At 42.1% G+C, this 144,179-nt stretch overlaps 5 protein-coding genes across 5 annotated transcripts; 3 read left to right on the top strand and 2 right to left on the bottom strand.

The window, feature by feature from the left end:
- Window positions 1-1,690: 1,690 nt before the first annotated feature.
- LOC130481646 (Y+L amino acid transporter 2-like) lies at window positions 1,691-18,161 on the top strand. Its single transcript, XM_056854391.1, has 9 exons — window positions 1,691-2,192; window positions 5,104-5,229; window positions 6,535-6,679; window positions 7,795-7,918; window positions 12,203-12,306; window positions 13,377-13,473; window positions 15,620-15,769; window positions 17,490-17,673; window positions 18,057-18,161. The coding sequence occupies exons 1-9, from the start codon at window positions 1,697-1,699 to the stop codon at window positions 18,146-18,148; spliced, it is 1,518 nt and encodes a 505-aa protein (XP_056710369.1). The 5' UTR covers window positions 1,691-1,696; the 3' UTR covers window positions 18,149-18,161.
- A 14,183-nt stretch (window positions 18,162-32,344) lies between these two features.
- Window positions 32,345-43,893, top strand: OSGIN2 (oxidative stress induced growth inhibitor family member 2). Its single transcript, XM_056854389.1, has 6 exons — window positions 32,345-32,388; window positions 36,348-36,502; window positions 38,118-38,254; window positions 39,411-39,602; window positions 41,264-41,355; window positions 42,852-43,893. Exons 1-6 carry the CDS (start codon window positions 32,345-32,347, stop codon window positions 43,891-43,893), a joined length of 1,662 nt encoding a protein of 553 aa, XP_056710367.1.
- Window positions 43,894-50,227: 6,334 nt separating this feature from the next.
- Window positions 50,228-73,958, bottom strand: NBN (nibrin). The gene is made up of 16 exons (XM_056854388.1): window positions 73,922-73,958; window positions 72,401-72,534; window positions 71,252-71,400; window positions 68,347-68,506; window positions 66,962-67,065; window positions 65,866-65,983; window positions 65,208-65,398; window positions 63,932-64,029; window positions 61,956-62,094; window positions 58,443-58,715; window positions 56,542-57,010; window positions 55,142-55,228; window positions 53,430-53,585; window positions 52,364-52,477; window positions 51,466-51,515; window positions 50,228-50,331 (listed from the first exon to the last, which is right to left on the bottom strand). Exons 1-16 carry the CDS (start codon window positions 73,956-73,958, stop codon window positions 50,304-50,306), a joined length of 2,307 nt encoding a protein of 768 aa, XP_056710366.1. The 3' UTR covers window positions 50,228-50,303.
- A 1,561-nt stretch (window positions 73,959-75,519) lies between these two features.
- DECR1 (2,4-dienoyl-CoA reductase 1) lies at window positions 75,520-87,803 on the top strand. Its single transcript, XM_056854893.1, has 11 exons — window positions 75,520-75,755; window positions 76,653-76,740; window positions 78,074-78,273; window positions 80,427-80,484; window positions 80,648-80,734; window positions 81,469-81,616; window positions 83,025-83,124; window positions 84,297-84,369; window positions 86,474-86,620; window positions 87,407-87,469; window positions 87,744-87,803. Exons 1-11 carry the CDS (start codon window positions 75,520-75,522, stop codon window positions 87,801-87,803), a joined length of 1,260 nt encoding a protein of 419 aa, XP_056710871.1.
- Window positions 87,804-95,646: 7,843 nt separating this feature from the next.
- Window positions 95,647-123,047, bottom strand: CALB1 (calbindin 1). The gene is made up of 11 exons (XM_056854395.1): window positions 122,943-123,047; window positions 122,394-122,470; window positions 116,064-116,138; window positions 106,025-106,108; window positions 105,874-105,930; window positions 100,750-100,827; window positions 99,631-99,686; window positions 97,668-97,707; window positions 97,515-97,568; window positions 97,298-97,369; window positions 95,647-95,795 (listed from the first exon to the last, which is right to left on the bottom strand). Exons 1-11 carry the CDS (start codon window positions 123,022-123,024, stop codon window positions 95,682-95,684), a joined length of 789 nt encoding a protein of 262 aa, XP_056710373.1. The 5' UTR covers window positions 123,025-123,047; the 3' UTR covers window positions 95,647-95,681.
- Between the last annotated feature and the right edge of the window lie 21,132 nt (window positions 123,048-144,179).

Raw genomic sequence — 144,179 nt, 5'->3', positions numbered from 1 at the left:
AATGGGAGCTCTCCTGCTAGTGGGCATCTAACCACTGAAGTTCATGGTGCGCCCCTGGTTTTGAGGGGTCCTCCGGTTAGGACACTGGTTCCCAACCAGGGGTCCATGGACCCCCAGGGGTCCGCGAGAACTAAATTAAGGTCCGCGAAACAAAGTTATAAACCCATAATAAATTAATATTTTCAATTAAAAGTTCTCTATTATAAAAATATATATTCAAATATTATTCTAAGTTTAATGTTTAACTAACAGTTATGATTAAAGTTTATTTTCAAATTCTCTGAATTTTTATTTTGAACCTTGGGGTCCCTGCACCGAACAAAAAAGTCCTAGTGGTCCCTGGTCAAAAAAAGGTTGGGAACCACTGGGTTAGGATATCAAAAGTTGTGCATTTTGTGTTTCTTTCTGCCAGTATGGCAAATTGTCATTCTATGTATCACCATAAATGAAGTTGTTTTCCTTCCTGCAGGTAACTGGAGGCTTTTATTACCTGGTTCCCATGCAATCTGAGGGTGCTAGGGTTGTAAAACCAGCCTGTGTGTGTTATTTCACAACAAGTAGTCATATCCGTTATCTACCATGTGTCTTCCTCCAAGAGGTTCCTACTCTCACCCTTTCGCAAGCACACAACTTTTCTGCTAAAAAATAGCACAGGGGTCACAGTTCTTATAGACAGTGGATATGCAGACAGTGTGGGGGTCATATTATTAAAGGGGAGGGAAACTGGGAGAGGCTGCTTTGGGGGTCCTGTGTGCTCTGCCTTCCCACAAGGTGAACGTTTAATTCCCCTTCTTTGTTCGTCCCCATTATAGCTACCAGTGCTACTGTATCCAGTTGCCAGTTGCCAGGAAAGTGCTCTGCCGAAAGGGGAACCCAAGGGAAGCTTGGTTCCTTTCACACTGCCCTGCTAACCAGCCAAGAGGGAGGGGTGTTGCATTGAATGAAAACCCAGGAAGGCTGACCATAGCTGCTACTAGGCAATTGCAGATTGGGCTTTCCATCCAGCAGCAGGAAAGGACCTTGTTCTCAGGTTTCCTAGTTATCCATATCTCATTTGTCGAATAAAAGGAATGGTCCTTAATTCAGCTGAAATCAAATTTTACACAAAATTTGAAATTTGGCAAAGTGTCAGGATTTGAAATCAATGTAAGACATTGATGCTAAGAACCTACCCACCTGTTCAATTCAAAGTAGGAAAATTAGCTTGAGAATTTCTCTGTGCAAAATTTGTTCAGGCTGTGACCATATAACCACCCACATGGATATCGGTATGGAGAGAAGGGTCCTTTATTTAATGGTTATAAATACTTCCACAGTCAGAATGCAGCAGTGGTAATGATTTATAATTAATGTATCTGTCAGCTGCTTGTATTGGTACATTTGGGATAGGAGGTGCCCCATTCTCAAAAGTTCATAGTCGCTTATTATAAAACATTATCGACTAGATGGAAAAAAGTTCCCTGAGATATTTGGCTGGTAGGTAAATGGTACCCCCAAATGGTACTGTTGCCACTTATTCTCTGACCAGAGGCTACCTGGATCTTCACATGTGGCTACAGCCACCATGCAGTAAAGAGACACCATATAGTTTCCAATTTTTTGTGTCCCTCTGGGTATTTTGTGATGGCATCATTTTTTAAAAAAAGACAAAACTTTCTCTCCTTATGCTTCTTTTCCAGATAATAATTAATTGAAGATGACGGCCCCTTGGATAATGTGTTGCAACAAGAAGAATGTGCCCGAGACGGAACTGGACTTGGTGATAGAGAACAAAAAAGAAAAAATGCAGATGAAACAAGAAATCACATTGCTCAATGGCATTTCATTAATAGTTGGGAACATGATTGGTTCTGGAATATTTGTGTCCCCCAAAGGGGTTTTGATGTACAGCGCTTCTTACGGACTTTCACTCCTCCTCTGGGCCATTGGGGGGATCTTTTCATTGTTTGGAGCACTTTGTTACGCTGAACTGGGAACATCTATAGTTAAATCTGGAGCCAGCTATGCCTACATTCTGGAAGCGTTTGGAGGCTTTATAGCCTTTATCAGACTGTGGTCTTCCTTGCTCATTATTGAACCAACAACCCAGGCTGTTATAGCCATCACTTTTGCTAACTATATTGTTCAGCCAATATTTCCATTTTGTGAACCACCCTATGGAGCAGTGAGGTTGATTGCAGCTGCTTGCATCTGTAAGTAAAGCAAGAGTCAGTTGGTGCAATTATTTCACTGGACTGCAAAGCTTCAAAATGCAAACTTCACTTTCATTTGCTTCTTGGGGCGAGGGGGGAACACTGGTAGTAAAGTTTGGCTTCTTCCCATTTCCTCTGAGGAAAAAACCACAAGATGTCAGTTAACTCAACAGATGTTGCATGAGGATGGACAATTTTTAAAAAAATTAAGGTATTTGGGAATTGCCTGAGAATTTCAGGGCTGGGAAAGAAAGAAAAATCTCTGCCTGTGTCACTTTCAGTCATCATCCACTATACAGCAAGATGATCCAATGTGTTCTGTCTGAATAAGGCCTTATATGGGTGACCTAAATAGATAGGAAACTAAAACCACGAAGGGAAGCTTCAAAATAACTATTAAATAAGAAATGTTCCTGAATGTCATAAATAATTCTGCTCAGATTCAGAGTGTAGTGTATTTGGCTCTCCCTAGTCTAGTACAGCAAGACAATATTTATGTTCTTATTTTGGAGGGGGAAAGTGCTATTCAGAGAACACTTCAATTATTTGTATTTTATTTGCATATTTAGATAGGGTTAGGGTTTATACCCTACTTTTCTCCCCAACTGAGACCCAAAGCAGCTTGCAACATTGTTTTCTCTTCCTCTGTTTTATCCTTACAACAACCCTGTGAGGTAGATTAGGTTGAGAGAGAGCAATTTACCCAAGGTCACCTAGTGAGCTTCCATGGCAGAGTAAGGATTTGAACCTGGCTGTCCCAGCTTCTAGTCTGACACTACAACTACTACACACCACCACTAACTCTCCTGCATTTATGTGTGCATCATTGTATATATTTCAGTTACACGTTTGATTATAAATTCTCAAACTGTGTCATCGTGGTGAGCTACTCTAAAGCAAGAAAAAGTCTGTTCAGACTGCACACAGTATAACCAGTCCTTTGTGACCATGATCCTATGACCTAATTACTGTTTTCTCCATTTTGTAGATGGAGAAAAGAGGCTGAGAGTTAGTCTTCCCAAAAGCAACATAATGCATCTATGGCAGAGCTGAGCCTTGAACCCTAGGTCCCTCGAAACCAAGCCCAACTCTCTGTCTACTGGCTGCGACAGGACTTTAATTTCCTCTGTTGTGAGCAATTGTTTTTATCTTCAAACCTCAAATGTAGATAGACATCTAGTGCTCATTTTAAAACAATTCTCCTATAACTACTACTTCATCTCATATGAGAATATAGATTGTATGCTAGTTACCTGGTTTTATATGCTTTAAAAAGAGGGGGGGGGGCACATTGTTACCAAAAGACTCAGTTTTGCATAGCTCTTGGAGATAAGCAGTGTGCTCAACTAAAGTACAAAGATATTTAATAGAAAGCTGCAACTTTCTCTTTAAATGCTAGAGGGCACTAAAAGAATAAGAATCTCTCAACTTTCTGCTCATCTTGCAGATGAAACAGCCAGAGTTATAAAAACAAGTTTGTTCCAGTTTTTGCACTCATATTTATTCTTTATTTTTATTTTATTGTATTTTACGCCACCTTTCCTGATCTAAGCCCGGCTCAGGGTAGCATGCATAAATACAATTAAAATATAAATAACCCTATAAAATTCAATTAAAAATATAATCTCAAAAATTAAGATGGACCATAGTGTTTGCCACTTTTCTATAAATGATGGCAAAAATCACAAGGGATGTGCAATTCAGATTCAGAAATATTCAGACCCACTGAATAATGCCATATTTGGAATGAGTATTATGAATTGTGTAATGATTCCCAAGTTGGAATTTTATTGTTCCATATGTTCATAATAATTCTTAATACTTGGAGACCCATTGACTTCTATAGAAAGCTGGCTCGGCTGCTTGCAGGAAGAGGAAAGTGAAGTCTATTCCTCAGACCACCTGGCCTGGTTACTTGAGAAAAGAAAAGAAAACATCCCACAAACAGCCTAGCACCAAGGCTGGTGAGGGCAGACAGCTCAGCGCCCACTGATCGGCGTTGCTACGGTTTTGCCAGAGGGAGGACATAGCAAAAGCTGATGTGGAAGCGTAAATGCAGGAGGCCTCCAAGCTGAAATACATGGATCCCTTTGACTTAATGGGCTGAGAAGGAGTCTGTTTGGGGAGATCTGACCAAGGTAGCAATGGGAGGGATGTCTTGCCCACCAGAAAGCACACCCAGCAAATGGGTGTTTTCTTGGGCAGGGGACATTGTAAGCCATGCCTGGAACCTGGATCTTTGGAAAAACTGTTTTTCCTTAAGGTCAACCTACCATTGCTGAGCTCCCCTGAGATGAAACCCTTCTGCCTGGCAATAGTACCTGTGGCAGTGTGCACGTGCCCCATTAACTCTTTGGGGTTGGCATAGGCACTAGGAAAGGGTCAGAGGGGTTAAAGAAACCTTTCAAAAGTGGTTTGCCTTATTGGGGCTTTTTTAATGGAAAATAAGCTGTTCCTATTTATTTTAATGGAGTTCTAGATATTTGGAGATTCCAAATGATCTAAATTTAGAAATCTGAATCTAAAGGGTTTTAATTCCGAATTTGGATTCCAAACCCAGATTTTGGTGCTAGTGCACATCCTTAGAAATCGCTTATGAGAAAATCAGTAAACGCTAAAATACATTAAACCAATAAAAATATTGGTTTGGATCTTAATTGAGTGTTTCCCGGTGAGGAGTGAAACCCCGTCTAGACTCCTTAATCTCTGGTTGCTCTATCATTTGATGTTTTTCATAATTCATTTCTGGAAAATCTGATTCTCCACCACCACCACCCAGTACATTTTTATTACCTTCTTTTGCTTAGAAAAAAACTCCTATTAAGTTAATGAAAATTCTTCAGTTGACCCATATCTTGTTGAAGTGCAGATAACTGTGTCTATCTTGTTTGTGTCCCATCTTTTTTATTAGGCTCCCTGACATTTATTAATTGTGTCAGTGTGAAGTGGGGAACCAGAGTACAAGACCTTTTTACATATGCAAAGGTTATGGCCCTTATTATGATAATAGCAGTGGGTCTTTATAAAATTGGCCAAGGTAAGAACATGCTATGAGTAAATACTAACAAAACTTAATGCTTTGAAATGTATATAGGCCAGTTTACACCATATATTTTGACTGTGTCAAACCCCAGCTGTATGATCATGTGGAACAATGTATTGTATGAACACATGGTACATTCAACAACAGTTTCCATGCTAACAGAAATCTTGGCACAGTCTATTTATGTGCTGCCTGTTTATGTGATAGGACAATGTTCTTGTGCATGTCTGTAAATGGTTGGCAATAAAACAGATGGTAACCATCAGTGCAATCCTATTCAATCATATCACTCTAAGCCTGGCTACTCAAGTCCATGAAGTGACTCTGCAGTGGAGTGACTTTGCATAGGATTACACTGCTAATTGATAGCATGAATCAACCTGGGACAGCTGTCCACAAAACACTTGTCCAGAATAATTCTATCAACTTCAGTGAATGAGTTATGAGATCAGGGGTGTCGAACTCAATTGCTACGAGGGCCGGATATGACATAAAAGTCACTTGGTTGGGCCAGGCCATGCCTCACCATCCCATATTGAGAGTGGGGTCGGGGTGGCTACCTTGGCTGGCTTGCCGGGTGCATAAGAGCTCTGAAGGGTCCAGATCCGGCCGGCAGGCCTTATGTTTGACACCCCTGCTATGGATGGTTTATATCAGCATCTAGTGTCTCCTGAAATTACAGTTCAGTGCAATGTACTAAACATTTGGTTTTCTATACCTTAAAATATCCAGCAAAGATGGGCATAGGGCATGACCATCATGTTGGAGTGATTTTCTGTACTCAACAAGTAATTATACTGGACAATGTAAAGCCTTCATGATTTCAGATCCACACATTAGTGGTTTTTGTTTTGTTTTGTTTTTTTGTTTTTACATACAGTCAGTTCATATGTTACTTTTGGTGGCTCTCTTGCATATTTAACTGCTAGTGGTTATGGTCTATCTGTGGGAGCAGGGTACTGTCACTAGATGAAACTCATGGAAGACTCCAAATGAACTTCAGTATGTGGAAGGTGCTCCAGTCTGAATATCTGTGCTCACAGGAAACTGACCTTCCATGAGTTTCCTTCTCTGATGTGAGGCAGTTTATGAGAACATACCTCTTTCAAGACCCTATTACATGTGCAGGAGACTACAGAAGGTAACGTATGAACTGACTTACAGAAAAGACAACATGAGATGACTTCTGCACACCTTGTACCCATAATAAGCATGCTGAACTTACTCTATTTCATGTCAATTGCATGTAGATTATATGCAGATATGTAAATAACTGCAGACTTCTGACATTTTGCACAGGAGAAACTGAAAATCTTAAGGATCCATTTAAAGGTTCAACAACAGATGCAGGATTCATTGCTCTTGCTCTTTACTCAGCCCTCTTTTCCTACTCTGGATGGGATACACTGAATTTTGTCACTGAAGAAATGAAAAATCCAGAAAGGTACATGCCTGTATCAGAGAACATCATCACATTTACCACACTGCCATTTAAATGAGGATGTCAGAGGATCATGACATGTTCCCAGTATTCTTTTGGATAACAGCATATTTGAATTCAGTTTTACAGATAATGGGCTAGATCCAGCACAGAACTTCCATGGGTGCAAGGACTTTCAGTCATGGGACTCTCCCCCTCCCCACACACACACCCAGCCACTTGAAACACCTTCTGAACCCTTACTAGTGGGGGAGAGGGGATATAAGGCTTTCCTGGCTGTCTCAAGAGAACCAGGAACCTTGTAGTCATCTCCTCAAAGTTTATGGCATGTCATCAGTAATCTCCTTCCATTTTCCAGCCTAAGGCTACCCATAATGGGAAGTGGTGTTGGCAGAGTAATTAAGACAGCAAAGGTGCATGACCTGAATAAAGAGCAGGTAAAGGTTCATTCAGAAACGAAAGTACTTGATAGTAAAGAGGAGAGAGAGAGAGAGAGGGTCCTAACAACATGACTAGCTGAGAGAGAGCAAAACTGACAGTGGAACTTCCAAGAAGAAGGAGGATCTTGACCTAAGATTAGCAATCTGGAGATGGACAAGGAAAGACAGCTCGCAGGAGAAAAGGTGCTGACCTCACTATCCTATCTAACTTCCTCTTGCTGCCTCCTGCAGGGTCTTCTTTTCTTCTTCTTTTTTTGGTATTCCGGTCACTGCCTATTCCAACAGGGTGTGGTAAAGCAGAAGTGCATGATCAGAGGCGACAACTTGACTGCCTATCCAGAATGTTCAGAATGCGCACTATGCTGTCAGGCAGCTACTCTGTGATCCCTGTAGTGTCAGCCCACTCTGGGTGTGAACTATAAACAATTATGTATATTGATTACTTCAGTAACCAAATGTATATCATTCAAATTTGCAGTTCTGGGTTGTTTGGGCACCCGATATTACTCCAAGAGAGATTGGTTTTATGAATTTCATTTGCATAGTTCTTCCAAGTGGAAAGATGTATTAGCAAACAGCCTCATGATTAAATTTGAATATCCCCCCTCCCCCTTTTCTTTGATTTACCACTTACTGTATTGTGAGTAATGCGCCATACTATGTTATTTCCCTCTGCAGGAACCTGCCACTTTCCATCGCAATTTCAATGCCTTTCGTGACCATCATTTACTTACTGACGAACGTGGCCTACTATGTTGTGCTGGACATGCCAGCTCTATTAGAAAGTGATGCCGTGGCTGTGGTAAGTTGCAAATCACATGTGCTCTAGAGTTAATTGTTGCACGTGGCAGAACAGTATGTAAGATGTTGTGAACAACCCTCCTTGATAGGCCTTTGAATTAAACTAAATCAGCTGTTGATCAGACAGACAGACAAAGTTTTTATTGCAGCATTGCCATTCTAAAAAATCTTAGTAAAACTATTTACATTTCACAATTATAAATTAATTTAAAAAACAAGTACAAAATACAGTACAAATCCACTATCAAGTTGAGTTTTACTTTTCTCCCTAATTTAAAATTGAACTAATCTTTGTGGAAACCTTTGAAGGGCGGATTTTAAGAGCTATTGCACAAAACCCAGCTGTGGCTAATGTAATCTGTTCTTTTTCCCCCCTCCAAAAGTGTCTGCAATATTGCTGATTCTGTGGGCTCCCTGGGGCCCTTTAACAAGAGGAGGAGGTGCTTGGAACGCTCTTCTTCGTACCAAGGACATCTTAATAACACATGAGCCACTGATTCCATTTCTCCAGTTTCACACGGGCAAAGTCTTTCACTAGTCGGAATCCTTTTAAAACGCCCCTCTACCATTGCTGAGGGGAGAGCTTGAGCTGTTGATCAGGATTTGGACTCTACGTTGCAGTAAACTGGACGAGTCAAGCAAATGAGAAGAAAACCTCCCTTGGTCATTTAAAGGCAGGCAACTTGACCAGCTGTGTTCAGTTCAAATATTCCTTCTCCCAGAGCAAACTGTGTGTGGGGGAATTACTGCTGTTCTTTCCCTGGGAAAATTGGATTAAATGAAAGGAAATGAAGAGCAGTGGATGTGGAGAACCAGAACACGTAAAGCACAATTAAGATTGCTTGGGAAAGTGTAAAAGATCTGGCTGAGCTGTGTGCAAAGGAATAGAGAAAGGCTAGATTATTGGAGAAAGCAACCTTGATAGCAGGCTAATTGTAGCAGCCATCAGTGTGCTGTCTTGTCTTGCTCCAGTGCTGGATTGGTTGATGGGTTTAGCATAGGGTTACCAACCTCTAGGTGGTGGCTGGAGATCTCCCGCCATTAAAACTGATCTCCAGGCAACAGAGATCAGTTCACCTGGATAAAATGGACACATCAGAAGGTGGACTCTATGGCATTATACTCTGTTGAGGCCCCTCCCTCCCCAAACCCCACCCTCCCCAGTCTCCACCCCCAAAATCCCCAGGTATTTCCCAACCCAGAGCTGGCAACCCTAGTTTTAGTATGATCTGTTAGGCAAGTTTGCTTCAGTCTTGCAGAAAGGTGAATCTAGCCAGAATGTCTTTTATGTGCTTAGTCTTCCTTGAGCCCCTAGTGGCTGCAGCCAGAACTGCATCAAAAGAATAATCATTGGAAAAGCATTTGGCTGGATACAGCATGATGCTGACTTCAGGGCCCCCCCAACTGACTTCCCCTCCCAAATGTTGTCCCCCTCCCCAAGTCCTCTCCTCTCAGGGGCCCTGGGAATGGCTGTCAAGACATACTTCCATGCTAAGTATTTTGTGACAAGTATAAAGGAAGCCACAGCCTTCAATTTGCAAGATCTGAGCAAGGCTGTCAAAGATAGGACATTTTGGAGGACTTTCATTCATAGGGTCGCCATGAGTCAGAAGCGACTTGACGGCACTTAACACACACATAAATCTGAACTAAATCTACCAGATGACTAACAGGGTTGGTTATGCAAATAAAGCATAGTTGCATTTTTTCCCCTTGGGCTTTTGAAGTTGGGTACTTCCTGCAGAATTTGGTATTTCTGTCTGATTCACGTGGACAATGGGAGTCATTGTTGCGTAGTGCATTCGAAAGTGATGTTTATGCAGGAGAAGCTACCAGGAACTGCTTAAAGCAGAACAGAAGAGGGAGCTGTTAGAGGCTCAGTTTCTGAAACTGTCATCAACACACCCATAGAATGCATGACTGTTAGAAAACTGTTCTTTTTTTTAAAAAAACAACCTAAGTTAGAAAAAATGTTATAAATCATAGAGCAAAGAAACCTGTTTATCCACATGGAAGAAAACCATCAATGATGCCCTCACAAAGAAGGCAGAAAACAGCAAGGAATCATAAAATCATAGAGTTCAAAGGGACCACCAGGGTCATCTAGTCCTACCCCCTGCACAATGCAAAAAATTCACAACTACCTCCCCCACACACACGCCCAGTGACCCCTACTCCATGCCCAGAAGATGGCCCAGATGCCCTCCCTCTCAGTTAAGGAAAAGGTAGATGAGGTAATGGAGATCCCTCCATTATTATTTGCTTCAGTGCCAACTAAGAATTTCCTTGCCCGGGAATATTTCTACTGAATGTTAACATCATTTTAATTGGTATTTTCTTAGTGTGAGCCAGTCTGAGAGCACTTTCATCTGAAAAGTGAGATTAAAATCTAGCGTTTCCTGTTAACAGTAGTAGTTTCCTGTTAACAGAAGAAATTTCCCCAGCTCAAGAAGCCTTCCACTGGTGCAAAAGGCTGGGTGGGGGATCACAACTGGCAGAAAAGTTCCATAGAATCCAGACAATGTGCATGTGTAAAGTGCCATCATGTTGCAGCAAGGGGTTTTCAAGGCAAGAGAGAAGCAGAGGTGGTTTACCATTGCCTTCCTCTGCAGAGTGTCCCTTGGTGGTCTCCCATCTGAGTACCAACCCTGACAAGGCTATACCATGCCACCTTCCCGCCCATTCAGACAATATTAAATACTAAATAAATAAATAAATAAATAAATAAATGTGCATGGACCTGGTTTTATTGTCGGTCTTCCGCTAATGAATGAGGAAAGCAACTAGAATAATTGAGAGCAACCTTGAACAGATCTACTCAGAAGTCAGTCTCATGTTATTCACTGGGACTTACTCCTAGGAATGTGTCCTTAGGACTATAGCATTAGAAGGGACTTTATCAATATATCTAATTCTGAACATGGCCAAATCTGTGTACACTTAAATTCAGAGGCTGGTGCCATGGACAGACAAGAGAGGCCCAGGAAGCTAATCTTGTTATTTATTTAGAACGTTCCACTTCTCCAGAGACCTCCTCACGGAAGAATTGCAAAGAAAATGAAAACCTTATTATGAATATGCAAACATGTAACTTTTAGAAAGTATGATAACGATTTAAGTAGAGTTATATTCAGTATGTTAAAAAAATAGATAGGTAAAAACATAAAGTTTAAATCAACCAAGCAACATTATAAGAGAAAATAAACAGATGCATAATTTGTAAAAATAATATGAACAGTTTAATATAGATATTAAACTATTTAATATAGATATTAAACTAGGGATGTGGGGGGAGGTAGTTGTGAAATTCCTGCATTGTGCAGGGGGTTGGTCTAGATGACCCTAGAGGTCCCTTCCAACTCTATGATTCTTTGAAAAGACAGATTTTTCTACAAACCTGAAAATATCTGAAAAATAAATAAATAGGGATGTTATCCCAATAAAAAAAAAAGTACCTGCAGCTTTAAGAAATGAATGTCCTCATTGACTATTGCTAGGCAACCACAACAGTATTGCTAGCCTTCATAGCTTGGTTTCTGTCAGTAGAACACTGGGAATGGGCAGGAGCCTTTCCAGGGCTGTTTTGGCCTTTGAGAGAGAATGCCTCAGGGCCAGGCCTGGCAGCAGTGACTAAGCGACTTGATGCAAGACTCACCCAGACTCAACAGCTTGCTACTGTTCAGTAGCAACCACCTGACTAAAGTCAGTGTTGTTTAGTGGTTAGCGGTTCAAACTAGGCTCTGGGAGACCCAGGGATCAAATCCCTACTCTGCCATGGAAGCTCACTGGGTAACCTTAGGCCAGGCATTATGCCCCACTGAAGTCCTTCCCCTTCCCAAACCCTGCCTCCTCAGGCTCCACCCTCAAATCTCCAGGAATTTCCCAACCTGGAGTTGGCGACCCTATGAAGGGTCCAAGCCGAGCAGTCTCTGCAGTGCTAGCAAAAGGTCCCGGGGCTTGGCTCTGCTTGTTCCTGGCCGCCAGCAGCCCTCCAGGGTAGAAGCCCACCATGAACTTCCCCTGTAAATAAACGGCCGGTCTGCCCCACTCTTTACATGTGAGTATTGCTTTTCTCTTGTTGTGCTGCTTGTCATTGCTTAATCACCCACTCACCGGCAATTTAGCTGTGCGTCATGGATCACGAAAATACCCCGGCTGTTTAAATTTTTTTCAAGGTGATCACTGTTGCAAACTGGCTGGCGGTTGCTTGAGCTGTAAATTTCCATGACAGTCGGCTCACATTGTGAAACCAGCTGAATGAGCTCTTTCTTTTTTCCTATTACAGACTTTTGGTAATGAAGCTCTTAGCCATGCTAAATGGATTATCCCCATCGCAGTGGCCATGTCTTGTTATGGAGGATTAAACTCGTCTATTATTGCAGCTTCCAGGTACAGGTTAAGAAGCTAATGTTTGTGCAGGTGAAGCCAGAAGCGTTTTTGTAAAAGTGACTGCGCCGGATACTGTACTGCACTAGTGTTTTTGAAGCCCGGTCTCATTCTTTTCCATTCACAAGCTGCATCAAGAGAACATTTTGCTCAAAAATAAGCAAACTGTAAAATGACAGTAAAAGCACAACCTACTGTTTACCAAGGCAACTGCTCGGTCTCTGATTCTGCCTACACAGTGAGTCTAGTAAACTGTAGGTGCTTTATGCAGAAGATATTAAGTTTAATTTATCTGGCACATTTGTAGAAAAAGGAATTGTTAGGTACAACGGATATTTTAACTTCTAGGATTCCACAGAAGAACTAAGATTTTTTTCAGATATTACCTTTGGGGTTATCCAGCCATGTGTATCAGAAGCATGTGCCATTTGTAATGCTACGCATAAGGTTGCCATTTTGTCTGAATCGGGCACCAAATTTATTGTCCATCTTTGGTACACGTTCTACATACCAAAGTTGGAAAAGACATGTAACTCTCACTCAGTCATAGGATCCGAGTCCATGAAATTAGAAAGTTAAGTGCTGCCTGGTGGTTGGTTTTAGAAATGCAAAAAGTCTTTATTGCCATGTATAACTTCGCTTGTCCCAAGCAAACTCATCCAAGCTCATTTTGTTCGCCATAAGAGGGTACATAGTATAAGCAGTTACCTATGGCAAATGCTACAAGGACTCCTTTGTACTAGAAGGAAAAGACAAAAGAAAAGATAGTCCTACTGTTTAAACAGACTGTGGGGATGGGGAAAATGTATTCTCTGCTATGTTACAATATTGTAAAAATTGAGGCACGTGAACATATTCTCCTTTTCATCATGGAAACCATGTGACAGTGGCACAGGCCGGTAATGCAACCGCTAATTTTTTTAAGCACTCTTAAAAAGAAGTAGTCATTTCTTACAGTGACCTGGGGCTTGTCCATTTGCAGTCTGCTCTTTAATTCCATGTCACCATCACGTTGTTATACTCTAATAGGATTGTGCCCTAATATATTTTCTCTCCCCACCCCCTTGTGTTAGACTTTTCTACGTTGGAGCCAGAGAAGGACACCTCCCCAACAGCCTGAGTTTGATTCATATGAAACGTTTCACACCTGTTCCTGCTCTTGTTTTTAATGTAAATATTTGCAAAATACAAGGAAGCAAAGAACATTTGCATTTGTTACATTTACATCTGGACTGTTTTCAAACCTATATTACTTCTATGTGTAATTGTAGCTAGTGCTGCATGTTGTGATCCAAGCAAATCAGCTCCGCCCTTACCAAGCCTAAGATTGCGCATACTACTAAGACATGAAATCATAGCTCTTAAAACAACGATCCCCAAAGTGGCACCCCAAAGTGGCACCCATGGGTGCCACAGTGCCCTGCAAGGTATTTCCTGAAAGCAAAGAGCCAGTCCTGACCTTCCTTCACCCTGCTGAACCAGCAGGTGCTTCAGAAGAAGAGCCCTGAATGCACCATGTTGGTGGCTGCAGGTAGCACCCATTCAGAAATAGCCGCCTCCACTATAGGACGATGCTTGGCTTGGAATCTCCCAACATTTCATAATTGCTCCCCTATTTTGTAATGACACCCACTACCCTTTGTCAAAATTTTAAAAGTGCCAACAGACTCAACAAAGTTAGGGACCACCCTGTTCTATATTGCACTGATGAAGATCACATTGGCTAAATTACATTTGGAAGCATGTCCACATTTAATCTCCAGCTATTGTATGTGCAGTTCCTGATCATGGACACTGGAAAACACATACCACCTTGATTAATGGATGCAGACATCCCACCAACTGGTTTGCTTGTGCAACACAGCTGGAATAGCAGAGGCCTGGGCAAAACTGTGATACTGGACATACAGCACAGGGAGTGGAATGCACAGAAAATATTTTGCCTAGCCTTATCCAGACTAGAGCTCAACACATGGGAAAAAGTCAAGCAGATAACTCAAGAAAGGGAAGTGAAGTGAGCCAAACGTCAAATCACACACACACACACACACACACAGAGTCACTGGCTGTCTCTCTCTCCCTTCACACTTAGGTATACTCAAAGCCCTCCTGTCATATGTGACAGATAACACATAGCATAGGGACCCATAAACCTCCAGAGATCACACAATACACAGATATACACCTCCACTTTTCTTCTTTGCAAAAATAAGTAAGAGTTTAACTTTGCCTAGGGCTAGAGCTGATGGGGAAGAGCAGCAGTGATGTGATGATGATTCATTTGCAGCCTAAAATCTTCCACTACACTTGTGCACTCTGCCACTGGGTTCTAAAGGAATTACTGTCCCTCTACCTATGCTGCAGAAGTTGGCCTAAACATAGTGCTACCTAGTGGCTCTTTTAGCAAATGCTAGATTGCCACACAGGAGCCCAGTGGCGTAGAGTGTTGAGCTGCAGTACTACAGTCAAAGCTCTGCTGACGACCTGAATTCGATCTCGACGGAAGTTGCTCAAAGCTGACTCAGCCTTCCATCCTTCCGAGGTCGGTAAAATGAGTACCCAGCTTGCTGGGGGTAAAGGGAAGACAAATGGGGAAGGCACTGGTGAACCACGCAGCAAACCAAGTCTGCCTAGGAAACGTTGTGATGTGACATCACCCCATGGGTCAGGAATGACCTGGTGCTTGCACAGGGGACTACCTTTACCTTTAGATTGCCAAATGTATGTATAAGCATCAGTGCAGTACTCTGGAACATACAGATGCTGATCTAGTAAAATGATCTGCATGCAGATTTTTCTTGCTAGACTGAGGCAACTATAGGCTATTTTATGTAATGTTATACAAATCCAGAGAAAATAACCAAGTTTTAAAAAATCAAGGACAAATCCTGCAGAGGTATGTTTTGTGCAGGATATGAAAAATAACAGTAATGATTTTAAAAATGTTATCAGAATATTCGTACTGGATTTTAAGCATAGAGCATCATGTATTGCCAGCTGTATACAGGCATACAATAGAATTTCTAGCACGGGGTCTATTTTATGAATATATATAGGCTGTCATTTTGTGCTGTTTTATACACTGTCTTGTTCTTGATTACTTGTGTTTTTTTTAATGGCTGGTATGATAGTCTGTTTTTTAATGGCTGTTTGAAAATTTTTATTCTGTTTTGTGATTTTTTTGTATTTTGTTTTGTGAGCTGCCTCAAGCAGAGACAACAGATATATTTTAAAGAAATAAATATATCATATATTTAGACCATGTATATAGGATTCTTCTTCCTCTGACTTCTTTTTCTTTTTTATCAATTGGTAGGGGTTAATGACTTTGATATATCTCCTTGTGGAAGATGTTTTTCTCCTGATTAACTTCTACAGCTTCAGCTATTGGTTTTTCGTTGGACTGTCTATTGCAGGATTAATATATTTAAGATATACCCAGCCAGATAGATCACGACCCATTAAAGTAAGTAAATAACAGAAATAAAGCATAAAAATGGGGAGAGAGAGAGAGAGAATGCAGCGCTGCTATTAAGAATGTGTAAACAATTGTGCTGAAAAGCCACATTTTTTTCTGCTTAATATCCCTTTAAGCCTAGAAACAAACTGAATTAGCATTTTCTGCAGATGGAATCCAGTTCAGTATTGGGGTAATAGACAAATATTTTGGAGGGTGCTGGGAAACTACATCAAATAAAGCCAGCCTTGTGCATTTATTTGTCTTTTGGGAGCTAATATAAAATTAAAGAAGAAGAAAAGTTGGTTTTTATATGCCGACTTTCTCTCCCACTTAAGGGAGACTCAAATCGACTTACCATCACCTTCCTTTCCCCTTCCCACAGCAGACACCCTGTGAGGTAGGTGGGGCTGAGAGAGCTCTAACAGAGCAGTAACTTGTCCAAGGTCACCCAGCTGGCTTCATGCTTAGGAGTGGGGAAACAAATCCAGTTCACCAGATTAGCCTCCGCCGCTCATGTGGAGGAGTGGGGAATCAAACCCGGTTCTCCAGCTCAGACTCCACCGCTCCAAACCACTGCTCTTAACCACTACACCACCTCACCCTGTGAGGTAGGTGAGGCTGAGAGAGTGTGACTTGCTCAAGGTCACCCAGCTGGCTTCATGTGTAGAAGTGGGGAAACAAATCCAGTTCACCAGATTAGCCTCCGCCGCTCATGTGGAGGAGTGGGGAATCAAACCCGGTTCTCCAGATCAGACTCCACCACTCCAAATCACTGCTCTTAACCACTACACGCTAGCTACTGCTATTATCATATTACTCAGATTCAGCTTGAAAACCCAACCAACCATTAGAGAAATGCAGAATACTTTTTGTTTCTCTTCCCTAGAATTTGGTTAACATGAGGAAGGAGGAGCTAGCCTTGGCTTGCCATAGGTGGCAACAACAAAGCATCACTTATGAATGGGATAGGGAAAGATTCTTGATTTCAAACATCCTCCTTCCCACCATTTTTTTAAATTCAGATGTTAAAGATTCTCAGATTAAATGTTAAAGATTAAAATTATTAATTTAGAATATGTCATTAGAAGCGGCCTTACATTTTTCTGAGATCTCGTACAGTTTTGTGACCTATGGACTGGGCATGAACTATGCCTATTAAAGGTTATTGAATTGAATTGACTAGGCATGATGGCCTGTTGAATGATCTGCAGTGCAGTCCTAGGCAGAAGTTGCATCCTTTAAAGTCTGTCGAAGACAGTGGACTTAGTAGGGTCATAACTGCTTAACAACCACTGGTGGACTTACGCAAGCCACAGTCCCCCAGCCTACATCCACCTCCCCCCCACCCCTGCAAAATGCAGATAATAATTGGCCTTCCTTATAGGGATGCTGCAAGAATGGCACCAAGATACTCTGTGCAAAGTGCTTTAAACTGCAGCAGTGCTATATAAATGCTAACTATTATTCTCACCTAAGGTTTTTGGGGATGCCTCATTCATCTTTGCCTTGACTTATCCAGAAAGGAGAGTCTTGACTAACAAACCATGTAACTGCTTTTACATGGAATCAACACTGTCCTGCATCTAGCGGAAGCTAGAGCATCCAAAGCAAATTAGCAGCTATAAGAGAACTTGCATTAAATGATGGAGGTTCTTTTGCATGTGAGATTGTGCTACATGTCCTTTGTACTCCTTCCTGACTTGCTTTGACTTTTTTGCATATGCAGCTCAGCCTCTTCTTCCCTGTCGTGTATTGCTTCTGCACCCTTTTCCTCGTCATCGTCCCTCTGTACAGCGATACAATCAATTCTCTTATTGGAATTGGTATAGCACTCTCTGGAATCCCTGCCTATTTTTTGGGCATCTATTTACCAGTTGAAAAGAGACCTTGGTACCTTCAGAGGCTTTTTGGTAAGGAACACACACCTTCATTTGTGTTGTGGGGGGAATCACATGTGCATATGCTGTGTGTTGGAAGACTAGACCCCCCAAAAAAGGGTTTTAGTAAGTTTTTAAAAATTTAAAATATTTATTTCAACGGTTTTTCTTGAACTGAAATACATACTTATAAAGCAGGCGCTGCATCTATGGTTTTGCTTCTTCGTTTTTGCTATGCCACTGAACTACAGCAATACAGGCAAGCCTCATTATCCAAGTGCTCCTTGAAATAACCTAGCCACTCTAATAAACAGAAGCTGTAGTGTCATGTTAATGAATCTTTTAGTACTAAGCAGAAGTGCCCTGAATGAGGGGTGTTATTTTTTATAATGTAATCCATTTCTATTATTTTGTAGCTACCACTACAAAGTATATTCAGATGGTGTTCCGTTGCTGCCAAGCAGACCTGGATCTTGAAACCGAGCCCTCAGAAACCAAGGCTAAGTAAACAGAAGTTGGCTAGGCAGTTTCTGTGCATAATGCATCTGTACAGCTGGAAACTGTGACTTGTGCACATGGTCCACGCACCAAAGTATGCACAACTGCACAGTGCATCATCGGGCTGTTTCTTAATACATCCTATGTTATCAGCCATTTCTCTGTCTCATTGCCAGTTTCTGAAAACTTTGTTGTGCCTATTCAAAGCTGGTAATTTTTTTAAATGCAAAGGGCAGTATACAGAAACAAGCCTTTAATAAGTGCTCCGTTGTAAAGCTCATTGTCGCCCAAAGCTGCCAGTGAAAAGCAAAAGGCTGGGAAGAACCAAGGAAAAAGAAAACGATGCCAAGAAGAGAAATTGTAAATATATATGTATATATTTGTACCCACCATCCCTCGAGGAAAGTTACATTAAAAAGTTTGATGACTTTAAGCCTTTTATAGACACGTTCCTTTTATTCAGTATCAGTAGTAATGTTACAGTCATGATTGGTTCTCTAAAACACACGAGCAACTGCCTGGACCAGCACAATGAAGATGGGGCCCATTCTCTGGCTTTTGATGGTTCATTGATGGACCCATGGCTACTGCAAGCTGGGTCTGAGCCAAGTCCCTGTGGCGCTTGCCTGGTTACAGTCTGAAACTGTGAAGAGGAGCATCGTGACACGGATCGTAGAACTGGGTGGAAGGCTACCAGCGCTACAACAAGGAAACAACCCATAGTGGCAAGTAGCCCTAATCTAAGATTTATAAACCGTTGGCACTGTTACACCAACACTTTGCCTTGTTTCTTTGCAATGCTGTTACTATCCCCCGCAGCAAAATACTAAGCGCTGTGGAAGTAGCACAAGATTGCCATTGTTGTGAGTGCAATACTGTACTCAAGTTTATAATACCTTTGGGTTGCCAGTTCTGGGTTGAGAAATACTTGGAGATTTTGGGGTGAAGCCTGAGGAGGGCAGGGTTTGGAGAGGGGAGGGACTTCAATGCCATAGAATCCAATTGCCAAAGTGGCCATTTTCTCCAGAGTAACTGATAGGGTTGCCATCCTCCAGGTAATACTGGAGATCTCCTACTATTACAACTGATCTCCAGCCAATAGAGATCAGTTCACCTGGAGAAAATGGCTGCTTTGGTAATTCTAAACTTCTATAGCAGGGGTGGGGAACGTCAGGCCCGGGGGCCGTATAAGGCCCGCGAAATCATTTGGTCTGGCCCTTCATGGGTCCTGGCAGATCTCTAGCTCAGAAGGATGCTGCCCTGCCTGAATCTCTTGGGCCCAGCTGGGGACAGCAGAGCTCAAAAGCGAGTCGCTCTATGTGGCAGACACTCGGAGCCGTCTCCGGTCGTACCTCTCGGCTAAATCTCTGAACAAATACAGAAGGCTACTTTTTAAGTTGATAATTTTGCATGGCCCGCGAATGATGTTCTAAATATCCAAATGGTCCTTGGCAGAAAAAAGGTTCCCCACCCCTGTTCTATAGCAATATTAAGAGCTATGATTATTTTGTTAATTTCTGCCTTTTTTTGCAAACATTAAAATCACATTAACTGACCATAAAGTGTATGTGTGTGTGTGCGCCATCAAGTCCCAGCTGACTTAGGGCGACCCCATAGGGTTTTCAAGGCAAGAGACTAATAGAGGTGGTTTGCCATTGTCTGGCTCTGCATGGGCTGAGAGAGTTCCGAGAGAACCGTGACTAGCGCAAGGTCACCCAGCAGGCTCCATGGGAAGGAGTGGGGAATCAAACCCAGGTCTCCAGATTAGAGTCTGCCGCTCTTAACCACTACACCACGCTGGCTCTCTGACCATAAAAATAAAGGTAAAGGTCCCCTGTGCAAGCACTGGGTCATTCCTGACTAGGGTTGCCAACCTCCAGGTACTAGCTGGAGATCTCCTGCTATTACAACTGCTCTCCAGCCGATAGAGATCAGTTCGCCTGGAGAAAATGGCCACTCGGGCAATTGGACTCTATGGCATTGAAGTCCCTCCCCTCCCCAAACCCTGCCCTCCTCAGGCTCCGCCCAAAAAACCTCCTGCTAGTGTCGAAGAGGGACCTGGCAACCCTATTCCTGACCCATGCGGTGACGTCACATCCCGACGTTTACTAGGCAGACTTTGTTTACGGGGTAGTTTGCCAGTGCCTTCCCTAGTCATCTTCCCTTTACTCCCAGCAAGCTGGGTACTCATTTTACCAACCTCGGAAGGATGGAAGGCTGAGTCAACCTTGAGCCGCCTACCTGAAACCAACTTCCGTTGGGATCGAACTCAGGTCGTGAGCAGAGCTTGAACTGCAGTACTGCAGCTTTCCACTTTGCGCCACGGGGCTCCAACCGTAAAAGTAGCGACCCCATAAATGGTGTGCAAAAACAATTTGAGTCCTCCTATCTTTATTTTTAGTCTTTGCTATGGTAAACAAAGATATTTACCACTGTGTTTGTTAGGAGCAAACAGGCCTTTTCAAATAATAGGCACAAAGCAGGGCGCTTTTTAAGTCAACATGCTCTTTTCTTTTAAATGAACCTTTTCAGATAATGATAACAGATGTGATTATTTCTTATTATCCCTTTCCAATTTCCTTCTTGTAATAAAAAATCCATTTGCCAAAGTAAAGTGTACTCTCGGAGCAAGCAGCCTCTCTATAGTTGTTCCAACTGGGTGGCTACAGAGAGATAATAATAACTAACACAACCACCAGGTTCATTTGATTGCAGATTGTTAAATGCTGCTCAATACCAGAAAAGTGTGTGTGGGGTGGGTGGGGTGGGGTGGAGATCTCCACTTTGCTTCTGCTAAAGGCATCAGTGAATGGAAACCTAGCAACAGAAAAGGCAATTTCAAATCTGCTTGATATTTATTTATTTACATAATATATATTTTGCCTTCCTGCCAACTAGGGTTGCCAGGTCCCTCTTCGCCACCGGTGGGACATTTTTGGGGTGGAGCCTGAGGAGGGTGGGGTTTTGGGGAGGGGAGGGACTTCAATGCCATAGAGTTCAATTGCCAAAGCTGCCGTTTTTCTCCAGGTGATCTGATCTCTATCGGCTGGAGATCAGTTGAATTAGCAGGAGATCTCCTGCTAATGAAAAGCCTGTTTGTCTTATAGTCCAATGATAGACAACCAGGAGAAGGTTAAGCAGCAGTTCTTTATTTAGCTAAACACAGACCTGGGGGTGAAATAACCCACAAATAAGATGCAGAGTTACTCACCCGAGAAACAAAGGAAGCTTAGGTTCATTTATGCATTCGCATGGGGCAGGCTCATGGTTGCGGACAAGCAGATTGATATACAAAAGCACCAATGCACATTAAGTGTCTACTTCACTCTAATTAGCATAACCATAGATATTGCCCGAAGCCATCTCTAAGCAAGTTTTAGGTCTTGTGATCTTGGAAGTAGAAAACGCATTCCTAAGGATGAACGTAATTCAGAGCTCTACTGGTGAAAGGCCGTACCAAGCACAGACAGCATGATTTGTTGGTTCATGGCTCCCGGATGCCAACTTCCCCAAAGCTTCCATGTGTGTGCATATGAGTACATAGTATTTTATACCAGCTCTTATATCTGGGCATTACACTACTACCTGGCAGTTGGCAACCCTAGGGCCAACAAAATAGCTAACAATATAAAGGAGAACATTACAAAACAATAATGAAAGCAATTTTAAACCAAAAGTAAAATGTGTGTGTGTTAAATGTCATTAAGTTATAGGTGACCCTATAAATTAATGACCTCCAAAACAGCTCACAGCCTTGCTCAGGTCTTGCAAACTGAGGCCCATGGCTTCCTTGATTCAGTCAACCTATCTCATGTTGTGTCTTCCACTTTCCTGCTGTCTTCATCTTTTCCTAGCATTATTGTATTTTCCAGTGAGTCTTGTCTTCTAATAATGTGACCATTAGGCTTGACTTGATCTAGAACCTACTTATTTGTCTTTTTGGTAGTCCATGGTATCCATACAACTCTCCTCCAACACCACACTTCAAAGGAATAAACTTTCTTCCTGTCAGCTTTCTTCATTGATCAACTTTCACACCCATACACTGTAATGGGGAACACAATAGTATGTTTTCTCACAGGTTGCAGAGTTATCATGTGTTTTCAGCACTGAAACTGCAATAGTTTTTTACTAAGAAAATGCAATCTTCCCTCCTGGCCTTGCTCTAACAGTGCATTCCTAAGGAGAGCTACTCCAGTCTAAGCCAATTGACATGAATGGGCTTAGACTGGAGTAACTCTCCTTAGGAATGTACTGTAAAAGTACGCCTTTTGTAGGTTTACTGCCATCTAAAGTGCTGTATGGACTAGGGTTTGTGCGAGTGGTACATATTTTTAGTGGCTATTCTTTCTACTGCTCCAATAACCAAGAGGGCATGGCCAGGCCATTATTCTCTGCACCTAGTATCAGAAGTTTATAGGAAACCACTGTCCAGACCACACAGGCTTCTTCTCTTGGACAGCAGCCCACTGTACCTGTGGAGCTTTTCATTAGCCTAATCTAAAAACTCAGTAGAAGACTCAGCATCATCAGCAGCCTTCATTGGCACTGTTTCCTTCCTACCCTCCCATCAAAATTCAAGCCTGTCCTATGTGTTTGAATGTGGGCCTATGGACTAGAACAGCAGGGAATAAGTCTTATTCTCATAAATTATGCAACTATAGCTCCAATCCTGTAATACATCCTATAATACATTCACTTGAAATTGTGCTCTTCTGAAACAAATCAGAACTGTGCATTATGTTGAGTTCTGTGACTCTTTTAGGGGATTTTTTCTCTCTTTGACAATAACAGTTACTGTGACTGCAATTTGAAGGCAGAAATTATCAGGGGAGAGAGAGGATTTCTAACCCATTCCCCTCATCTCTTTAACTACTTAAAATTGTCTCCATAGTAGAGATGAAATAACTAGGGAATGGAATTTAAAGTGGGGAAATGGTTTGATGATAAAGAACTAGGAGACTTTTCTCCGATGGACTCTGATCTGGAGAACCAGGTTTGATTCCCCACTCCTCCACATGAGCAGCAGATGCTGATCTGGTGAATTGGATTTGTTTCCCCACTCCTACACATGAAGCCAGCTGGGTGACCTTGGGCTAGTCACAGCTCTTAGAGCTCTCTCAGCCCAACCTACCTCACATGGTGTTTGTTGTGGGGAGAGGAAGGGAAAGTGATTGTAAGCCGTTTTGATTCTTCCTTAAGTGGGAAAGTCGGCATATAAAAACCAACTTTCTTTCTTTCTTTCTTTCTTTCTTTCTTTCTTTCTTTCTTTCTTTCTTCTTTCTTTCTTTCTTTCTTTCTTTCTTTCTTTCTTTCTTTTCAGTTGCAGTCTCAGATGCTGTATAATTTTTTAAAGAAAAAAATCCCTTAACAATTATGAAACTATGTATTGTATCATTCTATCCTGGACCAAAGCTGAACAACTTATTCTACTTACTTTACAATTGGAGCTTGCATGGTGTTTAAAGGGTGGGCTGCAAATTTAATTAATAGCTAGTAGGGTTCAGTTTCAAAGTCCTTTAGGTACTCTGGAAATTTTTACCCAGATCTTAATACTTTAAGTCCTGATGCTTTGTCTTTTAGATTTGGTGTGATATAAAGATGAACAAATGCAGAGGAATTTACTGAACACAGCATATCCCACAGGAACTTGCATGACAGACTAAACCGCTACTGTTCTGTTTACAGCATTAGGAAAGGAACAATTAGACATTGAATCTAATAATCCTCCAGCACACGTGCCAGGAAATCAAATACACATAGAGATTTTTAGAAAAAGGACAAGCTGTACCACGGGGGATAGTAGAATAATGGAATAATTTTCCATTAGGGATGCACTCATATTCCCGTGACTTATTTGCATTTTATTGTCCTAAATATAGCTTTGTAAAAATTCTCTTCTAATTCCATCATTCTTTATTTTTAAATAAAAGATTAAATAAATAAAAGGGACTAGGGTATGTCCCCATTGTGCTCCAGCGGTCTGTCCAGCTGGTTTTGTATTTTGGCCACTGCAGTATGCAAGCTCCTCTTTTGCAACTGCAAGGGACAAGGAAGGAAATCAGCTGGTTGGACTGCAGCAGTTCTAGAACTTGAGAGGGGTGAGACAATGAACTAACTGCAACCTGAACTTGTCAGAGAAAACAATGTCAGGACAATATGGTTAGGGTTGCCAGGTCCCTGTTTGTCACCGGGCGGTTTATGGGGTGGAGCCTGAGGAGGGTGGGGTTTGCGGAGGGACTTAAATGCCATAGAGTCCAATTGTCAACGTGGCCATTTTCTCCAGGGAAACTGATATCAGCTGGAGATCAGTTGTAATAACAGATCTCCAGCTACTACCTGGAGGCTGGCAACTGAAGGTATGGTACAGTAGGCTTTAGCACCGTCAGGCTGAATGCTACCTCCCCCGCAGAGTTTCATGACCTTCTGCAATAACCTTCCTTGTCTTTTTCAGTAAAGTCCAGGAGGCAGTCACCCTGAAGAGTTTCAGGTTGGCCTAACAAGGCCAGCTTGACTTTAACTCTTCCATTTATAGCATCAGAGGCCAATCAGATACTGATGCTCTGCTTTATCCATACCTTGGAAGGAGTGACCACATCTCCCTCTTTAAAAAGGTTTAAATCCAGGTTCCTCCTACTCCTTATGGAAGCAATAATAGAAACTTGTCTATGTAAAATGACAACTGAATTATGTATCTAACTGCTCTGCTAGAGAATTGCTCAGAGTTCTAGTAAAATCAGCACTGCAAAGAATCACAATGGTCCAAGAATGCTCCTCTAGAAAAATCTGCCTACATATACCTGGATCTTGGTGCATGCCTTATGTTCGATAGAATTATATAATTGCAAACTGAGGATTCGTTTAATTCTGGATTTCAACTACTTGTGGTGTCATTTAAAAGAGTATAGATCTTTTTTTTCCCCTCCCAAAGTCAAGGAAGGCATAAAGGGTGATATACATGAGGTTAGGAGACAGAAATACTGGTCCATGATTGGCGCCTCCTGACAGAAGCCTTTTGTAAAGCTTGGCAACAAAGTTTGTTGGGAAACTTGATCTGGGTGTACATGTAAATGAACAAGCTGGTCACTTGGCATTTGTATCTCTGTGAGAAGGTTAGGAGTTGCAGGCCAAAAAAGAAGGAAAAGTAAACACTGTTGGAGGAAGGCTTTAACTTGGAAGGCTTTAAGAGGGGAGTGGACCTATTCATGGAGGAAAGGGGTATTCATGGCTATTAGTTAAAATGGATACTAGTCATGCTGCATACCTATTCTCTCTTGTATCAGAGCAGCATGCCTATTATATTAGGTGCTGTGGAACACAGGCAGGATGGTGCTGCTGCCGTCGTCTTGTTTGTGGCTTCCTAGAGGCACCTGGTTGGCCACTGTGTGAACAGACTGCTGGACTTGACGGGCCTTGGTCTGATCCAGCAGGGCCTTTCTTATGTTCTTATGAGGAAACCCTGATCCCCGTGGGCAGAATTTCAGGCAGTCTTTGGGCTGCAGAGAAAGGGGGAAAGTTGGAAAGTTCCATTGCACAAGCAAAGCCAGAGTGGTGTAGTGGTTAAGAACAGTGGAATCTAATCTGGAGAACCGGGTTTGATCCCCCACTCCTCCGCATGAATGGCAGATTCTAATCTGGTGAACTGGGTTGGTTTCCCCACTCCTCCACATGAAGCCTGCTGGATGACCTTGGGCTAGTCACAGTTCTCTCCGAACTCTCTCAGCCTCACCTACCTCACAAGGTGTATGCTGTGTGGAGAGGAAGAAAAAGCGATTGTAAGCTGGTTTGAGACTCCTTAAAGGTAAAAAAAAGGCATATAAAAATCAACTCTTCTTCTTCCTCTTATTCAAAGCTCCACTCATGATTTGTTGAACATAAACCATATGTTTATCCAACAGATATAACTGAGGCTCACATTTGTGTATTCCGTTTCTGAGAAAGGTCTTGAATGGTAGCATTTTGCTGAGATTGGAGCTTTTACTTTTAAACAACCTTTTCAAGTACAAAGATAGCCACATCAATTTAATAAAAAAATACCCATGCTATGTATATACATTATAAAAGGTAGTATTCTGGATCCTACCGGTTTTCCCTCTGGTGGAGGAGAGGGGAAGGACCATTTTAGACCCCTGAAAAGGCTATGAGATGAAGGGACCTGCATGGACTAATCTTTGTCTCTCTCATGTGGGATGGGGCTACACTGAGGTGGGAATCAGGCACAGATATCTCCTTAATAAATAAATAAATATATTTTTACTTGCGCTGTTAAATAGTTGCTTGTAACAATGGCATCAACCATGGATATGTGTTGCTGCAGAACTAGTCATGCTTGTAAGTGAAAGTTTTAGAATTTGCAGGGTACAGCTTGAAGTGCACAAATAATCCATAAAATCGTTCTGATCAGAAATTACAGTGGAGTACAATGAGCAACGGTTCCACGAACAATGATGGTTTTGCAGTCATTCACCTCTGAAAGCTATTTTTTGTATACAGCTGCAGTCCTTTACCTCATTTGAACCTTACCAAGGGTCTGGCAAACATACACGTTCTTTCATGTTCTCACTCCCCCCCCCCCCCCACCAACAGTTTACATAAACCGAACATATGCTTCCCATTCGGCACTTAATATGCCAGGCTTGTGCTTCATATGTATTGCAAATTCCAGAGCTGTGCTAACCTGTTTCAGCAAAAATAAAAAGGAGTCTTGTGGCACCTTGAAGTCTGCTTTGTTGCATTTTGTTTCATTTCGTAATCAAGAATGACCCTGCAGTCTTCTGAAAGGGGTATCTTATGTGATGACAATACAGTTAATTAAAAACAGTCATGAATCTTAGGGGAATTGCAGAGTACTTAAAAGTTCTAACTTCAAAAAGATATTGCTCTTATGGTAATGACAGTATTAATTTGAACATAATAAAACTTTCAAAACATATTAAGTTTTGAAAGCTATATATTCAACATGCAATTGCACCAAATATATATTAATACAGCATTGCAGTAATTTATGCCCATAAATTATCTAAAATCTACAGAGATGTGTACAATATATATTGGTACTGTAAATCATCTAATACAGATTACTTGCGTATGTTGTGGACATGTGATAGGGCAAAAATTTATTTGTTCTTGATTGTAGAGTATTTGAAAAAAAGGTTTGGGTATAGACTTTCCATTTTTCAGCTGAAGTTGTATTGTCAAGGTACACTGCTATGATTCCAAAAGATAAGCGTAATCTAACCTCTTATATGTTAATTGTTGCTAGATCAGTATTTGCATGTTACTGGAAATCTGATTTAAGCCCCACAGTTGATGAGTGGATCTTGAAATGCAAGGAAACCTTTCTCCTAATCATTCTGACTAATTTAAAAAGAGGATATAATGTGTCACAGCAACAGAAAATTTGGCAAACGTTTCTTGTAAAAACTTCATAATGTAAAACTTTATAATATTAATGTTCGGGTTCAGAAAGGCACCTGAAGCAACAAGCAGCAAGTCTACTCCAAGGCACAGTCCAGGGTTAGCAAACAGGTAGTTTGAAGTTCAAGGGCCAATCCAGAAAGCACAAGCCGGAGAGACATCTCCCCCAGAGAGATTTCAAAAGGATGTTTGCCATGACGTTCCCACAATATATGTAGTTAGCCTCTAAAAACTATACTTTCACCAAAGAAAAAAGTATATCATGGATATATAGTTTTAAACACTGACCTTGCTGACTTCTAACAAATCAAGTTTACGGTAATTGTAACAAATCTGAAAGGCTGCCATACACCTTATCCATTAAAATTTGGGGGGGGGGGCACTCCAATTCTGTAAATTCACTTGGAACAATAAAACATCCTCAGCAGCTATTTATGCCTCTCTTTTCATCTTAATAATGAAATATTCCATTACAAAAAATAGGCTACTTTCCTTCGGTGGAAGCCTTTTAACACTTCAGCATATCAGAACTGTCAGCTATTCCGCTGTCATTGGTAACATTAGATACTGGAGTTGTTATAGCTCTCATACTTTGAGCTCCGTGCTCATATCCTTCCAACCTATCATCAGATATAAAAATGATTTAGTTACAGGAATAGGCCACTTTCAGTCTTCAAGAATTTTTCATATTTGCACTTGTGGAATTCAAAAAAAAATGGGAGATAGCGTGTGTAGATGCCCTTTGCTTTACAATTAGTTTTTTAATAGGAGAGTTTAGCAGAGTAATAAATTGTATTTTGAGCTGATTAGTAGATTGTGCTGACATTGCTTACAGAAAGAATACAAACAGATCTTATTAAACACACAGTCGATTTAGAAAAACTGGAATTATTACTGTACAATCCGATACATACCTACCTGGAAAAAAATGAATGATATGAAAGTTCTCAACACACATGGATAAGATTCGTATGTTAGTCACTCTAAATATGATAGAACAGCTTAGTATCCTCACAGGGTTAATTTAAAGGTCTAACAGTGGAGTTGTGGGCAATTTATCCAAATATTTCTCACTACTTCTTTTGCTGCCACAGCTTTCAGTCCACTATGGCTAGCAGTAGAGGTATGCACATCGTACAGAGTTCTCTTTTCCCATGCCGGTTTCAGTTTTTCAATAACCCCCCACCCTCGCCAGGAGCCCCGTGGCGCAGAGTGTTAAGCTGCAGTACTGCAGTCCAAAGCTCTGCTCACGACCTGAGTTCGATCCCGATGGAAGTTGGATTCAGGTAGCCGGCTCAAGGTTGACTCAGCCTTCCATCCTTCCGAGGTCGGTAAAATGAGTACCCAGCTTGCTGGGGGTAAAGGGAAGATGACTGGGGAAGGCACTGGCAAACCACCCCGTAAACAAAGTCTGCCTTGGAAACGTCAGGATGTGACGTCACCCCATGGGTCAGGAATGACCCGGTGCTTGCACAGGGGACCTTTACCTTTACCTTTTACCACCCTCGCCACATGGTCTGGAAAGGGAAGAGGAAACTTGCCTAGGAGGCCCAGTCTGGAATGTAAGACATAATCCAAGAACACAATAGTATATTGAAGGAGTCCTGTTTGTTTCTGTAAACAAGAGGTAAAAAAACCCACTTAAAATCTAACAAATAATAGCTGCTTTATAGCTTTTACTAAAGAAAATGCCTCAAAGAAAAGTGAATTCTCTAAACTTCAGCAAGAGTTGTCCTCCCACACGGCACAGAAGCAGGCCTTATTTGGAAAAAAAATAGCAGTGAGAGTGTGTTCTTGTACCGCCTCCAAACTCATCTTTACTTTAGATAATCTTGATTAATACTATATCCTACAAGAATTAGAACATCATATCAATTAGTTTCACAGATGATGACTAATTGCAGAGAAATAACCGAGTTAAGGGACTTAGCTGTCATTGCCAAAATCTTTTATCTGAAGAGAAATGTAGGCAGATTTGCTAGTTCTCACAACAAGGCATATCCAATTTTTAAAAGAAGACAAATGATTAGCCACTAATGGGTTATATCCACCAGTTGTTTTCTATTGTTGGAAGGATTGTTTATGACAGAAGAGACCATTTCTGCCCCCCAAAATTATCCTACTACAAACCCCCACGTTGTTCCTTGGGAGGCCTTTGAATCCCAGGAGCAACTTTTGGGGAGGTCACAGATGTAGGAAGCACTATGAAGTGGGATGGATCGGTCACAGAGCCCTTTTCTTGGGGGGTAGGCTGCCCTAACCCACATCCTCTTTCTTCTTACTTCCCACCTACCCTGCTTAACCATCGGGAAGGAAGGGGGTTGGTAAACCACTGCTACCAACTTGGCATTCAGAGCTGCCTGTTTTCATATGGGGCCGTGAGAGCAAGATATAACTTCTAAATACCCTTATCTCACTTCTGCTACCTGAAGGGGGGGCCTTTATCCATCCTCATTGCTGAGCTAGGTTTGCCTAAACTGTTTCCTTGCACCAAATAAATAACAGGGTTATATTTATTCATACCCTGCATTTCTCCCCAATGGGAAGGCAAAGCAACCTTCCTCAGTTTTATCCTCACAACAGCCCTATGAGGTTGTAGAAAATAGCAAGAGTCCAGTAGCATCTTAAAGACTAACAAAATTTCTGGCAGAGTATGAGCTTTCGTGAGTCACAGCTCACCTCTTCAGATACAGAGCTGTGGCTCACAAAAGCTCATACCCTGCCAGAAATTTTATTAGTCTTTAAGGTGCTACTGGACTTTTGCTCTTACCTGTGAGGTAGGTTAGGCTAATAGTAGCCCAAGGTCACCCCTTGAACTATAATAGCAGAGTGGGGATTCAGATCTGGGTCTTCTAGATCCTAGTCTTATATTGTAATCACTATACTATGCTCTTAGAAGAGCTGTCTGTGAGCATTATGCATGTCAACAACACTGATTTATTGAAACAAATTCTTTTCGTATACTGAAAAATACATGAAAACAAAGCTGAACTTGTTATATCCAAGAAAGCTTTTACACATCTCAGAACATCTATATATAATGTAAAAGTGGCGAGGATTTGACAGATTACTAACTATTGTTTAAAAGGAATTACCGTACTGTTTATTATTTTATAATCTTGCCCATGAAATGTTTGGGTTATGAATTTTGCGGTATTTACTAGAGCCGTGAGTGCACAAGAAAGACAGAGTATTTAAAAGCTACTCCAGAAACCCGCTCTTATGCATTTACAGATGTTTAATTAAATATGCAGAGCTTTTACATATTAGTAAAGCAGCAGGTCTATGCAAAGATATCCAATGTGCCTAAATGGGGAATGGGCACCATACCCCTACTCAGGTCCCATTACAAACTTCTAACATGAGTCCCCATTTTCCTATTTCCTGTGTCCTAACTAAAAAAATCTTTATCATTTCTGGGGCGACACAAACAGCAACGCGGTTGCAGCTCAGTATCCAAGCATTAGGCTTGCAAACCACACTGGCGGGGATTGCGCATGCGTAGCATCCTCATGACACCGGAGAAAATGAGGGTAGTAAAGAAGCCAGTGTGGGTGTGAGCCTGCCGTTGGCTGGAAGTGTGCTTTCCTTCAGCCTGGGGACTCTCAAGGACAAACAAAATGTGGTGCCCCATTTCCCCCTCAAAATCCTTTAAGCAGTGAGGAGGACTGCCCATTCACAGCGTAATGGATCACGGGGTGGTGTAGCGGGTAGAATGTCAGAGTAGGATCTGGGAGACTCAGGTTCAAACACCCGTGGAAGCTTGCTGGGTGACTTTGAGTCTCAGCCTAACATACCTCCCAGACGTCTCGTGGAGGAGCAGAGAACACCGTTTCGTGTCTCCATGGAGGAGAATGACAGGGTATAAATGAAACCAAGATCTTCCAGCACCGCATTTTCACTGTCCCTAGCGTTTCATCACACCATTCATAATAGAGGCTCAAAGTCCTGAGGCATTTTATTTACCAAACAAATCATTTCAGGTGTCACATGGCCCTAGTAGCACCTTTGAGCCTCGCTGATACTGTACATAAATACAGTCACTTATAGTATCTGAAGAAGTGAGCTGTGGCTCATGGAAGCTTTATACCCTGGGAGAAATGTTGCTAGACTTTAAGGGACTACTGGACTCTTTGAACACATGCAGCTGCCTTATACTGAATCAGGCCCTTGGGTCCATCAAACACTCAGACCGGCAGCGGCTCGCCAGGATCTCAGGCAGAGGTCTTTCCCATCACCTACTTGCCTAGTCACTTTAACTGGAGATGGCGGGGATTGAACCTGGGACCTTCTGCATGCCAAGCGGATGCTCTACCACCGAGCCACGGCCCCTCCTTATGGCTCTCAGGCAGGGGTCTTTCCCATCACCTACTCGCCTAGACCCTTTAACTGTAGATGCCGGGGATTGAACCTGGGACCTTCTGCATGGCAAGCGAATGCTCTACCACCGAGCCACGGCCCCGCCCTATGGTTCTCCAGGGTCTCAGGCAGAGGTCTTTCCCATCACCTACTCGCCTGGTCCCTTTAACCTAGTCCCCCGCTCCCCTTTCCCGCGCTCCTCCTCCCGGGGCCCAGCGGAGGCTCCTCCCTCCGGCGTGACTGGCCCAGCGCCGCGTGTGAGGCGAGGCGGCGAGGGAGGGAGGCGAGCCAGCCAGCCAGCCAGCCGACAGCGGCCCCCAGCGCGGCGGCGGCGGCAGAAGAAAGGAGAAGAGGCGGCGGCGGCGGCGGCTCCATCATCTCTCCCCTCCCGCTGCCCCCGCGCCGACCGCCTCCCCTCCCCCAGTCCCTCATGACGGTTTGGTGCTGCCGGTGCTCCCTGGCCAGTCACTTCAGGTAGCCTCGCTTCCCTTCCCAGGCAGGCCGGCTGTGGTGGTGGTGGGGGGGGTGGGAGAAATGGGTTTATGGGTCAAAAGAGCTGCTGGCGGCGGCCTCCATCCTTTCCCTTCCGGCCCCTCCCCTCCGCCTCCTCCTCCCGCCGGCTGAGGCGACGGGAGAACCCGGCGCTCCAGGCCGGCCTCCAGGCCGGGGCGGAGGGGGGAGTCGCGGCGCAGGAAACGGGCCGGGGCAGGGTGACTCCGGGCAGAGTGAGGGAGGCGGTTTTTTTTTTTGGGGGGGGGCGGTGGAAAGGGGATGGGGGCGCGAGGGGAGGGGAGGGGGGACCCCAGGCGTCGTGGGGTGGCGTCGCCCAGGCGGAGGTACGGCAGGTGTAGAGACGGGGACAGAGGGACAAGCTGCCTTCGCCCTTCCCCTCCTTCGGAAACAGGACTTTCCATTCATTCGTAGAAAAAGGGCAAGAGCCCAGTAGCACCTTAAAGACTCACAAAAATATTTCCTGGCAGGGTTATGAGCTTTCGTGAGCCACAGCTCACTTCTTCAGATACAGCTAGAATGTGAATCCATCTGTCTTTAAGTAGAGGAGAGTGAATTCAGACAAGCATTAGTAGGTCAATGTGAACAGTATGTCAATGTGAATAGCAGGCGTGATGGGATGAGGTGTGGTATGCAGAAGAGTCTGTGATGTCCAGGGGAGAGATGGGTGCTACTGGACTCTTGCTCTTTTCTACTACTGCAGACAGACTAACACGGCTACCCACCGTGAATTATTTCCATTCATTGGGAGTCAATCTTGTGGGTCACAGAACGGGCAAAATGGGGATTAAAAAAAAAGGTTTATTTATTTGACAAAATATTTATATGACAACAAGCCACCTTTCCATACCTGCCTCGCAGATGGCCCGTTGCCACATCGATTGATGTCTTGCATTGATGCATATTGTATAATATAGATGACAGCAAGAGATAGTTGCAAAGTTATTGGCGGAGACTGACCCACATGTAACCCTCGCTGTGGCAAAAATTTTATCTATGGTTTTTAAGGACACCTCTTTTTAACTGTACTGTTTAGATAATCTATTTTTGTATGTATGGTTATTTATGTATTATGGATGTACTGGATTTGTTTTGCTTATGACCAGTTGGTCTACAAGCATGAAGAACGGAATATAGGAATAAATATAGATGACTGGGTACTAAAGTTTTATTTTTTAGTGATGGATTGGAAAGAAAAACCAGTAACTTTCCCCCACCTTCAGGTTAGGTTTTGACTATTACAGTTAACAGGCTGAACGTATAGGTGTAGTGGGAGAGGAGGGGTAGAGAACAGATTCTTAAGCTTTGTTCTGTATATTGTGTTTTTTAAACAAAAGTTCAGCCTTTTCTTTGGAGAAGTTGGATATAAATGCGTGAAATAAAATCTCTGATGGGCCCAACTGACACTCTGTAGACGAAAACAGAATGAGCATAGTTGTAGTTCAGTGGATCCCAGCAATAGTGTGGATTTTTTTTTTATTAAACTCCCAAATTGTAGGGCGCCTTCTGAGATTACGTGACAGCGTACTTGCATTGGTCACTATAGGAATGTGGCAGGGAACCACAACTAGTTCCAGTGCCTACTGCTGCCATATCTTCGATGTTGGCGAACTCTATCAACATCTTGGAATGGCCAGTTAACAAACTGTTCAACAGCCTTTATGCTGTAGAATATAAGATATTTTAATTGTGTGTGTGTATGCGTTAAGTGCTGTCAAGTCGCTTTCGACTCATGGCAACCCTATGAATCAGTGTCCTCCAAAACGTCCTATCTTTGACAGCCTTGCTCAGATCTTGCAAATTGAGGGCTGTGGCTTCCTTTATTGAGTCAATCCATTTCTTGTTGGGTCTTCCTCTTTTCCTGCTGCCATCAACTTTTCCTGTCATGATTGTCTTCTCCAATGGGTTTGTGTGCATACTGTGAAATCGTGGAATGCATGTGTTGTGGCTATAATGGCTGTAATCCAGAAAAAAATGTAATTGGTGTTCGTGTTACTTTTTTCTTTAGATTGTAATGTAAAGTTACATAGAATAAAAAGTGAAAGGACTATACACTCAATCAGTATATAGGCACTGCAGTTTTTTGCAAAGTAATAAAGCTTGATTTAGTTTATAGACTGTTTGACTTTGTCAAATCTAATATGTAGTAGAAAAGGGCAAGAGTCCAGAAGCACCTTATTTGTATAGCAAAGGAGGTATTCAAAGAAACACTAGATAGTGATCAACTTTTGCAAAGCTTACCTTTTGCAAGATAAAAATGGAAATAAAAAATGTAATGAAGTGCCAGTCATGTAAGATTTTTACTGTACTGTTTCATAAGATTGTACTGGAGTTCTCTTTGGTTACACCTGATAGCATGTTAACACTATTAGTATTGCTTATGGGCATTGTCACACTAAATAGGGGTGACTGTTACACTGGCAAGCAAGGTATCACTTGGGTGTATCATCACCTGATAGAAAATGCTATACTAGATGCTCTTGTAATAGAAGCTTACATTCTGCGCAAACAGGATAAAAAAGGCTTAAGTGATAGTAGTCAATTAGTGGTTGTACTTTAGGAGTTATAGAACAGAAATTAGCAGTTGAAGAGTGACCCAATGATACGTTATTGTTTGCTGGAAATTATTCATGTTGCCTTCCTTTTGAACAAAATGTAGTAAGGTAGTTACAACCATGTATGTAAACAGGGATTTTGTTTTTTGTTTTTCTATCCTGCTTACTGATTGCAGTGCTTGCTAAGTAACACAAGCAACTTTGACTGGGTTCCATATCCTGATGTATTTGGTAACTGTACAGGTGCAAAGGAAGTGAGAGGGGAAACAAGAAATCACTTCATAATTCGTCATTTTAGTAGAGGATACCAGCCTTGCCACTTTCCTGACAAGCTAGTTAAATCTCTCTGTTCTAACAAACTTAACAAAGTCTGTATACTAGGGTTATACTAGGGTTTGTTTGTTTCTTCTTCTTTAGGTGAGAAAGCAGCATATGGGTCCATGTTGAAAAGGGTATATAATCCAGCAGATGATTATATTTGCTCATGTTCTTTAAAGATCCACCAGTTGACAGGCATCGAACTGGTCCCAGTATAAAACTGTGATCTGTTATTGTACTAAGCAAGCTAGTACATTCACACATCAGTGCAAGATAAGTGTAGTTGCATGAATGAATAGCTGCATGATTTGAAGTGGCAGAGAGGCAAACAACTGGGCTAAATTGTACCAGAGGACAATGGCAATGATTGGGGCTGATGTGTGCTGGTTCTGGGATTATGCAATGGCAGCTTACAGTGCAATTCTGAGCAGAGGTATACTCTTCTAAATCTATTGGAGTCAGTGGGCTTAGAACAGTGTAATTCTGTTTTAAGTTTGCACCATTAGAACCAGAAATAGCTTCCTATAAATCAATTAGGATGTGGATTTAGTAAGCATGAAGTCTGGCAGAGTCCTGGACTATAAGGAATCAATTGTAGAACAGTATGCAAACTTCTGAGAAAGTGTTTCCATTGTCCTCAACTGATGCAAGCAGTTTCTACTTTTCAGAACTTAATTCTTTGGGTTTTAGTTCTACAGACATCATTTCCTTAGTTCACCAAACAAGTCCTTCCGCTAATTGTCAGATCCAGAGATGTATGATAAAATACTTGATTAATTACAGAAATTGTTATGAGACAGTTCATTACAGGGGGAAAATCTGAGAGTCATAGACTTTTCTATCCTTTTGTAAACTTCACATTCAAAAACTTTTCCCCTATCAAGTGGTAATAAAACTAGCAGTATCCATGTATTAAAAATTATGTTCTGCACAAACTAGTATGTACTTTGCTTAATGCGGATAGAATTTTTGTTGGTTATATCCTGAAATCAATTATACTATTTATTAAGGATATATTATAATACTGATTTATTTCCCCCCTTTGAATAGAAACTACAGTAATCCGGAAACCGAAGGACAATTTTTGAATTCCTTAGTGCAGTATTTGGGTGACAGCCTTGGGACAAATGTTAAAACAATGCCCCTACTAGAAGAAACTACTCTACCTGTGGATGCACCACTGACTTTGCCAATGGTAGTAATAGGTAAGTTGTTCTCAGCTAATTTCAGCACTCACATGGTCAAGATTCTGAAATATTGTACCAATTTAAGTAGTGCCAACATTTCCCTATGGCCATTAAAATTTTATATAATGGTTAACTGATTGTCCTAGTGACCCTGTTGTGTTTTAATACTGTACAGAATATTTGTATGATAGCAGATTATTCCCTTTAACTGTGGGAATGTTCGTTAGTAGTTTAGGAATTTTCAGCTGGTGCCCCCTTTTGCCAAATCTGGCTACTTAGGATCTAAGTACATATTATACACAAATGCATATCATCAAATTCAGATGCTCCTCTTCCTCAGGTCTCTAGATAATTGCCTGTCTTTGATATTTATCCAAATTCAGTACATACTCTTTATGCTGCTGTGAGCTGTTACCCAGACAGTAAAAGTATTTTGCCTGTTTTTCAACTTCCAAAATGCCTCCGTAACGGAGCACTCTATTAATTAACAGAAATATTGCTATAGTTCTTAGTGACGGTTGCAAATAGCCCATAAAACTCTGTGTAACACAGAGAGTATTCAGTAAATAAAAATTGCTCTGATTCTGTGTATGGAAACTGGAGGGATTTCATAATTGGGATTCTTAGCTTCTTAAGGTCATTTGATACTGAAATAAATACTTTAACTTTTAACTGGATGACAACATGTAGACTGCAAAGGGATTGGACATCTGGTGTAATATCTTTATATTAACGTGGAGTGTATAGCTGTTCTTATACCAGATGATGTTTCCAAATTTGACTTGATGATCACCAAACACGGCAAGTGGAAGTGGCATTAATTGTTCTGATAAGGTGCATATTAGCAGGGAGGAAATAGTGTTTCCTGCCATTAGGCCCATATGCTTCAAATTCAATTTGGCATCAGCTTTCAGTAGCATGATGTTATGCAAATACTGTTCTGAAGCGCTGCAGCAACCAGTATTTTTCTTAAAGCAGACAAAGCTGTGTTGTTTTGCTTGCTAGGAAAACAATGCCCTCTCCTTCTAGTTTCCATTTTAAACCCCCCAAATGGTGTTGAAAAACACCAATATAAAGGTGAGTAGTAAGACTGGAAATTAAAAATGCAGTAATTACACACAGTAAGCTAAATGCTGTATTCCATAGGTAAATAATTATTTAAACAGACATAATTTTCTTTATATAGACTATGAAAATAGCTTTTTGATACAGAAAAGTAAAAACAGCTCAAATTAAAAATAAGTCTCACAGTAAATAGGAAATGTTCTTTAGACTGGGAAAGCTTTCTTAAATAAAAACTTTGTTTTTCATACCAGCCAATAAACAGATTAGAATTAGCTAGTTTGACAATCTGTACTATTATTTTATTGTAAAACCTAATTCAGAATCAAACTAATATATCTGCTAAATAGTATCCTAGGATATCTGCAAAAATGTGCCCATTCCCACCAAAGCTGACCATTTTTAAGCCACACTGATTTTATTAAGAAAGACAGAAGCACAAATTCAATTATCCCATTTACATTCAATAGAACATAGAAGTGCATAATAGTAGCTTGAGCATGCCCATTAAGTTGGTTTACTGTAACTTTAAGTTTTAATTAGTATTGTGTTATGATTTTTTTTTAAACAGGTAATGGGCCTTCAGGAATTTGCCTTTCTTACATGTTGTCTGGATACAGGCCATATTTGTCTCCTGATGCTGTACATCCAAATCCTATTTTGCATAGTAAACTAAAAGAAGCTAGGCATCTCTCTCTTGTTGATCAGGTGAGCCCTGCTAATCTTATATTCCGTTCCTTAACATGCATATCACTTCAAACAGGCAACGTATTTTATCTCAATGTTTATGAAATAATTTCTGACATCACGAAAACATACTCTTAACGTGAAATAACTTGTTTATTTATGTGTCTGAGAGCCACGGTGTTTCATTTCCCCCATTTTTCAGTAACATGCAAAGTAGAATTTGTGGGGGGTTAAGCGGCAGTTACTTTAGGTGACAAACCCTGCACACATTAAGAGCATGGGAACCCCTTTTCCGATATCAAACCTAAATTCCATCTGATTCAACACTTTCTCTCTGGCAATAGCAAACTAAATACTTCTGGACTAGATGACCCTGATGGTCCCTTCCAACTCTATGATTCTACGTTCCCAAACTCTTGATACTTATTCCTAAAGCCTGCTGCTCTCTTAATGTGGATGTCAATTTTTTAGGTATCATGGTTAATAGCTTATCCACCATGAATTTGTTTAACCTTTTAAAACATTGTAAACTGGTGGGGTTTGGTACAGTAGGTGAATCTGTAATATTATGTGATACAAAGATGGACTTATTAACAAACAGTTTTAGCTCTCTTGAACCACAATGAAGGTAAGATTAGACAACACCCCCCCTTGATAAGGGGCTGACCTGGTATGTGACGTATGTATCCATCTCAGGTATACAGGCTTTCTGAAATCTTGACTAGGTTGAAATTATTCCCAAGAATACTGATTGGGCTTGAAGACATTTATTAAGGCCACTGGTTACTGGAATATATTTATACCCAGTGCAACCAGGAAGCTGTGGGGGGGGGGAGTATATCCAGGTCTAGAACCTTCTGATAATGAAAGCTGGTACGACAAAACCTGAGAGGCACAAAGCGGATTAGTAAGCACTATCTGCTCATGCAGTCCTGTTTGGTCAGCCCTGGGTGAAGGAAGCGGCTCTAAGCAGTCATCCTGGGTTTGATTAAAAGAACTTGAAAAGAGGTGATAAGAAAAAAGTCAGTGCTGGGGCTTCAGGAGGCTTATGAGGAGTGCACTGGGTGTCATAGTGAACAGAGGTGTGAGGATGGGCAAGTGAAACTACAGCTCTTTTTGTAAGTCACATTCTTTTTGATGATGATAATTTCCATTTAACTCTTCCTATTCAAACTAGGAGTTAGAATATTTGTCTGAAGGCCTAGAAGGACGCTCTTCAAACCCTGTTGCCATACTTTTTGACACGCTGCTTCATCCAGATGCCGACTTTGGATTTGACTACCCATCTGTTCTTCACTGGAATCTAGAACAGCACCATTATGTTCCTCATATGGTACTTGGTAAAGGACCACCTGGTGGGGCTTGGCATGTGAGGAAAACTTTTGTTTCTACTATTGGAATCTATTGGTATATTTCCAGTTTACACATGTTGAAGATGTGTACAGAGCTTTTGATTGATTGTAACTCCTACAGTCTCCCATTTCAGGAAAGTTATGACTCTGGGCTATATTATGTAGTGTGTTCACTATTTTCAGCGAAAAAGCCAGTGTGTTAAAAATCAGTGGAAGTGTAGTACTGGGTAGTATTGAACAGCTGCTTTATATTTTTTTGCATTTTTGTACTTTTGGGGGAAGTAGATGTATGTTATTATTTATATACACTGGTAGAAAATATGTGATGTGATTCCGACAGTGCAAACCTATGAAGTTACTCCATTCTAAGTAGATACATAAAATTTCTCCAAGTTTTGAAGCAATGAGAGAACCTAATATTTTTTTCCTTTATATTTGTGGGAAAAAATGGAAATTAGGAGAAAACTGAAATGTATGCAGTACTTAACTTATCAAGTGTAACGTATTTTACTGCATTAACAAGTCTAACGTATTTTACTGCATTAACATCATAACGTGCATCATTTCTAACTCAGTTAACCTATAAAATTTGCATATTTATGAAATGCAATGTATAAGTGCCTTAGTTTTCTACAAGTATAACAACAAATACCAATGAAAGAGAAAGTTACTGATTTCTGGAGCCTCCGGTAGGTTACCACATGTGTGTTAGTTTTTGCCATATGAGAGTAACTCTGTATAGGATGTCAGTGTAAATGGAATAACTTACAGCCCATTCCTGAAGGGGGGGGCAGTTAGGTAGCAGCCAGGGATGGCATAGCCGTGCTGCCTCCACAGAGGCTTCCTGGCTGGAATAAAGAAAAATAAATGTTCTTAAGAAGAAAACTCTGGAAAAAAGCCCTATTCACTTTAGTGAGACTACGCCAGCATATTAAATAGCTGCCGTAGTAACGCTGTGGTGTGAGGGGGTATTTCTGGGCCGAAAGGGGTTAGGTACCTCCGTCCCCAGAAACGCCTCCCAGGACACCAGCACTGTCCAGGGGGGGCATCATAAGACGCCTTATGCTGGCGTCCATGCCAGTTTGCACAGTGCAAGTGGCACAGACACTGGCGTAGGGGCCCCTTCTTCAGGACTGCACGGCAAAGCATACCCTGAAAGTGTTGATAGTTATATAGGGGGAATATAGTTTTAAAATAACACAATAAAACCTTAATGAAACCTAGATAAAATAACCTAGGAGTAAACTAAGATAAAAATAAAATGTAGCTCTTCAGCAGAGCTGAAAGTGTAGTTACAATGTTATGCTTTTTATGCCCGTTGACTTCAGTGGACTTAGAAGGGTGTAACTCTACTTGTGACTAAAGAATTGCAGAGCTTCCGCACCAGGAGCAAATGATGTTAAGATGTTTGCTTTGGAAATGCTCTCCATGTGATCCTCAAGATCTTTATAGAAATCTATGTGTGTACAATTGTAGTTGTGGTGAGGGAGTCTCCATGTGGAAGCATCTTGCCATGCATGTAAAGTGTGCAGACTGGCCCTTAGCAATGCACGGCAGTATTTTTTTTTTCAAGTTGAAAATTAATGTTAGTGATTTAATTGTTTTACAGACTATGTGAATTTGTGGCAATAAGCAAACATTTTGAATATATTATCTTGAAATAATTTTGTTTTTCCAGTCCATGGAAGGTTCTATGCTGACCATCAGTTTTGGAGAGTGGATGGAATTACCTGGATACAAGTTTAAGGACTGGGCTGCTACTAAGCGAAGGTGAGGACAATAAAACAGTGATTGCTTTAAGTGAATGAAGATCTCAAGTTTTTTTCATGCCTCTTTCAGTGAAGAGCAGCAAACTATGTTCTGTTAATATGATGCCTACAGTGGGCTATGATAGTAATGCTTAGCTTTGGTTTGCAAAATAAACCAATCTGATATTAGTTCATAAATCAGTTAGTTAAGCAAGCTTCTTTTAGAGCTGAGTGCAACATGCTGATCCAGAGGACAGAATAGCCATTAAATGCTCCTACTTCCAGCCCTGACTGACTTCAGTCAACTTAGTTACAGATTGACCTCAGTGTCTTGGAGAATTAAACTTAAATTTCAGCTAAATACGGTACGCTTGGCTAACTACTTTTGAGAAATCATGTATCAAATACAGAAATACAAACTTGCTAGTTTTGTCTATACCTTCTTTAGAGAGCCACAGTCTAATACGCATAACATTGGCTTAGATTAGATTTGCTTGTATTGCTGTAGAAATAAGAAACATGCCACCTGTCCAGGACTCTGGCTTTTAGCCAGTCATTTTCTCCGTATAGTATTTTTCAAGGTTGCTTTGAGATTATCATATATATAATTCTGAACTGGGCGTTAGAGTAGGTTAATAGATCCACAGAAAGGAGTTAGGGATGAAGGAATTTCTGTACAAATCTGAAGTCCCCAGTTTGCAGAAAAATTTGAAATCTAAAAAATAATACATTGGGGATTAAAAACCCAAGACAATAGAAACAATGCCTTTTGTGTTAAGAAAAGACTGCCCGTGAGCTCTGTTGCCATTTTGGAGGTTGCCAGGCAACCACAACACTATTGCTGAGCCTTCCAAGCCTTGGTTTCTGTAAAAAGTACCATGGGGAGGGGGGAGTACGAGTGGTCTTGGAGGTCACCACACAACTTGGCCAGATTTGCCAGAGACAGGCTGCCAGGAGAGGGAAGAAGGGAAAGCTGAAGACATGAGCTGATAAAGATGTTGTCTGGTGAATGGGAAAGAATGAAACAGGAAAAGGGGAGAGCCTATGATACTGCCAGGGAAGGTACAGAAGAAACAGTGGCGGAGGGGGATACAGGGGAAAATAAGATGCCCACGGCAAGCCCTTTTGGGTTCCCCACTTGTAATCCCATATTAATAGAAGTTATTGTTCATTGTTCAATCACTCTTATTCAGAGCTTTGCTGATGAAGCAACTGAATGAGAGTTATGGTTGAAATTGCACATCATCTTTCATGAAAAGAACTCTTCCTTAATTGGCCATTAATTTTTATAAGCCTTAACAGTTGTGGGCTGAAATATGTTCACACCGTTTCTGACACCACTAATCCAGTGCAAATGTCTCAACGAACAAAGGACAAATTTTTATTTTAACACTAACAGCAAAACTAAAAACTCATGGAATATGACCAGAAATTGGCCAACCAGTTATTCTTAGAGGTGAGGGAAGTGCTTTAGCTATATGTGTTTGTATGAGAATAACCAGAGATGTTTTGTTTCAGAAATGTAAAATGTGACAGAGTTCTGCCAGAAGAAATTGCCAGCTACTATAAGCACTACGTTAAAGTCATGGGCCTGCAGAAGAACTTCAGGGACAACATTTACATTACGTCTGTGTCAAGGCTTTACCGAGAACAGGACCATGAAGATGAAAGCCAAGTGAACGAACACGCTTCAACACAGCATTTCCAAACGCAAGAGCAGGATGGGCAGACCCCATCAGTCAAGAGAAACTGGGAAATACGAGGATATCAGGGAGCAACAGATGGCTCTCAAATACCATTCTGTTTGTTTGCTGAGAATGTGGCTCTTGCCACTGGAACCTTTGATGCTCCTGGACGCCTCCAAATCGAAGGAGAAGACTTTCCCTTTGTCCTCCACTCCATGTCTGATTTTGGAGCTGCTGTAGGCAAAGGACTATTGCGTGGAAAAACAGACCCGGTCCTAATCGTTGGTGGTGGACTCACCGCTGCTGATGCAGTTCTGTGTGCTTATAACAACAATATCCCTGTAATTCACGTATTCCGCAGAAAGGTCACCGACCCAAGTTTGATTTTCAAACAGTTGCCTAAGAAGCTTTACCCAGAATACCAGAAGGTCTACCATATGATGTGCACTCAGTCAGTCACAAATGTGGACTCTAATTTGCATTCTTCTTATATCAGTTTTCCTGAGCATCGGGTACTTTCATTTCAATCAGATATGAAATGTATCCTTCAGAGTGCCACTGGACTGAAGAAGATCTTAAAGTTCTCTGTAGCCTTGGTATTAATAGGTTCGCACCCTAACCTGTGCTTCTTAAAGGACCAAGGCCAGGGTATAGGTCATAATCCAAATGAACCAATTACATGCAAGGGTAACCCTATCGAAATCGATCCCTACACATATGAGTGCACAAAGGAGCCCAACCTTTTTGCAATAGGTCCTCTGGTTGGAGACAATTTTGTACGTTTTTTAAAAGGAGGGGCACTGGGCATTGCACGGCACTTGGCTAAATGGCAGAAGCATCAACTCATTGTTGAAAGAGGAGACGGAGTGCCCTAAAGCAAGTAGTTACAAGTATCTTGTAGGGAACTACTGGCATATGCTAATAAGTGATCCATTAACATCTAAAGTCATCGGCAGCTGTGTTTTTGTTACACAGACAAGTCCTTCATGCTTGTATTGCCTTGTAGAGGATGATGATGCTACAGTATTTCAGCCTTTACAAAATACAAAAAATATTGTCTGGGGTTTCTTTTGTTTTTGTTTTTTTTCTGGAGTTCTTTCCAGATAAAGGAAGAGTAAATGAAAATCAGCTGATTTGCTTTGGTTTCATGCCCTAATGAGGGAACATAATTACAGCTCTAGAGTGAATTTCTGCCCATGAGCTTTTTGTTCTTAAGCGTTTCACTATACAGAACTAGACTTGAGTTCTAAGAATAGGAACTTCTTAACATAAATGATAAATTAAAGCAAATGTTCAGCAGTTTAATAGCAGCAAAGGTTTTATTTTATTTTGGTATGGCCGTAATGGCATCTATAGCAACCTCTTAGCACTTTTAAGTTGTCTGTGAAATAAAGATATTTTTTTTTGGCAAGGAGGAACACACTAAGTTATACTTTAGATTTAGCTTTACACGGTAATGGGAAACAACAGTAAAACAATACTCCTGTGCCCATTACACTTAGAAAGAACATTATCAAGACTAGTGCAGATGTGACTTTTACTACAAGTGGTTGCAATAAGTGCTCTTACTACATGATCAGTATGAAGACTAGAGAATTCACTAATGTAGCTCATGTATAGCTAAAACAGTCTTGGAAGACAGTTTATCCTGCAGACTGCTTGCTATTTGCAAAAGGTTGTTCCTTAACAAAGCCAAGCACTGAGTCCTACTTGTTAGGAGCATAGCAAAGCTCTCAGCCTAGTCTCACAGGTCTGAAAACAGAACAGAGTGTAGGGTGTTGGTCTGAAGCCCCAATCCTTCATTGGGCACACTGAGTAAGCCTTTAGCAGTGCATGTAGAATAGAATTTCCTTTTGCAGGCTGCTGTGCTTCCCAAAATCCTGTTCCTAGTCCCCGAGGGAAGAGCAGTTGGGGAGGGCATGCAGGTAGACTGCACTCGGAGGAGCGTGAGCAGAACAAGCCATACAATCTCACCTACTATGTACAACCCAGAGAATACTAAAGTAACTTTAGGTGTCATTGAAATCTAACACTTCAAGCCCTGACGTAAAGAAGCATTTTATGTGCGGTCATTTTTTGGGTAGTTTTTCACTACCATGGATCCATCGTTGATGAGGAAAAGTGACCCGCTTTATTGATGGGACCTGCTTTGTTGATGTGGAAACTGCAAAAAAGAAAAGAGGCTGCATCTACCATTGCCTTGCATGGTCCTGAGAATTGTGGCTAGTTAGCTTTAAAAACCCATTGATTTAAATGGGACTTAAGCCTTTGCTTTGTCCATTGAGTGCAGAGCATGACAGGTCTACATATGCACTCCTCAACCCCGCCCCCATTACCCTTCTCCTCACTCACTCACCTGTAAACTTGGGTTTTTGAGGCTTCGGGTACATACCAGGGTTCATTGGACCATTTATTCTTTAGCAGAGCCCCCCATTCAGAATGGCAGACTGCTTGTAAATTTGGGTATGTTGAAAAGTTGGTCTGGGGGATTGGCAGATGAGTGTGTATGTTACTGTGAGGGAAATGGTCCAATAAATCCACTGTGTGGGTCATCTGCATTGTGTTGTCACACACTGCCTTTTCAATTGCTAGTAAAGAAATTTTAATACCTGCAAAACCACAAGACAGCTCCCCAAAGCTACCCTCTTGCTGCTGCCACCATTCTTAACTGTTTGTAGCACTGATATACCCATGTACAATGGCTGATATTTGGATACTCTTAACAAAGATAATTGGGATAGAGAATGTTTCTAAAACCTGGGAGGAATTTATATACTTTGCCTTGATCAGAATCACCCATGGAGTTTTAATGTAGTTGTCTTGCTGTTTCATTAGCCTTTACAATAATATATGATCCATTTTTCCCCTATTGGGACTGTGAAGCCCCCCCCCACCTGTCTTTTATTCTACAGAAATACAAAGTATTTCAACAGTTAAACCAGATGCAGGCAAAACACTGCTGTTTCAGCTAAGTAAAACAGAATAATACCCTGCATGTAACTTATGGGTAGGCAGCAGATGTTCAAAGGTTTGTATGTTCACGACTAGGCTACCTGGAACAGTAGTTCTAATTAAATACTTTTAAACAACCCCCATCAAGTTTCCAAAGCACTATTGCATGCAGTGTCGTGGGCTTCACTTTGAGAAACTCATTCAGTACCCAACTAAGTGCATGGTGCTACTTGCATGGTTCTCTGGATTCTGGCCATTGGTCATAGAGGCTGCATAGTCTTTGTGCAGTCAAACAATCCTGATTATTTTGCACCCTTGCAGTCATGGCCTGCATCAAGTTGCTGCACAAGGCAAGAGTCAGAAAAGGAATGAGTTAATCAGGCCAGATTAACAGCTACGTAAGGATTCTCGAGGCCCCTGGAAATCTTGCTCAGTCTCTTCCTAGCTTCTGAGTTTTAATTCTTGATGTCCTTAGGATTCTGAATTATGCACCTGCTAATCAAATCTATGCTTTCAGCACACAGCTGCAACGTTCAGATAGCTCTGTTAAAGCTACAGTGAGCAGGATGTTATTTTAACAATGGGGATAATTTTTCCATATTGTTTAGCATATTAATATAGAAAGGAGCTAGCCTCTGAAACATACTTTATGGCCGGATGTTGAAAGCACAGAAAGTTTCTGCCACTTTGAAAGGTCAACACTCCTATCATAGTCGTGCAAGCAGATATGTCTTGCTATACCTCCATAACATAACCTGTACTGTTGGCATGATATATTGTCCACAGTACTGCAGTGACACAGTAATTGGCATATTTGTAAATGCAAACTAGGATGAAAAGGGGCTGATAATTTCTGAATACAACCACAACTTCTTAGCAAACGAGTTAAGAGATCAAGAAGGCCCGCCTATTTTGGTTACTACCTGGACCTGGTAGAAAATTAATCTGACTGAAGGCTACTAAAATGGATACTTTTCAGTGCTGCATGTCTAAGTTTTGAATCAATGAGATGAACATTTGAAGTAGTACCAAGAAAATAAAAGACTGTTATGCAAATTCAAGAAAAGCTGCCCTATGGTATTTTTAGAAGTTTTGACATTGCAAATTAATGTACCTATCTTTAACTTGTGCTAACTTCTTGGAGGCAGGAGCATAGCATTCATGATAATTAAAGTTACATGTGTGTCTTGAGACCCAGTTATACCTGAAGGGCAAAGTGACGTCTAAATTCCCTAGGTTAAGAGACCATCTTTTGTAGAAAACTGTGCCTACTTAATTCAAGCAACAAAGGTTATGCAACTTTATGTAGTTTCTTTTAAAAACGTTTGAAGGCTTGTCGAATTATGTACAGAACATCTGGAAAATCATGCAACTTGCTTGAATTTTAACAGGACTGTTTTCTACCTGTGCCATGTAGAGGCCTTTGTTCAAGAATGTTTTTTCCAAAGAACATTGGATTTCCAAACAATTTATGAGCTTATTTTTAAAGCAACAGCTCATACAATTTGGTTTACAGATCCAAGTGCTGTTAAAAAGACCAGCATTAATCTGATCTGTTGTCGCTATACCACAGAGATACCTATTTTGACCCAAGAACTTATGGTGCCTGTTCAGGCATCATACTAAATCTTCATTATCCACAAGCCAGGTACTGAAATCAAATCCGACCATCCCCCGCCCCCCATTCCAAGATTTTAAAGCCAAGCGGAGAAGAACAGGATACCTGTCATTAGGCTGTGGCTTTAACACCATTTGTACCAAGGGTGCTGTACTACACTGGATTGGGCTGTTAGAATTATTGTTCATAATATAATAGTTAACTGTCAAGTTACTGACTTACATGAAATATAATAATGGACATGGCAGAACCACAGCATATCTGACTTAAAGGCAAGTAACTGAAGCCCAGTTGAACAGAATTCTATAGGAAGAAAATTACCTTTTTTACAAATAAGAGATGAGTGTCTTTTGAAGGAAGCTTCCTGAGCAAGTGTCTCATCCCTAGAAGTTCTAAGGTGTCAAGGCATACTAAATTGTATTTCATTTCCACAAACTGATTGCATAACTCAAGCAATTCAAAAGGATTGGTAGGCTTATCAGGAGTGTTTATTCAAAGCTGTAATACAAATAAATTAATAATGGGTAAATGTGTTAGTATCAGGATCTAAAAGTTAATTCAGATGTGCAGGACGTTTGCAGTGTGGGTGTTTTCTGCAGAGGGCTGTAGCATGTCCTACAGAGCATCTGAATCTGATGAATCCAGTAGGAAGCCTGGGTTTTCTGCTGCTGGCCAGGACGTTAACAGATTTTACATACGGTTAAAACCTTGTGGAATGGACTAGAAACTTAAATGGACAGAAATGTAGGCTTTCCAGACTTTGATCAGTGATACTACTACTGAACTCAGTGTTTCAAGGCCATAGCTGGAACACTGTACAATTCAACGATACTGACAAAAATTGGGAAGCAGATTTTGAAATTATGCAAATCAATAAAACTTATGCAGCTTATTTTGTGACATGGTGCTCAATATGATATATTTTGTGAAATGGTACTCAATGTGACATTTTATAGCGAAAAATATATTGTTTGACAGATGGGAAGTGGTTGCTGCCAAGGGATGGAGTAGGCACGAGAGGGCTAACCAGCCAAACAACACCACCTATGATAGAAACACACTGGAGCTTTGTTAATATAGTTTGTGTATTTCAAGATACCATCACAGCAACAAGGGCTGGAAATTTGGGGTTTACTACTTATTTAAATGAAAGCAGTAATTTCTTTTTATCAATAGCTTATGAAATTTTCCCCTTATGGGATGTTGGAAAATACATGTGTTACTTTCGGGCATCTTATTCAAGGGAGGAAGATAAGTGTAGATCAGTGGTCACAAAGTTCCATCTGCTGGGTAACAAAGCCTATAAAGCCACAATTTATTTATTCTTTTGCTGCCATTTCAAAGGATCTGCTGCATATAAGCATGAGTAAGGAACAAAATGCTACATATCCCCCCCCCTCTTTGCACGTGCTCCAAAGCAGCAGCAGGACAGCACGATTAGGGCCTTCAGTGGTTCAAAGGATTCCTCCATCAATCTGACCCTCGACTTGTTCCTCACTATTGTGCTGATGCTCAGATTGTCCCCAACCCTCATTTGAAACCAGTGATGTCACTCTACCTCTCCTTCTGTCACATGCTTGCAGAGCCCAAGTCTGGAAAGTATGAAGACCACCATCCTGGATGAACTCTGCGGGCTTCTCAAAAAAAATTCTACATTTGCAGACTTTAACTACAAACATCAGAGGCCATAAAGATTGTCCTTGCTGTCTTTTAACCATAAAACAGGAAACAACAGTGAAAGGAGGAAATTTGATTTTGGTTGTGGTTGGAAACACAGGAAACCAGGCTCTTTCGCCAGAGTAGGGGGTGATTTCCCCATCAAACTGAGACACACCTAACTCTCCTTCATACTTCATTATGCAATTGTGTTTGTACAAATTTAGCAGACGTCTCTCAGGCTGTTTTCTACCTACAACAAGCAGTATAAAAATTCAGCTGCTGGAGGCTCTCATTCTATACAGACGTCGTGATATATTTCTGGAGTTTTGGCCTAGGATTCTCAAACTATGTTACTCTGAACTTAAAACCAAAGAGGCGGTAAGGTTCAGGAGAGGGAAAGTACCTGCTTGTATAACAGAATGTTAGATCTGAATCTAATGCATACATGGCGCTTTCCCAAGTCAGACATCCTGCAGAACACTACAAAGTTGAACACTTTCAGAAGTAGTGCACCTCATAGCTGCTACTGTTCCAGTCAACATTTTGGGTTCCCATAATTTTGATGCTAGTGAAGAAGATTTCAGGCTAACAAAGTACAAAGATCACAAGAAAAGATTCCCCATTGACTTACATCCTAATAAAATTTAATTTAATAAAGGAGCAAAAAATGATCTGAAATGTACACAGAAACCTGGAGATCCACATCAAGTCCCTTTATAAAACATCTGTAGTCCTTATTTTAGTACTGGGCAAGTAATACAAAAAAAATATCTAAAACAACTGCCCTTTTAAAAAGAAATCCTGCTAGTTTCCTTTTGTAAAGCAACAATTGCATCCAAAATAATGCTCCTAAATTGTAACACGAATTTTAAACACTTAAAGCTGTAACTTGTTGTTAAGTACTGTTAAGAGTTTGCAACCAAGAAATGTCTGTTCTTCTTTAGAGGTTCTCAGAAGTATGAGCAATATGAAGTGAACCTTTTGATGCTACAATGTATAGTCAGCAAGCAGGCGAACAAAGTTTATTCTCAGCAGTAGATCCAAATCAAGACATAGCTATCTTCTCTTTACATGGGGATTATACCTGAAAAGTCAGGAAAGAAAACTAAATGCCCGGTTTGGAAATCTAAAGGAAAACACATTCAAATGTATTTAAATTAGCTCCAGAAACAGTGGAAAAATGTTGGACGGTTGGAAGCAATCCTGGGCAGCAGTGAAACTGTCAGAATTACAAAGTTCCATTAAGCAAAAGTGCTCTTTTGGCAAACTCGCTGGCAAATACATTTAAAACACAGAAATTCCCATGTTGTAGGGAAGACAGGGATCATTTCAGTACATTCCACAGTGCACTTTACTGCACCTATTAAGCCAGCAAAATTGCTGGGAGAAGAGAAGCCACTTGACCTTCCCCCCCTTCCATTGGGAACAAGTCACTCAGAAAGCCCAGACTTGAATTTGTACTTGCAAACTCTTCCAAATCGAAACTCAAAAAGGCCAGAGTTGGCTTTTGGCTTGCCAGGTGACCCTCAAAATGCAACCCTAAGCAGAAATGCATGTTTCAGTGGCAAGCAAAGGATTTTCTTGCCAGAAGCAGCAAAGGAGGAAAAAATATCTCCTTATCCTTCGACAGGGGTCGACTATCTCTGGCATGGCATGCCAAACAGCAGCATATCAGATCATTTTGCTTGGCACATGAGGCTGGCTCTCTGCTCAGCGGTGCTGGCAGCACCGCTGGAGCTCAGCTTGATCTCAACACACCTGGTCAAGTAAAATCCTTGTGCCCCTCCCATTCCCCTTTTCTTTGCCAGCCTGCCAACATCTTCTCAGGTAGATGTGTACAGGGGTAGCATTTGGGTTAAAACATTGCCTATCCCTATCCTAATACCTTATGTCTGATTTTGGGATAATCTGAAGAGCCAGCTATTGGCGTATTTACATAAGAACATAAGAAAGGCCCTGCTGGATCAGACCAAGGCCCATCAAGTCCAGCAGTCTGTTCACACAGTGGCCTACCAGGTGCCTCTAGGAAGCCACAAACAAGACGATTGCAGCAGCACCATCCTGCCTGTGTTCCACTGCACCCAATTTAAAGCAGTTTGAGTGGTGAGAAGGACAGGCTTGTTGCATGGAACCAGAACAAAACCCTCAGAAGAACAGTGAGGACACTGCTTCTGAGCCATATGAGATGTGAGACAGTTCCTGAAGATAAACCACTCACCTGAAGAGATCATCAGCAAGTGACTCCTCTCTTGCATGCCGACTCTGTTCCTAGAAAAAAATGAATGTTCCATTTAAAATCTGTGCCAAGGATGAAAATCTCCTTGTTGACTTTAAACAGATTTCTTCATACATTTACTTGTAAATGCACTGCTCACAACACTGACCTAAACTCATGGCCAAATGCACTGCATCCAGAGGCCTGCTCTGTACTGAAAGAAAAAAGGCACACCACTGCAAGGGACAGCACATGTGGACACCTGAAGGACCCTGAGAGCTCATTCCTGAGTCTGGAGGCCGATTGGGCTCAGGAGGCAGTGTGACCTTGCCATCAGTGGTAAGTGCCTCTTATTCCATGATAAGAGGCACTTACACTGGCGGTGAGGGCAGTTCTGTCAGCGCCTGGGTGCCATGGAACTGCATACCACTCCCCCGGTGGTGCAATCTCTCCGGGACATAAATCCCAGAAGAGACATGCGGTGCTGGCATGGGGGGGGCATTCCCGGGATGGAGCTGATGTCAGCTTCCATAGCCCCTCCAGGCCAGGTTTTTCCTGGCGCAGCCTTGTTGTTCTCAGTGCGGCAAAATTCCCCGTTTTTTATTTAAAACCTTTAGAAGGCCTTTTGGCGGTCGGGGGAACCTCTTTGGAGGCACCAAAAGGCTCAGGAATGAACTGCCCATGACAACAGGTCCCCACTGGAGAACTTCCCATTGGTAGAAGCATGCAGATTTTCATTTTGTTTGTTTTTCCAAACTTTCCCAGTTTTCAGCAGAGTTACACAGTCAGGTGGCATATGAAAATGAGCTAAGGCCAGCTGTAGTACTACTAAATGTTTTGAAGATTAAAATGAAATATCTGATTCTAATAGCACTTAAGAAAGAATGCTTGTGTCCCTTACCTCCATTTCTTGCCTCAACCATTCTTCCATTTCAGAATTCTTTTTGGCATTATGAGCTACCAGATCTGATCCCCCAATAATGTGTGGAAACTGTCCTGCTCCAGGATAAGGAACCTGTCAAAAGCAAAACATATACTATTTGAGTTCAAAAATTCAGCCAGAGAGTACTAATCTCCAACGTCCTAGACAAAAAAAAAATCTTAAAAGATTATTTCAAGTTTGGCATCAGAAACATACTTAGATATGGAATATTATTTCTCAATTCATCTGCAAAGAAGCAGACAAGACGAAACAATCTTTGCTATTTACCATTTGTATGGAACTTAATAAGAAAACCTGATTTTTACAAACTCGTTCTATATATTGAGTCCTTTCAAACAAGCACAGGCACAGTAGGGGGCGCTGCATGCAGCCTATGGATTTGGAGCCAACCTGTAATACTTTGGCTGGGGTTTTGACCTACAGGTATGCACAACTCTGATGAGGAATTTTGCTAATCTTGAGATTCTATTAAATGCAACTCAATCCATAGGGATCCTTCATCTGAGCAGAACATTCCAAATTTCGGTTTCCTTTAGATAATTTAATACTATATTTAGTTCTGATGTGAAGCGGGACTGAAAGGATAGTTGGTTAAAAGAAATTTCATTGCTTAATTTTGGACTGCATTATTCAGAAGTGTGGAGAAGGCAGAATATTAAAATACAATTTAAGATATGTTTCACATTAATGTATTCTGCATTCTGATACAGTGATTCGCTTAAATGTACCGTTGACTATTACATCTATTTTCAATTATTTGAGGAGTTGGGAAAAAATACTGGAAATTATTTAGAAGGCTTCTTAAGCAGCTGGCATCCAGTTTATGAAGGGCATGGTCTCAGTAGCCTGGCACAAGACTGGAATAATCTGTTCTAAGCATATAAGAATGCCATTACATCTACAGATTTAAATGAAAAAGATAAAATCCACCAAATGTGGAAGAAGCAAACAAAATTTGTATATCTTTCTATACACTCTGAAAAGTGCCCTCTCATGACAGATTAAAAAAGAAAAGCATACCAACCTTTCTGAATTTTTTGAAGTTGTTTAAATGTCCATAATTTGTTTTTGCAGTGGAATCAACCCCTCTCCTCGGCTGACTAACCACCAGAGATCTTAATTCAGTCAGCAAAAGCCTGCTAGGAAGATTGCTAGAATCACCTGCAAACGTATCAGGATTCTTGCAGAGTGAAGAAGGGAAAAAAAAAAACTATAATAGTTAGCCGAGGTTACTCTATAATACCTTTATTTATGTAACCCTACCTTTATTCTTCACAGTAAATTGAACCACTTGCTCATTGTTTTTTGTATCTGAATGAACCCAGCAGCACCTTTCACATGGGTCTCAGCAAACATCCCAGCTCCCACCATGGAACAGACAGCAGGGTATGGGGTACTTTTTAGAGGGAAACATGGAGCAGCGACAGAGACACCAGTGTTGTAGCTGCACCCTGCACAGCTACTGAGTGGTTAGCAGAACCTGAGCACATATGAGGACAGCGCTTGACTGTGCCAAATTCTGCCAGGCACTTGGTAACTGTGCCTGCATAGCCATGGCCCCGGTGACTCCATCGCCTCCTCTAAATACCCACTGTTAAGGGCACTATGCCAACTTCCCCATCAGTGTCTCTCAGTGGGCCATGGGTTCCAATCAACCACATGAGCCACTGCTGGGTGAAACCCGTGTTACTAAGTGAAACTAAAATAACGTACAGCACTGGGTAGCTATTTCATGAACTGAATTATCGATAAATTTATTCATCTACCACTCTAATCTTAATTAGAAGAAGACTTGGTTTTTATATGCCGACTTTACCACTCAAGGCAGAATCAAACCAGCTTACAATCGCCTTCCCTTCCCCTCCCTACAACAGACACCCTGTGAGGTAAGTGGGGCTGAGAGAGCTCTAAGGTCACCCAGCTGGCTTCATGTGTGGGAGTGGAGAAACCAACCCAGTTCACCAGATTAGCATCCACCACTCTTGTGGAGGAGTGGGGAATCAAACCCGGTTCTCCAGACCAGAATCCACCCCTCCAAACCACTGCTCTTAACCACTACACCATGCTGGCTCTCTTTATTGTAATCATCTACCACTCAAATAATTTGTTTGCATCTGTATTAAATTTATGCCCTGAACTGCATAGTCTAGGCTAGCCTGATCTTGCCAGATCTTGGAAGCTAAGCAGGGTCAGCCCCGGTTAGTATTTGGATGGGAGACCACCAAGGAATACAAGCGTCGTTATGCAGAGGCAGGCAATGGCAAACCACCTCAGAACGTTTCTTGAAAATCCTATGGGGTCTCCATAACTCAGCTGTGACTTGATGGCTAGTAATAATAATAAATTACATTTATTCACCTACCACTCTAATCATTTGTTTGCATGATGATACAACATACTAGTCTACTTAACTCTTCCTGCATCAGTATTCCAAACAAGAAAAGGAAAATGGATTTGCTTTTGGTTCTCAAATGAATTAAAATTTGATGTTTTACGTAGCTGAATGAAAGGCTGAGGAAACAGGTAAAGACTAGTAGCAAAGTCAGTTTAAAGGGAATAGTACTTAGATACTATGCTTCTAAATTCATTTTGCCATCCTTATTACCTACAGAGAATTCTTTTAACTGGAAAAAAGGAAACTGCCTTCTACATTACCTTTCGTAATACACACACACACACACACACACACACACACACATATATATATATAAATGTCAGTGTGAAGACACTCCTTACATGAGATTCATTTATTGTTCTGGGTGTTGATTCTTTTTTTATCTCTTGTTTCTGGAGTAAAGCCGGAAGGGCCTGTTCATTTTCTTGCTGTTTGACACACAAAAAAGCGATAGTACATTCATTAGATCTAAGACCACTAGTGGAAAGCTACATGTTTGAAAACTGATGGCATTCTCCCCTCTCTTACAAAATCAGTTTCTTGTTTCTTCTTTATTTAAGGAACAAACCACTCTTCATGGGAGTGCCCAGACTGTAGAGGAAGGGGGGAAAACATTTGCTAATAAACTCAGAATTAGTTGAATTCCTAGATTAGTAGTGAGATACTTGGGAGTTTACACATAAAACAAAGAACGGAACTTTCATTCATGAACAATTTTAATGAAAAAGCATTGTTCTGGATAACAGTGTTAACTGATTCATTGTGGCAACACAACAAGGTCGGCATACTTTGTAAAAGGCATACTAGGCTTTATTTAGGAATGTGACCAGACTAAAGAACAGTATTTCAAAGAACAAGGCAAAAGGTGGTTCAAATGAAATATGTTAGCTACAGAACCATAATCCAAGAGGGAGAGAGAGGCACAGGATTTCAGGGTGAAATAAACGTTTAGAACTGTGCTTGTGAGCACTGAGGTGAAAATGGAAGGAGTGCAGGACCAAAAAGAAAGGTACATAATCAAATTTTTGTTTAGATATACATGCCCTGCTTTTCTCCCCAATGGGGACCCAAAGCAGCTTACAAGATCCCCTTCTCCTCTAGACACTTGAGGGAAAATTTATGAATACCAACAGATTAATTTAACCAACTAATTCTTTAAACAGATCTTTAAATAAGATCAAAAGACTGTCATGCCTTCTAAATAACAGAAATCTGCTGAAGATGCCAATAAGTTCGCCTGTAATGGCTTCATCGCCCCAACCACGATAGCCCAGATTAGTCTGATCTCGCCAGATTTCAGAAGTGAAGCAGGGTTGACCATGGTTAGTATTTGGATGGGAGACCACCAAGGAAGTCCAGGGTTGTTATGCAGAGGAAGGCAGAGGCAAACCACCTCTGTTAGTCTCTTGCCTTGAAAACCCTACTGGGTTGCCATAAGTCGGCTGCGACTTCACAGCACTTTACACACACAATGGCTTTATTAAAAAGATGCTCAAGGCTTGCCTCCCACTCTTGATATCAGTCCTGAATAGTTATTTCACCTTAATATTACAGGGGATACACAGAGAGAGAGGGAGAGCGGATAAGATCCTTTAGATTTGATAGTAGTGGCACTTTCCTCCAATGCAAGGGCTTCTTATGCCTGAAGAAAGTGCCACTACATACAGAAAGCTCTGCAGGAGCCAACCCATACATGATGTGAAAGAGAAAGCTCTGCAAGATAGGAAAAAAATGCCCTTACCAATACCTTCCCAGTCTCTCGGCTTGTGGAACTTCTTTCTCGAAGACCATTCCCTTCAGTTTCCAGTTTCTTTTTCTTCTTCTCATGACCACAACTACCTCCATCATCATCCCCTAGTTTTTCTTCCCAGTCTAATTCTTTGGCCTCAAAAACAAGTTCTAATGAAGCAGTGTCTTCTACTATGTCATCCAATCCTTTTCTCTTTTTTGATGCAGGTTTTCCAGCAGGAATGTTTTCATTAGGGTTTTTTTCTTCTGATTTGCTGCTCCCCATCACAGACTTTCTAGTCATGTCTACAGAAAACTGTTTCATTTTCTGATCCAAAGTACCTTGCCCCTTTTGAGATACTTCTGTTTTGCTTTCCAGCAGCAAAGACCTAACAGGCTGAGTGTGAGTGGATGCCTGGGATGATTTCTCATCTACCTTTGCATACTTAGACACTGATGTTTCTCCTTCCTCATTTCTTTCCCTTAAATGGAAAACAGCAATTAAAACACACTTACACGTACTACAGCACATCCATAAATAACAGTGTATGATGACTGAATAGGAACAGACGCACACTGGCCGCAATTATGTATGAGTTTAGTGATGCTAAGAAAGTCCACCTGAAATTAAATGTAATAAACATTTAACTGTGCACTTCAATTAAACTCATCTCAATAAGACCATCTTTGTTGTCTGTAAAATAGTCATCACTGTGCAAACAAAATGGAAAAAAAACCTGGAGTAACCTTGCAGGGAGTCACATGTGATCCTAATTTGAATGTATTTGAAGATCCCATAAATGTATAAAATATATACTTGGACAAAGCTTTTGGGAGTGAACATGAGCCAACAGTATGAATTTTAGTGAGGGTTTCCCTTATTTGCTGCTATGGTACAATTGAACACTTGAGGAAACTTAAAAGCTTTTAAAGCTGCCCTCTGCAGAAATAGATCTCTAAAATTTGAACACACTGGAAGCTGCCTTATACTGAATCAGACCATCAGTCCATCAAGGTCAGTATTGTCTACTCAGACTGGCAGATGCTCTCCAGGGTCTCAGGCAGAGGTCTTTCACATCCCCTACTACCTGATCATGTTAGCTGGAGATTGAACCTGGGACCTTACCAAACAGATGCTGTACCACTGAGCCTCAGCCCCACCCCCGGGTTCAAAATTGGGGGTTGAATCATTGCAAGGGCTATGCAAGCTACACACAAGGATCCCCAATCTTCTGTGCTCACCCACCTCACCAGTCCTTTCTGACCCTGGAAAAGTTTGTTTCTGGGGTCACGGGACCCACATGGGGTAACAGCCACACAGGGTGGTAGGCTGCAATGGGAAGTGGATAGGAGACGAAAATAGAGCTCTGCTCATGTGATTTCACCTCCTTCCCCCCACCCCGCTCCCCACCCACATGGTTCTTATTCCATGTGGTTCTTGAAAATCTGGGAATAAACTTTCTCGGGGTCAGAAATGGGCAGAGGAATGATGGAAAAGGTGGAAGCGTGGAGTCCAATTCACTGTATTCGGTCTCCACTATTAAAAATTTTTTTTAAAAGTACAAGGAGAGTTGGTTTTGATATGCCAACTTTCTCTACCACTTAAGAATCAAACCGGCCTACAATCACCTTCCCTTCCCCTCCCCACAACAGACACCCTGTGAGGTAGGTGGGGCTGAGAGAGCTCTAAGAGAGGTGTGACTAGCCCAAGGTTACCCAGCTGGCTTCATGTGGAGGACTGGGGAAACAAATCCAGTTCACCAGATTAACCTCCGCAGCTCATGTGTAGGAGTGGGGAATCAAACCCGGTTCTCCAGATCACAGACAACTGCTCCTAACCACCATTCTTAAACACTACACCACATTGTACTAGTCTGACAAAGAAACGTATACAAGAAATGTATGTAAATGTACCTTTTCTTAGAAACTGCTTGGAAGTAATTTTTAATGGAATTGGACGGCTGCTGTGAATTGTTTTTGCTGTTTCTGCCACACCCTGGAATTTTAGAGGGTGACAATGATAAACTGCTTCGATCAACCCCAGGCTGCCAGTTCGGCTTGGCTGCTGACATATTTACAGTCCCAGTCCCTACTGGGGTCTCCTTTACAGTAGTTTTGTCCAGTGGATGCATTTTGCCTTTCTGTTCTCGAACGGGAATTTCTTTGTGACTCCCAAATATTTCCATGCTGTATAAACAAAAATACTAGATAAAGAAATTATAAATTAATTAAGAAAATCACAGAATCGTAGAGTTGGAAGGGGCCATACAGGCCATCTAGTCCAACCCCCTGCTCAGTGCAGGATGAGCTTAGAGCATCCTGACAAGTGCTTGTCCAGCCTCTGCTTAAAGACTGCCAGTGAGGGGGAGCTCACCATCTCCCACTGTTGAACAACTCTTACTGTAAAAAATGTTTACCTAATATCCAGCTGGTACCTTTCCTCCAACAATTTAAACCCATTATTGCAACTCCTATCCTCTGCTGCCAAGAGGAACAGCTCCCTGCCCTCCTCTAAGTGACAGCCCTTCAAATACTTACAGAGAGCAATTATGTCCCCCCTCAACCTTCTCTTCCCGACTAAACATTCCCAGCATCAAAACTATGCATATCCACTGTATTGTCATGTGCATGCAGTTGTGCAAATAAAATAAACATTCTCACCCACCCCTCAACCTCAAGCTTGAGTAATTCCAACATCTAAAAATTGGTGCCATGAATTATTCACCTGGCTCATGCTGGACAGGCTCCTGAAAGTTTGATATTTGATAGTGCCTAAGAATTTTCTTGTGAGTGATAACAATAGCCAGATCAGTGATACTCACTCAGTGGCTCAGCAGCCACATGTAGATCTTTGACCTGCCATATGTGGCTCTTCCATATGCTGTTCCCCAATGAGGCACCTGTGTTGCTGGAAAACGGGCAAAGCCATTGCCCAGTAGGGCTTGTGGCTAGTAGGGGGCTCCCTTCTCAAAGCATTGGAGGGACTGGGGGAGATGCCAAACTTTATTGCACTGTGGGCCTTGTGCTAGAGGTGGAAGGGTCTATCCTCTCCAACCATCCCCTGCCCTTCTCTGCAGCCTCTGTGCTCTCATCACAGCACATAGGCAGCTGTTGGGAGAAGAGCAAGCAGGCCACAGAGAAGAGAAAATGAAACTACCACCACAGCAGAAACCCAGTCAATAGGGTTGCCAACCTTTAGGTACTAGCTGGAGATCTCCTGCTATTGCGACTGATTTCCAGCCAACAGAGATTAGTTCACCTGGAGAAAATGGCCGCTTTGGCCATTGGACTCTATGGCATTGAAGTCCCCCCTCCCCAAACCCCTCCCTCCTCAGGCTCTGCCCAAAAAAACGCCGGCCGGTGGCAAAGAGGAACCTGCCAACCCTGCCAGTCAATCAGCAAGCTAGCCACGTAGCGGGAGGTGGTGATCCTACTCCATCCACAGCCAGCTTGCTCTCCTCCAAGTGCCTTGTCAAGCTCACTCTCTCACCCGAGCGACTGCAATTAACATGAAGGAGAGAGCGAGAAGGCCGTGAGGAAAGTCCTTCCCCTCATTCCAGAAGCACAATGGCTTGTTACGGTTCAACAGTGGTGGGGAGAGACAACCCTACCTGGTCGTATAGCTGTGTGTGTGTGGTAGTCTCAGACTCGTGATTGTTAATTGTATATAATTAACAACGAAGGCCTGAGGGTTAATTTTTACCATTTCGGCAAAGTTCTCACCGTTACACCCTTGGAAAGATCATTGTGAATCATCAGGAACTTTCCCAATTTTGCAAGATTTATTTCTGGGCATGAGCAGATCTCTAGGTTGCACACTGATATGGGAAAATTAATTTTAAGCTCAGTAATTCTTACCACATAGAATCAAAGGAGATGAATTCATCGGTTTTGATAGAGTCATGTGAGTTTCACATAACTGGGCCTATATAAGACAGCCACACCCAAAACGTCCCTCTTCAGAGTATATTTATTCTGAAGCAAATCTCATTTAGTCCAGATTCCATTTATTCCAATGAGTCTTACTACCAAATATGCACAGGATTGGGGCCTAAGGACACATACACATGCAACAGATCGTACATCTCTGTATCTGTCTGTAAAAAATTAAATTTCATGTGCGGTCGAGGAACTTCCATGGTCCCCACTACATCTGTTCAAGAGCCAGGGGAACAAACAGACCAATACCCCTTGGACCACGGAGGCCCCTTGACCTCTGAGAAGTCTTCTTCCTCCAACAAGGCTTCCTTCCAGGTAGAGCTGGGGCCAACATCCATCTCAAGAGAACTGCTCTGTTGAATAAGCTAAGTTCAGCATGAAAAATGGCTTTTTGTCCCCAAGAACAGTATTGCTTCCCTAACAAGCCACACAGGGAGGCAGAAGGGGATTTAACCCTTTACCCTCCACTAGATTTTGGGAATAAAAACTGGGCTTCGAGCACTGTTGTTATTAGCATGTGAACCTCCTTTTCAGAGTAAAAGCTGAGTATAAAGATTACAATAAAACTTTTGATACATTCGAGGGGGAAAAGACAAATTGGGCATATCTTTTTCCCCTTTAAAATGCTCACACTAGCATGAGAAGACCAATTTGATTTAATGAAACTGAAAAGGGGTTGATCCACGACACCAATCCAACTCAGGCCTGCCCATGAACAATTTGCGTTTTACACACAGAGACCTGTGGCCGTCATCTCACCGTGTATTTAAAAATAACAGCATGCGACCTAAAGATGATCATAGCAATGCTGGCTGTTATAGGTAAGTAAGGTAAAGGTCCCCTGTGCAAGCACCGGGTCATTCCTGACCCATGGGGTGACGTCACATCCCAACGTTTCCTAGGCAGACTTTGTATACGGGGTGGTTTGCCAGTGCCTTCCGCAGTCATCTACACTTTACCTCCAGCAAGCTGGGTACTCATTTTACCAACCTCGGAAGGATGGAAGGCTGAGTCAACCTTGAGCCGGCTACCTGAAACCAACTTCCATTGGGATCAAACTCAGGTCGTGAGCAGAGCTTTTGACTGTAGTACTGCAGCTTACTACTCTGCGCCACGGGGCTCCTGTTATAGCATGCTATAAATAAATGCTTCTATGCGGTTATCAATTGTGTTGTTATAGTGGTTTTATTTTACATTTCAACTTTTCTGCAAGCTGCGTTGGACACTCACTTTTTGGTGGCTGCAAGTCAGAATCTGTGGTTTTAAAAATGAACTTTTAAATAAAATAGTCAATACACTAACTCATCAAAACCAGTTCTAATAGTGAGATTTAGTAACTACAGAAGGACGTGAATAATCTAACCAGCCCCAAGCTCTTGAAAATTTCCTCTTGAAATATAAAGATATGGTAGTCAGGCTGTGTGTGACCTTGTCGTGCAATCTTATTTCTAGATAAACATCTCAGAGGAAACCTCAGTCATACTGTACCATGTGTCCACCAGCTCTGTGTCCGTTACATATGCTGTGGCATCACCTGTGATGGCAGGCATTGCTGTCTCCTCTACCACTGCATCCTGAGACAGACTTGGCTGTGTAAGAACTGATGATGAAGAAGCAGGTTTTATTCCTGCAAATTAAAATGCAAGGAAGAACAGGTGTTACAGCTTCAATGGCACAAATACAATTTTTATCAATCTGCAAGGCAAAAGATAAAATGCTCACGTTAATCTTGTAACAGGAAGCAATTGATAACGCTCTTTATACAATACATTGTATTAGCTGACTTCGGAATGCAATTCCGATGGACCTTATCGAACTTACTCTATTAATGCATCAAAACTTCTTAAAACATCCTGTTTCACACATATTTTTGAAAAACACTTCTGTATGACAACTATTTCTACATAGAGGCTGCATGCCATATACCCTCCATTCGTTTCTCTCCCATCTTGTACCATAAACAAGGTTCCAAAGTAACAACTTCATTTGCTACTCAATCTTTATTAGGCCAGCACACCTCTTCACAATTCATTGGCTACTCTGTGTAGTTTCTTTGATGATTGTTATTAAATATGTAAGGTACCAGATCAGATACGGAGAACTGTGAAATGAAAGATGTACGATATTAAATAGGATCCAAAGAATTGTGTAGGGAACTCGTTGAGTGGGAAGGATCTTTTCTGCCTTCATCTTCTTGCTGCAGACTTTGAAAATCTGCTTCTGAGGGTTAAATGACTTTGGAAACAGCATGAGGCATACAGCAGGGAGCTGCAGCAGGGGAGCAGGAACAGCAACAACAACAAAAAAGCATCCCCACTCCTAGCCCCATCAGCAGCAGAGTCAGTAAAATCCACTTCAGCACCAGCCACAGTTCGCCATCACTTTCAAAGCAAACTACCGTTTGTGCTCTCCCTCCAAATCAAGACTGCAAGTTAGATTCAGGCCATAGCATTAATTCTATTTATCATGCATAAAGTGGATTTGAATATTTAGGCTTTGATCCCGGGCAGCAATTCAGCAGGTGTAAGGACCTCCACCTGCAGAGTGCAATTTCCTGGCCTCTCTCCCTTCCGCTGCAGCCCAAAATGCTGCTCCTAGGGGAGGAATGACATTTTGACAGGAATTTGGGCCTATAGCAAGTGGTGTAAAGTAGAAAACCAAGCTCAGGGGCAAAAGTCCTTGTGCCATGGGAACACTGCTCTGGAGCTGAGCCTCTGAAGCAGGGGTCCCCACCTTTTTGGGCCTGCGGACAGATTTAGAATTCCGACACAGCATGGTGGGTGCAGCAACAAAATGGCTGCCACAGGACGCGGAGCCAGCCACGAAATGAAGTCTTACTTCATTACTATAGCAACCCTTATAACAACATATAAAACTTGGTCAGTGTTACACACGTGCTGCTTGCATATAGTGAACCTCATAAATTCATGACAGAAGAGAGCTGTGACTCACAAAAGCTCATACCCTGCCAAAAATTTTGTTTGTCTTTAAGTTGCTACTGGACTCTTTAACTTTTCTACCACTAGCGACAGACTGACACGGCTACCCATCATGATCTATCTTCATGACAAAATTAAATTAGAGCAAAGGCTTTTCTGATCCAACTTCAATCTGAGCCACTATACACCCCCTTCATCATCAGGCGAAAACAAATAGCACAACAAAACAGGGCAAGGGAAAACAGGAAATGAATCAAATACTAAGAGTGCCATCCAACGCAGACTTGTACCCTTCTAAGACATTACACGGGTACCTGGAAGGGTTAGCTGCTTTGGATGGCACTGTAAGTACTCGAAATCTGAACACAATAGATAAAACCCTTACCACTAATATAAATTTGTACTATTCCATAAGATAGCAGCTCCGTATCACATGCCACCTAGAGGCCTAGCAGATGAATTCACTTTGTTATAATAAAAGAGAGGAGGGTTTTAAAAAAAATGATAGATAAGTTTTACATTTACCTGCATTAGGAGAAGCTTGAGGATTACAGTACCTTTCTGTGGATGCAAAGATAACTGCTAAACCAATTTCTGCTTCTGAAATTGTCCTATACTTTTTCCTGTTCAACAAAATAGAAAGATTCCAGATAAGCAACAGAAAACCACCAAACAAAATGCAAAAATATTTCACTGGAATCCGAAACGCTGTGTTCCACATTCTGGATCTTCTCAGATTTCCCATACCTACCACAGCTGACCCCCACAAGCCCTGTTACTGAAAGTTAGGGAGCCCTCCAGAGCATTCCAGGTCACATGATGGGCTTGAAGAAATATTAACTTGTATGAGCATGAGCCTGTGTGGGATCTAGTCTTTGTGTTACCAGCCTGAGACAACTGAAATTGCCAGTGTTACATTTAATTCTATTAACTTGAGCAGTTTCCAGACTACAGTCAATTAAAAAAATCAAGCAACACACGAAAAAAACACACATTGCTATTAATGTGTCAGGAGGAAAATATTCGAAAAGCCACACACAAAGTTGTTGCATGAATGTTCAGGTTCTGAAGTTCTCTTGTTCTACCACTTTGTAAGAGCTTTTAAGACAAACAGTCCCATCTACTTATATCCAGAATTTAAACCAAAGGCTCCATCTGTGAAGTTCCTAAATCCCTGAACTGCTGAACTCAGCACAATCCCCCTGAAATCTTACTAAGCTAAAGAGACACTATTGTAGAAATTTGCCAGTGCATTTCTTGTAATTAAAAGATTTTATTTTAATTCAAATACAGTAAAGTTCTTGCATGTCGTACAGTTTAAGTATATACACAATTCATTTTTACCCCAATACATTTTCACCTGAAAGTGATTTTCAGAGAAGCCACTGAGATTTATTCCCAAGCAAGCATGCTTAAGATTGCAGTCTAAATCATGCAAGCATTTATATTTTCATGCAACACACACTGTAGGGCAGACAGTGTCCAAAGAATAGGAAGACATAATTCTTAACTACAGTGCTATATGTGTTATGAGAAGAACTCTCAGGAATGACAAATAGATCACGAAGGGGTAGCCATGTCAGTCTGTCACAGCTCTGTATCTGAAAAAGGGAGCTATGGCTCACGAAAGCTCATTCCCTGCCAGAAATTTTGTTAATCTTTAAGGTGCTACTGGACTCTTGCTCTTTCCTACTGCGAATGACAATTAGATTCCTTACCCACCCCAAAAAATTACTTCACCATAAAATGGGCCACAATTGCTAAAACATTAGCAGCCTTACAGAAGTGAAATATGCCACACCTTTCCAACACAGTTGTGATGGTATCAATCCATTTCTTCCCCAAGTCAGAAACTGATGCTTGAGAGCCTGTGAATCCTACATCAATAACACAAACGTGAGGCGCTACTAAAAGAGCAGCATCTTCTGCTCCCTCTGTCATCAGTTTTGCTTCTCCTCCTCCAAGTGTGACGGCTGGACTCAGTTTTGCATACTAAAAATCAAATACAAAATCCATTCATGTGACAGAACAGACTCCATCTCTTTGAAACACACAACTTTTCAGAATTTTAAGAGTGAATGGAACGATTATGAAAGTTCTTCAACAAGCATAACATTACAAAGGGAGAACCCTGCAAGAGCCATTGACTATTTCCAACTGTTTTCTTCTAACACTACTTTATCACAGTGAACTGTCTACACAGAGGAAACCTGTGATTTGTCCTCCTTTATCAATCGAGGAAAAAGAATGTGGTATAATACCGGGCCAGGGGAGCTTCCACAATGCCAAAGGTTTGTGAAATGCAAGGCCCACTTTCCCTGGAATACAATTGCTGTATCCATGCAGCAGCCCTGCCAAGATATCAAGTTTTTTTTCTTCTTCTTCTGCAGAAATGCCCTTCACAAAGTATCTTAAATCCTTTTTGTCAAGCAAGGTGCAGTAAACACAGAGCCAGTTACCTGTTTAGCAGACAGAAACACAAATTTTTTCCCTCTGAAGATTACTCTTCTTGCAGGACATGCAGCCAGATCTAATTTTTCACTCCTAATAGTTGGTTCATCAACTGGAGGTTGAAAACTGCGAATAGAATAAATGGTTGTGAAAATGTAACTCATACTTTATGGATGTGATAATCACAGTTAATAGCTACATTACTTAAAAGAAAATTATTGGAAAATAGTAATAAGCGAAGTACTGGTTCTGTAGCTACTACTGTTAGTATACTGATGATTGAAAAGCATAGGGCAAAGAGGTGAATTCTTCTCCACTTCTCTTAAGCTTTCCCCAGTTTGGATAGCATACTTTGTACTCTGTATCTAATATTTAGAGTTCAGATTTACAGCTCTTTGTTTTACTATGCTTCCACTGTAAAATCCTAAGATCTGATTCTTATTCTTGTTCAATAAGTTGGTAAATAATATTCTTAATACTCTTGTTGATAAGTTGGTAAAATGTGGTTTGGATCCTACTACTGTTAGGTGGATTTGTAACATCCGAGAATATCAGCAGCTTCCTAATAACGTACGTAATTAAATTAAAAGTCCAGTCAATACAAGAATTTCTCATTGGGTGGCCCTCGAACTGGAAAAGTAGTGGAAATGCCTATTCTGGAAGAGCTCACACTTTTCCTAAATAAGTAGATTCACTGCATAAGAATTTTTATGAGAATGTTGTGATTTCCATTGATATGTAGGCAACACATCTTCGTGGAAAAAAGTGACCTAAGGTAATTTTCTTCTATAATTTCTTAAAGACAGAACAGCAGCATTTGACAAAAAGTAAAATGTGCTTCTGGAAAAATGCAAAACTTAAGTATCCCACATATTATTCACGTGTATATAAATGTGTAATACAATTGATTTAATAGAATACGACGTAAAGCTTCAGTGCAGCCTGAAGAGAAAACATGACTAGAGTATGATGGCTGTATCTAAGTAGGTCAAGATTCAGAAGTTTTTAAAGTTTCAACTCACAAGTTACACAATAGAACAACAGCCCCAATTATAATTACGAAATCATGTAAAACGTAGGATAAATGCTAACACAGCATACTACCTTTCAGGCTTAGGTAACTGGTGTTTGGCCTGAATAGCTTTGATTAATTCAGCAAAATATTCTGGCTTTGTAATTGGTCGTCCACAAATCAATGCACATATTGTCTAAAAATAGAGAAAAATATTACCCGAATTCACAATCATACAAATAAAGTAGTGTCTCATCTTATTTCATTCTCTTTCTTAGTACCCAATCATTCTCCTGTACCCATTCACTGAGTGAGAGAATCCCAGGACTTGACAAATCCCAGGCCCCAGGTTGCCATGGTGCCTAAAAATGTCATTGTGTCATCTAATAATTTCAGCAGTGTCTCTAAGAAGTAAAAAAACCTTATACTTATCATTTTCTTAACTAGTTGCTTTCTATACATTCAATTAAACGGTGTTTTTTAAAAAAATAATGGAATGATCAGAAATAGAGGAGAAGTTGGGCTAGCGATAGAGGCTAATTTTTTGGGTGTGGAGATGACATACAGGGCTATCCCTATATTTATAATACAACATTTTTGCCATAGCTTTAATAAAATTATTAGGTTAGGTTTTATGGCAGCAATAAGGAGAAAATACATCACTAACATACGGAACTCTGAAGGATGAAAAATGAGTGTAGATCGTAAATTTTGGGCTGGTTTCTACAGCTAAAGAAAATCTGTCAAATACCATTATTGCCTGTGGATACCAGTCTTGCAGTATGATTGTTTCCTTCAATCACCTTACACTGAACTCTCTCATAATATAGCAGACTGTCACAATGGGTACACCGATCATGTTAAAACATATCATAACCACTATGATCCCCATAAATCCCTCTGACCTTCTTACCACTTCTCATGCCACACATCTCCTCCCCATAGCTTCCTTCCATGTCCTACATTTCTCTTCCACTTCCATAGTGACCTAATAAATCCAAATTTACCCCTCTCCACTTCATTATTTATGTTTTAAGACCAAAAATCCAAAGGCCTAAATCCCCTCAATCTTAACTTTCCCTTGATTATCTTTCTAGCCATTAAACCTAAATATGGTGCTCTAATAGAAAATATCTATATAACAGGTCTCTCATGCGCAGCCTCACCACAGTATTCTTGTAATGTACCATTTTTACTGTCTAAGGCATTTTTTTCCTATACAGATTTCAAGCCCGATGTCTCTCGAGCATTACAATATCCTTGCATGGTAGTGCCTGCTGTCAGGAAACCTCTCTGTGTTCAAACATGCAAGTGGATGAATCAAAACAAATCAAAAAAAGAGGAAATGAACGCATAAGTCTACGAAGCATTTTGTTGCAACAAACAATTCGAAGGCCCTACAGTTTCAACTGAGTTACCTTCTTTCTTGAAAACAACTGTACTATACTTACATTCAAAACACACACATACACATTACCTTCACAGTAACTTTGACTGAGACCATGGCAAGATGAGTACATTCTTCTTTCCACTCACTCACTACGTGGCCTCCCAGCTGCAGAATATTTTGATTTAGAACACTTTTCTGTGAGAGATCTAAGCAGGAAGAGCACACAACCAAGGGCTCATATTCCACTCTGCAAAGGACAGTAATGATTAGCATGAATATACAAGCAAGACAATCTTTTCAGAAACAGTGAGCCCCGCATGGCACCAAGAATATTCCCCTTACCCCATCCCCAATATAACAATGCACAGAAGCTATATGGGTTCAATGGGGATTTTATACATTAACAACTGGCCTGAGCCTTAAAGATTCACCCATCAGCTCAGGCATCCTAATTTATTTATTTTTAAAAAAACTTTGACATGATGCCTTTCCATCCAAATAGGGTCCCCCATGACAGCATAAATCAAAACAATGAAACATTGCAACTTTAAAACATCAAGATATTAAAACAACATTTAAAATAAAGTGTATATCAACACACATAACACAACCAGGGAGGACAGCCAATAACAGCTAGTGAGTGAAGGCCTAACAACACACAGAAGTCTTCACCTGCTGGCAGAAGGCAAAAATAGAGGAAGACAGACAAATCTTCCTGGGGGGGGTGGGGGGGAGTTCCAAAGTTTTTGGCACCATAATTGAGAAGGCCCTTTCTCAGGTTGCCACCTGTCTAGCCTCAGATGGCTGAGCCACCTGAAGCAGGGCCTCCAAAGATGACCAGAGTGGATGGGTAGCTTCATACAGAAGTAGGCGGAACTTAAGGTCCTAAATTACTGGCTGCCGGAAGCATGCTGGCATTAAAATAAATCCCATCCTGACTCCAAGTGTAAGGTGGCAAAAGTTGCCCTTTGCTTACCCCAGCCTGCATATACTAGTATGCCATCAGGAACTGTAAATCCAGCATCCCCTAGGGATGTGCATTCGGATATTTCTGGTCCAAATATATATTGGTATTTTCTGGATATATTCAGGTGTCCATTTGGTATCTGGGATTTTTCAGGATACTGGGAAATGGGTTCCAAAAACCTTCAGAAATATTTGAGAATAACTAGGAATATTGGGAGCCAGAGTTTCAAGGCTCCCAGTACTGTTTTTTTCTTCAATTTTACTGCGTGTCTCTGTTTTACCAGGGCTTGGTATAGGCTTGCAGGGTTGGTTTGACTGGGGTTCTGTTCTTTTAAATTGGTTTTGTTGGTCTTGCAACATTGTGTTCTTTGCTCAAGTTACTTTGCTTCAGGTTTGTGGTTTGAACTGCATTCTCTGGTTCGACATTGGCTTGGATTCTCTGATTTGACATTTGTTGGGTTTGCAACATTACTTGGTTCTACATTGGTTCTTTGGGCTTGCTGGTTCTATCTGCTTTGGGAAGCTTTTGGCCAGTGGTTGCTTTGCTTGCTCTTGAGTGTTTGGTTACTGTTTCCCTTGGAGAAAGCTTAGAATCCCCTTCCATAGGAAACAATGGAGGATGGCTGGGGGCACATTGTTTAGGGGCCCATAGAATTGGACCTCCAGCCCCCCAGAAAGATTTCCCATAGGGAATAATGGAGATGAGCACTATTGGAATAAAAAAACCCAGATCTTAATACTAAACCGGTATTTGGTACATGGATAATCAGGATACTAATATTTTTGGCTCCCTGATATCTGGATCTGAAAAATACAGATTTTTTGAGGTGCATTCTTTCTACCCCCCCTCATCCTGTCAAACACTAGGAAGAAAAATGGTGAAGACCCTGTTCCAAGGGAGCCCCTGCTCCAACCTCGCTGATTTGCAAGCCATGAGAGGCCAATTTTGGAATCCTTCCTCCACCAAGAAACACCTCGGGTTGCTTGCTGAAATGTTGCTAACTTAAGGAAAAGCCCACACTGCTCCAGCCAACCCCAGTAGGGCCTAACTAAAAGCAAATAACCCCACCCTGTGGCAAAGTGAAGAGAGCAAAAAAGAGCTCTTTCCCAGGCAACCTGAAAGATCCCCCTAAAGTTCTTGATGGGCCTCAAAACAAGCTAATACCACTTTGCCAAATATAGAGGTGGAGGTGAGCAACTGGCAAATGGGTTTCAACTGGCAAGTGCCTTTACAGGTGAGTAGGCAGCCTTTATAGCTGTTGCTCCTCAGCCCTGATTGGTCTAAAAGCCCAGTTTCCCAGCATGCCCCACAAAAACTTCAGCATCTTCTTTTTTAGGAAGAGAAGGATGGGCAATGTCAGCTCCAAAGGAACAAGAGGACAGAAGCTGGATTTCCACTGATTCTGAAATTATACAACTGAACAATTGACTCTTAACAAAACACACACTATGAAACCCTGTGTGTTTTCTCACCTTGTGTTTTCCTGCAGATGAACTATTTTTATACATACTTCTAACACGAAGAGTGTTTACACTTAACAGTTTTGAAGATATGGGGGGACTAGCTCTCACCTTTTACTATACTAATTAGATATTCTAGAAATTATCTCAAAAATGTTACAATGAGATGTCCCTAATTTTAAAAAAAATCCTGAAGAACCATTTTGCTAGCCTCTCATAGTCTAGTCTGGTTAAAATAGGGGGCTTACTTTTTAGTAAGGCTGCAATCTTATGCCATACAACTAGGAATAAGTCCCACCAAAGTCAGACTGGTTTCTGAATAAATCTGCATAGGATTATACTAATCTTAAACCTGCAACCTTGATAATCCAATATATTTAAAATGGCTGAACTCTTCTGAAGTATTTTGCTAACACACAAGATATACAAGTTTACATTTAAGGATGATAGTTTTTGTTCCATTTTTAGTGTATCATTATACATATTCAGCAACTTTCAACATATGACCCAAAGAGAGTTTACCTTTTTAAAAATTATTTTAAAAATCAATGCAAATTGACCTTACCTATATTTGCTTTCAAAGACTCCAAAAGTGATTCTGTCACCAGACTGCAAAGTTCTGGAACTGCCACTTGGTAGTTTTTCTCCATTAACAAAGGTACCATATTTAGAGGAGTCTTTTAGTGTTAACACAGGAAATGTAGATGATTGACTCTGAAAAGAAACATCTGTTAAACATTTCAGATACCAAAAACAATCATTTTTTATCTACCAAGAAAAACACAAGGTGTTATGCTAAGGCATTAGTGATTTCAATCATATTAAAAGCCACATCACCTTTTATTTCTAAATAAAAAAAATATCTTGAGCAATATACATTGTGGGTTTGATCTTATCTTGTGCAAGGACAGCACAGTAGAAGACAACTCCCTCCCTGAAACTGTGTCCTGCTGTGACCCCTAAAATCATGCCTCCACGGGTTAGCGAACCATTGGGAATAGAACTTGTGGGAGTGGGGTGGGGTGGTGGGGGGTTGGCAGAAATTTCTCCCTACTCCCAGCTGAAAAGAAGAAGAGTTGGTTTTTATATGCCAACTTTTTCTACCACTTAAGGAAGAATCAAACCGGCTTACAATCGTCTTCCCTTCCCCACAACAGACACCCTGTGAGGTAGGTGAGGCTGAGGACTGTGACTAGCCCAAGGTCACCCAGCTGGCTTCATGTGTAGGCGAGGGGAAACAAATCCAGTTCACCAGATTACCCTCAGCCACTCTTGTGGAGGAGTGGGGAATCAAACCTGGTTCTCCAGATCAGAGTCCACTGCTCCAAACCACTGCTCTTAACCACCACACTGGCTTCAAGCTGCCAGCAAAAAAACATGGTTAAAAGCTTACTTTTCCCATACAATTTTCAGAATTGCTTCTATATCCACATCCAGCATCTTAACTGCATTAACACTTGAGGACACTTCAGCAAAATGCTTTTTGTCTTTCTTCAAAGCAAATCTTGTTATTTCAGTTTCACAGTTCTTATGGCATTTATAATGTACATTTAGGCTTTCTTTAAGCTAGTTCAAAAGTTTACTTGGTTGCACTTGTGGAGGGACTTTACTAGAGTCTGGGACTTGACTTAGGTGACACTCATTCAAATTCAACAGCTAATTTATAAAGCTGCACAATGCCTGTGATTAATACTACTGTATATTTAGTACTTACAAGGTTAACTGGAGGATGAGTAACAGAAAGGACTGCATGACTTCGGCTGATTGATTGATCATCTTGAATTAAAATGGCACAATTCTTGCGTCCAACAACATATTCAATGCCAATTAAAAGATGATGTGGTTCACCTGGGTTGGTAAAAAGAAAAAAAATTACTAAAAAACTATAGCAGCCAGACTGCTAAACAAACAAAACCAAGGGCCCCCAGACATATCAACCTCATCCACATATAAAGCAGGAGGAGGGAGCTGGAAGGGTGTCTGTTTCACACAAAAAGGAACCCAAATACCTCACTGTATTCTGTGGCTTGAAGCACTTCCCCCCCCCAGCCCAACTCTGGTATACTAGGAGCACTGCACAGACAAAATTGTGGCATTGTCCCACAACATTTCTCAATGCAGCCAGTTCTCTATGTACTCACTGTGCATGAAAAATCAAAATAGACCTGCTCACAAGTTTCAGCGGACACATATACAACCTATATACAGTGCACATATGATCCTTTGTTACATATGCTTTCAATTATTCTCATGTTATGCTTAATACATAAGTTAAACCCCACATTTATACAGGTATTAGCCTCTGGTTTCATCTGTAAAACAAACACTGATTGGCTCTTTCATGCAAACAGATGTACACAGGTTCACTGTAACATGTGAACACGGCTTGGGAGGGGATGCACTTGTGGCCCACCCCAAAGACGCTGCCATCTAAATGCTTTGGAGTGTTTTCTTGATTGAATTCTCATGGTCTCCACTGACATCATATCTCCATGTGAACGAGGACTGCCCCTTCCCTCATCACACAGCGCTACTACACCTTTTATTGTGCATTTCTGCACAGGTAATAGGGTTGCACTGTACAAAAAGGTTCACAAACTTACTTGGATAAATGATTGAGGCTGTGGTCTATACTGCTGTATATAAGTCACCGTGGGTAGCCGTGTTAGTCTGTCTGCAGTAGTAGAAAAGGGCAAGAGTCCAGTAGCACCTTAAAGACTAACAAAAATATTTTCTGGTAGGGTATGAGCTTTCGTGAGCCACGGCTCACGAAAGCTCATACCCTACCAGAAAATATTTTTGTTAGTCTTTAAGGTGCTACTGGACTCTTGCCCTTTTCTACTACTCATACCCTACCAGAAAATATTTTTGTTAGTCTTTAAGGTGCTACTGGACTCTTGCCCTTTTCTACTACTGCTGTATATAAGCTTATTGTAAGTGGGATCCTATTATGACACATCTGTACCACTTAACAGATCACGTTAATACCCTGTTTCATTTCTTTCTGGTGGTTCCAGCCTTCTAAAATCCGGATGCATTGGTCATTGAGAGCCCCCTTGTGTAGATTTGCACTGACTCACTGTGCGTCATCCACCGTGAGTCTCTATGAGAAAAGTAGGCGATAAATAGCGTAAATAAGTAAATATCTCCCACAACCAGCAAAAGGCCACATTTCAACGTCTCTGGAAACCAGAGCTAGACTGCGCACAGCCTCCCTTCCCATCTCCTCCCTCACCTGGATTGGGCTGGGCGGCTGGAACCAGCTTCCACATGCTGGGGGGGAGCGTGGGCCACCGTCTCCTTGGCTCCCTCCCCGCTCTCTCGCGGCGCAGTTTCTCAGTCGTCCTTCTGGTCCGGCCAGGAACCCACCATCACACCAGTCATCATTCCCCCCCTCTTCTTCGTCCCCAGCGCGCATGCGCCAGACCGAGCCGGCCCAGAGATCATAGAGGCGCAAGACTAGTAGAGCGCCGCGCACCGCGTGACTTCGGGCTTCTCGTCCCACCGCCTGAAAGGGGAAGGCGCAAAGCGACGCGGCGAGCATCCAAAATTTGCCGTTGCTGAAATCTCAGGGAGTCGCATTTTCCACACGGGTTAAATGATAAGACCTGGTTTACAAAGGGCCTGAAATCTGTCTTTAATAGAGAGGGCACGTGACTGCTGTACTGCATAGGCATCGAAAAGAGCAAGAGACCAGCAGCACCTTAGTCTTTAAGGTGGTCCTGGACTAGCACCTTACAGTGCATTCCTAAGGAGAGTTACTCCAGTCTGTGTATGAAAGCTCATACCCTACCGGAAAATATTTTTGTGAGTCTTTAAGGTGCTACTGGACTCTTGCCCTTTTCTACCACTGCAAACAAACTAACACGGCTACCCACTGTGAATTATCCAGTCTCTGTGTGTGTGTGTTAAGTGCCGTCAAGTCGCTTCCGACTCATGGCGACCCTATGAATGAAAGTCCTCCAAAATGTCCTGTCTTTGACAGCCTTGCTCAGATCTTGCAAATTGAGGGCTGTGGCTTCCTTTATTGAGTCCATCCATCTCTTGTTGGGTCTTCCTCTTTTCCTGTTGCCCTCAACTTTTCCTAGCATGACTGTCTTTTCCAGTGACTCTTCTGTTAGAATCTGAAACTTACTTAATTAATCTGCTACCATTCAGAGTGATGGATCTTGGGTTTTGGCTTAGCCCATAATTTCAGTGAGCTTAGACTGGAGTAACTCTCCTTAGGAATGCACCGTTAGCCTTTAAGGTGCTGCTGGACCCTTGCTGTTTTCCACTGCTAGTGACAGACCAACAGCAACGGCTACTCATCGAGATCTACCTGCACAGCCATGGTAAACATCTGGGCTTTGATCATCTCGAATTAAAATGGCACAATTCTTGCAACATATTCAATGCCAATTAAAAGATGATGTGGTTCACCTGAGTTGGTAAAAAGGAAAAAAAATTACTAAAAAAAACTATAGCAGCCAGACTGCTAAACAAACAAAACCAAGGGCCCCCAGACATATCAACCTCATATCAACTGCTAAACAAACAAAACCAAGGGCCCCCAGACATATCAACCTCATCCACATATAAAGGGTGTCTGTTGCTTTTACCGCGCAAGCTGGGGGGGGGGCGTGAAAAGCAACCCAGAAATTCAGCCTCCGCGCGGTGAAAATATGAATGAATGAATGAAAGCGGCGCGTTCCGCTCGGACTCATTCACGGCAGAGCGCTGAGTGGGCGTGTCCGCGTGAGATCACCCGAGAGCCCCGCCCACTCGCGTCCCTCGCGTACGGAGGCCCGTTCGGGGGCGGCTCCGTCACTGGGCTCCCTGGCAGAGGGAAACATGGCGGCGGCCCTGGGAACGAGGGGAGGGTCCTGGCTCAAAGGGTTCCCACGGTGCTTCCCGGGCACCACCGCGCGGGTAAGGCGCGTTTATAACCGCGCCGGGACTCTTGGGACACCCATGCTTTCCAAGAGGAGGAGGGAGAGTATAACTGCAGGAATGGGTCCCTTTGTAGGGCTGTTGCACACCTCCCACATCCACAACTCTGGGTGTCGTCAGGAGCTCCAGTCTTGGCGGTAAATTCTGAAGGGTCTTGAACGGAACTGGAAAAGCAACAACACCGTGTTGGATTTTATCCCCAAAACTCAGGAAGCAAACGGGCAGCAGAAAACAGATTGGCCACCGCCCTGGTGTCTTGGACCATGTTTCCATTATCTTAAAAAGTATCTTATTATCTTAAAAAAAAATTTTTATTTCTAGCCCACCTTTCTATTGAGACCGAATGTGGATTACAGAGTCTATATCTAAAGAGTGGCAAATCCAATGCAAAACCTTCCATGAATATAGGCCATTTATTCATGGAAGGTTTTGCATTGGATTTGTCACTCTCTAGATGCACATTTTCCCCATCTGAATCCTCAAAACTCTGCATGGGGGCTTATGGTTGAGTTTTGAGAATAGGGATGGGGGGAAAGTGCATCTAAAGAGTCACAAATCCAATGCAAAACCTTCCATGAATAAATAGGCCATTTATTCATGGAAGGTTTTGCATTGGATTTGTCACTCTCTAGATGCACATTTTCCCCATCTGAATTCTCAAAACTCTGCATGGGGGCTTATGGTTGAGTTTTGAGAATAGGGATGGGGGAAACGTACATCTAAAGAGTCACAAATCCAATGCAAAACCTTCCATGAATAAATAGGCCATTTATTCATGGAAGGTTTTGCATTGGATTTGCCACTCTTTAGATACAGTCCATTGGGTAGGATGTGGAACTGGGTTCAAGAGTCCTCTTTTTCAGGGAGTCACGATGTACAGCTTGCTGCTCTCTCGTCAGTAAAAAGAGGAGTTTCTAAAAAAAAAAGCACACCTGTGTCATGGTGGTGTTGTGAGAGCATTTGTGCGATTAATGCTACAAATCACTGCACAGAATTGTATAGTGTAAATAATTTGGTAGTTCTGTTTCTTTCAGAAAGCAGCAGACAGATTCTTCAGTACTGTCTCGATCACAGCTCCTGAAGGAACCTGCTGTTGGGATGGTGTCTGGGTTATTGGGGATTGTCAGTCCCTCAGTGGTTTGAGGAGGTCATTGGCATTGGATCAGGGCTGTCAAGCACTAAGAAAATAAACCCTCTGTCTGAAACTCCCCTTGTAGATCACCTTCAGATCTGTAACTTCTCATTTCCCACATAGTGTTCTCTGGTTATTAAGCAATTTTGGGCTTCTTCCTTTTCCACAGACCTGCTCAGTTGCCACTTAATTCTGTTTTGTTTGCTCTTTAAATCCATAAAGTGATACTCTTGGCGATGACATGATCAATTGCTTTTTATCAAAATTCTGGTAAATATTAGCAGTTGAGCAGGTGTGCTCATCCCAAGGCTGATCTCTTGGTCTTTCTCAATATTTTCAGCCTTCCAATTTTAATTCTGTCTGACATTTCCTCTTCCCTGTTGAGTACAAATGCTCCTTCACTGGCAAGACACACAGTCTTTCTTTTTCCACACTTAAAACTTCATTTTAGCCTTCAGAGAAAATATTTTTCAAATGTCAAATAAGTTTCTTATTAGATTGGCCAAAAGGGTACCACCATTAATTTAAGAAGTGTACCATATGTATTTTATATTCTATCATTGCAGTACCATGTCTTGATCAACCACAAGAAATGTTTGGGGTAAAAATTCAGTGTATGCCATTCAGGGCTGCAGTTGTTAACTCCAACTGTTCATATGCAGATAGAGCTTCTTGTCCAAAGTGCAACTTTGCATTGCAGTTAAAGATTGACTGAGGATGCACCATTCTGACAATTTGTAACTGAAAATCCTCTTTACACCCTGGCATTCCACAAGTTTCCCTTACTGCTTGTTCAGACTTGCTTGCTTTATTATTTATCTTGGGAAACTCAGTATATATATTACAACTCTATATACTGCAGATTGTACTATGCCAATAAAGGTATTTGAAATTTGATTTGATTACAACTCAGTATATATATTACAAGCAAAAATACTTGGTACCTTGGTACACTTCACACTCTTTGTTGCTTCCCCAACCCTAAATATATTTTGTGATCATCCAAATAACCATGAAACCAGTTTCAAGCCCAAGGCAACTGTACTTCTAAATTTTTTGGAACAGCGGCCCTACCTTGCTAGACTTCATAGCGTGCTGATAAGAGAGTCAAAGAAAAACAGGATAGGAATGCCAGAAGATTTGTTAACAAAAATGGGGTGACTAAACGCTATATGCCTAATTTGTGCTTGAAAATAAGACTATGTCCTGCTTTGTTGGTTATGGGGTATTTCTTTTATGTCTACAGTAGTCCTGTAGTTGGGAATTGTTTCTGGGCTATGTAAGGTAAGACATCATCATCATTTTATGTATTTCCCTTTTCAGCTATTGAGCCACGGAACAAAAGTAATGTATCAAAGCGATATGCCTCAGGCTGCCTTCTTTTCACCTCTTCAGAAAATGATGTTGCCACCAAATGCTTTTAAAGGGAAAGTGGCCTTTATCACAGGAGGAGGGACAGGCCTTGGCAAAGGAATGACAGCGGCACTTTCTCATTTGGGAGCAGAGTGTGTTATAGCAAGCCGGTAAATTCCATTTTATAGTCGCTCACATTGCAATGAAAATCAAGTCTGCTTTTGTTACACGGTATGAAGATGTAGAGTCTTTTTATTCTGAATATTCAGTTCTTTATCTTTTGGTATATATGCTGGCTCACTTGGTGATGCAAGGTATTGCAGACAACAGCCTATTTGAGATATCTGGTGCTTATGTGATCTGTGCCTCCCGACCGGAAGGTGCAGATCTATTTAAAGGGCCCGCCGCGCGCCTCCAGGGAAGCTCCCTGGAGGCGCGCGTCAGGTCTTCAAACAGATCTGTGCCTCCCAGCCGGGAGGCACAGATCTATTTAAAGCCCCCCCCCCCAAGCTGGCGGGGGGCTGGCAAGACCCTCTGCGCTGTCTGGGAGGCGCAGATCTGTTTAAAGGGCCCCCCACGCGCCTTCAGGGAATCCCCCTGAAGGCGCGCGGGGGGGCGAATTTTCTCCTGAACTCCGGATCCCCCCGAATTTCCTCGGATCCGAAGCGGGGGAGTTTGGACTTCGGCACGGCCCGAATAAAAACGGGCTGAATTTTGCCGAAGCCGAACTATACCGAATTTTTTTTTCAACAGCCCTACCTTTTAATACTAAGATAGCTCTTGTTAGGCTAGTAGTTCATCATGTCAGAACAGTGGGCTGGACCTGAAGAGGAGAAGACTGAGAGGGGATACAATAACCATCTTCAAGTACTTGAAGGGGTTTTATATAGAGAATGGTGCCAAGTTGTTTTCTGTTGCCCCAGAAGGTCGGACCAGAACCAACAGGTTTAAATTAAATCAAAAGAGTTTCCATCTAGACATTAGGAAGAATTTTCTAACAGAGTGGTTCCTCAGTGGAACCGACTTCCTCGGGAGGTGGTAAGTTCTCCTTCCGTGGAGGTTTTAAGCAGAGGCTAACTTTGGACATATTATGAGACGACAAGAGTCACTGGAAAAGACAATCATGCTAGGAAAAGTTGAAGGCAGCAGGAAAAGAGGAAGACCCAACAAGAGATGGATTGACTCTGTAAAGGAAACCACGGCCCTCAATTTGCAAGATCTGAGCAAGGCTGTTAAGGATAGGGCACTTTGGAGGACATTGATTCATAGGGTCGCCATGGGTTGGAAACAACTTGACAGCACTTAACACACACACAGATGGCCATCTGTCAGCAATGCTGATTCTGTGACCTTAGGCAGTTCATGAGAGGGAGGGCATCTGGGCCATCTTCTGGACATGGAGTAGTACCACTGGGCATGTGAGAACTAGTCATGTGATCCTTGGAACCCAGCTAATTTTGGGTCGTGAGGCAGGAGGCAGACAGCAAAGGGTTAGGCCATCTGAATAAATGCTATACCATTGTCAGAAGGTTGGCATGCCTTGCGAGGAAGAGGGCCTTCCTGACCAGTTGTTAGCTCTGCCTTGAGCTGGAAACTTTGAAAAATGTTTGAAGTTGTATTTTCCTTTTATTCTTCTGTCAGTCAGCAGAGGAGAATGAGAGTAAGGGCTCCTCGTTTTCACAAGTTGCGTCTGGTATGTTTCGCTGTTTTCTACCGTTCCAGCAGTCTTTGTGATTGGTGGTCCCTCCCCACCCCTTCCCAAATAAGTGTTCAGCAACCAAAATATCTTGCAAAATACCTGTAACATCCTACTTTTCCCCTTTTGCAAATGCTCCAGCTTACATGGTGTTCTGTTCTACGCTTGCTTGAATTCCCATTTTTGTGTGTTGTCTTAAATGTTACAGTTGGAATTTGTGCATTTTTGTTTGAGTCTCTCTTTAAAAAACAACACACTGATTAATGAGGTTCCTCCGCCTCAGAAGGCATGTCCTTTTTTAAAGCCACTTAGATGTGATCAGTAGAAGTGCAATGCTGGATAGCCATGTTGTGAATTAGAATTCAAAGGAGGTTCCTCTGCTCTTCCCGGCTTCTCTGCTTTTTTCTGTACCTTGTTAGATCTCGGGACTCTTTGTATGTTATGTTTATGTTATTTCATTATATTTGAATTGATGCCATCAGTGCATGTTGTGAATTAGGCCTATTCACAATGAACTAAATCAAAGATTAGTTGAGCAAAATCATCAAATGTTTTACCTTAGATCAAAGCATGATATATAAGCATGTGGTGTAAACTTAGCTATGATGTGTGGGGTTTTTTTTGTAGAAAACTTGATGTCTTGAAACAAACTGCAGAAGAAATTTCTTCTAAAACTGGAAATAAGGTATTTGCTTACCAGTTGTTACTGATATTTGGCATTTTATGCATGTATGAATTTTATGCATGCAAAAATGTATTTTGAACTCCTGAGTTGTTTCAGAAGTTGTATTTACAGCTGTTGTTGTTTTTGCTGCTGCTGGTGACGCTGGTGATCTTTCATTACCCAGGTTCATGCAGTTCAGTGTGATATAAGAGACCCAACTTCTGTTAGTAATGCAGTTGCACAGTTAATTAAAGAGGCTGGACATCCCAGTGTGAGTATCCTAATTGGAAATTCATCATTGGAAATGGCATGTATTGTGTTGCAAACAATTCTATAATGTCAGGCAAGTAAACATTTAAAAACAGTGCTATAATACGTTACATTTTTAAAAGTAGCCTCCACTGTCGTGTTCACAGCAACTGAAAACAGCTATAAAACCAAATCTCTGGAGGGGGGAAAGGGTTGAGTCTTATGCAGTGGGAGTACATTTGTGCTCATGGAATAGAAGCTTCCCCTCTCCTCCTTCCTTCTGTAGCCTGCTGTGCCCCCCAAAATCCTGCTTCTGGGGGTTGGTGAGCCCTGAGGAAAAGCATGGGGCGCCTGCAGGAGGAGGGAAGGACTGGGGAGAAATTTCACTTGAATAGAACAAGCACAGAATCCAGTACAAATATGGTAGCTGTTTATATACACATGTCTTGTGATTTTTTTAAAAAGGTATCATTGTAGAGGACAGTTGTGCAGGTGTGTACTGTGGCTTATAATTGACTTGTGCGACTGTTTTGTTCCCATATTGAAATGAGCACACAGTATGCACTAAACAGCCCCAAGAAACAAGCATTTATCACTTGGAAGACTTTATGCATCTCTTTTCTCTGCGTGGATGTTTGCAGAAGCTGCAGCCGATAAATGCATTTGTCTTCTGGTAATCTCTGAGTGCCATCCGGTTTCATAAATGAGCCGGGCTCCGATTTCAGTATGGATTTAAAATTTCTTTCTCCATTTCAGATTATTATCAATAACGCAGCTGGAAACTTTATTTCTCCTTCGGAAGGCCTTTCTGCAAATGCTTGGAGGACAATCACTGATATCATCCTTAATGGGACTGCTTTTGTAACTCTGGAAATTGGAAAAGAACTGATTAAAGCACAAAAAGGCAGGTTTAATCCACACAGACGTAGTATTCATTGCAAGCTGGGCAGCAGACACTGTCTGGGCCTGTGCGGCTGCCTCGTATGGGACCTCCAAGCTGTTTTAAATAGCATATTTCATTATTGTAAACACAAGCCTGAAGTGGTTATGGGAAGAGAGTGGTGCCCTTGAAAGAGCTGGAGAAGTGCCTCTCCAGAGCCCGAGTCTTGAAAATAGTTTTAGAGGGTAGCCGTGTTGGTCTGCAGGGAAAGAGCTAGATTCGAGTCCAGTAGCACCTTATAGAGACCAACGAGATTTCCGGGGTAGGAGCTTTTGAGAGTCAAAGCGCCCTTTGTCAGATACGGTGCAGAGGAGCAGGAAAAGACTTTTTCTTTGCTTGCACACTGGCTCATCCATGAAGCATCTGAGCACACGTGCTGTCATTGCCTGGTCTCTATATCTCTGGAGCTTCCTAAGTGGAACACTGGCTGCACATTATGCATGCGGGGCGATTGGCAGCCTCCACTCACACCATCGTTGCAAGTAGATTAAGTACCAGCTTGGCCCCTTGCGAGGTGTCCCGTTTCTGCAAAGCCTCTGAACCTCAGTCTTCAAAGACATACAGGAGCCGCATCACTTGACTTGACACGACAGAAGCCCTTGGATGGGGTTTTTGCCACATTAACAATAATTGCTTAAGCACTGAGTTGCAGCTCAGTACCACTGTGGGAAACGGATTTCACTTATTTGGTTTCTGAATCATTTTGGGACCCATTGGGCGAGGAGATTATGGAAGGTTTGGTGTTACTCTTCCACAGGGAGTTATTACTGGTGACATAAAGAGCAAAGCTGGATCCTGATGAGTTTTTTAATCACTGCATACACATGGTAGCCCACTTGTAATCTGCATATTGCATCTTGTGCAATTAAGATGGTGCTGCAAATAAGGACCTGAGATTGAGCTTGTGGTTCATTAAGGTTGTGAGTGAATCCCTGGCTGCGAAAAAAAACTTATATGCTTTAATTATATGGGGTTAGATTCATGCAGCGTCAGTGAAAGGCGGTGGATCGTTCCTCCCATTGTCTTTCCCCCAGCTGCTACCTGCAAGTGCTGAAAAGCAAAAGCCATGGATTGGGGAACTTGTGTGGATAAAAAGCCACATAAACAGGCAGCAGCAGGAAGAGGAAGCCAGGGAAATCTCTCTTCCACTTCCTGCACTGGGGGAAGACTTCTTGCATGGGTGTAAAAGATGCAGAGGGTCCATCTTCAAACAGCGATGCCATTTCCTGTTAGATCTTGTTTGGTTTTTTTGAGTCTGAATCATAAACGCTCCTGGTTTCCTGTTTCCATGAGAACTGCCAGGCTGGGAGAATCGATTGTAGGGCAAGGGATGCAGCTGGCATGTGATGTTTATCTTCCTGCATCTTTTCAGGGGCAGCATTCCTCGCCATTACAACTATCTATGCAGAAAGCGGATCTGGATTCGTATCACCGAGCGCCTCCGCAAAAGCGGGAGTAGAGGCACTGTGCAAGTGAGTAATGTATGTCAGCTTTCTCAGTTGTTACAATCCCAGTTAGGGTTCAAATGTGATTTACTCCTATTCCAATAGACTGGTTAAATCCCAAAGGATGCTAACAGTTCATTTATATATGACAACATTAAGACTGGGGGGAGGGGGTCACAAGTCCCATATGGAAAGGAGCATAATATACAGACATAGTAGATTGCAATCCTCAAGGTCCAGAGGTCGTCTGCCCCTGATTACCAGATATGGCGGATAAATAGCAAGGGATACCCCTTGCTTTCACTTCCTGCTTCTGAGTTTCTAGACAAGCCATCTGTCTGGCATCTGTTAGAAACAAAGTGCTGGATCCAGCAAGGCTCTGTTTTCTTAAGCACCTCTGCCTGACAACGTGGTATATATTTTGTTGCTCTTCCCCATAATGGATACATGCTGGGTGGTGGATGATAATAAGCAAGTACATCTCTGAGGAAGGGGCACCATGGAAATAGAAAGTCCCGGAAGACTAGGCCCCAGCACTGTAAATAATGGAGCATCACGCAGAACTGTGGTGTCAGTTCTTGCTTCTCACTGCAAAATGACAACCTGGTTTTTATGTCCTTTTCAGACTTTGCTTTGCTATCTTGGGTGCTGGGAGAGTGCACTGCATACAATCATCCCAGTCAGTGTGGTCACCATTTTCTCTGAGAAGGGGCTACACATATATTTTGCAGTTTCAGTACATGCTATTTTAACACCAGAATTTGGCGGGGGGGGGGGGGGGACACATATGTGCACACTGATGCTGCAGCATATGCATTTCCCATTTCAGGTAAAATGGCTGTCTTGTATACTGTTGTGATTATGCATAGCACAGCTCACCCTAGTTATATGTGATAGGAGTGCCAGAAGCATAACACCTGGAAAGGGTTATTGTCAGTAGCCATTACTCCGTCAGTTGTGGAATTTTGGTAGAGGACTTCTTAGTGACATGCAAGGAATTAAGTGGGGAAAAGCAGAGAAGATTTCCACATAACTAAGCAGTTGTCAAATCTGACAATGTTTCTAGGGGGCAGCATCCTCAAGTGAAAAGAAAACTATGCATAAGCCCAAAATCTCAAAAATTCTAAACCTTTATTCTCTAGTTTTATCTGCCCTCTGTATGTGCTGAATATTTATGGAGTCTGTTAATGAATTTCTAGGTCTCTTGCAGCTGAATGGGGTAAATATGGCATGAGATTCAACATAATCCAACCAGGTCCAATAAAGACAAAGGTACATTCAAGCTTTGCCATCAATTTTGCTGGTATCATACCATACTCTGTGAAGCAACACACTTTGTTCAGAGTCTGGCTTTCCAAGCCTAAACATCATTACTTGGTCACAGCTCAGATCCATTTAAATTCATGATCATTTCTAAGCACATTTCTTCAGAATTTCATTTCCAGCTTTTGCGGCCAAATGTAAAGAGAACCTTTGCGTTGCCTCTCCAGGAACCTTCTCAAGGGTGCTTACAAAACAAAAATAATAAAAACAAAACACTGAATGATATTAATTACAATCCAGCATTAAAACACACAGGGCAGCATAAAAACATAGACCATGAAACGGACCACTGACCACTTGAAGTAACAGTTTCCAGGTTAAAAATAGTGTTAAAAGATCAGCCCCTTAATTGCAAGACAATTGACGCCTCAGCCCTCGAGCAGGTTTGTCATTGTCGAGCAGCACCTCAGTCTTGTCTGGATTGAGCTTCGGTTTATCGGCCCTCATCCATCCCATTACCATCCCCACGCACCTATACTACCCACGTGAGACACGTCCTGTCCATTCAGAAAAATGACAGAGGATTGGAACAGCCTCCTGCCTGTTCCTGATACCCCCCCCCACAATGGGTGGAGCCAAACAATTGTGCACTTCCTTCTATAGAACCAGGGAATGTCCTGTCTGTATAGATTACCACATAGGCACTTACCGTTGCCCAGCTGGGGCCTGGAATTGTTGTGGCTGATGGGAAGCAAGGGGCTCACTGCCTGCTCCAGCTTGGTACAAACTCGGGCAAAGGCTTCAGGGCTAAAATGAGAGGGGACTAAAAGCCAAAAGTACTGGTGGAAAATTTATAGAGAAATTCAGACAATGTTGCGAGTAAAATTTGAATTAGAACCCAAATATATGCTGTTGGGTATAACCCCTCCTCAAGTTAATTCTAATAACAAAGAACTTTATCAATACACAACTTCGGCTACTAGGATTGTTTATGCTAGATATTGGAAATCCAACACAATTCCAGCTACCACAGAATGGACCGGTAAACTCTTTGATTTTGCATTAATGGCTAGATTGACTCACCTATTGAAAATGAACTCAGTGGATTATTTCATGACAAAATGGCAACCTCTGTATGATCATTACTCACGTGCCATGAATACTTATTAAGAATAAGAAGTCTAGAGAATTATTCTAAAAACTATTTAATGAGTGTCTGTAACGATGATTATATGTTTAAGGTGACTGATGTTATTTTGACTTGACGATAGTTTTGACTGCGTAATGCTCGGAAGCAGAAACAAATTTGATCCTTTCCCCCATATTTCCCTTCTTTTTATTCTGTATCTCTTTATAAAAACAATAAAATATTTTTTTCTTCCTTAGCTTAGAAGCTAACATGATATAAAAGGCCACACTAAGCGTGATCTTTGGATTAACGTCTGCCATTAAAAATCTAGCTCAGCCCTCAACTGTATCTAATACATCTGGGGTATGCTGGGTTAATTTGAAACGAATGGAGTTATAAAATGGGCAACTAAACAAAATATGTGGGAGATCCTCTATTGAACCTGAGGAGCAGGGACATAGCTTTAGGTTATGGGGAATGAAAATATATATTAAAAAAAATAAAACGAGAGGGGACTGAGCTCAGAGCCCCTCCCAAGTACACACACACTTCAGCCCAAAGCCATGAAGAATCCTACAGACTTTGTTCTTCCACCCCTGGGATCGTTTTAGCAGTGGGTGGATGGGGCTTGGAGCGTGAGCTTCCCTGTTCCTTCACCTTCTCTCCTGTGTCTTTTAACGAGTTCCTGTTTGTAATGCTAAGTCCTGTTTAGTTAAAGCAGCACAATATCTCCCTGGCACCCACTGCTTCATCTTTTCAGAACTTATTAATGCTGCAGTCCTTATTTGAGCTAAGTTTAGAGCGCTGTCTTTTTCCCCAGCCTGTTAGATGCAGTGAAATCACATAAATCCCCCCCTTCTCTCATAGACCGTCATTTAAGCTGCATTTACCTCGATTGCTTTATGATACTTTAGCAGGGCCCTCTGCTCTCTAGAGGAGTTCCAGGAAAACAACGACTTTCTGAATTTTCTTCTTCTTCTCCAGGGAGCTTTTTCTCGGCTCGACCCAACAGGCGCATTTTTGAAAGGAATGATTGAGAGGATTCCTTGCGGCCGCCTGGGAACTGTAGAAGAAATTGCCAATCTTGCCACCTATCTGTGCAGTGATTACGCAAGCTGGGTTACTGGAGCTGTAAGTTCTAGCTCTAGCTGATACAGCAAATGCCTCAGCCGTTGCTGCTTCCAGAAGACTGTAATTAATTTCAGCCCAATTGTGAGCATGCAACACAGCTTAATAGAAATGGTTTCCATGAGGCCAAGTGGGGTTAATGGAAATTATTTCCAAGTTGTTTTGAAATACTATGGGATACTATGGGATTTATTTCAGTTCTGCTAGTGCCTCGGATTCTGTTTCTCTAAATAGAGAACTTGGTCCCCTTAAAGATTTTTTTTTTGTATTTGATCATACTTAATTTTTTTAGCATGTTAATTAAGGTTCATGTCACAGATGTTGAACAAAATCACTTGAAGTGCAATCCTATGCAGTTACTCCAGTCTAAGCCCATTGAAATTAAAGGGTTTAGACTGAAGTGATTCTCTTTAGGATTACACTGTTGGAATTGTTAGTGGTGTTCAGATAAGTGGAGGGGAAAAACGATCTTTCTTTCTTTGTTTATTACCTTTATACCTCCCCTTTCTTCCCAGTAGGGATACAATGGCTAACATTCTTCTCCCCTCCTCCATTTCATCCTCACAAGAACCCTGTGAGGTAGGTTAGGCTGAGAGTGTGTGACTGGCCCAAGTTCACCCAGCAAGCTACCATGGCAGAAGTGGGGATTTGAACCTGGGACTCCGAGATCCTAGCCCGGTGCTCTAACCACTACACCACCCTGGCTCTCACCAGTGATCTTGTAACTAGTAATCTTGTGCATTACTATTACATTGTACTATTATATTATATTATACTGTTATGTTGCAGGTCATTAGAATGGATGGTGGTGAATATGTCTCCATGGCTGGGGAGTTCAATGACCTGCGTAAGGTAATAGCGACTCTCATGCTTTGCACCCAATATTGCCAACATTTCAGTCGTTCAGAATATGCTTAACTTCTGTTGAAATCAGGGCAGTCCTAAACAGAGTTGCATGCTTCTGTTAAAGTCAATGGGCTTAGAAAGGTATATTATTTAGGTTTGCATTGCTAAAAGTCTTTAACTTTGGCTGGATTGTGTCCACTTCTATCTAAATAAACACTCTAAGTAGAAAAAAAATGTGAAATTAACACCTCCACTAAAAATGCCTTCTTTTCTGTTCTAGGTTACCAGTGAGCAGTGGAAAATGCTGGAAGAGATGATAAGAAAAACCAAAGGCTCATAGTTTTGTTTTTTAACTACTCTTCTTGCACAATTATTTTCAGTAATATGGTAATTTATAAATTCCATACAGTAATGATGCTAACAAACAGACTGACTTTAGTATCTGTAGGCTCGCAAAGGTAAAATGATTTTAATAACAAAGCAGAAAGGTTGGTGATTTATAAATAATAACTGTAATACAGTTATGCAAATAGCTCCTCATATGCTCATGAAGGGCTTTTAAAAATTATTCCACAATAACTTCTGTTAGCATTCTGTTCTGCATTTAGAATATAAAATATCTTGTCTGGCAGTGCAGATGGTTTTAGAGTTGGGGTGGGCAGGCTCGCCGGGGAAGTATCACAATGTTATGCCTCTCTCAGTGTACCTGTGGAAGCATCCTCACAGATGCATATATGAGAACACATGCAATAAATTTATTTTGCATCCCAGAATTGTGGCAGGCAAAGATACAGCACACAACCCACACGATTGTTGATAATGCAGATGATGACATGGCACACAGTCCTTCACTTGGCTGCAACTCTTCCCCAGCCGTTGATGAAGTTGCCATGAATCATCACAAACCTTTTCACTGTTAGATCTGATGGCATCAGCAAAAGAATGTTCACACAACAGCGCACCTTCTTGAAAGCGGAAGGGGAACCTGGCTAGGAAAACTGTATACTGAACCTCGAAACAAGAAGAGGGGAACAGAGAGGTGGACCAGGAGTCTTAACAGTATTATCTGAAGCAATGGACTCTGCCGGCTGTAGGATTGTGCTGTTTAGGATTGCTGTTGCAAGTACTGGAAAGCTGAGTGGAAAGAGATCTCAATTGCCTCAAGGGAGACATGAGGTGAGCAGCAGGCGTGACCTGATGTGACCTCAGTGAAGATGACCGGAGTGTATGACCTTAAGAAAAGGAAAGGCCAGTGATAGAGGCTTCGGGAAACTTGACACCGCTTTGAGTAGCAGGAAGGGCCCTTCCCTAAGCAAAAAAGGCAAGAGAGGTTTGGAATCTGAGTAGAGGGGCTGAACAGCCAAGGTGTAGTGAGGCAGAAAGGAAATGTGTAGGCTGTGTTAAGTCTCCCGAGTTGAACTGATCAGCAGATCTCTAGTTACAGCTGTTTGGTACTGGGAAGCTTGGATTGAGTTAGATGCCAAAACACATGTTGGGTCTTGGGCCAAAAGGAAGAAGTGGCATATAACCTTTTGAATGAATACATGAAAACGTTTCTGTAAATTGCTAATAGTTTAGACCACTTTAGGATGAGCGAGGGAAACTCAGTGACTTTCTGGAAGTGCCTTATGTAACAGAGACATTCAAGGCAAGCGCTGTTATCTTCCATGAGGCCACCTGGGGGAGCCATCACACCAATTCTTCCAACATCCTCGCTTCTGCTAGCAATGACAGTCCCAGACCTACCAATACGGCAATGAAATGGGACCACTTACAGACCAGATCACAGGTTTCTGTGTAGTTGGGGGACTCCCTGGATTTGCTGGAGATTCACATCATAAACTATAGAAGATATTCCCCAAAACAGCCCGATGAGGGCCAAGCAAGCTTTTTGGTCTTAGAAATGGAGGAGGATTATAAGGCTTATTGAAGCCTCAACAGGCTAGAGATCTGAAGTGTGTGTTTCCCAATCCTAATTTCCTCTGCCCAATCCAGGAAGTGTTTAATTTTTAAGGTCTCTGAACACATTGAGGTAAATAGTGGCCTGGTTGCGGGGAGGGGTTAATTAGGTCCAGAATAAATGCACACAAACACGGCCCAGGAGTCTAAACTGAGAAGGGGGGACATACTTTGTATCATAGAATCAAAGCTACTGTGGTGTAGTGGTTAAGAGTGGTGGTTTGGAGCAGTGGACCCTAATCTGGAGAACCGGGTTGGTTTCCCAACTCCTACACATGAAGCCAGCTGGGTGACCTTGGGCTAGTCACAGTTCTCTTAGAGCTCTCTCAGCCTCACCTACCTCACAGGGTGTCTGTTGTGGGGAGGGGAAGGGAAGGTGATTGTAAGCCAATTTGATTCTTCCTTAAGGGGCAGAGAAAGTCGGCATATAAAAACCATTTTCTTCAGAGGCAAAGTTAAAACTGGATGCATTCTCTAAGGTGTTCATTTCCTAACATCAATGCTTGTAAATTTAAAAAGCCTCCCCCGCTTCTGAGGACACATGGAAGGGCTCATTGCCTTTTGTAGGCACAGAATATTCAGAGTAAGATGTGGGACAAGAAAATGGGGAAGGGAAAACTGATCTGCTCAAAGTATCCTCTGACCTGTGCCCTGCCTAGGGGGGAAAGTATGCAAGCTCATTTATTAAAGCAAAGACGGCCCATTTTAATTCAAGCATCCTCGAGGACTGGCCTTGGCATCATGCATAGGGTTGCCAGGTCCCTCTTTGCAACTGGCGGGAGGTTTTTGGGGAGGAGCCTGAGGAGGGTGGGGTGAGGGGAGGGACTTCAATGCCATAGAGTCCAATAGAGTCCATTTTCTCTAGGTGAACTGATCTCTATTGACTGGAGATCAGTTGCAATAGCAGGAGATCTCCAGCCAGTACCTGGAGTTGGCAACCCTAATCATGCCACTGAAGAATCCATGGCATATATCTTGACGGGAAGGTGTGTGTGTGTTCTGTTGTGGCAGAAAATAAGACGCACGCACAGGCCAGCAGCTAAGATGGTTTTGAAGATGCATGTCAATTGGGAATCAGCTCCTGCTCAGTGAATTGGGCCCTGTTGATGTCGATCTCTGTTTTAGTGGGACTCTCTTGGGCTCTGGCTTTATTGCCCTGTAACATGACCAAGAAAGGGGAAGCCTCATGTGAACCAGGTAGGTAGGGGCAGACTCAATGCCTTCCATTGTACCTGCCGAAGCAAATGGACTGTGATCTGGGACACAGCTGGGGAGGAGACACTTGGTACATTTAGACCCCATCTCACTAGAACGGTCAGGCGCACTCGCTTTGTGTTTTTCCTAGTGAGCTGAAAGGTTCTATTCACCATTAGAGGACAAAAGTAAAGCGATGCCTTTGAGATCTTGTGTCCGGAACAAAAATCTGTCCCATCTCCTGCCTACGCTGACAAGAGACCCTGTTAGAATGACAAACCTCCCTATCCCGCATTGCATTCTAAGCGAACTGTGTTCTTGGAGAGGGAATTTCCTCTTGGTTGTATGAGCTGGGCCCACTGCTGAGCATTCTGCAACTTCTGTCTTTGCAGTTTAATAGGTCACTTGTAAAGGCGGTAACCTCAAAAGGCTCTTGATCTGCACTGGCCTGATTTCCGAAGATTCATAGGACTGGCTGCTTCGTTTGACACCACTGGGACTTGCAGCCCCAGGTAGCTGTGAAAATTGGGACACTTATATATAGGTGTTTAATTACGGAATCTTGAGCACTCACCCAAGACTGATGGTTCGTACGAACATGAGTATTGATTTCAATCTGTATCGCTAAATTTTTATTAACCTTTTTAATAGTTCCGGTGATGACCATTCATGGACGATGACTTTCTTCTAATGTATCAACGTACCTACAGTTCCAGTGTTGGTATCTTATGAAAAATACCCACCACTAGAAAATGTTCATTATAGACATACCCCACAAAACCTAACAGAGCGGTTCCTCAGTGGAACAGGCTTCCTCGGAAGGTGGTAAGCTGTCCTTCCCTGGAGGTTTTTAAGGAGAGGCTGGATGGCCATCTGTCAGCAATGCTGATTCTATGGCCTTAGGCAGATCATGAGAGGAAGGGCACCTTGGCCATCTGGGCATGGAGTAGAGGTCACGGGGTATGTCGGGGGAGGTAGTTGTGAATTTCCTGCATTGTGCTAGATGACCCTGGTGGACCCTTCCAACTCTATGATTCTATGAAACCAAAGGCTTCCAAACAAAGTAAATGCAGCAGCCATTGGTACTTACTTACCTATTCTGTGACAGCAGCCTGGATAATCTGGCTTTAACCCAAACTTGTTGGAGCTTGGGAACTAAGCAGGGTTGGCCACAGTTAGTATGTGGATGGAAGACCACCAAGGAAGACTGGGGCTGTTATGCAGAGGAAGGCAATGGTAGACCACCTGTGTCCCTCTCTTGGCTGGAACACCCAGGGGTTGGGGTCACTATGAACCGGATGCAACTTGATGGCACATTCTTCTATTCTACGATAGGTCCTTGGTTCATCTAGTCCACCGGTGGCGGGTCTACTGGGTTTCAGAAGTCTTTCCTAGTCCTGATACCTGAGATCCTTAACCTGTGATGTTGAAATTAACAACTCAAAAACATGGTTTCCATGCACTGTGGTTGTCATCTTACCTGGCTGACCTAGAGTAGCCTGTGAAAATATGGCATTCTACCTGTTCAGTGATATAGTTGACTGTATCATATGTACTCATTGTCCATAATCAAGAGTTTATACTTGGGTCTTCTTTAAAGGAAACAATGCATATATATCCCATTTGCAAACTTGCCTGCTAGCTATGTGGCATTAGCTCTTTTAAATCATGATTTTGGTGCCCCTACCTCACTTATCAGGAGAGTACTATACAAGATCTTCTTAATATTTATGTTTGCATTGTTTGAGTAGGGCAATGTGCATCTCCTCCAGCTCCAGTGCATATATCAGAAACCCAAATGTTTGAGAGTATGTGTTCATATATACCAAAGCTGGAAAATGTATTGTTGCCCAATCTGCACAAAATAGCAAATGGATATTGAGAGGACTATGCATAGCGCACTCTCCCACTTCCTGAGGTAGGAATGCCAAATCTGTAATGAACGGAAAGAGCTTTTGATTACACGTATACTAAAACTACAGCTTTTGGGGTGATATGGAAATATCTCAACTGTTCAATGTTCCTAGTAGTCCCTGAGCATGTGCACAGATGTATTTATGTACTTGTGTGTGCACACATAGACTAACGTCTTTAGGTATAAGATAGTAGTCGTTTGACTTCAGAAACAAATAGCTGACAGGCAACTTATTTGTATGAAAGCAGATTAACAACAAAAATCCAATTAGCATCGGTTTTCTGTTGAAACAATTTATACCCCTCATTCTCGTAATCCAGTATAAGAACCAGATTATTACTCACAAACATTTACAATATAAGCCCCCCCTTTTATTTGCAATTATGAAAAGACAAATCCATGGTTTCGTTGACAATCTAAGTTTAATCATTTTGCAATTCATAATGATGCCTGTAGGCAGATATTCAAATCACTGTTCCCCCTTTAAAATACACAATTATATTTTACATTGCATAGAGAGATTAAATGTGAGCGAGAAGGATGAGATCACTGCACTGAAAGCGGAGTTGTCAAAATGGACTTTCTTGACCTGCCTTGAAACCTCTGAATGTGTTACGTCTTTTTGTTTCCCACCCTAATTTGTACATGTTTCAGAAATGAAACGCAAGGCACTTGCTTTTTAGAGGCCACTTGTATGTTGCGGTATGGATTTTAGCCTGTGTATAAAGGTAAAAAATCTAGCTATAGCCATAATAAACCGACCCTGTGCTTGTTCCTAAGAGAGCATGCTTTAAGCAGAGGTTTCTTCATTTAACCGATACGAATCCACGAAAAGCCTTGTTCCCTCTCACAGTAGGGTAAAACGAGGACATCTCCATATCAGCTGAAGAGCTACACCGATTTAACAGGGGCTTGTTGTGAAAAGGAAAGCTTGCCGGGCTGAATGTAACCAAAAAGCTCCTTTCTAAATTTAGGTCCAGCTTTTAAAGTTAAAGGACTGAATCCAATGCAGACTCGGTATGTCCAGAAAGAATACCATTTAAAAGTGTTCATGTAGCCTGGGGATCTTACAGGAGGGATTTGAGTAGTCTGTACCACAACCCCTCCAGGTCGAGTTACCTGGATCTGAACCTCTGCAGTCGATGGGCACGGTCCAGGAGGACTCAGTGATGCCTAACAGCCTGATTTCAGGCATGTTTACTTGCATCAAGTCCCAATTTGTTTAGACTCCCCCCCCCCCCCAGTAATTATACTTAGGGATGTGCAGCCTCAGTATCATTGAAAACAATATACAACCTGGTCCTTTGCATCTTTACTCAGAAGGAAATGTCACCATTCAGTGTGGCTTATTCCAAAATAAGGGTATATAGGATTACAAGCCGTGACACACACATCTCGTGAATTTCAATGGGAGTAAATCGCAGCTCATTTCTTGCTGAATTGTGGCCACTGGGATGAAGCTGGGGCCAAGCACAACTTTAGCCATGTAGCGGATCAGTTTGCATAAACAGACAATTTTTTAAAACATTCCCTTCTAAATAGGATACAGGAAGTAGACAAACTAGACACACCAATACTCTTAGTATATTAAATTTAATGATAGATTACACTGAATGATGTAAAAACAGCAGTTTGCCAGAATTATAGTCTTCTGCAAAACGTGGAAATAGTCTTAGAAAATGGCTTGTCATATTCTGTGACACAGCAGTTTTCGCTGATGCTAGAGTTATACGGTAGGGAGGCTGAGTTGTGTTTTAGTCATTCTCCCTGTCTTCAATTTATTTCTTCAGCTTGCTCAATAAAAGAAGACATTTTGATTACTTGTGAGTCCTTCTCTGGCTTCGCTGTCAATGTGGACTAGGGGCTTCTCATGAAGTTCAGTGTCTCATTATCCTGAGATGCCCGCAACCTTGGTGTGTGTCAGTTCGGGGAAACCAAGTGGCTTGATGAGAGTTAGCACTGTAAAGTAAATGACCGCACTGCTAACACTTGTATGCCATGAGCCCTAAACCTCTTCCCACTTAGTAGAAACACTAGCAGTGCCATCCTAAGCAGAGTGATGACCTTCTAAATCCATTGAAGTCAATGGGTTCCTCCAGCAACTCTGTTTAGGATTGCACTGTAATCCTCACACAGAATAGGATCCAATAATGTCCTTCGGCAAAGGAATCTTACCATAGCAAGCTTTCCCCCATCAAAACAATGCTCCTCCTGCACTCAGCGGAAGGTAAGTGTTGGGCCATAAAATAGGGACTTGATGCCTGAAAGTTTCTTAGCAGCTTAGCACATCTAATTATGTGATGGCCAACTTTTATTGTCAACTGTGCCCCATGTCACACGAAGCTGCCTTTATCAGACCATTGGTCTATCAAAATCAGCACTGTCTGCTCTGACTGGGAGTTGCTCTTCAGGGTTCCAGGTAGATGTTTTTACATCACCTGCTAACTGATCCTTGATGCCAGAGATTGAACCTGGGACCTTCTGCATGCAAAGCGGATGTTCCACCACTGACCCATGATCCCACCCTAAAGACAAAACATGAATGATCCAGCAGGACAGTTCCAGGGGTGGACAAGACTGTGTTTAGGCCTTCTTCCTCCTGTGCAAATGTGCCACAGAAACCTGCTATATGTACCACTTGTCATGACTGCTCCACAGATTAATCACCCGTGTCCTGTTTTACACTGACAAGTATTTCTTTGATTCTGAACCGTATGTCTCCATCCATTGTGAAAGGTAGTATAGGTAGGCCACTGACTTAGTGAAGATCTGCTGCTCTTTGCAACAGCCAGTGTCAAAGAACATAACAAGCCAAAATAATCCCAGTTGATTGTTCAGATCTGCTTCCATCCTTCCCCCCACCCATGAATGCACTGACATTTTAATGGTTTGTGTTAAATGAATCAACAGATTGGCCCAAACATAGACACACTCTTTTTATCAGTCTTATAGTTACAAAACCTGTACATTACAAACAGTATAGAAACAAGCTGAAAAGAATGTGCCACATGTCCTGGCTAATTATCTATATGTGCAGTTTTAAATTTACAAGATATAAAAGAAAGTAAAGCCTACTCCCTTATAGTGCACAGTTATTAATATATTTTTTTTAAAGATGTACCACGAGTTAAATGGAAGTATCAATGGACTCTAATTTCCCCCGGTGCAGAGGATAGCAGCAAGATCATTTCGGAAAAGCTTTCCTTTGTCAGATAAGGCCATGATGCTTTTCTTGTATGTTGCAATGTTGTTAATGTCTAATTCCTGTGGGTTTGGGGAGGGGGGAAAAGGAGACAGTGCTTTATTGTCAGTTATCAGTACAGACCAGCAAGTTGTCAGAGCTACATGGAAAGAGGTTATATAGCACTATTTCATCCAGTTTTAATACAGAGAAACAAAGGGTTGGAGCCTACCGACTTTAAGCAAAGGCTGGACAAGCACATGTCAGGGATGCTCTAGGCTGATCCTGCATTAAACAGGTGTTGGACTAGATGGCCTGTATGGCCCCTTCCAACTCTCTGATTCTATTCTATTATTCATGCTAGTGAAAGAGGGAGGAGGAGTTCCTCCCAGGCACTGAAAAGGCTACGCCAGGGAACCCTCACTGTCAGTAGCCATTCAAGACTGGATTAAAGCCTTAGGGATCCAAAGGTATATTCCCACGAGTGGAAGGTTTTCTGTGAGTAGAAAGGCAGCTTTGAATTAACCCTAACAGTGCAGTCCCTCTTCGCCACCAACGAGAGGTTTTTGGGGAGGAGCCTGAAGAGGGTGTGGTTTGGGGAGGGGAGGGACTTCAATGTCATAGAGTCCAATTGCCAAAGTGGCCATTTTCTCCAGGTGAAGTGATCTCTGTTGCCTGGAGATCAGTTTTAATAGCAGAAGATCTCTAGCTACTACCTGGAGGTTGGCAACCCTAACTATAAGTCTCTTTTTAAAACTTGAATTTTCTTTAAAATGCTTTTCTTTTACAGCATAGCAAAAAGCAAACTCATAAATAATAGTAGAAAATAGCAAGTGTCCAGTAGCCCCTTAAAGACTAACAACATTTCTGGCAGGGTATGAGCTTGCATGTGTCACAGCTTTTCTACTGCTACAGACAGACTAACATGGCCATCATCCCATCATCGTAAATGTCATTTATATAATCCAGGTAGAATAGAAAGCCATTGTAATAGGAACACTCTGACAAACAAAAAAATTCCCTGCTTTGCAAAGAGGCCATGATGCCAAGCAAAGAGTCCGTGTGAACCTAAATAAACCCTTCCTCACCCACCAGAGCACAAGTAATACAATTATACATAATAGAATCTGCAGTGCTGAACATTATTTTTAAAAATCTATTTTTACAGCAAAGAACCATCTTTTAATTAACTTGCCATTAGCACGGTATATTTATTTATATTCAGCGTAACCAATAAATGGCTCTCCTACTTTCCAAAAAGGTATTTTCCATTTTCAAACTAGCGGCCACCATTATTCTGTGAATTTGCACAATTGGCCCTGTTCCAACATCTAGTGAGCCAGTGACTGAGCGAAGGAAAGCTGCTTGGGAGGGGGGGAACTGTAGTAAGGGCAAGAATTAGGTGAGACTGAGTGAAAAAGCTGGTTGGGTTCAACTCCATGTATGCTGCCATAAGCTTCTTGGAGAAGAGATGGGGAGAAACGCAATAGATGGATAGAAAATTGACTAATTAGACTGAAGAAAAAAAAACTTTAAAAATACATTTTAAAAGCACCTCTAGCAGAAATAAAACCATTAAAATTACCGATTTGTTCTTTTCACAAAGACTTTTCAGGAAAACTTCTAGTTCAGCTTCATCTATGTAGCCACTTCCATCCTGGGGGGCGGGGAGAAGGAAGAAAGGAAAAGGGCATTTCTGATATTAATTTCAGCCACTTCAGAGTTGAATTATTTCCTTGCCCAGAACGTTTAAGAACACTTCTTTCATGCTGTTTTGCTTTTCAGAAAAGCTGCATACTTACTGAGTCAAATGATTCAAACGCTTTAGAGAATTCGTTTGGACTCATTCTGACACCCTGACATTTAAAAGAAAGATGGTGGTTAGAACGGTTGAGATTGGGGATTGATAAGAATGTAAACAGTACATGCAAACTTTAAAACATGAAACTGCATACCTTAAATTTAAGGAGAAAGTTTTCCTGTACTGGGAGCAATCTTTGGAGAAAACACAAGGGTAGGTCAAACAGTTACTGAGTTATAATTTGAAAGGTATACTACACAAGGTCTACAGGCATATCTGTAGAAAAAACAGAAGAAGTAGCGACCTCCGTGGATACTGAGCAGCAGGTAACTAAAAAGAGCTGCACCCCCCAGTGAATTCTGGGTGGGTAAAATGCTTCTTCAGGGACAGTGCTACTTTTCAAACTTTTGATATCACAATGATTTTATTGCATTTCCTTTGAGTTGTCAAAGAAACATTTCTTGCCATCTTTTGAGGGTCCAATGTGCTTCATTGTGCTGCATCCGAAATACCCGCCCAATCAGAAGGTACTTTTGCTTGTACAAACTGTGTGTTCAGAATTTGTACAAATTTCAGCCTCAAGCTGCAGCCATAAGATCATAAGTACAACCTGCTGGGTTGGACTAGTCGTCCATCTAGGCCAGCATACTCGACCACACAGCAGCCAACCAATTGCCCAGGAGGACCAAACTAACAGAGCATAGAGGTCAAAGCCATCCCGAGATGTTGGTTCCAAGCACTAGTATGGAGGTTTGCTGCCTTTGCATAGTGAGGTTTCTGTTATTCATCATGGCTGGTAACCACTGATGGACCTATTCTCCATGAATCCACCATGAATCTGCCTATCCCCCTTTTAAAGCCCTCAGTGGTGTGAGGGAAGTTCCCACCTGCTCTGCAACCCAGCAGAAGACACCTATTGTCCTGCCATGACTGTGGCTGGAAGAGTAAAGGAGGCTGGACCTCAGGGTAGGGCTACAGCTTATTGGTGGAGCATCTGTTCTGCATGCAGGAAGTCCCTGTTTCAGTCATTGGCATCTCTAGTTAAAAGGGTGAGGTAGTAGGTGATCTGAAAACCTCTAGCCGAGTCCCTGGATAGTCACTGGCACTGCCAGTCAGAGTAGACAACGCTGATTTTCATAGACCAATCAAGGTCTGAGTCAGTATAAAACAGCTTCTTATGTATTTTATGCTGTTTCTGAGGGTCAACTGACTTCTAGGAGCATTTTTGCTGGCATTCAGGCTGAATAAGACAGAGAGAAGGAACAGAGCCATTCAGCAAGTGAAAAATCTACTCATGGTCCTTTGGATTCCACCTACTGGCTTGTTAACCTGCCACTTGCTTCCAATGATGGAGTTCCGCTTCCACTATCAGAAGAACAGGGCAAATCCATCTTCTACGGTGTCTGCCACATCTATTTTTTTCTGTAGACCATGTTTTCCCCTATATGCTGCTGTTGAAGGTCTGCTGACCTCCATGACCTCCCTCATTGAACTATGATAGGAAGAGGAAGTAGGAAAACGCCACAAGATCTCATTGGATAAAGGCCAGTATTTTGTGATCCTTACAATAACATTAGTTGCCCCATATTGCAGAAGTGGGGCAAAGACGGAAAGAGAATGGCTTGCCTAAACCCAACGATGATAAAGTTGATTGTATGTGGCCAAAGGCCATCACAATTCATCATATAGAACACCAAAATAACATTAAAATAACATTAATATAACTTTAAAACAGTCTGACCCCTGAGAAGCTAATAATTAAAAATGTTAAATACCCTAATTAAAAACAGCTTTAGCTCGCATTTTCTTGGCTGCTAAAGCAAAGAGTGAAACCCAACTAGTTAGCTTCTGGCTGAGAAAAGAAATTTGAACTGGGATCTACCCCAGTGCCGCTCAATCTATTCGCCCAAGAGTCATCTTTTTTACTGAATTCTTTTTAAAGAGAGCTGACTCTGAAGAAGAATTTTGCTCCCAGAATGCATGGAGTCTTTGAATCTTATTTTAAGAAGCTATTTCTCAGCACCCATTTTGTTGAGGTTGCCTTTCCCACTTTTCCCCCTTCTACTGATTAGTACAAATCTCCATTTATTTTCTTCATTCTCTTGCTAAATACATACTTGGCCATTTCAGTCAGTTCCAGCTTTCCATCATTGTTTTCATCAAACATCCGGAGCTGAAAGGACAGAGGGGAAGTTGTATGAACTTTTTTTTTGCCAGATACACAAAAATAATTCACTAAGACAGTCTTCAAATCCTAGCCATTTGCTAATTAAGTGCAATATTGGAATTAAATTACGTGAAATCTATTCAGTTGGCTATTTAATATTTTTCCCACAGCCAAACACGTTCATGTCACTGAAAATCAGACATTAAAAAGAACTGATTTGTGTGATTATGCAAAAAAAAAAAAAAACCCACAAATAATTCTTCTTAAGACTGTTGTGTCAAAAGTACACTGAACCAGAGTTAGGGAGCTACCTTATGTATATGAACTGCTTAAGCACAGGAGGATTCTCCTTTTCCACAAAGAACAATCCCTCAGGCAATGCATGCTATAATTTAAACCCAAGTTTCAATCCACCTGTACCAGTGATGCTGAGTACTGCATGAGAGCCTGAACATTCCTACTGAAACACATGGAGGCCTACAGCAGCATCTGCTAGATTTTTCCCAGTTATAATTTCCAAGGCCTTTGTATCCGAATTCCTCTTTTTGCTCCCCAATCAGAGTTGCCAGATCCATCGGGGCCACTGATGGGGGTTGGGAGGGTAGGGTTGTCTAATCCAGGTTGGGAAACTGGAGATTTTTGGGGCGGAGCCTGAGGAGGGCTGGGTTTGGGGAGGGACTTCAATGCCATAGAGTTCAATTGCCAAAGCGGCCATGTTCTCCAGGTGAACTGATCTCTATCAACTATTACAACAGTTGTAATAGCAGGATATCTCCAGCTGGTGCCTGGAGGTTAGCAACCCTAGGTACAATGCCGTAAAGTCTATCCTCCAACGCATTTAGTTTCTGCAGGAAAACTGATCTCTGTAGGCTAGAGATGAGCTGTAATTCCGGGGGATCCCCAGGTCCCACCTGGAGGCAGGCAACCCCATCCCCAATGCCCCTGAAACCTAGACAGCCTTGAGGGGGAGTAATGAAAAAGGACCACAGAAAGACCTGCCCAAATATCTTAGCATTGTCCAAAAACGTAGTAGGGCTGTATTTCCATGAATGAAATTGCCCAGTCTTACCATGATGTCTGTGTATTCTGACAGCTTTGAATCATCAATCTGCTTATTTGCTTTCTGTAGCAAGTCTTTCAAGAAACCCTGGAATAAAATAGAAATGTCAAAAATCAAATCATTTGCCTGGTTTGCCTTGAGGATGAGATCTGTTTGTTGAATTTCATGAACAATTACCAATGTGCAAGTTTACTCTGTTCTTCCACGATTAAATCTTGCATTTTTGCCCAATTAAACAATAGTAAAGAACAAAGTTATGTGTTTATTTAGAATTAACACAGAGATATCAAGATCAGTCTTTTAGGCACTGACTGCAGTTTGGAGTCTCTTGGTTGCACAATATGGCGTGCACATAGTTGGGGAGGCCACTACTCTGAAACAGCAGCTTCCATTCCACATAGGGTTGCCAACCTCCAGGTGGTGGCTGGGAATCTCCCACTATTACAACTGATCTCCAGCTGACAGAGATCAGTTCCCCTGGAGAAAATTGCCACTTTGGCCATTGGACACTATGGCATTGAAGTCCCTCCCCTCTCCAAACCCCACCCACCCCAAATAATTGCCAACCCAGAGCTGGTAACCCTACATTGCTTTCTACTTGAACCTTGGAGAATCTCCCTTTTGCACATCTTTGAATTGCAGACAGGGCTGCAATTGGGTGCTTAGCAGCTGCCTTTAAAAAAAAACCACAGCAATCAAGGGGAGAACTAAACCTAGTTCTCCACTTCTTCTTTTTTGCTGTCAGGTCACAGCTGACCTATGGCAACCCCATAGGGTTTTCAAGGCACGAGATGCTCAGAGGTGGTTTGCCATTGCCTGCTTCTGCTTCACGACCCTGGCATTTCTAGGAGGTCTCCCATCTAAATACAAGCCAGGGTCAAGGCTGAGAGTGTGTGACTAGCCCAAAGTCACCCAGCAAGCTTCTGTGGCATGAATCGGGATTTGAACCTGAGTTTCCCAGGTCCTGGTCTGACACCTTAACCACTACACCATGCTGGCTCTCCAGTTCTCCACTGCCCCCTCCCAAACAACGGTGTGATGCCATCACCAACTCATGAGGACCATTTGTGAACACCAATTATCTCCATGTAGCTCCAGATGGATTAGCCTAAAAAACTGCATGTTACAGCAGTGCTTGTGTGCACAATTCCCTTTCTAGGCAGCAAAACATGTACAGAAACCCAGCTTTTCATGTGTGTTGGATCGGAGTGAGTAACTTTAACCTTTATTTCCCAGGAAATAAAGATGCTATATACCAGCTGTGCAACAATGGCAAATATGATTTTGTGCTAACTGGAAGCACTTCAGACAGACATTGTATGGAGTATCCATACAAATATCTTTCATGGGTTGGGTTCTCTGCATGCAAAAGAATGCTCCATGGTGGATGCCACATTCCTCCACTGGGGGTGCGCACACTATGAATTCTATCTGTTTGGTCATATACTTTCTCTTTTTCAATGTCTTCTTTCTCCTTTTTGTGTTTCATCCCCCCCCTTTTCCCCTTTCTGCGATCAAACTTATTTTGCCCCAAAGCCTAGGGTCCATGCCAAAAGGCACATTTGTCCTCCAAACATTTCCTCAGAGATTTCTTTTATCAAATCCAAATACAGGCCTTTTATTTATTTCAAGAAGTTTCTATAAAATAGGGCATTTAAATGAAATGCACCATTAGCTTCACTCAGGAAGAGCAGGCTGACATTCTGGTATACTAATGGAATATAATTTCCTGTGGGGAAAACATGAAAGGCTGATCAACAGTTCTACCAGTAGGGGAGGCAGGTGGAGAGGATAGCTCGGGTTCATTATTTTTCTGATTCAATTCTAGACTTCGGCTTTGGGGAAAGACAGGCTGGGCAGAGCTGTCTGGCTTGCATCAGAACTTGCCCATCTAGCTGTTTTCCAGCTCCTAGCTATAATTTTGATTTCTTTGTCTCTGGAGATCTGAATGCTGCTATTCCATATGCTGTTGATGATGGGTTTTACCTCTTCTCCTTTGAAGGCACATTCCATAACAGCAGGTTTTTTTTTTTTTTTTTTTTTGCTAGTTTATCTGATGGAATGAGTAATTTGTTTTGCTGGCCTTAACACACACACACACACACACACACACACACACACTTTTTTTCCACTCTATGAAATGACACTTGTTTCCCCAGCAGATAACTTGACTGTCCTAGTTTAGTGACATTTAAAATTCTTTATTAAGTAAGAAATCTGGAGAGCTTGGGGATTATAAGTGCCTATCAGCTATAAGCAAAATTCACACACCTGTTCTAACCTCTTTATATTATTCTTTGGGGAATTGGGGCTTTTTAAAAAATATTTTGGACCAGAGTTTTTAGCTGATACTGATAACTAGGAAGAGAAAGTTATGGATTTAACAGAGTGGATAAGAACTGTGCTGGAATCAGTGACCGAATTGTAAGCCAGCTGAGTAGGTAAGGACTAATCCCAAGGTCCCATTCCTCAAGTGGGGACTATCAATATGTATTTGCCTCATACCAATTTTGGAGCTTGCCTATTCAAAGGAGGAAAGCAACAGTCAGTCTAGCAACAACATTACATTCAGGCAGTACCAGGTGGATGCACCAATATGGAGCAAACAATACAGGTTAGATTCAAGCCCTAGAAACCAACAGCATTTTCAGGGTATAATATTTCCAGAATCAAAGCTCCCTTTGTCAGTATAGGTTGTGATTCTCAAACAGAGGTGATTGTGAGTTAGCCTTTCTAAAACAAACAGGAAGGAAGGAAGGAAGGAAGGAAGGAAGGAAGGAAGGAAGGAAGGAAGGAAGGAAGGAAGGAAGGAAGAAAGAAAGAAAGAAAGAAAGAAAGAAAGAAAGAAAGAAAGAAAGAAAGAAAGAAAGAAAGAAAGAAAGAAAGAAAGAAAGAAAGAAAGAAAGACCTTTACAAGAAAGAATTTTCACAAAATGGTAAATGGGTGCTTAATTTTCCATAACAAGGCTTCCCATCTACACACGAGAGGAATGGAGGTATAAATTAGGCGTGGTACAAACCAAGACTTGAATGTGTCACCTACAGGCACACTAGATGTGCTGCAATCATTATACTTATTACCTTGTGACAGAAGTCTACTGGCTCATTATACAATATACCAAGTATATACAGCTCAGTTAGGGCTGTCTTTTCCCAAAGTCACAGCATGATCCAGGTGCATATAGGCAATTTTCTGAATGCAGAACTGAACATGATTGTACTAGATGGATAGATTGGTAGATGGACTCTCAGTCCATCTATCCTATCCATCTGTTCTAAATGGTCCACCTTTCCTAGTACTGCCTGCTCTGACTAGCAGAGGTTCCTCAACGTTTTTGTCAAAATGGCCCTGCTCTGTTTAAACTGGAGATGCCAGGGGTTGATTCCAGGACCTTGTACACACAGAACGCACCTTGTACCACAGAGCTATAGGATCTGTCATTCTGTTACACAATTATCAACACACTTGTTGGCTTCAATAGAGTGACTAACAAAGTGAACAACCTTTCTCTGAGCTCTTGGTTCCACACAGCCTGTGCCAAATTCTGCGCCCCACCTTCAGAAGAAGGGGTGGCACATTTGGGAGGCTTCTGAAGGTCTATTGCTGATGTTTCACAAAATAATCAACAACATATATTCAATACTGGCTTAGTTACAGTAGAAATTTACAGCATTTTTACTGAAAGCTGTTTTTGTAAAAGCTATTATTCAGGATCCATCTCTGAGCCTTCAGGAGTTGTTGTGTCATTCTTTCCACAGCAGCTTCTCTTCTCTTCCTCTTTTATGAGAGAGAGAGAGAGAGAGAGAGAGAGAGAGAGAGAGAGAGAGAGAGAGAGAGAGAGAGAGAGAGAGAGGCACATGGGCCCTGGATGAGAAAATGACAGCACCACCACCCTTTCCCATCTGTCTGTTCTCATCCTCCTTCATGCATGCACACGTACACCTTTGCTGTGGGTGGGAAAGGCATGTGCTACTGACTCTTTCCCCCTGCATCAAAGTTGCTGTTTTCCTCTTCCAGGGAAACACAGAGGTACATTCCCCCCTCTGCCACAGGGCCAGTTACAATGAGGGGTGCCTTAGAAAAACAGTGGAGGAAAGGTTTCCCCACCTGAGCAGTGCACACTTTGCTCTGAAACATGTTACTGGTAGAAGCTGCCATTCTGTTACTGGTTGCATCCACCAAGCCGCCATTTTGTGACTAGTACATCTACCCAGACAGGCAGCAGATTCCAGGGTCTCAGGTTGAGGTATTTAGTATCACCAGTTACCTTTTTATACTAGAGATGCCAAGGATTGAATCTAAGACCTGCCTGACAAGCAGATTCCCTACCACTGAGCCACTGCCCTCCCCATGGTAGTTCCCTAGACTCTTGGGGGAAAAGTAGCTCCCAGAAGCATAGGAGAAGATCCTACCACTCCACTGGGCAAAGTTTATTTATTTATTTATTTATACCCTGCTTTTTCCTCTTAGCTCAAGTTTGAAGCCTTCCTCTCATCTAAGGAGCCTCACTCTGAATTGACTGTTTGTTTGAATAGGGGAAAATTCAGTCTTGCATTTCCATACCTGCAGTCTGAGATGGTAAAGTCAAAGAACAGCAACCACGTTCTGAGCTGTTTGTCTAGAGAACCTCTCTATTAAGCCAAAAACGGCTTTAGCAGGAGCAAATTGATCAAAATCCAATGCTAAAGCAATGTGCAATTCTGTTAAAAAGCTTCTTTGAAAGCAAAATTAATGGCATCCAGTTAATGCTTTTGTACGCTTCAGGAGAAAAAAACCAGTATTAATTCTAGATCTGAATATATACACCCATCTGTCTAATCTAAATACAATAGAAATTCCCTCTCCCCTTGTATCGCATTAGTATCTCTGAGATCCACAGGAAATGCTTTCATAAGAACATAAGAAAAGCCATGCTGGATCAGACCAAGGCCCATCAAGTCCAGCAGTCTGTTCACACAGTGGCCAACCAGGTGCCTCTAGGAAGCCCACAAAGAAGCCACCTTTGCATCTGATTCAGATAGCAAGAGTGCTAAGAAGTCTCTTTCAAAATCATTACAAGACTACTGTGGACCAAGCTTTCAGAGTTAAGCTGCCTCTAGGTGGCTTAAATTGTGACATAGATAATTTCTTACCTTAAGCTCTTCAGCATCCATGTAGCCACTGTGGTCACTATCATATTTTCTCCAAGTCTGGAAATGAGAAGTTTAGACATTTTAAAAAATCACACAAAAAAATTTCTTGATAATTTAAACTTTACAAAAGGGGAGGTTTGTGCATATTTACCTGCATGAAATCTTCACTTGATTTCAGCTGCTGGCACCTAAAGAATAGGAGGAAGTTTTCTTCTGTGGGTAAGATCTGAGCAAGCTGCAAAAGAATGTTTAAATATGGTTTTAAATTGCTATATACAGTCAAGGAGAAATTATAGCTACTGTTATCAGAAGGAATTATAAACTTAGTTGTGGTCAACTTACTTCAGGAGCAATCCTAAACACGGATTTTTAGAAATAAATTCAATTTTGCTCCTTGGAGCATGCTCCCAAAAAGGTGTTCTTAGGAGAGCAGCCTTAGATATTGTTTATCAGTAGTTCGTAGATCCTGGACTTCGCACACCAGGGTCTTCTCCTACGCAGGGCCCATTGAAATAAACTGGAGTTATACAAGGACATGACAATGAAGTGTTCTGTGTTGTATAGGGTTGCCAGGTCCCACTTTGCCACCGGCGGGAGATTTTGGGGGCGGAGCTTGGGGAGGGCGAGGTTCGGGGAGGGGAGAGACTTCAATGCCATAGATTCCAATTGCTAAAGCGGCCATTTTCTCCAGGTGAACTGATCTCTATCGGCTGGAGATCAGCTGTAATAGCAGGAGATCTCCAGCTACTACCTGGAGGTTGACAACCCTAGTGTTGAAAGACCCTGAAAAGGAACAATATATTTTTGCAGAAGGAGTTGTGGTGCTTTTCAGGGGAGGGGGAATTGTGTGTGTGTGTATGTGTATGTTTAAAAGCTCTACATATTTTTGTTTTTGAAATATGGTAACAATGCAGACATTTTCAATGAAGTTTTCATTAGTGAAAAGCCTACCGATGGAAAGATATTTAATGCTGATTTTTTCTTTCAAAAAGATGAAAATAAAAGCCCTACTTTTTACCGGCTACTTTCTTACTAATGGATTCAGCCAGCTGTGGACAATAGCAGGATGGGGATGAGAGAGAGATAGAGAGAGAGAGAGAAAGAGAGAGAGGATCCTCATTGTATTCCAAGGTTCTTTTACATTATACGTTTTTGACAGCAGATTATGGCTTTGGATCTGCCGCTTCTGTAGCAGAACAGGAAGTACCTCACAATTCTCCCCCCCCAGCTCACAGAAGCAGCCCATTATAGCCTCTAAAACATACACACTTTTGCTTTAACCCTTTAAAACCATATTAAAAAGCAACATCAACTATCACTGCCGTCGTGAAAACCTCAAGGAAAATGTCCACATTATTACTACATTTGTTAAAAGAACAATATGTTGAGAAATGTTTAATTTATTTATTTAGGGACATTATATGCTGCCTTTCCAGGGTCCTACTCACGGTGCATTTAGAAGAACAAACAATACCATAAAAGCATAAAAACGTCATACATCGTCAATATACAAACAAAACATCTTCCCCACGGTTGCCACTAAAAGTGTAAAACCTTGTGTGTTACTAATGGAGTAGGATGCAAACATTCAATTTTAGACATTCTCTGTTTCCTGGCCCTTCCCTACCAATGTTATGTCCCAAAATGTCCCTGGGTGACTACTGTTTAAGTTTTGAGCTTAATGGTTTCATGAGCCAGTGTGGCATAGCGATTAGAGTGTCAGACTAGAATCCGGGAGATCCAAATTCGAATCCCCCCTCTGCCATGGAAGAATGCTAACTAACCTTGGGCCAGTCACACACTCCCAGCCTTACCTTCGTCACAGAAAGTTGGGGGTATAAATGAAACAATACATTAATAAATAAAAAAGCATCATGTCTGTTCTTTTCTCCCTTGTCCCAGCCCCATTTTCCCCCAAAGGCCCCTCTCTGCCTGTTGTGTTGACTTGAACTTGGTAGCTGCAGTACACAAAACCTTTGGTTGTCTTTTCATCCATGGGCTCTTGCTGTAACACAGTTGGGTGAGTGAGGAATAAAATGTCTGCCTTCCCAGGGTTATCATTGCCAAGGGTTTGTTATGAGCACCATTTTGAATGGGCCACCTGCGTTTGCTCTCCTTCAAGAATCATTTCTCATTTTTAAAATGAAATGTATCCATGGGAAAGAGAGATGTGAACCCGAGACTATTACAATATTGGGTAACACAATATTAGCCCTAAGAGCTTCATTTCTTTATCTAAATCAACAAGAGAACTTGAAACAGATGCCTACGTTTCATGCATGGGAACAAAACACGCTCTTATAACACTGAGGCAAATTAATACTCTGGCAAACTGAAATAACATTCTAGCTACTTAATGGATTTCTTTCATAATTGGGATTTTAAATTTTGTATTTTCTGTTTCACGTTTTGCTAAATGTGTAATCCAGCTAAGGAATAAATCCATTCTTCCACATTAATGTACTGCTGACTCCAATGTTTATCATTGTTTTGGAAGAAATTTGCTCAAGACCAACCTTTCTCCTCTGTATTTTTAAAAGTTACTGCTGTCAGACAGGGCTGAGGAGGAAAATGCACATTCATTTAAAGGAGAAGAGAGCTCAGGGAGACTTCTAATTTATGAGCAAAGACCGCCCCATCCCACCTTCAAAGAAGTAAAGGGAGGGGTCGATTTTGGCTGCAGGTCGCGGGAAAAGAGAGCCAGTCCCCGTTCATTCGCGGGCCTGATGTATGAAGAGGGGCCGGACAAGGGAAGGGGCTTATAAGGTCTGGGTCAAGCCGAACCACACGTGACGGCTCAGAGCTCTGAGCCAGGGTGGTCTTGCCCTAGGAACGGTGATGCACAAAAAAGAGGAGGCCTGACTCCAGCATCCCGACAATTGCCTGCAGTGCAATTTGTTCGGGGGGATGTTTTTGGCTTGTGTGCGCTGCAGATCCCTCTTGAACAATAACATTAAAGTTGGTCCTTTGATTATCCCAGCTCTGGTGTCACCTCTCGTTATTACGCATCCACGGACAAATACTCTTGTGTCACATTTTTTATTATCCCTCCCTGCCTCCAATAGCTCAGGGCAACGTGCTGGATTCCTCTCCTCCCTCATTTGACCCTCATAACCCTGTGAGGTAGGTTAGGCCATGTGAGAGTAGGATTGCCAACCTCCAAGTGGTGGCTGGAGATCTCCTGGGATTTCAACTGATCTCCAGGCAACAGAGATCAGTTCACCTGGAGAAAATGGCTGCTTTGGAGGGGGGACTCTATAGCATTATACCCCACTGAAGGTCTCTCCCCTCTCCAAACCCTGCCCTCCTCAGACTCCCCATCCCCCCAAAAAATCTCCGGGTGTTTCACAACCGAGAGCTGACAACCCTACATGAGAATGATTAGTCTAAGGTCACCTCCAGTGACCTAAACAGAGCTACCACTGAAGACAATGGGTCTAGAAGGGTGAAACTCTGCTTAGCATAGAACTGCTAATAAGCATCACTGTTGAGCAGGGAGTTGCACCTGGGTCTCCCCAAACCTGATCAGACACATGTAAGCACTACATCATACAGCCTGCCCCAACATAGTTCCACACTAGGGTTGACAGGTCCCTCTTCGCCACTGGTGGGATGTTTTTGGGGCAGAGCCTGAGAAGGGCGGGGTTTGGGGAGGGGAGGGACTTCAATTGCCAAAGCGGCCGTTTTCTCCAGGGGAACTGATCTCTATCAGCTGGAGATCAGTTGTAATAGCAGGAGATCGCCAGCTAGTACCTGGTGGTTGGCAACCCTAAGTCCCACTTACAACCAGTGCCGGATTTACATATGAGCTAAACAAGCTATAGCTTAGGGCCCCACTCTCTTGGGGCCCCCAAAAAAATTAAAGGAAAAAAAACCTGGATGTACATTTCCAAAATATAAGATAAAAAACAAATAAAATAAAACCTACATACAGCAACAGTGTTTTGTGTTGTGTAGGCTCCTATGATGTAAGTAATGGGCCCCGCCTGCTAGCCTTCTCTCTAAAATATCACTATTAGGTCCATAAATTACCATATAGCATATATTCAACACAAAAAACAGCAACAATTTGTTGTTGACAAAGGACAGCTGGACATATAAAGGGCCCCATTACCATCAATAGCTTAGGGCCTCATCAAACCTAAATCCGACCCTGCTTACAACCCACTCCTAATAAGGTTTACTTGGGAGCAGCACGCTTTCTGTCCAACCACTTTTGAGCGCAGGAAAAATTATGTTCTAAATGTTTTAAATAAATAAAAGGAGGTGGTGTTTATTCTGAAGAAAATTTCACTGAGCTCAATGGTCCTCAGTCTCAACTTGTGTGCAGAGAATGTCAGCCTTTCAACTGCTCTGTAAGTGCAACTCTCATTGAGGATGGTGGGGTATGATTATAGGTGAGAAACCCACAATTCCAAGACCAGTGTTTATGTCTGCAGCTGCCTGGACCAGTGATTATATACAAAAATGTGTCACTTGGAACTGAGCTGCAATTCAGCGCTATCATTTGGAAGTAGTTTTAGGAATCAATACGTGGTTTCAAAAGTTATTCAGAGGGGGAAATGGCACAAAAGTTGTGCAACATTTCCTGAAGGCATTGCTTAATTCTCCTCGGGAATCATGGATCCAAGGCCAAGTTTGCTTTAAGGACCAACAGCCCATTCAACAGGATTAAAGAACAACCCTAAACAAGCCTACTCAGAATCCTACTCTATTTAATGCAGCTTACTCCCAGGAAAGCGCTCTTAGGATGGCACTGTTAGACTGAAGTAACTCTGCATAGCACTGCACTGAAAGCCTATCTTAGCCATAATTTTGAAGATCTGCTTTAAAAAGCTTTCTTACAAACAGAAATGAAATATTGCCCTGAATGTATTTCACCAAGGACATTTTCAATGCAATCCTATGCAGAGTTACTCTAGTAACTCTGCATAGGATTGCACAGTATTGGTTGAGTTTTAAAGTTCAAAGCTTTCCTCCAATGGCTGAGGCTCTTCCAAAGGAAGAATACTCCATGTGCGGGTAGAAGGCTTCAAACTGTGCTGAGCTGATAGTACTATTTCCCAGAATACATCAGGTCCTGGCACTGCTCCAGAAACACACCTGCCCCAAGTGAAACCAGAGCACTAGCTCAGGTCCCAATTGGGGCCAAATCCTGCCCTATCGCTAATAAAAGAAAACGTCCCTCCCCTCCCCAATCCCTGCCCCCCTCAGGTTCCGCCCCAAAAATCTCCAGGTATTTCCCAACCCGGAGCCAGCAACCCTACCTGTGCTTAGGGTTGCCAGGTCCTTCTTTGCCATCGGTGGGAGGTTTTTGGGGCGGAGCGTGAGGAGGGTGAGGTTTGGGGAGGGGAGGGACTTCAATGCCATAGAGTCCAATGGCCAAAGTGGCCATTTTCTCCAGGTGAACTGACCTCTATTGGCTGGAGATCAGTTGTAATAGCAGGAGATCTCAAGCTACAACCTGGAGGTTGGCAACCCTACCAGTGAGCCATTTTTGCACTCCCCAGAGGGAGCAAAATCCAGGGGCTTAGTGAGAACTTTTTGGTCCATCAAGCAACATGCAGACCACCAGCCACTTAAGGCAGCCTTCCAAATGTTAAATAATATTGTGCGAGTCTGGGATTGCAAGAAGAATGGGATTGCCAGACACGAATGTGTCAAAAGACACATGAGGCCTGGGCAGATAGCAAATTGTAGAGGCCTACAGTGCCAGGAAAGAGTTATTTCTAGAGTCAATTCATTAATCTATGCCTCAATGATTTTTCTTTTATTTATTTTCACTATTTTATGTTGATTACTAAATGAAGCTTTCTTGATTTACATTCTCTTTTTCTGTGTATGGAGAGAAAGCAAAAAAGCTACTAGGCCACGCCACATGATAACTCTCCTCCTTGTGCCCATAGGAATGTGCCTCATTTGAACATGAAATAATTGAAGCCTGAATATGTTAAAAGGATGAGCTTTTGAAGCACAATTTCAATGTAACCAGTGGAGTGTGGAGGAGGAGAGCTTTTTAGAGGAACACATAGCCCCGTCTGACTCCATACATTAGCTAGGGGCACTGGATAAAAGCTCAGGAACGTACCATACTAATGTGCACTCTTGAAGATGTTCTTAAAACCCCTCTTAACTTAAAAAGCAGTGCTGAAAATGTACTCTGTGAAGCCATTCAAGTGCCTCTTTGTTATTTCAATAGCTCTTATCACAAGATCAGTTAAGATTTTGATGATCCCGGAAGCCATCTTTGTCTGGATTCCCCACCCCCACACAAAAAATCAGAAGACAAAATGATTAAAAAAATGAAAAGAAAGAGAAAGACGGACTCCTCAGGTGCCGCTTTTAGTTTGTCTCATTTTCCACTAGCCAATAAAGGGTTAGGAGCCCCGTGGCGCAGAGTGGTAAGCTGCAGTACTGCAGTCAAAAGCTCTGCTCACGACCTGAGTTTGATCCCAACGAAAGTCGGTTTCAGGTAGCCGGCTCAAGGTTGACTCAGCCTTCCATCCTTCCGAGGTCGGTGAAATGAGTACCCAGCTTGCTGGGGGTAAAGGGAAGATGACTGGGGAAGGCACTGGCAAACCACCCCGTAAACAAAGTCTGCCTAGTAAACATCAGGATGTGACATCACCCCATGGGTCAGGAATGACCCGGTGCTTGCACAGGGGACCTTTACCTTTAATAAAGGGTTATTTTATTAATGACCGAGCAATTGTGATGCTATGCAAGCTTACATGAAAGTAAGTCCTACACAGTTCAGTGAAATTTAGTCTCATGAAATTGTGCAAAGGTGAGTACTCTTAGTTCTAGGCAGGGCTATTTTTGTGATGGTACTCACCACTAATGAGTACCAGCACTTTTTTTCAGGGATCTCCCAAGGAGAATTGGTGGGAACTGATGCAACCATATACATAAGTCCTGGTACCATTTTTTTATCCCAAAAAACCAAAAAACACTGGTTCTAGGACTTGATGTCCCATTACACTGTTTATAAAATGGGTTTAGTTGTACTTAGCAACTCCTCATGGTTTGTATTATAACCATTACATCTTTTTGAAGAGAGAGGCAAAAGTGATGGAATAAAATGCATGTGTTTTGTTCTTTGAGGCTTTATTCCCACCTTTTGTTTTCTGTTGTCCCAGAAGGTCGGACCAGAACCAACAGGTTGAAATTGTAGTATGCCAATAAAGGTATTTGAATTTGAAATTAAATCAAAAGAGTTTCCTTCTAGACATTAGGAAGAATTTTCTAACAATCAGAGAGCGGTTCCTCAGTGGAACAGGCTTCCTCGGGAGGTGGTAAGCTCTCCTTCCCTGGAGGTTTTTAAGAAGCGGTTAGATGGCCATCTGTCAGCAATGCTGATTCTATGACCTTAAGCAGATGATGAGAGGGAGGGCATCTTAGCCATCTTCTGAGCATGGAGTAGGGGTCACTGGGGTGTGTGTTTGTGTGTGGGGGAGAGGTAGTTGTGAATTTCCTGCATTGTGAAGGTTGGACTAAATGACCCTGGTGGTCCCTTCCAACTCTATTATTCTGATTCTATGATTTGTTGTAATTCTCTTTTTTACAGTCCCATTCTTTTTTCCTTAAAAAAAAAAAAGGATCGGTTTTGCTACTGGAGCCAACCTCTCTTCCTATCTGTGTAATATTTGAATTTGCTGTGAGCGTGGGCTTTCAGAAGGCTGCACCATTTACTTATTAAAAATAAGTACACAATCCTTCAAGTTTAATTACAGTATTTCACATGCACAATTCCCATAAAGTCTAATTCTGTACATGTTTACTTGGGCATCAATATGTGTGTGTGTGTGTTAAGTGCCGTCAAGTCGCTTCTGACTCATGGCGACCCTATGAATGAAAGTCCTCCAAAATGTCCTGTCTTTGACAGCCTTGCTCAGATCTTGCAAATTGGGCATCAATATACGGTACATGAGTTCAATGTGACTGACTGTGAGTTACCTGTGCATAAAATTACAGTTTATATCTTAGAATGCATGGGCTTGTTACCAAAATATTCAGATTTCCATCAGCAACTAGAGACTTGATACTTAACTCCCCTATTTACTTACAGGAACAGATACTGAGAACGCTCATCAAATCTAGTGGGCCAATTACAGTGGTCAAGAATAAACCCCATGTGATTTGACCAATATCACATGACAAATGACAGCAGTAAAAACTAGAATCCTGAATTTACATTTTCCTGTACTGTCAGAAGGAATATCATGTTTCTGGGATCTGCAATCAAACATATTTTAACTAAGAAAGGGTTTGCCAAAAAGAAACACCCCCTTTTTATTATTATTATTCAGTTTTACAGAATCTTTAAAAAAGATTATATTACTGATTAACAGCTCAAGGTGACAAAGTATAGCACACACACCTTCCAACATATGGTCTCAATCCAGTCAAAATTCAGCACATTTAGGTCCTATTGATTTCAGTGGAAGAGTGAAGCATGTTCTCAACTGAAATAAATAGGATTTAGAAGTGTTGCACTTGACAGGATGACGTTCAGTGATTGACAAGACTGAACCATAACAAGAATAAAAGCTAGTATCCCACTTGGGAACCTGTGGACATTGCTGTGGCTTAATAGTGTACCTTTGTGGACTTCGTTATATTCTGGAATTACCATTACATGGATGAGATAATATGGGGCTGAAGAAACCAAGGTGAAACGGCCGTCCCCCATCTTTGGATTTATATTCACTGGATTCATACCAGATGAACATATTATACAATTGGAACCAACCAACTTTGATAGACTTAAGAAGAGGACTTTTTTGCCTGGTTATTCTATAATCCATGTATATATTGTACATTGTGTAGTCACTGCTGTTAGGTCTATTTGTCTCACACTGCTGTCTTTGATGTTTTGCACTTATTAACATTTGCATTTTTGCTACTTGGCTCTGTGCATTTGTGTACCTTTCACCCGTACTAATTTCCAAACCATATGGTATAGGCACGGGAGTGCTTTTGTTTTGTTTATATTGATGAACCTCCAGGTAGTAGCTGGAGATCTCCTGCTATTACAACTGATCTCCAGCCGATAGAGATCAGTTCCCCTGGAGAAAATGGCTGCTTTGGCAATTGGACTCTACGGCATTGAAGCCCCGCCCCAAACCCCACCCTCCTCAGGCTCCACCCCAAAAACCTCCTGCTGGTGGCAAAGAGGGACCTGGAAACCCTAGGTCAGGGGTGGGGAACCTCAGGCCCGGGGGCTGTATGTGGCCCCCGAGGACATTTTTTGTGGCTCTCCGGAGCTCCGGGGCCCTGCGGCAGAGGTGGGGCACAGGGCGGCCCTCCCAGAGGGTGTTCCTGGCTTACAGCAGCGCTGCGGCGCCCTTTGGACCTCCTCTCGCCGACTGTCGGCTGTTGAGCAGCGAGAGGGAGGGGGAAAGAGGCTGGCGGCTCCCGGCAGCAGAGCATGCATGCAGGAGCCGATCGGGCTTCGGGGGGGGGGCTTTTGTGGACTCTGGGGAGGAGAGGGCATGGAGACTGGGGCCCAGTCGCACGGGGCCAGCATGCGCGGGTGTGTGTGTGTGTGTGTGTGTGTGTGTGGGGAGGCTTTTATCTCTTTTCTTCCTCTTCTTCTGTCACTCTTTCTCCTTTCTCTCCCTCTCTTTCTCCCTCTTTTTCTGTCTCTTTCTTTGTCTCCCTCCATCCTTTTCTTTGTCTCCCTCCGTCCTTTTCTTTGTCTCCCTCCGTCCTTTTCTTTCTTTCTCCCTCTCTCTCCATTTCTTTCTCCCTTTCTCCCTCCCTCCCTTTTCCTCTTTCTCTGTCTTCCTTCCTCCCTTGCCGATCGACTGTGGGCTGTGCCCGCCTGGCACCTCGTTTGCTCGGGCCCACTGCTGGCTGCCCTTCTGCCTGGGAGGGGGGAGTGGGGGCACCCTGCAGGCCTTCTCTGTGTGGCCTCCCCTGGGGTTGCCAACCTCCAGGTGGTGGCTGGAGACCTGGCAACCCTAGCCTCTTCCCCCCCACACTGGGAGATCTACACCTGGTATGGCCCCTGAATGATGTCATAAATGTGCAAATGGCCCTTGACAGGAAAAAGGTTCCCCACCCCTGCCCTAGGTAGTCAGCAGGGAGAGTGGAGGGACCTTACTGGAGCAACCAGGCAGAGAGGCAGCAGCATCAACGTACACAGAATATGCCTGAAGAGACATTAAATCAAAAAGCTTTCTTACCTCTACTATTCCTATTTTTCCTTCAGAACTCTTCCCAAACTGGTCCACAAATTTTTTCATTTCCGGGGTTAGATCCTATAAATGTAACAGTACAGTGACTATTATTTGAAGTAAGCACACTTAGGAAGACATCTTAAGAGGGCTACTCAGAAGTAAGTCCCACATTATTCACTGGGGCTTCCTTACTCCCAGGAAAGAGGATTGTAAAGGTATAAACTACAGTTCAATCTACTGCAGGAAGCTTTTCTGCACAAAGTCCTATGAAATGTACATAACTTCCTAGCACAGAGTATTCAAAAACATTAAAAATAGTGATCCAGAATTAATTAGGAATAATTAGGAACTATTCTGCTGGTTCTGTCAGATCAAGCATCAAGTGACATTCTGAAATAAAGAAAAGTATCAAGTGTAGAAACTTGTGAGAATCAGGTCAGAATCCCACCTTTTGGATTCTGCAGAATCTTCACTTATGATTATTGTATTTGAATATATACATAATGTTAGAAAAATCAGGTTTCTTCTTTTTTATAATCAGCCAGGAATACTAAAATCATCCAGTCATGATGGCCTTCTCCCTCCCACAAAGAGAGAGCAATGAGAGGCTTATGCTTGTTTTCAGAGATAACATCTTATAACTAAAGCTGATTGGCTGTGGGGTGCCATGTTTACATGTGTGATCTCTCACTGCACAAGACCACACACTGAAAAAACCCTTTCAGGTTTTGCTTTAATTTCATACATTTTAAGTAACATCATATTAGGGAAACCAGCTATGAAGAGGTTAAAAAAATGTGAAAAAGAGTTGAAGAAGCTTTTCATGGGTGTCCCAATTGCAATAGTAAATGTTTTAAAAGGCTATGCCAGTATCAAATTTCTTTCATTCATTCATAAAATACTGAGAACAAAAATAGAGATTCACAGGATTACAAAGAATGCCCAAAATATGCTGACTGCAGATTTTCATGTGTGAATGCTGACAATCCCAGATGAATATCTGAAAAGATATGTACATATGTTCACATTCAGATCATTATCAGCATTCATCAGTGTATCTCAAATATTGACCAGGGTTATGAGTACTGAAATGTGAATGGCAACAGTTGAGCCATTTTTGACACTCCCTGGAACATATACATGTTTATGATGCAATGAGCTCCGAAAGATAAGCTCTACTTAATTTTAATACAATTTTTGCCCAATAATAAACTGAACCCTTCCCCCTCCCTTTCCCAGGTCAATCCCCAGCAATGAGACGTTCTTCAAGATGCTCAAAAGAAGATGAATCATGCTCGTATGTGGCTCTTTATCAACTGAGTGCCATTACTGTACAGTCAGAGACTGTGTGAATGTTTACTATGGCCTGCTGAGCTCCAAGGAGACCGCTCCCTAGTAACTGTCTACCAGATGTAGAATTGAAATCTTGGAATGTAGTTCCATTGAATTCATCCACTAAAGTCAGAGATTTGGGTTTTTCATTTTATTCTGGTTTTGTTCTGGATGTAACTGGATTTTTTTTTTACTATCCTTGTAAGCCACCTTGAACCACAAGAAAAGGTGTAATAGTACTGAATCCAATAATCTAAAATAATCACCAAAAAATGATAGTATATTTCAACAGACTAAATAAAAGCCTTCTTGGACAACAAAATGGCATCCAGTTTTCCACTCTGTACAATAGTTCTTTGACTGTGGAATGTTCCATAAATTATTTTGCTTTAAAATGATCTCAAAAGTAAGTATATAGCCAAATTACAAAGAACTGCAGCACTAATTGTAGGGAGAGGCAACCTGAAATAACTATGCCTGTTATGGAGACTTCGCAGTGATTCATTTTGGCCCCACCCATTTCTGGATAAAATTCCCACTGTTAAGTTTAACTTTATAATAGTTAACATTTGGTTTATTCTGGCTTTTGCCATAAATAAATTTATTCATTCATTCAATGTTTGATTTTCTACCATGCCATCCAGCCCACTTCAAGGGACAACACATGTGTGCCAACATTTGCACATGACACAAGCACCATTTTGTTGCACAGACACATTAGAAAGCTCCCCATAAATCTGTGCCACTGTTGTGCACAAATTCCTATGCAGATTGGGAGTGGAGTCTACATTGGCACAAATATTTATGTTGGCACAGATTTTTTTTCAGTGGCATGTTGGAAAATAGCCACCAACTTTTTTGGATCGTCCTGCTGTTTTTTTATCTAATCTGTACACAAGAGCCACTTGAAATGCAACTAAACTAGATTCTTTAATGCATTAATTTGATTTTATATTCAACTCTATCTTGAAGGCATGGGAGCAGAAACAATGAATATTTTAGAACAGAAAAAAAATTAAGCAATGAATATTTAAGGTTGAGAGCCAGTAAATTGGTTAGAGTGCTGGACTAAAACTTGGATGACCTGAGTTCAAATCCCCACTCTACCATAAAATCCTCTAGATGCTCTTGAAATAGTCACTCTCCCCCAGTCTAATCTACCTCGCAGTGTTGTGGTGAAGATAAAATGAATGAGGGGAGAACCAAGTGAGCTACCCTGGGCTTCCTAGAAGAAAGGTGGGGTATAAAACAAACAAACAGATACTTTGGTCCTACACACCAAATCTATGCCAAAACCTAATTTAAAAGAAGGCAAAATTATAATACTAGATGGTGACAAGATTATAGGGGAAGTTAAGTATTTATTTTTTACAGCCTAAACATATGAAAAAAAAGCTGCCACTTCTGTAGTCTGAATGAGATTTTAAATTAAGTGATAGAAGATGCAAGAACAAAAGGAAAAGACATGAAATTTTCTCATATGTGGAGACAAATCAAAATCCCAAAATGTACATGGAATATCCATTGATTTCTCAACTGTTCCTTCTGGCAAAGGACATGACATTCAAAGCCACCAAAACAGTAGTGAGTCAGATAAGTTGTCTGAATTTACTAGATGCTTGTTTGGGGTATTAATCCCTAAATGAAAAAAAATTACTTTTGATTTGGCACATATCCATAATTCAGAAGAAAACTTCAAGGATCAAAGAGGTATGGATGATCCAATGAGAGTTCTGAAATTTGGTGCTCTTCTTTCCAGAAGGTTCCAGAGACCGTCTTTTACAGAAGTAGTCAAACTGAATAAGAACACCCAAGCACTTTCAAAATACAAGTGGGCATACAAGCAGAATCTATTAAAAGGCATAAATGATAACGTGGGTGACACACAAGAATAGACCTATAGGGATTTTGTATGATAGTGTTCTAATTTTTTTAAGTAGGAGTATATTTGACACCAATTTTAAATAGTGGGGAAAAGGGAGAAAGTTTTTATAAATCATACAGGGTAATTTTTGTTGAAAACTTCTAAGGACTTACTAACAGAGCGGATAGAGTACTTCTAAAATAAAATTATTAATCTCATTTTTCTAAGGGATGTACTAATGACTCATACTGCAGAAGATAAAGTGAGCACACACTAGTAAAATGTGTCTGATAAGTCAAGCACTTCACTTGCAAAATAATGGCACATGATTAATGAGACTTAAACATAATTTAGGTCCTTTTAGATCAATCTATACCCGTGTTGGCGAACCTATGGCACGCGTGCCCGACCTGGCACGCGTAGCCCTCTCTGCCGGCACGCGGGTAAGTGGCTCGGGACGGGACCAAAAGTCCAGACGGGCGAGGCAGCGACGGATGGAAGCAGTGGAGAGAGAGCCAGCCCGCTTCCTGAGGGACGGGGTGAGGAACCGGCAAGCCGACAGCCGGGAGAAGACGGAGCGCAGTAGACGCGGCGGCGCGCTGCCGCACCCCAGCTGTAGCCCCGCAGCCCGGTCGCGCCTGCGCCAGTCAGAGGACTTGGCTGGGGGCGTGGGGAGGGGGCAGGATGTTTCAGCCCTAATAAGGTCTTGGGGGCGGGACTAGAGGGAGGGCTGAAACATCCTGCCTCCTCCCCACGCCCCCAGCCAAGTCCTCTGACTGGCGCAGGCGCGACCGGGCGGCGGCAGGATGTTTCAGCCCTCCCTCTAGTCCCGCCCCCAAGACCTTATTAGGGCTGAAACATCCTGCCTCCTCCCCACGCCCCCAGCCAAGTCCTCTGACTGGCGCAGGCGCGACCGGGCGGCGGGGCTACAGCTGGGGTGCGGCAGCGCGCCGCCGCGTCTACTGCGCTCCGTCTTCTCCCGGCTGTCGGCTTGCCGGTTCCTCGCCCCGTCCCTCAGGAAGCGGGCTGGCTCTCTCTCCACTGCTTCCATCCATCGCTGCCTCGCCCGTCTGGACTTTCGGTCCCGTCCCGAGCCACTTACCCGCGTGCCGGCAGAGGAGGCTCCACCCCCACCAAAAGTCGACCACGAAGCCTCTCCTCACCGCCCCATTTCTGGTTTATTCCCCCCACACACACACACACAAGAGAGGTGGTGTGTGAGGTAAAGCGCCACCCTCCCCCTCACAGCGCGGCCGGGTTTTGAATGCGCGCTCGAGGGCCGGCAGCGCCAAGGCGGGCGGCGAGGAGGAGGTCGGAGGTCGGGGCCCGGGGGGGGGGGAAGAAGCAATGTTTGATTCAAAACTCTGCATGGGGGGTTATTGGCCATTTATGAATGGGAGGTTTTGCATTGGATTTGCCATTCAGATGCACATTTTCCCCATCCAGATCCTCAGAACTCAACAATAAGCCCCCCTGCAGAGTTTTTTTTCAGACGGAACCCTCTGAATATAGAGCATTTTTTGCTTCATATATTTGCCTTAGGGTTGCCAGGTGTCTCTCCCTCAATCATTTACCTCTTTTCCTGATGGTTCAGTTACAAATATCAAGTTTCACTTTGAAGAAGAGTTGGTTTTTATATGCCGACTTTCTCTACCACTTAAGGAAGAATCAAACCGGCTTTAAATCACCTTCCCCTCCCCACAACAGATACCCTGGCCATTTATGCATGGTCAGTTTTGATGTTCACTAAAAGCTCTTTTTAAAAATGTGAATTTAAAACTGCCTATTCACGGTCTCGAAGCAAAAGGAGAAATTCCACCCCTCCCACTCGCCTGCTCCTTTGTTCCTGTTTGCATAGCCATTAGCATGTGCATAGCTAACCCGCCGCTGTTATTTTGCATGGTTCCTTCAGGGGGATTCTTCAGGTTAAATTGCCGTGTTGGCACTTTGCTATATATAAGAGGGTTTTGGGTTGCAGTTTGGGCACTCAGTCTCTAAAAGGTTTGCCATCACTGATCTATACAGTTCTAAGATGCTAGCGTAAACATCTAAAAATAATTGTTATCTAGATATGGCACAGAGCCAAGTCTACAACTGTAGCTGAAATTCATATTTTCAGTTGCACAGTTAACTCATACATCATTATAGAACAGCTCAAATGTATTCTAAATTTGGGCTAATGCATAAATATTTTACAAATTCATAAAATGAGGGCTCTCATATTTCAAAATCCACTACATTCTTTCACAATGTACTTTCACCTTCTATTCGGAATGTAAGGCTTAGCCTGACTCAAGAGTTTATTTTATTCTGTTACTTTGAGTGATTTATTCATTCATGAACAAGTCTTCCTTCATATTCTGGCTATTATTCCTTGACTAAGGCATCTTGTTTCTTATTTCACAGCATGCAAACTTAATTAAAAATGCTTTACTCCATTTACAAACTTCTCTTAAAATTACTGACACTTTTACAATTTTAACTCCTAAACAATACACCAATGAATTACCATTTTAAGGTATTCAGGAAAACTTTTTATTCATCTGCACAAGCCCAGATACATCCTACTTCATGCTAATGTTCCAGTATCATAAGCTCAATTAATATCTACTTAGATCTTCGGCAGATCTGTTTATTGGCCACCAAGGGGCAGAAATGTATTTCAGCCCACACATTAAGGATGTAGCTGGCTCATGTTTAATATTCCTTTGCCCCTTCTGTTTAAGGAAATAAACCAACAAATGTTTCTGTGCAAACAATACACTAAGGAACATTTTAAATATTGCTTTCCAAGAATGATTTACTGCAGAACAAAGGTGGGAGTAATTAAAAGTGACTTTGGGAGCAAGGCTAGGCAGGTGGAAGTCTCATGTTATTCAATGGGTCTCACTCCCAAGAAAGTATCTTTAAGAGTGAAGCCTTTGCTAACTAGATTCAATCTCACCCAGATTTCCCTAATTTCACTGCAATGTCCTGCTTTGGGGATGGGTCAGTCCTCTTCCGTTCGTTTGCATCTTCCTCTAGAAGAACATGGGCAGATATCTACCACAGCTACCAGGCTGCTGGCGTTCACAGCAAGATATTTATTTTGCAGTGGAGACCACTCTTTTTTCAAGCTGGGAAAAAAAAATTGGACCTACCAAGCCTGCTTTCTTTCGTGCCTGCTGCAGGTCCTGGATGAGGCTCTGCAGCTCCTTGCCATCCAAGTAGCCACTACCTGAAACACAAAGAGAGAGCGAATGGTGGTTACAGCTGCAGACGGAGCTCCTCGCGTGCAGAGAACGGCATGGCTAGAAGACGCACTGAAAATCACTCCTGCTTCTCAACCAGCTTAAGCTCTTTCGTCCCACTCCCCAAGTGCTGGACACTATTTATTTCTTTTCTTTAAAAAAAAAAAGGGGGGGGGTCTGGAGGCGCTTAAACTTTTAAACGCAGGGCAGGAGGGCGTCCCTTTTGCAAAGCAGGCGACTCCCGAAGCAGCCCGATCCGAGTCTGGTCCACGGACCCTTCCAGCTGCCAACATCGCTACCCTCTCCGTCGTTCCCGAGGACCGGACAAAAAAACTTCTGGCGGCCGCCGGGCAAAAAGTTTCCGGCGCGCAGGAAAGAAGGCGCCCAGCCCACCGCTCCCCTCCACCCCCGCTGCGGTCCCAAGCCGGGACGGGAAAGGAGGAGGCTTAAGGCGGTCACCGTCAGAGTCGTAATGATGCCAGATCTCGAAAAACTGGGCGGCGGAGACCTCCTTTCCTTGCAGGTGAGTTTCCACGGCCATGACGCGCGGCTGGGGCTGGGCTGGAGAGGCTGGAGGAGGAGGAGAGCGCGCCGGGGGGCTGCTGTCGCTGCTGGGCGTCGCTGTCCGCGGTGCTGAACTCTCCGCCCGGGCTGGTCCTTGGGCGCTCTCCGCCCCGCGCTCCCCATTTATCCGCTCTCGGCACGCCGAGCCACGCCCCCTCCCCGGGCTCGCCTTCTCCCCCCCCCTTGCGTTTCCTTTGTGCATTGTTCCTCCTCTTTTGCCTTGCCTGCTCCGAAAAGGCAACGGGGCGGGCTGCTTCTTCCCAGGAGGCGGTAAGGGACGAGGCTCCACGTGGGTGGGGGGAGAGGCTCCCCCAAAGGTGGGAATCAGTCGCAATGCCCTCATGTTTTTTGTTAGTCTTTTAGGTGCTCCTGGACTCTTGCCCTTTTTGACTACTGCAAACAGGCTAACACGGCGACCCGCTGTGAATTGCCGTCATGGAGTTCATAGAATCATAGAGTTGGCCGGCGCCACCAGGGTCATCTAGTCCAACCCCCTGCACAATGCAGGGAACCCACAACCACCTCCCCCCTACACCCCCAGTAACCCCACCCCCCACTCCATGTCCAGAAGACGGCCAAGAGTTGTCGGAGGGAAGGTCATAAGGATCAGTTTCTTTTCTTCTCTCGAGGACCACGAGTTCACCGAGTGCGCTCCCTGGATATGGCACTTCCTTGTGAGCCAAACTGGAGTCACTGGGGCTGGCATCGCAGAGGTGTCATGAGAACCAATGGGAATTATGGGGATCTGGCCCAGCAGACGTCCAGATTCAACCCCCAGAACCTCCATTTTGGAAATGGATCAGGGGGTAAGCAATGTGAAAGACCTCTGCCTGAGATCCTGGAGGGCCGCTACCATTTAGAATAGACAGTACAGACCAATGGACTCAGTATTGGGCAGCTTCAGGGGGCCGTGCCATTACCCACACTGAGTTTTTAGGACTCTTCTAAAGCAAAATTGTCTTCCTAGGTTTCCACTGAACACAGACTCTGGACACTGCATTTTTTTGAAACGTTTGATAACATAGGTAAAAATGTTAAGCTGGACAGTACTTGAAGGGTGGTGAATCAGGGCCAAAACATGCTCTATGGATATGTTCAATGAATATTTAGATTTCAGAGGATGAGGTATGAGAGCCAGCATGGTGTAGTGGTTAGGAACGGCAGACTCTTTTCTGGAGAACCGGGTTTGATTTCCCCACTCTTCCACGTGTGCAGCGGACTCTAATCTGATGAACCAGGCTGGTTTCCTCACTCCTCCACATGAAGCCTGCTGGGTAAACTTGGGCTAGTCACAGTTCTCTCCGAACTCTCTCAGCTCCACCTACCTCACAAGGTATCTGTTGTGGGTAGGGAAAGGGAAGATGATTGTAAGCTGCTTTGAGATTCCTTTCGGTAGAGAAAAGTGGGACATAAAAACCAACTCTTCTTCTTCCATGTGTACACTGGCAAGCAAAAAGGAAATGGAATATATCAGAAGGCAAACAGCTAAAAGGAGTTCCTTTTCATGGCAGGGAAGTTGCATCTAGTTGGTAATTTCATGTGCCCCATTGCTAAATAATTATTGAACTTATTTTCATTCTTTCTGCATTCTATCCTCTTCTATCTCCAGTTATATCTAGCAGCTCTGACTCATCATACCCACATAAAGTTATGATGTATAATCCAAATCATTCACTGCACATTTAACACAATTGAGCCACCTTACTTACATAAGTAAGTATTATTAAGATAAGGAAAAGTGGATTTATTCTACTCCTTTGCCATATGTTAATGGCAGAGAAGAAATACTAATCTGTTACTGGTCGTAAGTGTGGAGCTCAGAAGGAGCCTTGTGTATGTGTTTTCATAATAATTCTGTGATGGACAAGAATTCAAGAATAAATACATGCTCCGTAAAATGCACAATAAATTCCTTGAGTCAAAACTCATTGTTGATTGAAAAATCAACAAGGATCAAATGTTGTTGCATATCAAGGCACATTAATATCTCATTTATTGTAAATCCAAAACATTGTTTCAGAACTGCTTAAAAAGTGAACAGCCATTATGGCATTGTAACTTGCAAAGAAATTGATGTTTTTATTCACATAGTTCTCAAAAATGTGCTGACCACAGGAGTCCCTGCAGGCTGGTTTCGGACATATGATTAATAAAATCTCAAGGAAAATGGTAGTGTCTAAATCCATGCTGAACCTTCCCTCATACTGTTTACTGAGTAAACACAAATGAAGAGCAATAGGAGACTGTACAATGATCAGCATCTTTGGCGATGCCCAAGAGAAGGACACGGCAGAACAAGTGTGTAATTAAGTTTGGTGGAAGGCTTTCTGGGACCAATCAGTATGTTTAAAATATAGTGCAAAGTTAAAGGGGTGAAAGAAGGTACTGGAAGGTGAGAAAGAATGGCAGACTTGGCATTTCCATCATTTTTTGTATGAAACAGGTCCCTTCCAATGAGGTGACCTTTTATATCTGCCAAGTATATTGAATTTCCCAGTACAGTGCAGAATTTCATCTTCTAGCAGCATGTCCTAGTGGAATTTCAGCACTGAACCAGTTTCCACTGTCATCTTACTTGTTGTTGACATTGGTACAGCTACTGGCTGCTCACGATTCTGAAATAACACAGTGAGCGCATTGTCTTCCATTGATCTCTGGGCTGGAACTTGGAAAAAGCAGGGCCAGTTCAAATCTCTTACCGTTAGTCATAGCTAGACTGAAGAGTGAAAAATTCCCAGAACAAGAAGTTTGTAATAGGTAACTCACAGCAATGAGACTTCTCACTTGACTTCCGAGTTGAATATAGTTTTGAGTTTGAAATGCAACATTGTTTGGATGTATGTTTTGGTAGATTTTGAATGCAGTCTTTAATTGGTTTAATCAGTAGATTAAACCAACTGGAGTTATATTTGACTGATCAGTTAGGCCAATTTTAATCAGTGAGGGTGAAGCTCAATTGATATGCTGCAGTTAAAGGCACACACACACACACAGAGGAGGAGGACATTTTGTTCCTGAAGAGTTACTGCAACAGATAATTAAAAAAGAAAGCATTCCAATGATCTTGCCAACAATGTGTAATGATTTTTGTTCATTATACCATACCTTAGCTTATGTTTTCTTCAGTATATCCAAACAGAACTTGTGTTGAGGTTTCAGTAACAAATGTATTTAAATGTCATTCACTGATCAGTCAAAAGGCAGATCAATGACATTTCTTTAATCAGTTATCAGTCTGATATGTGGTATTAGGTATTAGATAAAAAATGTTCAACTGATGGAAATTGGAAGATGTATATAACCAGCAGGGTGACATTAATTGGTCAATTAATGGGTTAGATTGATTTATCAAAAACATTTTGCCAGCTAAAAAGGTGCTCCTGGATAACTGGGCAGCAGGTGGTTGTTTCCCCCTTGTTTTTCACCCAAGGATTAAGGAAATAAACAAGTTCATGTGCTGGACTATAACCAGAAGACATTTACACAGGAAAAATGATCACTTCTCTGCTGAAGCAATAATCCACATTTTCATACTTAATTAAGCCTCCTTGTGAAGAAAACCCAACATTTGTAAATTAGGCATGCACAAGAATATAAGAATGGCTTTGGCTGGATCAAACTAATAGCCCATATGCTTTCTCACAAAGTAGCTATCCAGATAGACCTGGAAGGCCCACAGGCAGGAAATGGAGGCCCTTTTAGAACTTTTCAGCACTGATATTCAGCAGATTACTGGGGGGTTCCATTTAGTCACTATCACAAATAGCTACAGATGGACTCACCCTTTATGAAGTTGTCTAATTCCTTTAATAAGCTAAATTCATGGGCCTCATATAACAGCTTAGAAAAGGATAATTACAGAGGGATAGTGGATTTTTCTGCTCTTTTAATGTGAGGTTAGGGTTTTTATCTGTGCATATGCTATTAAGTATGAAACCAGTGCCAGGGGTGAGGAAGGTAAGCTATTTTAAATGAAAGGATCTAGAATAAAGAACTGGGACTTTCATGTGCCACGTGTATATGTATCACTCTATGCATATCCAGAGTATCTTGACTATCTAGTCTAAGCCATCATCACAACCATTGTAGTTCGTCTAGTCAGTTAGAGAAATCAAAATACGGTGAGGAAAGGAAGACATTCTGTATCTCAGGCAGTCATGACTGCAATTTCAGTTCTCAGCTGGTGAAGGCACAGAACCGTTTTTTGATACCATCTGGTTCTACTTAGCACCCTTTTATAAAAAATGGCCAAATTAATCATTACAAGCCAGCAGCACAAGGAGAAGGCAGAGGCAAATCTTGCTGACCTTCCCTTCCCCAAGAAGGCCACTGGTCTTGCATAAGCCAGTGGTACGGTCCAGGGACTCTTGGTAGATGAAATGACCTGCAGTTCAGAGGGCCTCAAACTAGAGGGGAAGAAGTGAGGGAAATGATTCCCCATCTCTTATGTTAACTTAGACAGTTAAGCTAAGCATATCGCAAGAGGGAGGGGCGATATTTTTCCCTACTCCATTTTGTTCACAAGGGTCCTTTGGCCTTCAGCACCAGCTGTTTTTTTGGGGAGGGGAAAGGTGGGAAAGATCTGCCTTTGCCTACTCCTTGCTTTCACATTTGTGAAATTAACTGCAGATCACATTATTTATTACAGCAACTCATGGGCTAATTGCACACGCTGGCCACATTCAATGGATTCAAGTCAAGAAGACATTGGGGTTTCTAATAAGTAGTGATATCGGATCCACAAGAATCTAGGGCAGAGTTCATTAATTGTCCACCAGTTTGCTGTTAAGTTTATCACATCATAGTTGAAAATGTTATCAGATGACTGGGCCAATCTGGGGTCTATGTTAGCCAAATGAAAATGCAATTTTAAAAACTCAGCCTATTCCACGGTTATCAATATTCTCTGATCACTCAAAATTCTGGCTAATGCAGCTCTGTAATAAACTTTGTGACATCTGACAGTATATTTAATACATATTATGCTGACCCTTGTTTTCTTTGGGTCATACATATTTGATGAGTAATAGTTTACATGAGTAATTTTATACTATATTTATTGGTTCCCCCCTTTCAGGAACTATTTGTACATTTAATTCCAAGGCACAGAGCAGGAATTATTATTATTTAGGCATTAACAAAAATCAAAGTTTCTTTCTGACCTTGAGAAAACACTATGCATCTCACAAAGCTGCAGCAAATTTATGGTTAGCCAGGAATACTGAGTTAAAAAAATATGTGATGTGGCTTAAAGCTTGCCAAAGTGGGACATGGATGGTCAGCAGGCAAAAGTGAGTCTCTAAAGATTTTTTTTTTTAAAAAAGCTCATACCCTGCCAGAAATTTTATTAGTCTTTAAGGTGCTGCTGGACTCTTGTACTTTTCTATAACAACCAATAGAGGATCAAATGTCTCTCTGAAGCCAAATGACACCTTGCTATATGTAGATGCTCCCATTAAGCTTGGAAAGACACAGTAAAGTTTGCATGCCTTTGTACGGGCTGGAAATTGTCCCCTCCAATGATTCAAAGAAGGTGAAATTAACATAGTATTTTAGGTTTATAATTTATTTATTCACAATATTTATATTCTGCTCTTCTCCCAGTTAATGGGACTGAAAGTGGCTGTTGTTATCTGAGTAGGTAAAGAGCAATCTCCCTTCAACCCCCCCCCCACACACACACACACCAATTCTTCAATGTCTGCACAGGTCTTCAGTCTTGTAATACTAGAATTGGGGTGAGAGGGTCATCCAATAAAGATGATTGACAGTAAGATCAGGAGAAACAGAAGGAAAGCCTTCTTCGCACAATGCATAATAAAAATTGAGGGTATTTGTGTCATGTTGGCACAAGCAGAACTGGCTTTAGAAGGATGAGATCAGAATTCATTGGATGAATTAGGATTAAATACATTCATGGAGCATCATTATGTGATCATTGCTCCTTAAAGGTAGAAATGAAATTTCCTTGCATGGAATCAGGACACCTTTAATTCACTGTTTCTGGAGACGAATACCTGAGGTTAGTTGTCATGCCCTGAATGTGAGCACCCACACTGAGTCTGGCTTGACCACTGTTGGTGACAAAATGCTGTGTAGTCTGGAGTTTCAACCTAAACTATAGATTTTTTTTAATAATATTTTTTTATTATTTTCTATAACACCTTATACAGATATTTCAACAACTAATAGAAATCATCAATAAGAAAAAGAAAAGAAAAAATAGAAAACATTATATTGTTGAAATTATCTCTCAATTATCAAATAAAATTAAAAAAAAACTTCCCCTTCATCTTCCTCCATCTGGTTATAAAACTGCTTGCTCTTTTGTATTAAGAATTCTGATCCTAACTTTTATTTAAGTCTTTAAAAGTAATTCTTTTTGTTCAATATCAATTCGACTACAATTATGCAATATTCCCAACCAAAAACAACAAACTTATTTCGTTGTTTTAAGCCAAGCATAACATAGCAATTGTAAACTGTAACTATTAAACATTGTATATACTAATAAAAAAGCTATGTAAGACTGAAAATAATTTTAATGTATCATATTTTTCCAGCAGTGTCTTTAAAAAGTGGATTAGATCAGTAAGTGATCTTTAAATTTCCCATTTGAGTTCCATTTCAGAGTAAATCCTCCATGCCTCCCAGTCACCCACAGCTTATACATTGTCTTTTTGGTTTGTCAGAGCGATGTGATTTGCCTTTTCTGCCAACTCTAACATCTTTTATTTCCAGTCTCTTTTGTCTGGAATGTCCAGATGATCCACCAGTTCTCCTTTCAGAGATAGGTCTTCTTCTTCTCGGTTTTGTTCCTGTTCCATAAACTATAGAAATTTTTAATGTACCTATAGTCTAAGGTCAGCTGAGGATAACCACTACTAATTTTGGTGGACATGTCTATAGCAAATGTTATTGTTCCAAATGCTTTACACTATTTATGTAGTGCATTTTTATTGCACCATTCCAGCCCGATTTGATGCTTTCCCTTCGGAAGATTTGAACACTGGCCCGTGGAGGCATGGTTATGCCCCTGCAACGCTAATGAGATCGAGTCAATTGAACACATATTATTGAATTGTGAATTTTACAGGGATATTAGGAATCGCCTACCTTTGCTGGCCAGGTTTCGCAAGTACTCTAGTTCTTTTAGATATGCTAGCACTTCAATGGCTCCAAGATAAGAACACAACTGTCTCATACACAGTGGCAAAGATATGTTACATTGCCATCAGAATACGGAGATCATTGTTGGCATGAGAGACAGCCCGATAAATGTTGGGGTAATTGAATTTTATTACTTCAATTATTATGCTGGTCATTGACTATATTCAAAAAATGATGATGATTGCACCATTCCTCCAAGGAGCTCAGGACAGTGTTCCTGGTGGTCTCCTCCTCCATTTTATCCTTACAACAAACCCTGTAAGGTAGGTTAGGCTGAGAGTGAATGACTGGCCCAAGGATCACCCAGTAAATTGCATAACAAGTAAGGATTTGAACCCAGATCCCTAAACCAACACTCTAACCACAACTTCTCCAATTATTCATTATTTCCATAAACTTATAAGTTAGGATAGTTTATATAACTATCATTTTTTCCAATAGAAAACGGAGTCTGAGCAAGAATGATTTGTGCAAGGCCAACTGTAGAGAATTGTTACCGGGCATCCCAGTCCATACAAGAGGTAGTGTTGTATAGTAGTTAGAAAGCTGCACTAGGATCTGGAAGATCCAGCTTCAGATCCCCACTCTGCCATGGAAGGTGGCTGGGTTGCCTTGGGCCAGTCACACACTCTCAGCCCAACCTACCTCACAGGGTTGTTGTATGAATAAAATGGAGGAGAAGAGAATGATGTACGCTGCTTTGAGTCCCTGTTGGGGAGAAAGGCAGAGTATAAATAAAGTAAGTAAATAAATAAAAATATCCAACATTCTCAGTACAATCCTAAACTGGTTTGCACCCATCTAAGCCCAATGACTTCAGCAGGTGACTTCTTAGGATTGCATTGTCTGATGATTATTTTGTTTTTCTTGCTCAGCTAAGCATCTAGGGAGATGAGGTTTCATTATCTTTTCTACAGAAGAAAGTTTTGAAGTTTAGAAAGTCATTAGTAAAGATAGTTGGTAACAATCTGGATTTCAACTTGGTTGCGAGATATTTGGCTTCATTCCTGCTTTGATGAGTAGTGCTAATTAAACACATATCTTAAAGAAATAATTTTCCACAGGTTTACTACTTGGTTTTCACAATGGAAAAAGCAGTTATAACCCTTCCATAAAATGTATCTTTCAGAATCTAAAAATGTGGGAGCTCTGTAAAAGGTCTCTGAGCAGCATGGATTATCATAAAGCAACCATAATGAAATAGCCGCTAACCTATTTTTAGAAGACAATTAACTTTCTACCCAATCTCGATATACGTATTAATGGCTCAATCATAGGTAACCCTTTTAACTAACTCAGTTGAAAAAGCAGACAAAACATTAACTAAATTATACAGCTTCTAGATTCCTTCATCCATTAAAATGCGTGCAGACTCACTCTGTGTCTAAGGAAAGCATAATCTTGAACCGAGTAAGCCATCAAAATGATCTTAGGAATGATAAAGGAAACAGCAATTTCAGCTTCCCTTTAAGCAAAATGATGTGATAAGGTTTTGTGGCTTAACGGTGGCACGCATGCAGGAGGTCCCAAGTTCAGAAGCAAAGGGACTTGGGTAGCAGGGTTTGGAAAGATCTTTTTCCACCTAAGATCTCACAGAATTGCTGCCAGACAGAGTAGACAGTTCTGAGCTAGATGGAGCAGTATTCTGGATCGGTGTATGGCTGCATATGTTCATATATAGAGAATTCTATACACATTATCCACAACCTCATTCATACCTATCTGAATCAGCTTACAAATCCTGGGTCTAGCCTTTATCTGGATGGCCCAAAGTTGCCTTGGAAGCTAAACAGGGTTAGACCTGGCTACTACTTGGGTGGGAGATCACCATGGAATTCCAGGGTCTCTATGCAGAAGCAGGTAATGGCGAAACCACCTCTGCTTGTCTCTTGCCTTGAAAGCCCTACGGGGTCACCATAAGTCATCTGTGACTCGACAACACTTTCCACCAATAGATCTTTTCTTCTTTGAGTTTTCTTAATTGTTCCACTGTGGTTTTCCATGGTATTGAACATGCTGAGTAACATCTGAAGAGCTGGAACTTGGTTTGAAAATAGATTTTCAAGTTCTTTGCAAAAGCACAAGCACAGGAACATGACAAATAATCTCATAACAAGTAGAGCTGGCGAAAGCCTGACCTCCCTTGAAACACCCTTGAAGTGGTAATTGTATGTGTATACTGAGGTTACATAGTGTAGTTACTCATTCAAGAGTTAATTCTAGATATTAGGAAGAATTTTCTAACAGTTTGAGCAGTTCCTCAATGGAACAGGCTTCCTCATGAGGTGGTGATCTCTCCTTCCCTGGAGGTTTTTAAGAGGAGGTTAGATGGCCATCTGTCAGCAATGCTGACTCTGTGACCTTAGGCAGATGATGAGAGGGAAGGCATCTTGGCCATCTTCTGGTCACTGGGGGTGTGGGGAGGGGAGGTAGTTGTGAGTTTCCTGCATTGTGCATGGGGTTGGACTAGATGAACCTGGTGGTCCCTTTTAACTCTATGATTCTATGAATATAGAGCACATCTATGCGTGCCTACTCTGCACAAGCTCTGCATGCAGAAATTTGTTCTCTGTAATCTGTTCCTTGGTTAATGATCTTGTAATTTTTTAATACAATCAATCATAAAGTGTAGTCAATCATAAAGCGCAGCCTTTCCATTGCAGCTTTCACTAAATGTTGCAATGACAATTCTACTGGGAACAGAGCACTATTTTTAAAAGGTTTCTTTGTTTGCAGTTCTTCATACATAAAACTCTTAGACTTGTTTGCAGTTCTTCATAAATAAAACTTAGACTTTCAATAAAGTTCCTGAGGAATGAATGGGGAGTATGAATTGATTGTTGCTAAGCAATGGTTAGATGGCTTTTCAACTCTGAGGGCTAACTGCAAATGAGCCGAAGCTTAGCAGTGATATGGTATCAGAGGTAAAGGACGTAGCAAGTTGCCTGGTGCCATAAAGAGAATATATACAGAAAGGGTAGTTTGGAAGAAGCTCAGGCATAGCTTCTGGTTGGCCAGCTGGGAAACAGGATACTGATCCAGCAGGATTATTAATTGTTCTTTATCCATCTAGCTTTCTATCTTCCTCATGCATGCATGCATGCATGCGTGTGTGTGTGTGTTAAGTGCTGTCAAGTCATTTGCGACTCATGGCGACTCTATGAATCAATGTCCTCCAAAGTGTCCTATCCTTAACAGCCTTGCTCAGATCTTGCAAATTGAGGGCCGTGGCTTCTTTTATAGAGTCAACATCTCTTGTTGGGTCTTCCTCTTTTCCTGCTGCCTTCAACTTTTCCTAGCATGATTGTCTTTTCCAGTGACTCTTGTCTTCTCATGATATGTCCAAAGTACGACAGCCTCAGTTTAGTCATTTTAGCTTCTAGGGTCAGTTCAGGCTTGATTTGATCTAAAACCCATTGATTTTTATTTTTTTTTGGCGGTCCAGGGTATATGTAACACTCTCTTCCAACACCACATTTCAAAGGAATCTACTTTCTTCCTATCTTCCTCATAACAGCTCAGAATGGTTTCCTTTTTCCGTGTTATCCTCACAACAACCCTGTGATGCGAGAGAATGTCTGGCCCAAGATCACCTAGAGAGCTTCATGGCAGAGTGGGTATATTGAGCAGAAATCATCTGAAGTATTTATATGAGAAAGAGTGGTCAACAGGAAGAGCCAAGAGACAATTATAAATGTTGGATAATTGATGACCCGACAGAAAACTCACTTTAGTATGGAATCGCAAGTGTGAGGTCATGCAGAGGGGTGAAGGTAGCTGAGTAATCCAGTTGGGTTGGATTCTAGGCCATGTTCTTGCTCTCCTCTGGCACTAAGGAGCCTTCTACTGCCAGAAACTCTTCTAGTGGCAGAAGACCCTCTTGGGCTGGAGGAGGCTCTTTGCACTGGGAGAAAATGCTGCCCTTAGTGAAATGGAGTCATAGGACACAAGACCCCCTTGTCTTCCAGGGACTCAGAAAGTGTAAAACCCAATCAGTAAGTCATTATTTATTTACTTTGCCTTTCTCACTGAGACAAAATGATGGTCAATTACTTCTCAAGCACGATGTGCCAGTCAGCACCATTTTCTCTAACTCATGGAGCTTGAATGGAGTACAGTTAATTACATTGCAAAGGTGAATTCACTAAACAAGGGTCACTGGATAAAAGACAGAAAGTAGACAATACAAATGTGATGATCAGGTGAAAGGCAACATTAGTCCCTTCACTCCACACCCCTTCCGAAGCCTCTCATTAGTGCATCTTGCTACGCTTGCCCCCCTTTTCTCCTTAGCAGCATTAAGTGTGCTGAGGCTGCAAACGAAGGGTGCCCCGTCCCACCTGCCCCTTTTACAAAGGCCCTTTTTGCTGTTGTTAGGAGAACTTCTACAATTCAGTCGGGTCCATCTGTGCCTCGGCCCAAATGCAGCTGATTTCACAAACAAGGTGCCACTCAAAACCGAACAGTAAAAAATCATTATCAGGAACCATCTGTAGCCCAACTGAAGCTGCAGTCAGTGAAGGAGATAGTTCCTCGGTCATAAATTCAGTGTGGTGTGATGGCAGTGGTGCCATTTAGGGACAGCAGAGGGACATCACTCACTCTTGTTTTATAGGTCATAAGAACAGTGCCAGATTTACGTTTAAGCTAAACAAGCTATAGCTTAGGGCCCACTCTCTTGGGCCCCTCTAAAAAATTTAAAGGAAAAAAATTGGATGTACATTTCCAAACTATAAGATAAAAAACAAATAAAATAAAACCTACATACAGCAACAGTGTTTTGTGTTGTGTAGGCTCCTATGATGTAAGTAATGGGCCCCGCCTGCTAGCCTGCTCCCTAAAATATCACTGGTTTGCTCATTTCTATATATAGGGTGCTCATTTCTATATATAGTATATATTCAACACAAAAAACAGCGACAATTTGTTGTTGACAAAGGACAGCTGGACATATAAAGGGCCCCATTACCTTCAATAGCTTAGGGCCTCATCAAACCTAAATCTGGCCCTGCATAGGAAGGAGGAGGAGTTGGAGGAGTTGGAGTTGGTTTTTCTATGCCGACTTTGTATATCACTTAAGGGAGACTTAAACCGGCTTACAATCACGTTCCCTTCCCCTCCCCACAACAGACATCCTGTGAGGTAGGTGGGGATGAGAGAACTCTAACAGAGCTGTGACTAGCCCAAGGTCACCCAGCTGGCTTCGTGTGTAGGAGTGGGGAAAGAAATCCAGTTCAACCGAATAGTGTCCACTGCTCATGTGGAGGAGTGGGGAATCAAACCTGGAACTCCAGATTAGAATCCACCACTCCAAACCACTGCTCTTAATCACTACACCACGCTGGTTCCTAAGGAGTAGCTACATTTCCAGCCAATTTCACATGTTCCACATACAGGGTGGTTATTGCTACAAGAAGAAGAGTTGGTTTTCTTCCACTCTTTTTCTCTACCTTTAAGGCAGGGGTGCTGAACTCATTTGTTACGAGGACCAGATATGACATGTCACTTGGTCGGGCCGGGCCATGCCTTGCCATGCCTTGCCAGCCTAGATTGGGACTTCAAAGGATGGCTGTCTCACCAGCCCAGATCGAGACTGCGGTCTGGCCAGATAAGAGCTCTCAAGGGGCCAGATCTGGCCCATGGGCTGTATGTTTGACACCCCTGCTTTAAAGAGTCTCAGAACAGCTTACAATCCCCTTCCCTTTCCCTCCTCACAATAGACCTTACTGGGGTAAGTGGGGCTGAGAGAGTTCCAAGACCAGTCCAAGGTCACCCAGCAGGCTTCATGTGTAGGAGTGGGGAATCGAACCCCATTCTCCAGATTAGACTCCGCTGCTCTTAACCACTATACCATGCTGGCTCTCATAGGTCTATGTACTCAGTATGCATGCCAAAGGCAAAAACATTCTGTGCCTAATAGGTCACTGGCCTTTGTGGATAACATTGCTATGAGGGATAAAGGAAAGGATTGCTATAAGTATTTAAAAAGTAATCATAGCAAATACTGATAAAACATACAGCACAATTTAATTTTTGACCCTTGACAAAAATCTCTCCCACCTCTTGCAAAATCTCGTTCGATTTGATCCAGATTAACATTTTCCATGGCTGCCCATACAGCATGGTTTTCCTGCCTCCCCTCCCCTATGGCAGCCTGAAATGCTTCCTGAAATCCTGATTCTAGGGGTTATGCTCCATAGGTGGAAGTCTCTGTGCCCATGGAAAGGTTAGGCTGCATCCAAGCCTTTGGCTGCTGAGATCTAAAAGCTGTACAGCATAGGGGTAGTGAAAGTGGCATGGTATAGCCCATTACTTGGAAGGGAGACCTCCAAGGAAGACTCTGCAGAGGAAGGCAATGGCAAACCACCTCCACTTCTCACTTGCCTTGAAAGCCCCTCACTGGGGTCACCATAAGTCAGCTGCGACTTGACGGCACTTTACACATACATACAGGATAGCACTTAGACCAGAGAGTTTTGGATTGGCAGGTGCTCAGGCATGAAACAAGCAAGGTAGTCTTGGAGAAGTCACAATCACTCTAACAAATCTACACTAAAGGGCTGTTGTGTTAATAAAGTGAAGTCCCCCCTTTTACACTGCCCTGTACTGTTTACTCCCTGCAAGCAGGATACACATATTGTAGAGCTACATTTTAAATTTGTTATCCCTCCAGGAAACAAGAGTTAGGAATGAAATAAAACTATTGCCTATAGAATAATGAAATAAAGAGGGCTGGTACATTTAAGAAATATACATTGTTCCCATGTGAAAACTGGTAAGCTATTGGTACTTATAATTTTTCTACACTTGGCAGTATAATCCAGTCCTGGACCATTTCCAGCCTGTAAAAATCAGCTAGGGCATAATTATAGGTTGGGCAAGGATTCATTCAAGCAGTATCATAGAGTATGACTGTGTTTTAATAGATATCCCCAGCCCCTGGAGGATAATGGAAAAAGTGGGTTATCTAATTCCAAATTCCTTTATTACAGGTCAAATGCGTATGGCTTAAAAGCAGAGAAATTACCTGACTAAAGTATCAATAAAGCATAATATGGAAAAAGCAATAACAAAGGCAAACAGTCTACATAGGTGAATAGGTTCAACTTTTAACACCGCTGAACTTATAACTTAACTCAGTACAATGTCGTAAGTGCTGCTGCTATCATAAAAGTTTCCTTGAGCTCAAAGAGCTATGTCTCAACAACCTGGGTTGCTTTCTACAGCTGGCAAGTCGATGTGACGGCTTCTAGGTGCCTAACAAAGACATTCAGAACTTCATCAGCATTTTGGGATGAGGCTCCTAAGGACTCACATTTTAAGCATTAAGAAATACAACTTATATCCTGAACGCACAGCTAACATTCCTGACGGCCACCACAAGTCCACCTGTCACCCAATCCAAAGGCCATAGATGTATGTAAAAGTGTACCCTGACTTTCTATGCTCTGAAATGTGTGGCTTGCCTTGCGGTCTGCTGGTTTGCGGAATACTGTTATTATGAAACAGGCTTTATGTCACAGATTTCAGTTCAGATGTGTAAATGCTGGAGTGGATCCTATCCCTATCTTACCACTTCACTGAGCAAAGTTTGCTTATGTATGTATGTATTTACCTATGCATGCACGTAATAAAATATTTATACCCCACCTTTCCTTTCAGCTCCAGTTTGAGGCCTTCCTCCAATCTAAACAGCCTTCCTCCAACTTAAGCAACTCTTTTGTTGGAAGAAAACCCATGTTGTCCCAGGTTCAATCCCCGGCACCTGCAGTTAAAGGGACCAGGCAAGTAGGTGATGTGCAAGACCTCTACCTGGGACTCTGGAGAGCCACTACCAGTCTGAGTAGACAATACTGACTTGGATGGACCAAGCGTCTGATTCAGTATAACAACTTGATTTCAGAATTGTAAAGCCAGCAGAAAAACTTGTCAAGGTACAAAAGTTCATTTTTAGCCAGAGGAACCCAGCAGAAAATGAAGATGGCTCCGCTTATGCCAAGGTAAAATTCACTCTCATCTACAAAGCACAAACTCAGGGTACGACAAACTCTAGGTCCACTAAGCAAAATAAGCAAAGGACAGCTACTAAGTAGGTACTTACAACCTGTGGTATATCTGGTGTTTGTGAGTTGCAGGATGCCCCCATCCCTGGGGCATCTGTAGCCTTCTTTAGCATCATTCACTTTCGTCATCCTTCATGGCAAACACACACCAAAGCATGCTTGTACAACAGACACCAAAATGCACACCAACTTCTAAGAGCCAATGTGGTGTAGTGGCTAAGAGTGTCAGTATCTAGCTAAGCAATTTTAGCCCTCTAAATTTTAGGACTGGCTACTAGTTAAATTGATACTTGTCATGATGCATACCTATTCTTTCCAGGATCAGAGGAGCATGCCAAATATATTAGGTGCTGTGGAACACAGGCAGGATTGTGCTGCTGCAGTTGTCTTGTTTGTGAGCTTCCTAGAGGCACCTGGTTGGCCATTGTGTGAACAGACTGCTGGATTTGATGGGCCTTGGTCTGATCCAGCATGGCCTTTCTTATGTTCTTTTCTCTCTGAAAGGACCAAAAGCAAGAACGGGGTAGTCCATTACAAAAGCAAATAAACAAACTCACAAACAATTCTGGAGTGGTCTGAGTCTGCCAAGTGGATCCTCACAGGTCTTGAGCTCTGAGCCATAGGCTAAGTGAAAAAGAGCCAAGACCCCTTTCGCTCTTGCCCTTTGCCTCATGTTCACAAGCTGGCTCTTCTGACTATGCTTGGGCTAAATATCTGCAGGAAGAGGAGACAAAAAGTTAGTCCAAATGGACCTCAGTGCTGTTATCTTGCTGCTAGAAAGCCCGCAGGTTCTTCTTCAATTTCAATTTTCTGACTGTTGGGAAAGGCCATAATATATGAGGCTGTCTTATACCGACTCAGCCCATTGATCTGACTGGCCCAGTATTGTCTCTTCTGCCTGGCAGCAACTCTCTGGGATCTCCAGTAGAGAATATTTTATTAAGCGAGTGGAGTACAAATCTTTTAACCAAACTCTTGAAATCCCTTTAAGTGGAGATGCCAAGGACTGGATCTAGGCCATCCATCGTTCAAAGCACATGCTGTAAGTACAGAGCCGCAGCCCCTCCCCACAAACCTTTTTCCTACCCCCATGAACCAGCTAGTAAGAAAGGCCCAGACATCTTCATTTATATCATGTCCAAATCTTGAATTTCAGTACTGAAAGCTGTTATTCTTTTAGAGAATGTCAGGAATACATATCACACAGAAACATGCCACTAATGATATAAACACTACAGTCACAAGGGGATTGTTATCATGATGGGACATTTCTACATTTGTTCTTGCAATCTTCTGGTTGTGTCACATTGAAAAAAAAATATGTCAATCACTTATTCTACATCACATCATAGATCAGCTGCGTGGAAGCTGTTTCAGCCAGCATCCAGGTATCTGGTATAATGTGCAAAGGGACCATCGGCCCTAAGATTAAACTCATACCTGTAAGGTGGAGTCATTCAGATTAAAACTGAATGACTGATATAATTGATGGGGCGTGTATTATCTTACTAAATGGGTAAGATCAGACTGCAAATCATTGATTAGCTCTTTAAAAATTCTTGTGTCTGCGCCTCTATATTTATCACATGAGAATGGATTTCGCCACCAGCCACCTGCAGTAGTTACCCAGAAGTTGCATTTTTTCCCCAATCACATCACATCTGGCTTACAACAAGCTCTGGTGGGGCTTTCAAGGCAAGAGACATTTGGAGGTTGTTTGCCATTGCCTGCCTCTGCATCACAACCCTGGCTTTCCTTGGAGGTCTCCCATCCAAATACTTGCCAGGGTCGACCCTGCTTAGCTTCTGAGATCTGACAAGATCAGGCTACCCTGGGCTATCCAGGTCAGGGCAGAAGTTACATTCTTTCTATTAATTTCATTCAATAGTCTAAAATCTTTGAATTTTTAATGTGTTTTCATTTCTGGAGCTGGGGTGGAGATGATGTCTTTCATGTAGCACACAAATGTCTCAATATGTACAGAGTTTATACAAAAAGAGAAAGAGAAAAAGGAGAGGTCAACAGGGCCTGTCTAATGGCAGACCTGGATCTGCTTGGGAGCAGAGATCAGCCTTGTGTGTTAATGGAAAAGGGTGACATTTACAACACTGTCAGCATGGAAAACATAAGTAACATAAAACAAACAGAAGCTGAATAGGGGCTTTCTTAGTGCTATATAACACAGTGACCTAATGTTATCATTTAACTGGTTTAGACTGAATATTCACACTTGATGCCTATTGCCATCTCTCAGTTCTCTCAGAACTCTCTCAGCCCCACCTACCTCATAAGGTGCCTGTTGTGGGGAGAGGAAGGTATTGTTATTGTAAGCCCTTATTGAGACTCCTTAAAGGTAGAAAAAAGAGGGGTATTAAAAAAATTAAGCTATATTCTTAATATAGCTATATTAGTTAAATTATTCCTGCAATATTGCTTATAATTACCTTCTCACCTATCACAGTACAAACCTAGTTACTCTATACTTTATTTTATTATTGCTTCTGTACTAGTCATTTAGGCTGGAATTTCCATCTTTGATGCACTGATTTTTAATGGGGAATCCGGGTGAAATCCTTAACAATAAGTCGCACCCCAGTGTTTCTCTATCATTCCTCCCATCCTTTTTCAAGCCTGCTTTGTGGCAATATTTTAAATGCAATCGTAGTACCAGGATATTCAGCGATGATAGCACCTTTAAATTTTCTTCTGCTTCCAGCCTAATCGATTACTTCCTGTTTTGGTCTGCTGTGGCATTTCACATTCACTGCATAGCCAAAGCCATAGATAACCAATGGTTTAGACTACAAAGTGAAAAGCCATCCTTTTACACATACACACACTCACCAGCCTAGAACTGATAATGAGCAATGGATTCGTAAATGCCTGAGCGAACAGAGTATTCAGCCTGTAAAACAAAGGAACAACAGGAAAATTGCAAGGAAAGGCAGAAGCTTTGCTCAATGGGGCTTACTTCCAAGTAAATGTCAGTAGTATCTTGCCAACTGAGACAGTCATTGGTGGATTTTTATGGAAAACATAGCACTACATTAAGTGTTGTGTGGAAAACCAGTTTCAATTGTGCTTGAAGCACACTGTGTAAAAAATGAATGACTGAGCAGAACATAATGCCACATGTCAGTTCCTCAATACAGTGTTTCCAATTATCAATGAAAATATTTCATGCACAGTACCAGACTATACACCTGTGGTTCTTTGCTGGGCAGACACTTATGGAAAAGCTCACGAGGAGGAGATGAAGCCAATAGCTGCTGCTTGTGACTTGCCCCTTGGCAACTGGTATTCAGAATAATGGTCAATGGAGGTTTCATTTAGCTATCGTAGCTAATAACACAATGATAGACCATGAATTTGTTTAATCTCTTTGAAAAACTTTCTAAGCCAGTAACCATTGCCAGTCTCTATGGCACTAAATTCCAATAGCTGAGCAAGTGTCTTGTGAAAAAGCATGTGATATTATAAGTTCCAGTACTTCGAGGGAAGAAAAAAACTTTCACTCCATCCCCCTTCACCACCATTCACCATTCATAATGTCATAGTCCTCGATCATGCTTTTTCTTTTAGTCATCTTTTCTTTAACTTAATGTAGGTTTGCACAACTGTCAGGCTGAATGTAGCCTTAAATAGCTGTTTTTAAGAAATTCCATAAACTTCCTGTTTTTGGTGCCAAGTTCTGAAACAGTAAGGTTGTCACATACCTGGCAGGCACAAAACATGGCTGATGGACTCCACTCGTCTTTGCCAACTGCTTATGAAAATCCCGTTGATAAACACATTAGTTATCTATGTCAATGGATTCATTACACTGCATCTCTTTCTAGTGTACGTGTGAAATTATTCCTCAAACACAGTGCCAAACTGGGGCCCATCTGCAATCCTTTGCCCTGTTCTGTGTTAATATTTGGGACAGAGAAAGGGGTAAAAGGAGACGATAAAACTAGGCAGCTCTGATACAGTTAACTTCAATTAGTGGGCAAGATCTATTTTTAACTTTAGAGAGACAGCGTGGTGTCGTGGTTAGAGTGTTGGACTAGGATCTGGGAGACCCAGGTTTGAATCCCACTTCTGCCATGGAAGCTTGCTAGGTGACCTTGGGCCAGATGCACACACTCAGCCTAACCTACCTCACAGGTAGGGTTGTCAGTTTATTTATTTATTTTTTCGTACTTCTAGCCTGCCCTCCCCCGGCCAGGCTGGGCTCAGGGCGGGTTACAACATTAATTTTTTACAATATAACAATAAAACAATAAAATATATAAAACCATAAAACAACCCCAATTAATATAAAAGATGGTTCCCGTATGTAAGTGCTTACTGTATCCACCCTCAAAGAGATCATAAACTGGGAGGTGGGGGTAGGGAGACCAGCACTGATCTTACTAAGTCTCACCTGTGGCCATCCTCAACCATAGACCTGGCGGAATAGCTCTGTCTTACAGGCCCTGCAGAACTCCTTCATGTCCCGCAGGGCCCTGATGTTATTTGGCAGAGCATTCCACCAGGCCCTGATTGAGGACAGCCGCACACTCCTCGGGCCGGGGACCACCAACAGATTATTGTCAGCAGAGCGTAATGCTCTTGGGGGTTTTTCCAGGAGAGGCGGTTCTGGGTTGGGAAAAACCTGGAGATTTGGGGGGTAGAGCTTGAGGATGGTGGGGTTTGGAGAGGGGAGGGACTTCAATGCCATAGAGTCCAATTGCCAAAGCGGCCATTTACTCCAAGGGAACTGATCTCTATCACCTGGAGGTCAGTTGTAATAGCGGGAGATTTCTAGCCACCACTTGGAGGTTGGCAACCCTACTCACAAGTTTGTTATGAGGATAAAATGAGGGAAAGGAGAATGATGTGAGCCGCTTTGGGTCCCCACTGGGGAGAGAGGTGGGGTATAAGTAAAGTTAATAAATAAATTAATTAACAAGTTAACAGTGCTACAGGCTATGTACTAGGAGGCTGGTTAACACCAGCTCTGAAATGCTATCAACAGACTAACTAAGCACAAAATAACCAAATAGACATTACTGTTTTGGTTAGTGAGAGTTGTCCCCCCCTGATAAAATGATTAACCAACATTTTACAGCCATTGTGGGCACATTGTTTTCATTGTATGGCTGTGGAATGATAGTATTTTACATGACATTTATATTAAATTCTACCAAGAAAACTCTTCTTCGCATTATACCATAGCATGCTGTGTCACTCTGATGATTTGATTCATTGCTCAGCCCCTCCCTCCTTCATGGCAGACTAACAAGGCAATCCTAAACAGAGATACACCCTTGGTAGATAGGTTTGCCTACTCTGGCTCAGGAAATTCCTGAAGATTTGGGGACAGCGCCTGAGGAGAACAAAATTTGGGGAGGGAGCTCTGTGGGGATGTGGTGTCATAGATCTGCCCACTGAAGTTGCTATTTCTTCCAGGGGAGTCTGGAGATCAGTTTCAATTCTGGAAGAACTCAAACCCTACCTGGAGACTGGTAACCTTGAAGCCCATTGAACACAATGGCTTTAGAAGGGTGTAACTCTACTTCATACTGCACAGGAAATGAATTCTCCCCAATATGCATGGTATGTCAAGAGTGCTCCTTAATGGACTTTAAGAGAGCCAGTGTGGTATAGTGGTTAAGAGCAGTGGTTTGGACTTCAATCTGGAGAATCGGATTTGAACACATGAACACATGAAGCTGCTTTATACTGAATCAGACCCTCGGACCATCAAAGTCAGTATTGTCTACTCAGACTGGCAGCGGCTCTCCAGGATCTCAGTTAGAGGTCTTTCTCATCACCTACTTGCCTAGTCCCTTTAATTTGAGATGCCTGGGATTGAACCTGGGACATTCTGCATGCCAAGCAGATGCTCTACCACTGAACCACAGCCCTTCCC

Source organism: Euleptes europaea, chromosome 8 (genome assembly GCF_029931775.1).
Source record: "Euleptes europaea isolate rEulEur1 chromosome 8, rEulEur1.hap1, whole genome shotgun sequence".
NCBI lineage: Eukaryota > Metazoa > Chordata > Lepidosauria > Squamata > Sphaerodactylidae > Euleptes > Euleptes europaea.
Note: the sequence above shows the minus strand (reverse complement) of the source record. Positions and strands in the feature narration are given on the sequence as shown.

Excerpts from the sequence above, each read along its gene's own strand:
- DECR1 (XM_056854893.1), top strand. The coding sequence starts at position 75,520 with ATGGCGGCGGCCCTGGGAACGAGGGGAGGGTCCTGGCTCAAAGGGTTC. Across the intron at positions 80,735-81,468 it reads AAGAGGCTGGACATCCCAGT|ATTATTATCAATAACGCAGC; the intron begins GTGAGTATCCTA and ends TCTCCATTTCAG. Across the intron at positions 86,621-87,406 it reads CAAGCTGGGTTACTGGAGCT|GTCATTAGAATGGATGGTGG; the intron begins GTAAGTTCTAGC and ends GTTATGTTGCAG.
- CALB1 (XM_056854395.1), bottom strand. The coding sequence starts at position 123,024 with ATGGCCGTGGAAACTCACCTGCAAGGAAAGGAGGTCTCCGCCGCCCAG. Across the intron at positions 106,109-116,063 it reads GAAAAATAGGAATAGTAGAG|CTTGCTCAGATCTTACCCAC; the intron begins GTAAGAAAGCTT and ends ATTCTTTTGCAG. Across the intron at positions 97,708-99,630 it reads GAACTGACTGAAATGGCCAA|ATTGCTCCCAGTACAGGAAA; the intron begins GTATGTATTTAG and ends TTTTCTCCAAAG.
- NBN (XM_056854388.1), bottom strand. The coding sequence starts at position 73,958 with ATGTGGAAGCTGGTTCCAGCCGCCCAGCCCAATCCAG. Across the intron at positions 67,066-68,346 it reads CAGTCAAAGTTACTGTGAAG|ACAATATGTGCATTGATTTG; the intron begins GTAATGTGTATG and ends CTCTATTTTTAG. Across the intron at positions 64,030-65,207 it reads ATCACAACTGTGTTGGAAAG|GAAAAAGTATAGGACAATTT; the intron begins GTGTGGCATATT and ends TTTGTTGAACAG.
- OSGIN2 (XM_056854389.1), top strand. The coding sequence starts at position 32,345 with ATGACGGTTTGGTGCTGCCGGTGCTCCCTGGCCAGTCACTTCAG. Across the intron at positions 32,389-36,347 it reads TCCCTGGCCAGTCACTTCAG|AAACTACAGTAATCCGGAAA; the intron begins GTAGCCTCGCTT and ends CCCTTTGAATAG. Across the intron at positions 36,503-38,117 it reads TTTGCCAATGGTAGTAATAG|GTAATGGGCCTTCAGGAATT; the intron begins GTAAGTTGTTCT and ends TTTTTTAAACAG.
- LOC130481646 (XM_056854391.1), top strand. The coding sequence starts at position 1,697 with ATGACGGCCCCTTGGATAATGTGTTGCAACAAGAAGAATGTGCCCGAG. Across the intron at positions 2,193-5,103 it reads GATTGCAGCTGCTTGCATCT|GCTCCCTGACATTTATTAAT; the intron begins GTAAGTAAAGCA and ends CTTTTTTATTAG. Across the intron at positions 6,680-7,794 it reads GAAATGAAAAATCCAGAAAG|GAACCTGCCACTTTCCATCG; the intron begins GTACATGCCTGT and ends TTCCCTCTGCAG.